Source organism: Phocoena sinus, chromosome 8 (assembly GCF_008692025.1).
Source record: "Phocoena sinus isolate mPhoSin1 chromosome 8, mPhoSin1.pri, whole genome shotgun sequence".
Lineage (NCBI taxonomy): Eukaryota > Metazoa > Chordata > Mammalia > Artiodactyla > Phocoenidae > Phocoena > Phocoena sinus.
In genome coordinates, this window is record NC_045770.1 from 64,937,817 (window position 1) to 65,081,995 (window position 144,179).

General features: G+C 45.9%; 2 protein-coding genes across 11 annotated transcripts; one reads left to right on the forward strand and one right to left on the reverse strand.

Moving 5' to 3' along the window:
* Positions 1-823: 823 nt before the first annotated feature.
* MRVI1 (murine retrovirus integration site 1 homolog) lies at positions 824-119,162 on the reverse strand. Of its 10 annotated transcripts, none has more exons than XM_032639994.1 (21): positions 118,970-119,144; positions 77,416-77,573; positions 62,086-62,186; positions 60,507-60,577; positions 58,639-58,812; positions 57,512-57,589; positions 56,716-56,768; positions 56,464-56,511; positions 54,555-55,172; positions 52,298-52,376; positions 37,197-37,320; positions 33,518-33,548; positions 30,983-31,123; positions 30,365-30,496; positions 28,209-28,350; positions 20,667-20,713; positions 20,023-20,130; positions 18,286-18,350; positions 8,959-9,078; positions 7,507-7,638; positions 824-2,735 (listed from the first exon to the last, which is right to left on the reverse strand). In XM_032639994.1, exons 1-21 carry the CDS (start codon positions 119,034-119,036, stop codon positions 2,492-2,494), a joined length of 2,733 nt encoding a protein of 910 aa, XP_032495885.1. In that variant the 5' UTR covers positions 119,037-119,144; the 3' UTR covers positions 824-2,491. The 10 variants fall into 10 exon arrangements, 8 of the variants coding, with proteins under 8 accessions (XP_032495885.1, XP_032495884.1, XP_032495883.1 ...); XM_032639993.1 differs by having other exon boundaries at positions 20,667-20,716; positions 56,464-56,508; positions 118,970-119,140; XM_032639992.1 differs by having other exon boundaries at positions 20,667-20,716; positions 118,970-119,140.
* LOC116757757 (ras-related protein Rap-1b-like) lies at positions 49,699-50,606 on the forward strand. The gene is given in 2 exon segments (XM_032640001.1): positions 49,699-49,864; positions 49,867-50,606. Coding segments are annotated over 2 exon segments (588 nt in total). The 5' UTR covers positions 49,699-49,728; the 3' UTR covers positions 50,319-50,606.
* Positions 119,163-144,179: the final 25,017 nt, after the last annotated feature.

Here is a 144,179-nt window from a genome sequence, read left to right on the forward strand (position 1 = left end):
AACCCTGGCTTGGGCTTCTCTCACAGTGGTTTTCTAGCCACTGGAAAGGATGCCTCCCTTAGAACAACAGGTTGCTTTTACAGTGGGGCCTAACCTAGGTGGGTCTTTCTGAAAGGAGTGGTTGCATCAAGCCTAGCCCTTGAGCTTGGAAATGTTGTTGCTAATCAGGTCACAGAGTAGACTGAAAAATACTGGAATAAGTCGAGGCTAATAAAGATGTTATTTTTTTTCGTTGAGTTGCTGGTGGTGATGATGCTGGCGTTGGGAAGTATGCAAAACGTCAGCTGTTCCCAGACTGCTCTCCACCCCCTTGAATGCTCACTTGTTCTTTTGACCAACATTTAATGATACCCTCCCAAGCATCGGCCATCATGCTAGGCACTTACCCAGAGAATGGGTAAGACATGCTTCTTGTCTTTGAGGAAAAATGCTAGGAAAGCCAGACACATAAATAAGTTATTCTGATACACTATAGTAATGGTCATTAGTAGTAGTAATGAAAATGTTTAGGGCTTCCCTGGTGGCACAGTGGTTGAGAGTCCGCCTGCCGATGCAGCGGACACGGGTTCGTGCCCCGGTCCGGGAAGATCCCACATGCCGCGGAGCGGCTGGGCCCGTGAGCCATGGCCGCTGAGCCTGTGCGTCCGGAGCCTGTGCTCCGCAATGGGAGAGGCCACAACAGTGGGAGGCCCGCGTAACGCTAAAAGAAAAAAAAAAAAAAAAAAAAAAAAAAAAAAAATGTTTAAAAAGTGCCAGGAAGCACAGAGAAGGGTGTGACCTATTATGTGGGGCATGGTGGGGAGTTGGAGGGAGGCCATTAAAGGTGTAATGGAGGGGATGATTTTTGCACTTGGTCCTGAGGAGTGACCAGAAGAAAAGAGGAGAGCGGCAGAAGAAAAACTAGTGAGAGAAAACAATTTAGTCTGGGAACCAGAAATGGCTTGGAGTGGCTGACGGGCCACTCAGGGGAGTGGGACTGGAATGTAAGATGTCCAGTTAGGAGGCCTTTGGAAGAATCAATTTAGTGCAGGGGTTGAGAGCACAGCCCCTGGGGCCAGCCTGGCTGGGTTTGACTTCCAGCCCCATGATTTACTAACTGGGTATCCTTGGCAAGTTACTTTGCATGTTTTGTGCTTCAGTTTCCTTATCTGAAAATGGGAAGAGTCACATCACACACACAGTTTTTTTCTTTTTCTTGAGGACTCATTGAATGAATCCCTATATAATACCTAATACAGTGTTTGGCTCATAGTAAGTTCTATATGAGTGTCAGAAACAAAAACAAATGTCAACAGCAAAACAAAAACAACAGCAAAGCCACCACCATAAAACCCACACAGAAACCAGCGCCCCCCAGAAATGATGAGGCAAGAAGGCAGGTGGCAGCTGTCAAGGTGGAGTGAGAAGTCCAGCTGGAGGTGGGACGCACTCTGTTTTCTGCTAAACAATGGGAATGCTCTGAGACCTACACTTTGGTTGGAAATGCCATTGAAACTGGAACACTGCAGTGGAGATGCACACTCGCATGTGGGCACAGCGAAGCTGAAAGTGCATCGTGTCTCCTCTTTCCCCCTGAGAGGCAGGTTAACTGCTCTCAACCAGAGAGAACAAAGAGGGGATAGACTGTGCTCTACAGTAGCTCAGAATTAGCCCTGGAAATGGAGACCAGCAAGTTCGCCGTGGAAGCCATGAGTTTTCAGTGTTTCTCAAACATCTTAAGCCCACGTAGAAAGCTCACTGAACAGGTGCCTGGTGGCTGCCCCACACCTAGTGAAAATCTGTGGGTTGGCTTTAACCCTAACACATACCCAGAGCACACGTTTGGAGGGTAGGTGGCTTCATGCATGCGTGTGCTGTGTGTGTGTGTGCTCTGTGTATGTGTACAGAGGAATATATGTTCATTTACATCTTCCCACTTCATTTCAAGCACAGAGCTAAAAAGCAGCCTAAACGTTTTTCTGATAAACCTTTCTGACTTCTGTAAAGAGAAACTCTGATTGCAAAGGGGAGAAGGGAAGGCTGAAGGAGAGTCAGTAAGAATGAGATGGGAAATGGAAAGATATTCATGTGAGACTCCAAATTCCAGGTCTGATCCTTGGGGGCAGAGTTAGCCTTTAGACACAATCCTTCCTGATTTCTGATCAATGGCAGAGAGGAAAATGGGGAGGGGGAGGGGGCTGCGCACTGTAGCCTATAAAGAAGGTGTTTTGTTTCTCCCCAGCCATCTGAGCTGGCGCAGGCAACTGTCCCTTCTGTTGGAGTTCCCTGGTGAAGGCCACTTCTTTGTCCACTGATGCTTTTTGTTGATCCTCCAAGAACATCAGTTACTGTGTGTGAATAGCTCCCATAGGGGTGCCAAGTGTGAAAGAACCCCTGCTTGTTCCCCTGACGGCAGCAGCGGTGTGCCCATGCCCAGGCCTGACACATCATGCTTGGGGAAAGGGCAGCAGGCTGTGTGCTGGAGCAGGGCACTGGCTGGGTGTCGGCTTTCCTACTGCTCTGTAGGCTGCTCATGCTGGAGTCCTGAGCTCCACCATGAGTCCCTTTGGGCTGCCGAGCAAGTGGATTTCCCAAGGGGCCCATCGGCCTGCTCCACACAAGAGTTATAGGAACCGTAGAGCCCCAGCACAACAGTCAAGACCAGCATTGCTGCGGCCATCATCCAGACGACTTGCCAGTGCCGACAGAGTTTGGGATACATGACTTGTAGGAAATGAACCAATTCTTCAAGTTTGCTGTCAAATGAAAAACACAGGTGGAGGGTTTAGTATGTTGGGCGCATATACGATGCCCAGAACTTCCATCTGGAATACTCTCCATGTTGTCTTGAGCCGTGGTTCTCAAACTCAGCTGTGCATAGCGTCGTTTGGCAGCAATGATTCAAAATACCCCAGGTCTACTGAATAAGGATCTCCAAAGGTATGGCCTAAGAATCTATAGTTAAAATTTTTCCCCAGGAGATTGTGATGCCTCCAGCCTATAGCCTTTATATTGGGAGCGTCTAGGCTACAACACTCTGCTTATTTGTGTGATCGTTCATCCATTCACACAGGCCCTCATCTACTCATGAGATGGTCATTGATATCTGAACTCCCCCAAGCCCCAGGATACCAGGGTGGCTGACCCATTCTCCCATGCAACCAGACAGCACCAACAGCTTTTCTGCACTTAGTGGTACCAGTGATCAGTTCCGAGTTCTAACCTGTCCCCCGCCTCCATGTTCAGACGCCTAATTTGTTGTCCTCAGTTCCACATCTGACTGTATCTAGAGTGGAAGGACTGTGATAAACTCCTAGAAGACTCTCAACGTCGAGTAATAAATTACTGGACAAGTAATTCAAGGAACCAGATCAACCTCAAGAGCTCACTTCAAACTGTCCCGGGGCCTCCAGCAACCTCTGGGTGACTTATTCAAGATGTTTTCTCAGTCCTATTAATCTTCATTCCCAAATAACCCCTCCTCCACTTTCTCTGCTCTCTCCACACTTTTCTCTCCCCTCTCATCTCTCTCTTTTCTCTCTTCCCTCCTTCCCTTTCAACCCTCCCCCTCTGTTTTTTGCCTGCTTCACTCCACTTTTCCCTCTTCCTCTTTTCCCCACTGCCTTTCAATTTTTCCACTCTTTTTTGTGGCCCCTTGAAAAGACATTTGGTCAGATGGTCTGCTTTGAAGAGTCCATTCTTAGAGCTCTCTGGAGAAGCCTTGGACACGTTCATTAAGCTAGAATTTCTTCCCGTTTCTAATCCCGGATCTATTTTAAAAAATAACAGTGAGAATACTGAGGATCACCAAATGAAAGAGGTGAGAAAAGGGACATGAGGTCTTTCTGAAGATCCTGAGGTTCACACAGACACTGAAATGTGCAGACCATTTGCTGAGAAGCAGAGAGCTCTAATTCAGAGAGCTAATAGCAGATTAGCTATTCTCTCTCTCTGCTATTCTAATAGCAGAGAGCTAGGTGCCTGACAGTGGTACAGAGACTCAACACATACCCTTCCGTAGAAAGGGATCAGATGCTCAGTGCCTGCCTTGGATGCTAAAGCACTGGTTGGTTTCTCTTCCATGTGGGACCCACTGATGATTGTTTCAGGAACAATTAAGCAAAGCAAAACAGTGAGTACATGAGCTGAGGTGAAAATCATTGGCTACTTTCACAACTGTTGGGGAGAGAGAATTTGGAAGTGGAAGCTTAGTTTCTTTCAGCCCCATTTAGTTTCTTTAATTTCTATTCAGATACAACTGGATGCTAAGACACAGTCTCTCTTTTGGGCTGTATTTCTGTGTTCCAAAACAAGCTGCTGGAGCAGGGAGAATCCCACTCTCACCCCATCCTTAAGTGGGCTGGCAAAGGAGGAGGGCAAGATCTGGCTTCGTGACCCTTAGCTGGTTACCCATTTCCAGCCTACAAAAGCTGTTAGAAATGGAATTAGATTAGAAATAGAATTCCTTTGGAAATCAATTTTTGGTTGTTCTGAGGTCTACCTACTCCTCCACTGGGAAGGGTGATGTTGCCGCCCCCTCACCTGGGCCTGGAGAGAGGGGCTTCGGAGATGCTGCTTGGCGAGCTCGATATGTCGTAATTTGGGGGCACAGTGAGTGACTCCCACCTGAGAGATGTGAAGAGTGAGATCTTGCTGAACTGTTTGGTGGCATCAGAGCAGGGGGCCACGATACGGAAAACCATCCTCCCACCACTAGTGGGTCAAAGGTGCATATTCACAGTAACTGGATGTAGTCAGGAGAAGGAAGGCTGGCATGGGATGTCATAGACCCTGCCCGGAACTGCTACCTAGAAGCTGAGCGTGGAGGGTATACTTCCAGCTGCCCAAGGACTGAGAGAGGGATTTTAAGTAGCTGGCCAGAAGAGCTGCATTCGACCTCATAAGGGGACCTGCAGTTGAGAGATCCTCAGAAATGGTGTGAACATGTGTGAGCTGGCGGGTAGGAGGGGTGCTTTTCTCTGAAGGTCCCATAAAACACCACACTGAACAAAATCAGAAGGTCAACCTTAAATGCCTGCTAAGGCCTGGAACCCGCTCAAAAGAAGACCAGTCAGGTAATACCTTTCCTACCCTTGATCTCCACCCCCTTTCCCAACGTTAGCTCTGGAGAGGTCAGGCGCTGCATTAGCACAGCTGCGGTGGAAGGCGGGAGTGGCAGAGAGCAAGAAGTCAGCTCTGTCTCCACTATAGGCTTCCTTCCTGAAGCAGAGTGGAGCAGGAGGCCAGGGGGTATGGGGAGAAGTTCAGGCTTTTGACTATTTCAGGGAACTGGCCATTTTCATTACTGAAATGAGGTTATTCTTGGGACTTAAACTTGACCAGAGGACTTCTATTTTCTGAGAGTTATTGGAAGAGTAAAGGAGTCTGCCTAATATCATCTTAACCCCAAAAATCCAGTGTGAACAGACAGTGGGAGAAAAGACAACAGTTCCCTGTTGCATCTTATGAGTCTCACTTGTTCCATGCATTACCTAAATGTCAGAAGACTGTGTTCTGTGTTTTAATATGGTTAAGATATTGGGTTGATTCACCCAAAGTTCACTTAAGCTGATCCTCCAGAAAGTAATATTGACAACAGATTATATTATTACATATTATTATAATAGAGGAGAGATTCAGATAAAAAGACTGGTGTTTGATGCTGAATCTCTTAAATAAGGGGCCAGCTGCTGGGGTTAGCTCAGTGTTTTTAAAATGCACTAAGTAGGACATGGAACTTTTAATAACCTTAGACCTTGCTTGTTAATGAGATGCCAAAATTTCACGGGGGGAATCATGCTTGAGCACAGGTGCCTATAGGCAACTGTGTGTGTAAGGGATTTGCGAATGAATGGATTGCCTGGCACTGAACACAACAGCTCTCGGGGCTAGTCTGGCTTTGGTGACAGGTGAGGAAGGGACCCTGTAACTGTAGGTGGGCAGTTTCTATGATAGCAGTGTCTGTCACTATAGAGGAGATGATGCCACACTGCTGGGCCTGAACAGGTGAAGCTACACCATGCGCTGAAGGCCAAGGACCCATCTCGGGGCTGTGCTAATGCCTGGTATCCACCACCTGAGGTACAGGCATGTTCATAAGACCAAGAAGTGAATCTGAGAGGGAGCAGAAGTTGGGAAAGAGAACGAGGCCTTTCAGTATCCTCAGCAGGACCAAGAGGATACTCTTGGACGATGGATGCAAAGGGCGGCCATTGCCATGTGCTGTTGACCAGGAGCTGGACAGAGGGGAAGCCAGGCACAGGCTCACTTCCTCTGGGATTTCATGAAATGGGAGGGACAATCTCCCAAGATCAAATTAGCTAGATAAGGATTCCAGCCCTGTGCTTTGTAAACCAGACTGTTTATATTCCATGTACTCTCTCTGTTTAGTTCTCTTTTGTTCTTTCCTAGTGTTTGGAAGGGTTAGAAGTCCCAGCCTGTGTTTCTGTTTTGAAGGGAGCCAAAGAAAGGGCTGAAGCCCAGGCCTGGGCTTGACTGCATTAAAGGAGAGAAGACAGTCTGGTGGCCTGGAAAACAAGAGCAGAGGACACCCAGGAGGGACAGAAGACCAAGAAGGATAGGAACAAGCCACTTGGAGTAGGGACTGTGCTTTCATTGTGAAAACTGGGCTTCTCTCCTTAGGGGAGGTGGTATGCCCTTGCACAGGTTTGTTTCCAATAGTGAAGCCCTTTCTCCAGCTCTCCCCTTGAACACTGGGGTTGACTCATGCAGGCTGACACCTCTCACTCTGGTTGAATCTTCCACCAACTAGGCTCTACTGGTCATTCCTATGTGTTTTGAAGCATGTCCATCTCACTTCTAATCGGCATTTTATTACCTTATTCATTGGGTGCATGTGATTTCCAGAGTCTGCCAGCAATGAGGCACAGACACATACCCTGTCCCAAAGGTAGCCGCTGATTAGATTAATTGATTAAGATGCAGGATCTACATTACCTTTATCTACTGTTACACATATCTTTCATGATTTAGTGGAAAATGCACTTGAAATATAAAGTATATTAAAAGGAAAAATCCAAGTATTTCCAAACCAAAGTGAAAACAATGTCCAGACGACCAAACTTGTTTGATCACCATGGAAAGAACCTGTTGGACACTTCCTTTGCCCCAAAGTTGAGTTCATCCCCTACCTCCCTGTGTTCTCTCTGTCCCAGCTCCCCTCTAGGGCTTCAGGCCAACTTCCTTGAACTTGGCTCTTTCATGGGAATGGTTGGGCAATGAGCTAACTGTGGTCCCTCACATTTTCTCAGCTCCTGAGAACTGCTGGTTGCTGCCGGTCCAGCCCTTCACAACCCCTGACCCCTCAGCTCTTGCAAACATCCTCTTATTAACTATTTGGGCTCTTTGGGATTTCCTTTGCCTCCTCCTCCAACATGAGTGCCCTCTTGGTTTCTGTTGGCTGCTCACTCGGGCCCTAGACCCACAACTGCCCTGGACTGGCACCTCCAGGGATGTCGTGCAATGAAATGAATTGGGACCCATTTCAGCAATGGCGAGGGCTCCAACCTGCTTCTCTGCTCCTTTTCCTCTTCCTCAGTTTCTTCTGCCTCTTCAGCTTCCTCAGGGCTCTCGGTCTTCTGTTCTTCTTCCTCCTTCAGGTCTTGAAGCTCCTTGGTCTTCTTTAGACCTTCCTGGTATCTGGGAGGCAACAACGAACAATTGAGTCTGGAAAGGCCAGGGGCAGAACATCCTTTCCTGAGTTGCTAGAGGAGGCACTGAGCATCTCTGATGATTACACACTCACTTCCTGTGGTTCCACACAAGAGGAAAAAGCTGGGAAGTTCCACCGCATCCTATGGTGGCTCCTGTCAGGATGATTTCCCCTCACCCCTCAGCCATTCTTCCTGTTTATATGAAAGTGTGACAAAAGAGACAGGGAAAAAATATGGGTGCAGAGTCTCCTGGCTGGATTCTTCTACAAACCATTTGGGAGGGCTAAGGACTGTGTGGCCTTGGAGCCTCAGCTCCTCCCCTGTAAAAAGGAGAGGCTGGCACTCATTGCACGGATGTTGGAATATTTTGAGGAAGTGCCAGGTATATGGTTTGACCTGGGGAAGGTGACACCTGTCACACAGGCTTGTTGGGAAGCTTTGTGAAAGTGAAAGGCACACAGGTTCACAGTAAATGTTCACAAAGCTGATGGAAGCATTCACTCCCCTGCATTCTAAGTACGGAGGACAGGTGTGGGTGAAAAGACAGGCTTTCCAAGAGAAACTCTCTGACTTCCTTCTCCCGGGTTTAATATTACCTTGAACATACTTTTTGCTTGTCCTACAGCTGAGTGTTTAAGGCTAGCACAGTTGGGTTGGGGCAACCCCACCACGGTGCAGGTGGCCACCACACCGAAGCCCACAGGTCCCACGTCAGAGGGAAGCTGTATCTCCCTCAGGAGCTACTGGGAAAGAAGCTCAGGATGTGGTACCTGGACAGAGGTACTTCTCTACCTGGCTTAGCTGGGGCCTTGCTCAGTAGTCTGCCTCATCAGTGACTAACAACGAGCCAAAAGTGCAATTGAAGCTCAATTAGAGAAGGGGCGCTGAAAGTTAGGGGGCTCCTTTGACAGGAAGAAGGGATGGCTGAGGCAGTTCCAGGAAGTGGGGCTGCAGCTGCTCCTGGGCACTGCCGGCAGTGGCGTGACCGCTCTGGGCATGTGTCAGGAAGCCTCAGGCACCACCAAGAGGAACCCACCCAGGGCCCCTGATTTCCAGATCATTCTGGTGGCTTTCTGCCTAAAAAAGAGGGCAGCCTAGTTATTATCTACCACACCCTCTTGCCTCGTTTCCTCCTGTCTTTCCTGTGGAACAGTACTGCTCTTTCCTGTGTAGTTCCTTACTCAGGCAAGGAGGTCCCAGGGCCACGGGTTGCTTCCCTAAATCCTCTAAGAGACAGGAAAGGCCCGTGGGAAGGTATCTTTTGAGCAATGCCAGGTGACCTCAGGGCTGCTGAAGGCTGACTCACCCCTTCTTGTATGCTTCTTCCTCCATCCTGGCCTTGGTCTCCTGGCTAAACCCCTCCAGGCAGCTTGGAATCGGGACGGAAGCAGAGGCCTCACAATCCAGGTCCCCGTTCGTCTTCCCACTAGCAAGAAAAAGGAAGTACAGGGCATCCTTTCAGGGACAGATGGGACTTCTGAAAACCAAACCATGTCTTTGTCCTGTTCCTGGCCGGAAGTGAGGAAACTCATTCTGGATTGAATTTATTTAAATCTTTCTACCTTAAGATTTTATAAAGGCCTTAGTCCATGAATACTCCTTGGGCCCCCAGACATCAAGTACTGTACCAGCTTGCCTTTTTCCTCCTGCTCTCAAATCCACTTTTATTCTTATTCCAGGAGATGCTCTGAGTGGACAGACAGACATTGGGAGCTCCAGGGCACTAAGAGGAGGAAGATGGAGGTGGACCAAACGTTCAGAGTCATCCCATCCCTGGAGTCCATCTTCTGCTTCATTCATGTAAATATCTACCCAGTGCTAAGTCACAGGCACCTTGTAATGTGCTGGGGATACATTAGAAAACAAAAGAAAAGGTCTTTGCCAACACGGAGCACAGCAGGAGAGAATGCCCAAAAAAGGAAAGAAAAAATATGAAATTAATTACAAATTGTGATAACTTTTATGAGAGAAACAAACTCTGTGCAATGACAGAAAATAATGAGGAGAGAATCTGCTTAGATTGAGTGGCCAGAAAAGGCCTCTCAGAGATGGAGTAACTGAAGCACAGACCTGAAAGATGAGAAGTCAGCCACATCTATAGCAGAGGGAAGATCCTCCCAGGTAGAGGATGCAGGATGTGTGAACACCTCGGGATACAAAGGATGTGGAGATGTTTGAGGAACTGAAGAGGAGCAATGAGGTAAGAATTAACTTCTGGACAAGATTTTTGATGCCTGTGAGGTATCCAGGTGGAGATGTCAAGTTGGTAGTTGGATATACCAAAGTGAGTGAGAGAAGAGCTCTAGGCTGGAGATATTCAGAATATAGAAGGTATTTAAAGCCAGGGGAATGGATAAGACTGTCTGGGGACATAGTATGAGGAAAATTGAGAAGAGGACCCAGGACCAAGCCACAGGCATCTCTGTCCTTAGTTCAGGTGGAGGAGGAGGCTGTGGAGGAGCTGAGAATTAGCAGCCACAGAGGTAAGAGGAGAACCCGGAGAGCATGGAGTCCTGGTAGCTGAGAGAGTGTAAGCAGCTCTTTGCAGGAAACTGCCCTCAGCAGGAAGCCCATTTTCTTGTCACTTTAGCAAAGCTATATTGTAATTAACTTTTTTTTTCCTGTGACGATTTTTTTTTGGGAATAACATTTTTTACAATGTTGTGTTCGTTTCTGCTGTAGAGCAAAGTGAATCAGCTATATGTATACAAATATCCCCTCCTTTTTGGATTTCCTTCCCATTTAGGTCACCACAGAGCACTGAGTAGAGTTCCTTGTGCTATACAGTAGGTTCTCATTAGTTATCTATTTTATACATAGTAGTGTATATATGTCAATCTCAATCTCCCAATTCATCCCACCACCACCCCTTCCCCCCTTGGTGTCCATACGTTTGTTCTCTCAAATAGGTTCATCTGTACCATTTTTCTAGATTCCACATATGTGCATTAATATATGATATTTGTTTTTCTCTTTCGGACTTACTTCACTCTGTATGACAGCCTCTAGGTCCATCCACGTCTCTGAAAATGGCACAGTTTTATTCCTTCTTATGGCTGAGTAATGTTCCATCGTATATATGTACCACATCTTCTGTATCCATTCCTCTGTTGATGGACACTTAGGTTGCTTCCATGTCCTGTCTATTGCAAATAGTGCTGCAATGAACACTGGGGTGCATGTACCTTTTGGAATTACGGTTTTCTCCGAGTATATGCCCAGGAGTGGGATTGCTGGGTCATATGGTAGTTCTAGATTTAGTTTTTTAAGGAACCTCCAGACTGTTCTCCATAGTGGCTGTATCAATTTACATTCTCACCTAGAATGTAGGAGGGTTCCCTTTTCTTCACATCCTCTCCAGCATTTATTGTTTGTAGACTTTTTGATGATGGCCATCCTGACTGGTCTGAGGTGACACCTCATTGTAGTTTTGATTTGCATTTCTCTAATAATTAATGATGTTGAGCATCTTTTCTTGTGCCTCTTGGCCATCTGTGTGTCTTCTTTGTAGAAATGTCTATTTAGGTCTTCTGCCCATTTTTTGGTTGGGTTGTTTTTTGATATTGAGCTGCATGAGCTGCTGGTATATTTTGGAGATTAATCCCTTGCCAGTTGCTTCCTTTGCAAATATTTTCTCCCATTCTGAGGATTGTCTTTTCGTCTTGTTTGTGGTTTCCTGTGCTGTGCAAAAGCTTTTAAGTTTCATTAGGTCCCATTTGTTTATTTTTATTTCCATTACTCTAGGAGGTGGGTCAAAAAAGATCTTGCTGCGATTAATGTCAAAGAGTGTTTTGCCTATGTTTTCCTCTAAGAGTTTTATAGTGTCCAGCCTTACATTTAGGTCTTTAATCCATTTTGAGTTTATTTTTGTGTATGCTGTTAGAGAGTGTTCTAATTTCATTCTTTTACATGTAGCTGTCCAGTTTTCCCAGTGCCACTTATTGAAGGGACTGTCTTTTCTCCATTGTTTATTCTTGCCTCCTTTGTCACTGATTAAGTGACCATAGGTGCATGGGTTTATCTCTGGACTTTCTATCCTGTTCCATTGATCTATATTTGTTTTTGTGCCAGTACCATACTGTCTTGATTACTGTAGCTTTGTAGTATAGTCTGAAGTCAGGGAACCTGATTCCTCCAGCTTCGTTTTTCTTTCTCAAGATTGTTTTCACTATTCGGGGTCTTTTGTGTTCCCATACAAAAGGTAAAATTTTTTGTTTTAATTCTGTGAAAAATATCCTTGGTAATTTGATAGGGATTGCATTGAATCTGTAGATTGCTTTGGGTAGTATAGTCATTTTCACAATATTGATTCTTCCGATCCAAGAACATGGTATATCTCTCCATCTGTTTGTGTCATCTTTGATTTCTTTCATCAGTAACTTATAGTTTTCTGAGTACAGGTCTCTTACCCCTTTTAAGCCAGGCACCCCCATGCTCTACTCATCTCCAGCTCACGCACACCTTTCAAATCTTTTAATTACACGATACCTTGCCTAACTTGTTGGTTCTTTCCGTAGATCAAAGAGGTAGAAATGAAGAATAAGTAATTAACAGATGACCAGATCTCTTCCCTAGCTTCCCCTTCAGTAATCTCCCAAACGAACTGTGTGACCAAACTGTGTGAACAAGATAACATCTAGAGTGAACGAGCCTGCATGCAACGGGGGGATGGTGACCACTCTGACCCCCATTCCAATGACTAACTGAGATTACTTCCCTCCTTCCCTTTAAAAGTTTCATGGCTGAGCAGAATCTTTGGAGGTGGTTTTTGGGGACACTGAGTCCACCATCTCCCCAGATTGCCAGCATTCTGATTAAAGGCACCATTCCTTTCTACTATTTGTGAGTAGTGATTTTGTAAGCAGCGCGCAGTGGGACCCCCCTTTGATAACAAAAGGAGAGCGTGTCAAGGAGGGAGCATTAAGTGTGTCACGCACACACTTTTGAGAGCCCGAGTCAGATGAGTACAGAAAAGGCAACTATTGGATTGGATAACATGGAGGTCAAGAGGAGCTTTGGTTACACGGTAGGAGCAAAGACAGATTGGAACGGACTGAGGGAAGAATGGGAGGTGAGAAAGGGGGAGACGTAGACAGGAATTTGACAAGGACAGGGAATAGAAGACTGTCAGGGAAACAAGTAGCTGAAAAAGTGGGTCAAGGGATGAAGGCACATTTGACTGTGGATAGAAATGATCCAGTAGAGGGGATGAGAGAAAGGGGAGGACCAAAGGAATAAATTCTTTGAAAAAAGAAAGTAGGGACAGACCTTAGAAAGGTGGAGAAACTTCTCCTTGGTCATAACAAAGGGAGGAAGGAAATGAAGATGGTGAGCTGGGAGTTTGGCAAAGGAAGATGAGAGGGATCCTCCTATCTGATAGCTTAAATTTTCTCTATAAAATGGAAGACAAGGTCATCTGCTAAAAGTGAGAGGTAGGGAGGTCTAGGCAGGCTTGAAGAGGGAAGAGAAGGTGTAAGAATCATGGGGTGGGGGTGGGGGGACACACGTGCTAGAAGATCACAGTAGGATGGCTGATGGTGCTGGGAGCCCATTTGAGCTATGAAATCATGAGTTTAAAGGAAGTATACTGGTGGCCATGCCTTCTCTATAAATCCTGCAGCTTACCTAGGTGTCTGGAATCCCAATGGGAGTCTTGTCATGGAGGAGCCCTCGAACGAGGCAGAACAGCGAGCAGAGCTTTTCAGCCAGGACTCTGAAAGATCACAGCTGCCACCCTCCCCGACCTCTTAGACAGGCTTTATGAGTGAGTCTCCTCATTCTTGGCATCAGTTTCCCATGTCTTAGTTTCCCTCAGACCTTGTAAAATTTACATTTCATCAGGCTGGAAACCAAAACCCATTGTGAACAAGAAAGATAATGCTCTAAAAATATCAGCTATTCATAACATTTCTCCTTTTTAAAATTACATTATCCACTCCCTTCCATGCGATCTTTGCCTAATGTGCCGTTCCCTATTTGTCCTAATGACTGGAACAAGAGCAGAAAAACACAGCTACAGCCAAGGGTAGGGAAAGCAATTATTTTATGAAATATGGTAGGGTGTAAAATGTTTACTGTTATTTCCTGACCCTTAGACTGAGCTTATACTTCCTTAAATATCTTCTCCAACTATCTGGAATTTTCTCCCTATGCATTTTAAAGACTGTTCAAATACCTTTTCCTTTGTGGAACTGTTGCTAATGTTTTCCTCTGTCTCACACCCTCTGGTTAAAGTTGATATCTCCCTCCCTTTATACCCTCATTGCACCTCTTTTATAGCATAACTTGGAGCTAGGGCACTTTTATGTTTTATACACATGTCCATCCCTCCATATGACTGTGATTTCAGGGAGACAGTCAGTTTGAATGGTGCTTGGTACATAGTAAGTGCCTTTAATTGTTTGCTGAGTTGTATTGACTTCACCATGGCTCATCTCATCCCTGCCCGTTAATCTTACATAATGGGCAGGTCCTCTATGTAAATGACTATTTCCTGAGAACTCAGTGCTTGGGTTGAGCTGAAGGAATCCCTATGCATGCCTATAAACGTGGAGCTGAGCACAGCTTGTGCCCACCTAAGGACTTCTGGGCTAGACACTCATGGATCTTGGCATCTATTCCTAGGCCATAATCTTGCATGCTTTCTTTTGGGGATGACTACTTAGAATAAGGCTCATTGTTCTCTCATGTCCACTGGGTCAAAAACATTTGTCATTGTGCTCAGCTCTCAGTAACATGAGGGGCTGTTTAATCAAAATGTGTTGTGTGACCTGCAGATATGGTAGAGTCTATTTTTTCCACATGGTTAACAATATTTGAAAGTGACTCCAATCCTTTCCAATGGACAGATCTTACCTTCTCGGGCTCATCTAGGTCTCTAAGCCACCCCCACTGCCGAGGCTCCCTCAGACAAGCCCAGCCCGGGGGAACTGGGCTACAGTAGCTTCCTTAATCTCTGTTACTCAATCCCAGGTTTCTGGGGTCCACTACTAGTTGATTGAGGGCTAATCCATTCCAGAATACTATCAGCAAAGGGGAGTTGTTTACTGTATATATTTAATGTCATAAAACCTTTAAGCAATTTATCTTGAGGGCTCCAAAAGTGTACCAAATGGTTATTTTACAAATTAGAGTGAAAATTTGCTCTGTGATACAGCAGTTTAATGGCCCCCCTTACGAAAGCAGCCCTGAGCACCATCCACATCTACGATGCTGCTGATCCCTCAGTGAATGGCTCTGTGTACACCCTCTGCTCCCACCCACTCTGCCCTCCACTCCACACCCAGGCAGTCACCAGCTTCTTTCACAATAGCTCACAGGAGCTTTTTCAAAAATTGCTCTTACATCCGCTCTCTTCTCACCAGTCACACTGAACTTCTTTCTGTTCTTCCAGTTGAGGGTCTATTAAGTGGTTAAGCACATGAATTCTGCTATCTACTAGCTGTGTAACTTCAGGCAAGTGATGATTTCACTGAGTTTCAGTTTCCTCATCTATAAAATAAAGATATTAATGGTATACCTGCCTCATGGTATTATTGTAAGGATTAAATGAGATCATTAATGTAAAGCAATTAGAACAGCATTTGGCAAAAAGTAAGCATGTAATAAATAAAAAGAAAGCATGTAATAAATAATAAATATTGTAAGCATGTGATAAATCATCAGTAGTGTTCCTTGACTACTCCACTTTCTTGCCTTAGAGCATGGAATGTTGTTAACCTCCTATTCACCTGGTTAACTATATGACCTTCATGTTTCACTTTTAAAGTAAATTCCTAGAGGAAACATTTTCTAAGCCTCCGTCCCCCGACCCCCCACACCAAAACTGGGTTGAGTGATCATTTTCTTGTGTCTTACTCCCTTGGTAACCTATACTTCCTTCTGATATCACCCATCATATTGTATACAATAGGCTCTTTCCCATCTGTCTTTCCCATTATACTGCGAGCTCCTTGGGTGCATTCTAGGTGCCTGGCTCTTGGTTATTAATTGTTGAAGGAATGAAAAATGAAAGACTATGAATAAATAGCTTTTTCTACTTATGAAACTGTTCTTGAGCCTTGTTCTATTTTGACCTTTAATACTAATTTTAAATATCACTCTCTATATTTTTCTCTAAATCTACAGGTTCCTAGACCCTTGTTGAGGTGAAGAACAGGTTACTATGAAGTGACCTGCAAGAACAAGGTTCAGAATTCTCTCAAGTCATATTGGGAGTGCAGTCTGCAGTTAGGTATTTGCTTGTGAAGTATCCACAGGCAGTATGATCTTCTCATCATCTTTCATGTGCTTAGCCAATTCCCTACCTGCTTAGTCACTGTATGCCTAGGGAAATGTGAGATGATTTAAATACAGCAATCTAGAAAGCAATGCATATTAACACATAATGCATTATTTCTCTTTAACAGTATGGAAAAGGTGGCTAGAATCAACTGTATTTCTGTTAGAATGGAAGATACTAATTCATTTTCACTCACAGATTGTCTCATTGTCAGCCTCTTGGCAATCGATATTTCCAGTTCCATAAATTTAGATGAACATTACTTAGCAGCTTTTAGAAATCCAGAGGGGGAAGCTGTTGTTAGTCTGAATCCCTCCTCCTTTGAACATCCCCTCCCCTTTCTGCAGCCATCTTTATAGGCTGGGTATATTTCCAACAGGCAAGTCAGCTACAGCATGGGTAATGTATCATGGTGGTCTCTCTGAATAGCCCATAAGAATGAGCAGCAGACAGCTTCTTGCTTGACTTGCCTGAATCCTCACTCTGTCCCTATCTCTCCTGGTTCTAAACCCCTGGAATGGTGCTGCCACCATTGATCCTCATTCGTTGCCACTCTTGATTCGGGGCTGCTGCCTGCTGTCCCCCGTTTTGCACCTTGCTTGCTCCTACCAAGGATAGTTCAGGTTCTTGATGACCTCCACTGCCTCAGATAGAAGCTCTCAGCAGGCCTGAGCATTCGTTCTACAGAGCCCAGGTCCTGCCCCATCATGAGAGTCTGCTGGGGAGAGAGGGGACATAGATTTTCTGCCTTAACCTGCTCTGCAGGTCAACAGTTAGAAATGGAGCCTTGTTGGAAAAAAAGGGGTTGGTGTGTCCAAAGGCAGGACTGGAAGGGAGAATTTCAGTGCGCTTCTCACTCAGGGCATCAGATGACCATTTCTGGAGAAATTCAGAGACCATGGACTAGATAGACACTATGACTTTAGGGACTCGGTAAAATTCTGTAGCCTCGGTTACTTCCACGTGGTTGTTAGTTTGTCACCCCTTTACGATGTCCCTGTAGTGATCAAGAAAACAAAGAAACAAAGAAACAGACAAAAGCACCCTACACAACATGAAGAACTTGTTAGCTTTCCCGGGGTGAGGTGGCAAAGTGAGGAATTGCCTCGCAAACGTCAAGATTAATGGGGGGAGAGTCACTGAACGACAGGTTGGTGGTTGCATATTCTGAGAGGTGAGGAAAACAGGCTGAGTCTGGGGGTGGGGAGCTGGGAGTTTGTCTGTACTAAAAAAGGGGCCCAACACAGACATTCCTTGCCAGGTCAAGCCAAACTATTCTAACATCAATGAAAAATGAAGGACTAAAGCTGTCTCAAGGCAAGGAAGAAGGAAGAATAGAGGTGTATGTTTTACCAAATGAGGAAAGACACGTGGGGAAAGTTCTGAGAGGTGGCAGCTGTGATCCAGATGTTTTCCAGCAAGCAAATGAAAGAACTGGAAAAGCAAGTTATAAACTCCTCTGAGTATGTAGAAATAGCCTGCCTTGCTTTGGCTGAGGATAAAAAGACCTGCAAATTGCATAGGTGCCTAGAAAAGGTAGGCGTAGCAGACAGTTTGTTGCGAATTCAATACTCACTCTCCCTCCTACTTCCTAAAAGCAATGTGATTTTGCTCATGAATTTACTCTTCTTCATGGAGCCATTTTGGTCAATGGGAAGCTGACACGCTTCCCATTGGAAGAAGAGCTGGAACGCTCTTCCCATCTCTAGGGCATAGTTTAAGCCCATGATGACAATCTCATTCCTAAAGTCTGTGATTGGTTTAGAAAAGGAGCGTGTTCCAAATTTGCTAACAAGATAAGAAGGAAGACTGAAAATAGATTTCTGAGTTCATTCCTAAGAAAGAAACATGGAAAGAGATGATCCCCTTCTTCCTCTAGATGTTGTCATAATTGGATGAAATACCTACCTGGAAGTAGTAGTCATTTGCCACAAACCTGCTGATGAAGTCAACATACAAAGTGGGCAGAAAAAAGGAAATTATAGAGGTTGAGCTGGGGCCTTGCTGCACCACATCTGGAAAAGCCTTATCTGTGGACCTGCTATTTAAACCCCTTTGAGTTGGGGCTTTCTTGTATCTGTAGCCCAAAGGATCCCATTGAATAAAGAAGGTTTCTGTCCTCTCTGGGCTCTTCTGGGACGGAGGCACACTTGGACTCAGCTGCAGCATCTTCCTGGCCCAGGAATTTTGCAAACTGGGTCTGAAATCTTTGTGGGTCTCAGAGTCCCATTCATTTCCCCTAGAACTTAATTTGCTTTCCATCGCATTTGGGGAGTGAGGTTGGGAGGAAAGGTGAGTTGGGGAAATTACCTCGGAGATCCCCAAAGTTAAGAGGAAAAGGGACATACTTACTTTTCCAAAAGTGCAGGCAGTGCTGAGGGGACAGGTGGGTTGCCTTTCCCATTGGGTGATTCTGACTGAATGGAAAACAGGAGACAGAGAATTGAGGATCAGCTAGGAAGGAAGAAGCCTGGGCCAACAGGCCTCCGATGATGCTGGGGAGGGGGTTGCTGCTGCTCTTCTTTCCCCTTCCCCCTCCCCAAGCTTTCTAATCTGCCTCTGAGCTCAGGCATTGGCCCTTCCTCAGGGCTTCTCTGCCCTCCTTTCCTGGGTGTTCTTTCCCTCTGGGGCACAGGCAATGTGCACATTTTCCTTCTCCTCTTCCAAGTTTCCTTGAATAAGGGAAAGAGTTTACATCTTGAGGCTCCATTCTGGAGGGGAGCCATCACTTTCTCTCTATTCCCTGTTTACTGACTTGGACTAAATACCAGGGAGGCTCCTACCAAATGCAGGCCCCAAGGCCCCTGGGATGGATTCACACAAGCCCATCACTGCCCTCGAGATACAGTTCCAAGCACAACTCTCAGGAGATACCTGCCATTCCTAAAAGCTCAAGGCATCAGAAATTTCTTTATAATAAATTCCCCAGGAATACCACGTTGTTTTGCTGCAATGGATTTGGTTTAAACAATGGCTTTCAACTCTGCCTGCATGTTAGAATCGCCTGGGGGATATTTTCTTAAAGTACTGACCCAATCTACAATCTTGGGTTGGGGCCTACGCATTGAATGTTTTAGAAGTACCCTATGTGATTTTAATGGATAGCCCTGATTGCTAACCCCTAGTCTAAAGGAATATATATATTTGGAAGCCACATTATACATTTAGTACAGAATGGGAAATAGTCCCTGTTAAAAGCACTAACTAGCTCTCCTAAGAGTTTTAGGTAGGTTTAACCAGATTCACAAAGTTCTGGAATCTAGAAAATATTTTGTTTATAGGAATAGTCTTTGTTTTAAAAAAAAAATTGAAGCAGATTTTTTTTCTGATTATAAGTAATACATTCTTACTCTAGAAATATAGAGGCATCAAGAAAATTAAAATCACCTGTGATTTTACCATTGCCCAGAGATAACCATTATTAGTAGTTTTACTTACATTCTTTCAGAATTTTCTGTTTACACACAGAAAAACACTCTTTCTTAAACTACAAAACAGAGTTACGCTGTATATACTGGGGTTTTGCTTTTTGTTAATAGTAAATTATGGACTTTTTTCATGTCGATAAATAAAATTTTATATTTTAATCATATATTTAGTAGCTGCATAGAAACCCCTTATTGAGCTTTTCATAATTTATTAAACCAATCTCTTATTAATGGGAATTCTGCTTATTTCCAATTTTTCAATGTTGTAAACCATGCTGTAATGAATCAAAGCAGGGTAACATTGGGTTTAAGAACTCAGGCTCTGGAATCAGAGGGCCTAGGGTTCAAAGCTCAGCTTACCAAGTACTCCATAATGCAATCTTCAGCTGCTTAAACCCACTGCAGAGTGGAGAGTTCTGGTTTAAGCATGAAAAGACATACGCTTTGCAAGGAACGCTCTCTGAGCTGCCAGCACCTTGCTCAAGGACACTGAGTCTTCTCAGGGCAGTACAAGACCTGAGGCCTGGTCTATACTGAGGCTTCTGAACCCATAGCTCAGAATCTGTGCTGGGAATTTCCTCTCCTTGTTGACCCTACCCCATCCAGGTCACCCCCATAGTTGTGAGCCTGAGGCCCAGGAGGCAAGCATTATCATACTCACCAGGGCTGGTAAGGAGGGGATGGGAGATGAGCTGGGCGACTGGCCAGGCAGGTTCAGGATATTAAACTTGGGCACCACGGCCACGCTGACCCTCCGGCGGGGCATGTTCTGTGGGAAGAGAAGGGATCAGGCCCACTGTCATGGAGGGAGCAGCACCCAAAGTTCAGAAAGGCCTGGGAAGTGCCTACTAATTCCAAATGCTGTGTTCAATGGATATCCTGGTTTTAGGGTAGTGATGGTGCTGGGGGTTGGTGTAGAGAGAGTGGCCAAAATTAACAAATTTTTTTTATTAGTGATGAGTGATTTCTCAACATGTTCTGATTTTAATTTCTCAGATCCTGAAGAGATGGAACAGAAATGACGCCCAGTCATTGGACAGTGTATGAAACCCTGGACAGTGTATGAAAATGACCTATGGTGATAACCAAAGTTTGTGCATCATTTCATGTTCATTAAAGAGATGGTGCGGTACTGGAAGCCACGAGCAAGGGAAAGTTGGAGGATGAGCTAGCAAGGTTCGGTAGCTGAATGAGAGACTCTGTCCAGAGGTTCTTTTGCACCTGTGGATCCAAGAATGACTGATTTCCTGGCTGACTGTGGAAACTTCTGTCTTTCTTTCCCCAGTATTCCTTGAACATGCATACCTTTCCCAGCGAGAGGGACATGGACCGTGCTGTGCGAGGGACCCCATCTTCTGCAGCAGGAGGGAACAGAGAAGAACCCAGGTTAGTTCTCAGAGTAGGCTCCAGCAGGAAGCAGATAGCAGAAACTAAGCCAAGGTATCTATGGGCCAGAACTGACCCTCAAGGGATGTCCCAAGGGCCTAGGTGCAGAGGTCACTGAATTTGACACTTGACCTTTTGAAACAATCATCTGCAGAGTGGGTTTTTTTGGGGACACAGCCTTCATCCTAACTCCTCTGGACACTATGAGAATCCCTAGTCTTGCACCTCTGGTCTCCACCTCACACCACCACACGGTCTCTGGGTTATGCCGTGGAGAATATGTGAAGATTCCTCGTAGCAATACCAGGGCTTATTGGGTCATTTCTTGCTCATTCAAGGAATGTACAGTCACGGAAATTATGAGCAAGGAAGGTGTGGTGTCAATAAAAAATGGAAACTTGTTGACAATAGTAATTTCAATATGTCATCTACAAAATAATTCAGAACAAAAGAAACTAGCACCCCTGGATTTTCTTCTCCTTAGTACATATATTAAGTGATATGTAAAATATGTAAAATTCATGTAAAATATTTAGCACCACACCTGGATAATACTACCACTAGAAAACACCAGTATGTGTAGAGAAAGGTTTTTGACAGCTCAGTTCAGTTTGATTCAGTTTGACCAATACCGTCTAGTCTGTATAGCTGCCTATTCCTCATATTCATGTATTGTAGGTGTTTCTCTTGAAAAGCACATAACTAACATTTTTCTTAATCTAATCTGAGGTTTTCTATTAACCAACAAGTCTAAGTTGTTTATATTTCTTGTGATTGATATATTTCTACCATCTCATTTTGTAGTTTATATTTCCTTCATTAATTGAATTTTTTCTAACCTTCCCTCCACCCAAATTGGTTTGGAATTTATATATTTTAGTTGTAATCTTTAGTGTGCCCCCTTAAACTTTTAACATGTTACATGACATTAGATTTTAAATGAATCAAGATCTCTATCCTTTTCCTGAATCAACCTTAAAAAAATGATCACTCCTTTGAACTTAAATTATATTGTTTTTCAGTATTTTTTAAATTAATTATTAATTAAATTTTGTTTTTGGCTGCCTTGGGTCTTCGCTGCTGCGCATGGGCTTTCTCTAGTAGCGGTGAGCGGGGGGCTATTCTTCACTGCGGTGAGCGGGCTTCTCATTGCGGTGGCTTCTCTTGTTGTGGAGCATGGGCTCTAGGTGCGCGGGCTTCAGTAGCTGTGGCATACGGACTCAGTAGTTGTGGCACATGGGCTCAGTAGTTGTGGCTCATGGGCTCTAGAGCACAGGCTCAGTAGTTGTGGCGCACAGGCTTAGTTACTTCACAGCATGTGGGATCTTCCCCGACCAGGGCTCATACCCATGTCCCCTGCATTGGCAGGCGGATTCTTAACCACTGTGCCACAAGGGAAGTCCCTGTTTTTCAGTATTTTTATTTTACTTTGTTTTAGAAATCCCAAATTATGATGATTGTTGTTTTACACAGTGAATGCTTATTTAGATTTACCCACATGTTTACAAATGTCTTTGATCACCATCCCTTCTTGCTTCTGACTTTCTTTTGATCTCAATTTTATTTTTCCCTAAGCACATCCTTTAGTTGTTCTTTTAGCAAGGATCTGTGAGAGGTAAACTTTCTCAGTTGTTGCCATAAAATGTTTTTACAAAGCCCTCAAGCTTGCATGATAGTTTAGTTGGTAGTATTATCTCCAGGTTGACAGTTATTTTCTCTCAGCTCTTTGGACACTACTTCATTGTCTCCTGGTCCTATTATTGGTCTTGGAAATTGCCATTCCTTTGTGAATAATCCGTCTTCTCTCTCTGGTTATTTTTAAGAACTGCACTTTGTCCTTGGGGTTCTAAAGTTTCTCTCTGATGTGTTTTTATTTCTTTTGCTTGGGAGTCTCTGTACTTCCTAAATGCAAGGATTCATGTCTTTCTTTAGTTCTGGAAAATTCTCAGATCCTGGGAAATTCCTTTGAATATTTTCTCTCCCTTATTCTCTCATTACGGATCTCCTAATAAAAGTATTTTGAAGTTTCTCATTCTATATCCCGTATCACATTTCTTTCATATTTAAATTAATTTATCCCTCTGAACTGAATTTTGGGTGACTTCTTCAAATCTGTCATCTAGTTGACAAATTTTTTCCTCAACTGTTCCTAATCTGATGTAAATGTTGTACCAATCAGGATAAGCTAGGCTATGCTACGATAATAAACAACCCCAAAGCCTTAGTGGGTTATAACAACTAAGATTTATTTCTTGCTTTTGCTACATGTCCATTTGCTTATGAGTTGGCAGCAGGCTCTGCTCTCCATCCCCTCACTCAAGACTCAGGCTGATGGAGCTTCTACTATTTTGGAGCAGTGATGGTTGCCATGTCTAGAGAAAGAAACATAAGGCAAATGGCACACTAGTTCTTATGGACCTCAGTTCAAATGCGACACATATCCCTCCACTGACATTTAATGCCAAATCACATGGCCTCACCTAACTTCAAGGGGATGGAGAAGAAGTGTGCCCATCTGAATGGGCACATTCAGGAGGAGGAGATCTGAATATTGAGGAACAGCTTCAATTCTAATAACTACCACTCCTAAACAAATGAGTTTTTAATTTCCACACCTCTATTCCTCATTTCTAGGATTCTATTTTATTCTTTTTTTGACAGTTGTACTCTTCTATTTCATATTTCTGATTTGTTCTTTTATGCCTTTAACAATTTTACCCATATCTTTAAAAAATGTATCAGATTGTTTTATTATCTGCTATCTTTAGCATATAGTCTTGTGGTTTGGGTGTCTGATGATTCTTGCTTGTGGTAGATTGTTTTCCTAGTTTATAATTCTATATTGTAAACTCATCTTCTGTGAAGCTTTACTTAGAGGATCCTGTGTCTCCTGGGCACAGGGTGTGTCTCTCCAGAGTGATTTATGTTTGTTTCTGCGGTGTTCCTAGCAGCACCATTGTGATGTTCTTTTCAGAATCTCTGCATATTGCATCACTTTTGTTATGGCATGTACTTTGTGGGCATGCACTTTTCCTATGAGGAAGGAGAAAGCTTCCGTTTTTTTCTTACTAGAGCCCAGGGTGAAACAGACAAACTTCCTTGATTTGTTCCATTGTAAGCTGGTGAGTATTCCACAGATGCAGTCCTTGGAAAGTCTTAACTTTCTATGGGAGGCTCAGAGTCAACTCTCTGCCTTGGATGTCCGAGGCCTCAACTCAGATTGCACATGAGTGCAAAAGCCCAGAGCCCAGATAGCTGAGGCTGACTCTTATCCTCAAGGAAAGCTGCAGGGTGAGCTTGGTTTCAGTTCTCTTTTCTTTTCTTGTATCTGAGTATTTCAATTTCTTTTCTTGTGGAGTCAGCTATTCTTTTAGACTAATGTTTGCTTCACTTTATCCAGCAGAAATTTCTAAGTATTTGTAGTCAAAGGATTTTCAAGTTTTCCAGTCAGCCCAAACAGCAGAACCAGAAAATATTCTTTGTGTATGAAGAGTTCATACAGTTAATAAAATACCAATCTCACAAGTGGCCAAAGAATTAGAGAATTTACACAAGTAGAAATACAAATGCCCAATAAACATTTGAAAAGGTCAAGAAATACAAATTAAAACTATGGGAAGAGATACGATATTGGCCCATCAAAGTCAAAAATATTTTCAAAAAGAAAAGCCAAGAATGTCCATGGCACAATGAATTGAGCATCACCATTACCCATTAAATGGAAATATCAATGGGTTATTTGGAAATAATTTGCTTTAAGAGCCTTATATGACATATATACACTAATATGTATAAAATAGATAACTAATAAGAACCTGCTGTATAAAGAAAAAAAAAGATTAGTGACATAAACTCTGAATCTGTCTGTCATCAGAATTCCCCGTTAAAATGCAAATCCACCTGATAGAGGGAATGATTGTTCTTTATTAATCACAGAAAACTGCATATATTAGTTTGTCACCATTAAATATAGAGAGCAAATACACAAGGAATTGAACACAAAACTGGGGCATTTTTTACAGTAGAACGGACAAAGGTAAGATTTCAGGGATCTATTTCAGTCAAGGGACAGCATGAAGGTCTCTAAGTGGGAAAAGATGCCTTGAGAACAAACCTCACTTGTTTCCCATTTTTTAAAGGGAAACCTGTAGTACTATGACTAGAGAGAATCTATGCGATATTTATATTGACTCTTGACTAATTTCTTCTAAAAGCCAGGCATTGCAATGACACTACTTTATTGACGATTCTGGTCACAACTCCTGTCAACTGAAGTTTGTGTTTTTTTCCCTCTCTGGATATTTGGTAAAAGTGACTTTTCCCCTAAAGCTCCCCAGTGACTATTCAATTCTCTGTTTCAGTTTGTTTAATAAAGATCTTATTTATACAGAAAAAAAAAGAGCCTTCTAAATATTCCTTTCCCCTGAGCTAGTATTTACACTTCTGGAAATCTACCTTAAGGAAATAATCCAAAATGCGGGCAATCAGCATGTTTCATATTCAGAAGGAAAAAAAAAGATGTTTTCTTTTTCTTCTGAATGTGTATCACCTTTCTTGAAATCAGAGATATTTTTTTTCACTGTAGTCTTCAGGCACAGACAAAGATTGCGTATATGACAAAGAAGTCATATAAAAGCTTAAAGAACAACCACCATCAGGGAATGGTCACAGAGTATCTGATGGGCACATCTGGCCCCTCTGCACCAGCCCAAACTGAGGTGTAGCTTGGAAAAACAGTGGAGTGGGAACAGATGTGTGAAAACTACCCATTCACCGTTCAACACTCAACTACCGGCTCCCATCTGATTGTAAGCACTTTCTCAGGCCCCCAGACTGAACGTGGGACTCTGCCATGTGCGCCCATAAAATCTGCTTACATCTATCACAGCACTGCTTACACTGCCTTGCCCTCACCACAGGTTGGGAACTCCTCTGGGTCAGGGGCTGGGTACACTTCACCTCTGTATTCCAGTATCACGTGGGCACACCGGAGATGCTCAATAAACGCCTGTAGAATGAATGGATGAGACTCACGGGCAACTGTGCTCATTCCATCAATCGTGGGTAAGGTGGTTCACAGGAGACCCTGCACCTTGCAGGACAATATTGTAAGAATGCACGTGTTAGGATTTCTTTGGTGGTAGCTTCTCCAACTTCCAACACTGAGAGGGAGAGGTTTCTTAGAGGCCCAGATGCATGTGGGTCAGGAGCCTTGCTGCCAAGACCAAAGCAGACGGTCTGGAGCATGTGTACGCTGCCTTTGGACCCTGGGAAGTGTCACTGATATTCCCCAGGAAACTTGTGAAACCTCCTGTTTATAAAGGTTTCTCCATCTGTTATACTTTGTGTACTTTCCCTCCTTCTGCTCTTGGTAACACGGATGTTTGCATTCCAACAGGGATTCCTGTTGCTAAAAGGTCTGTTTTCTCCTGCTAACACCACACCTCATCAGCCAGAGCCCAAACCCTGGCAAGCTCCCAAGGAGAGATACTGGTCCACAGCACCGTCCTCCTCCACCTGGACTGCGGCAGAGCCTCCTAACTCGTCTCTCCATCCCTCAGTGTCCACACTCTCCTAATGCATCGTCCACTCTGAAGTCAGCAATCTTCTAAAAATAAAATCTATGTCAGCTGGTGTAAACCCACCAGTGTCTCCTCACTGCCTGGAGGACAAAGATCCAGATTTTTCACAGGGCCTGGCATGTGGCCCTGGTCTAACAAGTCTTACCTTCAACATGTCATTGTCACGCTCCAACACCCCAAACCACAGCAGACTGTTTGTTTCATAGTCTTCTTAGCCCAACCTCCACGCCTTTGCACACGCTATTTCCTCCACTTGGGGTGTGTTTCCCCCTTTAGCCTGGAGAACTCCTACTTTTACTTTAAAACACTGCAACTCTCCTACTGTATAGCACAGGGAACTATATTCAATAGTCTGTGATACAATGTTCACTGCAGCACTATTTACAATAGCCAGGACATGGAAGCAACCTAAATGTCCGTCGACAGATGAATAGATGAAGAAGATGTGGCACATGTATACAATGGAATATTACTCGGCCATAAAAAGGAACGAAATTGAGTTATTTGTAGTGAGGTGGATGGACCTAGAGTCTGTCATACCGAGTGAGCTAAGTCAGAAAGAGAAAAACAAATACCGTATGCTAACACATATACATGGAATCTAAAAAAAAAAAAAAGGTCAGGAAGAACCTAGGGGCAGGACAGGAATAAAGACACAGATGTAGAGAATGGACTTGAGGACACAGGTAGGGGGAAGCGTAAGCTGGGAAGAAGTGAGAGAGTGGCATGGACATATATACACTACCAAATGTAAAACCGATAGCTAGTGGGAAGCAGCTGCATAGCACAGGGAGATCAGCTTGGTGCTTTGTGACCACCTAGAGGGGTGGGATAGGGAAGGTGAGAAGGAGACGCAAGAGGGAAGAGATATGGGGATATATGTATATGTATAGCTGATTCACTTTGTTATAAAGCAGAAACTAACACACCATTGTAAAGCAATTATACTCCAATAAAGATGTTAAAAAAATTATAAATAAATAAATAACAATGATATTCTCCTGAAAAAAAAAAGTCTGTGATAGACCATAACAGAAAAGAATATGAAAAGGAATGTATATATATGTATAACTGAGTCACTTTGCTGTACAGCAGTAATTAACACAACATTGTAAATCAACTATACTTCAATAAAAAACAAAACAAAACCACAGCAACTCAATATCAAGTGGAACCAGATGGTCCTTCCTCTGTGCTTCTATAGCAATCTGTATAGAACTTCTTTAAAAAAGAGTATTTCTTTAAAGCATTTGTCTTGCCCACGAGTCTAAAAGTTGTCTCAGCAGTGTCTCCTTTACCCAGGCTCTCACTCCACCCCTCTGCCCAGACTCCATCTCTCACCTGCATTACTATAATAGTTGCTTTGTGGGTTTCCTTGTCTCTGGCTTTACCCCAGTAATGTAATTGCCACATCACTGCCAGAGGGAATCTTCTAAACTATATATGATCATGTCATTTCCCTGATTAAAATCTTTGGTTGGATCCCTAATGCTTTCCAGGATAAAGTGCAATTTCCTTAGCATGTGCTGCCCAAAGTGGGGACCCCAAAGCACAAAGGTTGTAAGGTTTGGGGTGTGCCACTCTCACAAAGGAGGTTGAATTCTTGCAGCCTATGGGCTTTGCATCAGTGATCAGCTTCTCTGGTTACTTTTATCAGGAGTTGCTTGGGGGCCATTCATGCTTTCTGGTTCCAGGCCCCCAAGCTCACAGGAACAGTGACTGTGAGGCCCCTGTGGGCAGCATTGGGCCAGGCAGCAAGCTTTGCTCACCCTAACACAGGTCCTGGGGCTGTCCCATAGGTATGATCCTAGCCTGGATCCATCAGGGACCCAATATTACAGGGCCAAGGTCAGGGGTGGACAGGAACCCAGTTTCTTACCAGAGGGGCCACAGCTGCGGCTTGAATTCTGATTTGCAAGTTTTTTAAACTCCATGAGCTCTGCATGGTCCTTCTCATATGTCCTCTTCAGGTTCTCCACATACTGCATCATCACTTCTGTTGCTTTCGACATGCGCTTTTCCTGCAGGGAAGAAGAGTGTGAACACACAGGGCATTTGGATGAAAAGCTCATCAGCACTGTTTGCTCTGAGCCAAGCTCTGGGCTGGGGGACTTGAAAGGATACAAGGACCAATCAGACGTGACTCTGCCCTCTGAGAGTTTGCTGTTGGGGATGTGAGTTGAGACAGGGGCTCGGGCACCTGCACTCAGGGATAACAAGGACAAGCCCAGCCACAAAGCCTCAGGAGATGAGAGGGAGCAGAGTCATCTCTGCTTGCAGAGAATGGGTCAGGGGAGGCTTCTTGAGACGGAGTGAAGTGCTGTAGCGTCTGGGCACATAGCTATGGGCAGGAGAGACAAAGAGCATTAGCCAGGGAACTCCAAGAGCCAAGGTCCAGAGGCAGGCCATCACAAGGCTTCTATTGAGGTGAGGATTTCCCCTCCAGACAGGATCCTTTGCAGAGTGAAAGGGGGTGCCATCACGAATTATGCTGGGACAATAAACATATACCAGAATTGTCTGGAAAGCCAGGAAAGCACAGGTCATCCTACTCATGTAGGAATCAGCAAATGGCTGAGTTTGTTCGCAAGAAGAAAAGGTGAGTTAGGGCTGGGTTGTGAAGGACCTTGAATGCTAGACTAAGGAATTTGGACTTATTCTGAAGGAAGAGGGGAGCCATCGAATGTCTTAAAGTAAGGGAGTGTCATAATCAGGTCGCCAGTGGAGACTGGACTGAAGGGTGTGAGACTGGTGGCAGCAAGAGCAACAAGAGAAGAGAGGATGAGTGCCTGAACCAGTCCAGTGGAACCAGAGAAGACAGTGAGGACAGAGACACGGAAGCCACTTGGAGAAGGGTGAAGGCTGGAGTGAGCCGTGCGTGGGCTGAGAAACACTTTCACGAGGGCTGTGCAAAATGGGGAAGAGTCTTCTCTACTGACACCCCGTGGATCCCTCAGAGATCCTTGCCCGTGGCCTGCCTGTCCACAGAGGGACACGCTCAGTGACTGTCCCCTGGACAAAGTCCCCACAGCCCTGAGCTGAGACCAGCCACTTCCCTAAAGCACTCCCTTTGTTGCTGCTCCCAGCTGGAGTGGCTTCCTGGGTGCTGCTGCTGAGTTGGGTGCCCTTTCGCCGGAAGCACACGGGTGGGACAGCCCCGTGGCTTGTCCTTCCTTCATTCTATGAGAACTGCCCAGGGTTGGGCCCCAGGAACACCCCTGTCATGCAAACCACGCAGCAGGACATGGGTCCACAGTAACAGCAACAGTGATAACGACATCCAGGTGCTTTACAAGTGGCACAGTGCCCTGTATGGCAGATACTGTCAGCATCCACATTTTACGGTTGGAGAAGCTGGAGCACAGAGGCCCAAGGCCACACAGTGAATCCTTGTGGAGCCAGGATGAGAACTCAGGCAGTCTGACCCCACCCCACCAGGCTGGATCAGGGTGGCACCCTGAGTGCCTCACGACTTCAAAGTGGCTGTGAGGGAGCCAGACTTGGGCCTGCACCCCAGCTTTGCCCCACGCTAGTGCTATTACCTTTCTGAGACTTCACGTCTTCATCAGGGGATAAGATTATTTACTTTACAGAGTTGCTGGGAGGATTAATGAAACAAAGCAGTTTTTCCTAAAGCACATTTTGCCAAATACTAGTTCTCTGGGAGTTGAATAGGTATTTTGTGGGAACAAGAAGGGGGAAGTGATTCTTTACTCAAATACATTTGAGAAATATGTCGGTAGTGTTAAACAGACTTTTTCATTACAAGACTTCTCAAAGCCTTGCTTATGCCAACATACATTAGAAATCTCCAACAAAGGAAGGTAGTATGCAGCAGTTCTCAAATGTAGGTATCCATAGAAAGCTTTTTCTGGGGAGCTCCTCAAGAATATAGTGGTCCATCAAAAATACACTGAGACGACTACAATTATGAACGTAGGATGTCTGGCACAGAGGAAGCCATCAATAAGCAGTATCTGTAGTTGCCACTGCTTACATCACTGCTCCAGTTACTGCAGACAGAGCAGAGCTCACCTGGCGGACGGCCCCCACCATCTCGGCTCGGCTGGAGAGGCGGGCAGCCAGGCGGTGCAGGACAGCGATGTCCTCCAGCAGCTTCTGGTAGGTCTCCCGGTGCTCACAGTGGTGCCAGAGTGAAGCTGAGGACTGAGGAGGGAGAAGGAACATCACATGGGGTCCTCACAGACCAAGACTTGACCAGGGCTGTCACAAGATGAGCCCTGGCCCCATCCTGGCCGAGAGGAGGGGCCTCGGCAGGGCCCAGGCGATGGCTACTTCTGGGATTGGAGAAGCCCAATATGAACACTCTGTAGCTGGCTGGCCTGAAGGAAGGGAATCACTTCCGGGTCTCTGGTCCCCAGGGTGCTCCCTTTGCCATCCCAGGTCATCCAGCCCCCTCCTGAGAAGCTGCCAAGGGCTCAGAGGCCTTAACTACAGCCCTGAGGTAACCAAGCCTTTGGGATCTTGGCCTCAGCTCCTCCCAGCTCTGAGGAAGACTGCCTGGCTCAGGGCCTTGGCCCCATTTCTCACTTCAGGAGACTCTACTTGGTGACTGAGAAAAGCAGGAGACCCGGCACAGCCCTTGGGGAAAGTGTCTCCTGCAAGGATTCCCCAATCAGGCTCCACAATTACCGTAATGGAAGCTTTGAAGTGTTCCAGTTCCTTCTCTGTGTTCTCCTCTGTCAGGTTGCGTTCCCTTTCCGCCTGGTTAATTCTAGATTCTAAGGTGTAGCTGTCATTTCTAAAGGCCAAGGACAGTTGTACAAACACGTTCTGTTGGGAACAAGAGTGTTGGAGAGGTGCTAGGAGGAGTTAGTGCTGGGAGCAAGGCTGCCGGTGGATTTTTTGCTCAAGGATTTTAAATCAGCTCCTGGAACCAGCCCCCAAAGCAGCCAAGAACAAGTGAAACTCTCCCTTAATGAAGTAAGCTGCACAAAAGATGGCGAAATAGTAACCTGAGGTCCATGCTAGGTCCTTCCCAGGACCAGAAGACCAAACACATTTTACTGAAAAAGAATAAGAGAATAACACTTTGCTTTTTCCTGAATGTCAAGACATAACATCCTGTATACGGGTTTAGATAAACTCAGGCCAACACAGCTGATTGCATAAGCCGTTTGGATTCATGCTAGGATTTATGGCATGTGGGTTTTGGAGTATTTCACATGAAACCACTGTATTTAAAGAAACCCCACTTGAGATGTAAGCCTGTTGACTCAAAGCAAACTTCAACCAGCATCTTATCTGAATATTCCAAATCCTATGCTGAAAGCAGCTTTTACAAGCTGCCAGGAGATTAAACATAGCCAAGTATGATCCTGTTAGGAGAAGCTTTCTGGAACAAATATTCCATGCCAAAAATGCAGCCTGCATGAATGAACTTTGAAAGGTGGTGTTGATCAGACATGGAATTCCTGGTCTAATAGGAAACTACTGGGGAGGAGAAATAGACAGATGGACTCTACACAGGAAGGAAGCAATGGCCTTCATTTTTACAGCCCTCATTTACCTCGCCTGTGTCAAGTGGTAGAAGATTTACACCCTTAGGGTGAGTTGATTTTGCCTGAGCATCTGAAGTTCACGTAACATGGCCCACGGTGGGCAGACATCTCCAGACGGAGAACTGAAGACCCTGAACTGCTCGATGATGATGATGATGAGGGCCACGTTGAAAGCTACTCCCTGTTGAGTATCTGCTATACAGCACTGGCAGGAGTTTTACGCACCTTAGCTTGTTTAATCCCTCAACAGTCCTCTGCCATAGGAACTGTTATGTCCACTTTATGGGTAAAGAGACCGAGAGCAGAGAGGTCATTAACTTGTTCAAGGTGTCACAAGGGAGTGGCAGAGCCAGAATTCAGCCTCAGACGATCTTACTCCAAAGCCTGTGCTCCTCTCACCGTGCTGAGCACAGATTGTGTCAGCACACACCTGAGGACAGGAGCGCACCCTTAACCAAAGTGCCCGCGGCCATCACCACCAGCGTCAGTGGGTGGGGATTCTCTGTCTTGCCCAAGCCTCAGTCAAGTTTATCAGTAATGCTCAATATTTAGTTCTCTATAACTGGGTTATCCCCTTAATGGCAGTGTGCTATAAAGAGCCCTGAAGTCAGTCAGAACACTTGACTCCAAATGCTGATTCTGCTAAGCACTGGGTCTGGGATCTCAGATAACTTATTTAATCCCTCAGTTTCCTCCTTTGTTCTGCTACCTGCTCTACCAGTTTCTCAGAGCTGATGGGCGGGGGGGGGTCAGCTGAAAGGATGGATATGTGTGTGCCAAAGACTGTAAGTTCTATGTCTGTGTGCCAGGTAATTGTTACTATCTGTGCCAGATATTTTACACCGTCCATCTCCCTTTGCTTATGTGGTCCACTGGGTCTCAGTAAGTGTATGTTCATTTTCTTGTTATCAAGGGTAAATTGTAAAATCTTCCATCCTCCCAACCCGGAGTGAAGTATTCTGGAATCATCCATGTTCTTGCTCCCTTCCTTCTATCAATTCCAATGTAATTGTCACGGAAACAAACTACTGCTGGTGCCAGAGGTCCTCACTGTCTCACCTCCGATGCATTCTCTTTGACCATCTACCCCTTCGACAGAATGAAATGCAAATTCCTCTCAGCTCACTCACCAGCCCCATTGGGACAGCTTCTCTACAGAGACAAGGAGGCCCCGAGGAGAATCATGGGAGAATCAGGGAAGGTGGGAGAGCTGACAGCATAGCCACCACCTTGGCTGAGCTGGCTTCCTTACGTCTGAAACCCTCAGAAGGAAAGCACCTTCTTCCTCCAGACCAAAGTCTGAAATGTGAAATCTGACCATCTTTTAATAATTTTGAAATAAATTTGATTCAGTTCTGCAGCCTCCCAGCTGCTCTGTGTATCTAAGTCATACTTTTAAAGAAAACAAACAACCGTCGAAGAAATGTGGAACTTCCAGCTACCGTCTCATCCCTGAGGAAATTTGTCAAAATCTTCCATTAACTGGAGTGGTGGTCGGGGGCTTGGTGGCTCAATAGGGCTGATCACGATGCCCATATTCCCCCCATGGCCACTCATTCTCATGTTTGTATAAAAATGTCAGGAGCAGAGGCTGGAGAAGGAAATGTTTTGAATGAACCCACTCAAGCTCAAGTACTCAATTTCATAAAACACTGGAGTTACTTACCTCAACTTCCTTTTCAGTGAGTGGAGGGGCACTGTGAAAAAGAAAAGACATGCAAATGAACTTTATCCAACCTTTGAAATAAACCAAAAGGTGCCTTTGAACAGCACGCAGACCAGGTGTTTCCAGGAATTAGAGTAAGCAGGGCTGGCAAGATGGAAAAGATGCAGGGTACCCTTTGTGTGAGTTCTGTAACCCGTGAGATATTCGCCAAGATAGTGACTCCTGCAGAGGAAGTATGGCAGAAACTATTAGATCCTGGGGTCAGTGCTCCACCAGTGCCTCTACTAAGTGTGACTTTGGATGAGTTATTTAATCTAAGTTACTTAATCTCATCTGTCAATTGGGAATAATATCTATCTTGCAGGAGTCTTATAAGGAATATATATATGTATGTATAAATGTGTATATATATGTGTCTATATTCACCTATATATGACATCCACACGTGTATGTATGTGTATATATATGTACACATGTGTATATTCATATGACATCCACACTCAGCGGGCACTCAGGAGATGTTTATTATTATGACTAACTCACAGGCATGCTGTGAGGATTTAATAAAAGACTATACAAGCTATATACTTCATAAGTTGTATACATCTGAACAGCCATTATAATTTTTCTGGGGCTGCCCAGGTCTGCAAAGCCTGACCCTCCTCCTGCCTCTGAGGGGTGTGACAAGGGTGCATGTGAGCCAGAGAATAGATGGTAGGGAAGAGTGGCCAGAGCTCTTCTCCACAGCAAGAGCCTCTTCTGATGGCTGGAATCAGAGTTTGGCCAAGAGAGCCCCAGCTGGTGCAGAGGGTGCGGTTCCCACAGCAAGCATCCTCCACTCTGCACCCTTGCTCGGCTGCTGCTCTGGCTGGTGACTAAAGCAAGCCCTGCTCTGAAACCCGGACGACGTAAATAATGCACCAGGCCCTTTCCCATGCTGGTGTGGGAGAACGGGGAGGAGTCCTACTGGCGTCACAGGACTTGGCAACCAGCATGCCATCGATAAGGTTCTCAGGAAACACAGCTTCCTCCCTTTGACGGGTGTGGAGGGACCCCGAGAGCAAAGGTAGGGGTCAGCAATCTCTGCAAGGGGTTGGTTCTCACCCCTGACAAGGGACTATGTGAACCTTCCTGTCAGGATGAGGCAACAAGACCCCATGGCCATCAAGTCAGCAGAGTACAGAGCATGAGATAAACAAGTACAAAGCTGTTTGAGGCTTGCAGTTCTGGCCACAGGCCCACCCATCAGGCCCTTTCCTCTGGGGGCCAGCCAACACAATCTCAGCTGTTATATAGGACATGCACATCTTGCTTAAATGGGTTATCAAACTCACTGAGCTTGCGTTTGATTCCTGGCTTTGTTTGGATATTATGTGAAAATTACGTTTTCATCAATTATTAACCAAACTTACTTTTCTACCTTGATTACTCACGTTCTGCTTTTTTGCTATAGAACGCATTTTTGAAAAATGTACAAGGCCCTGAGGACCCAGGGAGGTGTGGTTTAGGTAAAGAAGCCACATGACAAGGTCAGCTCCTGAAGCAGAGAGCTATGCCTCATGAACTGGCACAGGCAGGGAGGGGCAGAGCCATTACCCTCCAAAAAGGTGGAGGCCTAGCAGGTGACGTACAAGGAGACCACTCTGGATGTGTCTCAGAATTCAAACTGCCTTAATAGGCCTTAGAATAAAATCAAAGGCCTCTGTGAACTGGCCCCTACCGGATTCTTCCCACTCTTCAGCCACATTCGCCATTCTGCTCTTCAAACACACTTACGTTGTTGTGGCCCCAGGGCCTTTGCATTTACTGTTCTTTCCTTTTTCTCATGCTCTTACATTTGCAATTCAGTAGTTTTTAGTATATTCATAAAATTGTACAACCATCATTACAGTCAATCTTAGAACTTTTTAATCCTCCCAAAAAGGAACCCTATACCAATTAGTGGTCACTCTCCCAATCCCCAGCCCTACACAATGACTAATCTACTTTGTCTCTGTGGATTTCCCTATTGTGGGTATTTCATATAAATGGAATCATACAACACATGACTGATTTCTTTCACTTAGCATAATGTTTTTGAGGTTCATCCATCTGGTAGCATATATAAGTATTTCATTTTTATGGCTGAATAGTATTCCATTCTATGGATATATCCGATTTTATTTATTTATTAGCTGATGGACATTTGGTTTGTCTCCATTTTTAGCTATTATGAAAAATGCTTGTTATTGAACATTCACATACAAGTTTTTGTGTGGACATATATTTTCATTTCTCTTTGTTATATACCTAGGAGTGGAATTGCTGGGCCATACAATAACTGTATGTTTAACTTTTTTTTTTTTTTTTTTGCGGTACGTGGGCCTCTCACTGCCGTGGCCTTTCCCGCCGCGGAGCACAGGCTCCGGACGCGCAGGCCCAGCAGCCACAGCTCACAGGCCTAGCCGCTCCACAGCATGTGGGATATTCCTGGACCGGGGCATGAACCCACGCCCCCTGCATCGGCAGGCGGACTCCCAACCACTGTGCCACCAGGGAAGCCCTGTTTAACTTTTTGATGAACTGTTATTCCAAAGTGGCTGTACCATTTTACTGAGAATTTCAATTCCTCCATATTCTCACCAACGTTTGTTATTGCCCATCTTTTTTATTAAAACCATTCTAGGGTTATAAAATTATATCTCATTTTAATCATTTATGATAAATGATAAATCATTCATTTAATGAATTTATCATTTATTATTCATGATAAACCATTTGAATTTGCATTTCCCTAATTACTACTGATGCTGAGCATCCTTTCATGTGCTCATTGACCCCCATATATATTCTTTGAAGAAATGTCTATTTAAATCTTCTGCCCACTTAAAAAAATTAGTTGTCAATACTACTCAGCCATAAAAAAGAATTGAAATTTTGCCATTTGCAGCAACATGGATGGACGTGGAGGGTATTATGCTAAGTGAAATAAGTCAGACAGAGAGAGAAAAATACTATATGATACCACTTATGTGGAATCTAAAAAGATACAACAAACTAGTGAATATAACAAAAGAAGAAGCTGACTCACAGATATAGAGAAGAAACTAGTGGTTACCAGTTGCGGGGGAGGTGGGGAGGGGCAAGATAGGAGTAGGGGATTAAGAGGTACAAACTATTATGTATAAAATAATCTATAAAGACATATCGTACAACACAGGGAATATAGCCAATATTTTATGATAACTATAAATGGAGTATAATCTTTAAAAATTGTGAATCACTCTGTTGTATACCTGTAACATATAATACTGTACATCAACTACACTTCAATTAAAAATTTTTTAAATTAGTTGTTTTTTTTATTGGGTTATAAGAGTTCTTCGAAGATATATTATAGAAAAAAGTCCCTTATCATATATGTGCTTTGCAAATATTTCCTCCCATTCTGGGGGTTGTCTTTTCACTTTCTTGATGGCATTGTTCACCTATGAACTCCACTTGCTCCTCTTTGAGTTCGAACCACCTCACCTGGCTCTTTATTATTCTTTTTGTTTTGGGTGGATTAGTCCTGTCTGAACTATTGGACTTTGACCCTTCTGGGGTCAAAAATCAAGTCTGGTGCTCCTGTGTCCTATCTACAATTGACTACAGGGGCCACCCAATGTGGGGTCTTGTGCAACCCATGCCCCAGTTTTACCTTCCAGGGAGAGACTTGTGGACCCGCAGTTTGCGAAGCAGCACATCAGAAATATTGGGCATGACATCCAGGCCACTCTTTGACTCTTCTTCCTCAATAGCTGGGGAGAGTTCAGAAGGGGGCCCTGAAAAAAAAAAGTGTTTAATTTATAAAATGTAATACTCTTGGCAATTTGCTTCAGGGGGTAAGGAATAGCTTTAACATTTATTGGAACCTGGTTATATGCCAGGGGTTTTATAATTGTTATTTTATCCTCACAATGACCCAATGAGCTAGACCTTAATCATCCCATTTTTCAGGTGGGTAAACTAAGACTCAGCAAGATTAATAACTTGCTTAAGGTCACAGAACTGGTAAATGGCATAGGCTTCAAATAATTCTATCTGCTCTAAGTTCTATGTTCTTCCCATTGCTCTCCATAGTACCAAGCAGGCTCTTGTGTCTGGGGTCTGAGGTTGGTTTCTGGCAACTGGAAAATTGTTGGCTCTTTGGCTATAAAGTTTGGAAAAGTCCCCTCTCTTTGGCAGGCTTCTCAAGAGGCCTGCTGCCCAACTATTCTTGCTCAGATGAATTCAGAAGTTCTATCATCTGTGTCCTACTTAGAAATCAGCATCTGGTTCCATATCCTCATAGATAGGAGTAGAAACAGGGTTTTTCCAGAGTAAAGCTAAGGTCATTAGATCTTTTACAGATCTCAGAAATAGATGCCTCCTCGTCAACAGAACCAATAAATAGCCTTTTTTTTTTTTTTTTAATCTCCTAAACCTGTCGTGGGTTTGTGCTCTAAAGGCAGAAAGAACAAACCAAGTACTCTCTTTCCCACTAATTTTTCTCCTGCTTGAAGACAGCTCTTGTACCTCTCCAAAGCTTCCCTTCTCCAGGTTGTAGCCCGATTTTCCCAACTGTTCACTGTGGCCTCTAGATACCACCCCCTGACGGCACACATTCTGGTTGTTGCTGTCCCAGAAGCCCAGATGTGCTCTAAGAAGCTCTTAGCTCAGGGGCACAGTGGCAAATGGTCTTGGCATTGACATTAGTTATTCATTTAGCACAGACTTGCTGTGCCCTACACTATGGGCTCACAGCACATTTAGGATTAAAAGCCTTGAATCTCTTTTACTTGAACCAAATCAGGTATCTTCGTCCCATACAATGGTTATTTTCCATTTGCACGCAGGACTTTTAGTTATCCATGTTTTGCCATCTTTCATGGGTTTGACCCAACAGATTTCCAGAACTGTAGTCCAGGCCAGAGATCAGGACTACGGGCAAGGTTGTGGTAGCCATCTAAATGGAGCTAAGATTGGGAGTCATGTGAATTAGAAGCCTCACCAAGGGAGACCATGCAGAGAGAAGAGGAGGTATAGTTTGGCTCCAGGTAAACAATGTTTAAATACTTTGAGCTTCCCGATAACCGAACAGTGTTCATGAGTTTTCTGGTACTCAAGGAATCCAGCAAAGTCTGGAGGACCATCTCTCAGAGTCAGGGCAGTCAGCGATCCTTCTTTGGATATGAGATTCGACTCATATCAGGTAGCTAGTTCTCTTAGTTACCTGTCACCTCTTGGGTTCTGTCCTGACACTTACTGCTATCTGACGTTTCCATGTGACAGATAGCAAACCTTGTGGTGTCTCTGGTCACACTCTACCTTTATGTATTCCCCACTGCACCCAGCAGAGAGATAATGAAGCAGTGGGCTCCTGAGAAATCTATGATTGACATAACCACATGAGGTCTAATAATCACAGGGAAGTCATACGAGGGGCTTTTGCCTAGAAAAGTCCCCTAGGTAGAACCCCACTCCCCAAAAAGGGATGGGTTTCTAGCCCTGCTAAAATGGCTGTCTTAAGAGTGATCCCAGGATTTCCCTGGTGGTGCAGTGGTTAAGAATCCACCTGCCAATGCAGGGGACATTGGTTCGATCCCTGGTCTGGGAAGATCCCACATGCCGCAGAGCAACTAAGCCCATGTGCCACAACTACTGAGCCTGCGCTCTAGAGCCGGTGAGTCACAACTACTGAGCCCTCATGCCACAACTACTGAAGCCCACGTGCCTACAGCCCATGCTCCGCAACAAGAGAAGCCACTGCAGTGAGAAGCCTGCGCACTGCAACGAAGAGTAGCCCCTGCTCGCCACAACTAGAGAGAGCCCGCGCGCAGCAACGAAGACCCAATGCAGCCAAAAATAAATAAGTAAATAAAAATTATAAATAAATAGAGTGATCCCAGAACCTGCCACCCTCCTGATCTCAACCAAATTAACAACAATAACAACAATAAAAAATTTAAAGTCAACTAAAAATAGACCAGCAACTCTCAAGTACAGGAAAAGGCAATAATCTTTAAAAATAATGGCCAGAGAAAAACAGAACTTACTAGAAATAAATGTAGAGCTCCCACCCTTGATAACCCTTTCTTCCTCCCTCAAAGAATCAGTACTGAGAGGAAGATGTGAGAGGAAACGTTGTGACAAACTTTTGTAGTCACTTTTGTGACTACAGAGCCGGGAGAGAAGTGGACCGAGGGGTGGGCAGGCAGCTGCAGAGGCGATTCAGAAAGTTTCTCTAGAGTAGAAGGATATCCATCCCACCATAAGAACACTCCAACAAGACAAAAAACTGCCTGTGCTGCTATGTGCTTTTCGTACTGAGGAGGAGGGGAGAGGAGAAGCAGAATGACAGCATAGTATTCTACCAGAGCTGATGGTCTCAAACAACACAGAGGGACTTACCAGAAAGGAAAGTAAGAGAACACAAATAAAACAATCCCTTCTGATAGAGTGAGTGACAGGAGACACATAGAAAGCCCCAACTGACGCGGTCACAACCCCTACCCCCAACCTGCACTTCTGAGAAATAGCAGAGTGGCCAAACTCTTTGGATTTTGTCTATCTTTTCCTTCCTTTATCTGGCAGAGGAGTGAGAGTGGCTGCTGGGAATAGTTGGGTTAAGTGTGGAAAATAAACACCTGGGCAGATTGTCCCTATAATTCTACCCTGAACTGGTGAAATAATCCATGCCCCACTACTGCCCACCCAAGGGAATAAGATATGCCCCCACTTCAGTGGAATAAATTCAAGTGTTAGACTATTAACAAAGTTATAGAAAAAGAGCAGAAACCAACCCACAACACCACTATCCACAGCACCAGCTGAACTTCCTCTTTTCCCCCACCACCCAAGCAGTGACAACGCAGACACAAAATACCCAGTCCTCAACTAAGAGCTGCCAGGAGGACAGAGATCTCAGAAAAGGTAGGAAAAAGTCGGTGAAAATTGACCTACACAATATATCTAGGTCAAGAGAAAATCCAGGTAGAAATGTCCATATCAAAAAAAAAAATTAAATGAAAACAAATGGCATGGCAACTACACAAAAATAGTATAGTCAAAAGAGGAAGGAAAGAGGAGAGGAAGGTATAAAGGAAAGAAGAAAAGAAACATGCTGGAGACAGATGTCAGAATAGAAACATAGATGCAAGAAACACATAAAATGCATTTTTGTGCAAAATGTATACCACAAATGTCTTGACTCAAGGAGAAATTAGAACCTGAAAAGATGAAAATAGGAATCAGAGGTGAGATGAGAGCATTGTACAAAATGGAAGATTATTACCATTTAAGGAAATAAACTGAAGACCAAAATAACAAAATGAAGCAAAAAATTCTAAAAATATAGAACTAACCAATATGTTGGAAATATGCAGGAATAAAACAGATAGAGCCTCAAGCTGAATTAGTGGTGGAGATTGAGATGAGCACAAGGAAGTAAACAAGGAAAGAAAGATTAAAGTATTGAGAGGTAGAGTAATGGACCTACAGTGGAGACACTGATGAGAAATTTACAGATTATGGTGGCTCTGAAGTAGTGAAAAAACAAAAGGAACAAAGAACACATTCAAAGACATAAGAGAAGAAAAAATTTCCTCCACTGAGAGAAAAGCTGAACTTGCAGACTGAAAAAGCACACCAAGAAAAAAAAAAAAAAAATATATATATATATACATATATATAAAACCTTACTCTTTTCTATGCATGTATATATATCTTATATAGATCCATAGCTATATATGAACATAAAAATGCTTCTCCAACTACCCTCATAGAAAGAGTAAGTAACCTACAGGGAAAGGTAAGGGTTGAGAGGTGCTGGAAATAAGCTGGTCTCAGACTTCTCTACAACACTGAATACAGCGTAACATCTACAAAGCTCTGGGGAAAAGAGTGATCCAGAATTTATAACCATCTAAACTGTCCTTCAAGAATAAGAACATTTTCAAACATGCTAGAATTCAAGGAAAATGCACCTCTAAGCCCTTCTAGGAAAACTATTGGATGATGAAATCCAGCTAAACAAGACATAAATCAAAATCATAAGCTTGGGAATTGTGAGCCACAGTAAAGGGACTGGTGGTGAACATTAAATTCGCTTACATATAAGCTTAAAGCTAAACAACTATGGAAATTATGGTTATAGAATGGAATATAAATGTTACAACCTTGAGAGTATAAAAAGAATAACTTATCATTTGTATAGGTGGAGATGGAAAGGTTAGGAAGAAATATGAAAGTGGGAAGAAATACTGCCGTTCTTATCTTTCCCTGCAATAATCCAAACTTGAAATATGTAATATAAAAATGAACCTCAATGACTCTAAACCCTTAATGCATTTCATAATATCTATTTTAAAACTTTTTAAAACTAACCTCTTTTTTTTTTTTTGGAGGAAGCAATTACCAAAATTCAGCAAGCCCTACAGTTTCACTTCACTTTAATTCAAGTTCAATTAAATTTTCATACTTTTTATTTAAAAAAAGTATATGGAGCAATCTATAATCTCCCTCATTCCTTCTGTATTTGTAGGAAAGGGGATGTTTGATGTAAGCGATTTTTACTTTCTTCTTTGTATTTTTCACTGTTAGTTGAATTTTTTGATAATCGACGAGCTATTTTTAATAAAAACAGTAAAATTATTTTTTAAAATATCTGCCTATACCACCTCATTCCAATGAAAGCTTTTGTTTCTGGCAATCTCCAGGACTTGGAAAAGTAACTTTGGTGGCTTCTGGTTAAAGATGTGCTGAGGTCCAGGATGATCCCCCAAAAGGTCAAAGATATTTGACCTGGGGATCAACTCTCTTCTGATCTATTTTATCAGGGAGGCCTTCTCCTTGCCTGAGACCTGAGGGCCCTGAGCCCCAGACTGGGGTGTCTGGAAGGACTGCCTCAGCCCACACCTCTCCCAACGTCCAGGTCCAGATATCCAGCCACGTCCTAGACATTACCCTCTGGATCAGGATAACAAAAACCACTTCAACAGCCACCATTGATCAAACATAAGCTTGCATTAGAGGCACTTTCTCATTTACTACTTAGAATAGCCTTGCAGAGCAAATATTGCTAAGCTCATTTTCTGGGGACGCTGCGAACTAGGAAACCGAAGCTCAGCAAAGTTAAGTAGATTCCCCAGGATCCCAGCTAGATACTGGTAGTGCCAGGATGCAAAGCCAGTTCTGTCAGACTGCGACATCCAGGCTTCTTCCCACAGGCATTCAGATGTCCAAACCCAAACGCGTTGTCTTTCTCCTTAAGGGAGCTCCTTCTTCTGTGCTCCCCACCCTGATTAATAGCACCATCACCCCCTTGTCCGTGCAGACGCACACCTGTTGGTCTTTCTGGTCTCCCTCTCCACCCCATCCCCTCATCAAGTCCTGCCAAGCTGACCTCCAAATGGCTCTCAAACCTATCCTCCCCACGTTCCCTCCTGTCCATCTCAGTCTACAGTCCCATCACCTCTCACCAGGCTGCTTCCATACCCTCTTACCTAGTCTCCCCACCTCTAGCCTCAGCTTTCATAAACTGTCCAGAAGAATTATTCTTAGACTCAGCTTTGATCCTCATGCTTCCTTACCTACAGGCTTCTCTGGCTTTGCAAGGGGTGCTAAAGGAAGTTCAAACTCATTAATAGACCTCAAAGACTTTACCTTCTCTGATTCCCACCTCCACTCCACCCTTGCTGCCCATCTCTTTGGGACACATGGCTCACACTTGGTTCACCTGGGATTCCTTATGTTCCTGGAACATGCCAAGTGCTAGAAGATGCCTGAGTGCCTTTGCTCCCACTATTCCCTCTGCCTGGGATGCCCTTCTCTTCCTCAGCTCAGAGCTGCTCCTCCAAGGATCCTGCCCTGACTCATTCACCTCCACTGAGCTGGCTGCTTATTCCTCTGTGTTCCTAGGTACTTTATGGTCTTAAAGTCTTAACACAATGTATTGTAATGACATTGTCTACCCTTGTATTTCCTCTCCTACAAGGTGAGGGTGAGCTCATTAATTTATTCAATATTTATTTAGTGCTTACTACACTCCAGGCAATGAGCATGGAGCTAGGCATATAATGCTGAGCTTGTTACCTGGCAGGACAGATTAATTAGAGAAATACCCAAATGTTACTTTTCATGCTGTGATAGATTTCATAAGGGAGAAGCATCTGGAGCATGCTGGAAAAGTCTTCCCTAGGAAGGTGACATTTGAGCAGATATCTAGAGACTGAATGGGAGCTCACTAGGCAAAGAGGAAGAGAGGAAGAACATTGCAGGTAGAGGGAACAGCAGGTGCCAAGCCTAAGAAGGAGGAGGAACGAGTTGCTGAAGGAAGACCAAGACGTTGAGAGGGAGGAGGAGAGTGGTCCTAGAAGATGCTGGGGAGGTGAGCAGGGTTAATCACACAGGGCCTCTTAAGCTCTACTAAGGATTCTAGTGCTCATTTTGAGAGCAGAATGGAGTCTCTGAAGAGGCTGAACCAGATTTGCATTTCAGAGATTCCTCTCGCTGCCTGTGGATGGTGGATTGAACTGGGTGAGGAGGTCAGGAGTGCAAGCAGAGGGATGGGATAGGAGGTTGTTGAGGGAGCCAAGCAACTGGTAATGACGGCAGGGTCTGAGCCTCCTTCACCTCTGCACCCCCAACATGCAACCCAGGAACTGGTCCACAGTCAGCCTCATGTCTTTGGCTTGAAATGACCTGCAGATGATCAAGACCCAAACATCCTTCAAAGGGTCCCTGTGAACCCTTGAAGGATGGCTTGTTGGAAAGACCAGATGCAACAGGGAAGAGAGTCTCCAAGTCCTCAGAAACCGAAGCAGAGCCAAAGTTCTTAAGACTCCAGAATGTTCTAGATTTTCCCCATCTCCCAAAGGAACAGCCAACAATCATCAGGAGATTTGAGTTCTTCCCAATGAGCTCATATGCACTGTTGTATTTAGAACCTGTTAAGGGGGCCAGACTCTCTAGCTCCCAGGGGGCGTTTACAATACCTTTGGTCCCAGGTACGGGCGGGGATGAGGCTCTTTGATGGAGCTTTCAGAATGTAGGAAAAGGAAGTCACAACTCTGCTGATCAAGCACATGTGGTTGCCCGCCACATCTCCAGACTGCCCTATATACTGTGGAGCACAGAGTACAATGTCCCACTTAGCTGGCAAGAAAGAATTCTACAACCTTGATGACAGGAATTAAAATGTATGACAGGTTCCTGCTGGAATAAAGACCAGTATCACATAAAAACATTACATCAGCTCAGTGAAGTAGGTACTATTCTTACCCCCATTTTATAGATGAGCAAACAAGGCATCTAGAGCATAAGAAACTTGCCTGAGGCTATGCAGCTGGTAAGTGGGGAAGCTTGAGATTTTAACCACTCAGATTCTAGAAGTGAGAGAAAAGTGGGAGGGAGGGTACCTTTACTGAACACCTTCCATGGTTAATTTTTTACAATTTAGTGTTTATAGGAATCAAACTCATTTACCTGGTAATTTTATTTCTAAGATCCATCTTGTTCCCTGTTGGTATTAGATAGTGAGGTGTTGCTGTAGTAGTGGATGTCTACATTGTTATAATTTTTTGTAAGTTAACTTGGCAGTATGCATATATATTTAAATATAAATACCTTTTGATCAAGCAATTCTACTTCTAAGATACTATCCCATGGAAAAACTCATGCATTTCTATAATGATATATCATGGAGAATGTTCATTATAACATCGTTTATAGCAGAGAAAGAATACAAACAACCTAAATAGTAATCAATAAGAGAAAGATCAAACAATTTATATAGTTCCTCATGCCACAGAATGCTACAAAGCAGTATTAAATTTTATTAAAAAACTAAAAGCTCCATATGCACTAAATGAGAAACTTTCTAATATTGTTATGTAAGAAAGACAATGTGGGGCTTCCCTGGTGGCGCAGTGGGTGAGAGTCCGCCTGCCGATGCAGGGGACATGGGTTCGTGCCCCGGTCCAGGAGGATCCCACATGCCGCGGAGCGGCTGGGCCTGTGAGCCATGGCCGCTGGGCCTGCGCGTCCGGGGCCTGTGCTCCGCAATGGGAGAGGCCACACAGTGAGAGGCCCGCATACCGCAAAAAAAAAAAAAAAAAAAGAAAGACAATGTGACAGAGACAACTGGTCATCCACCAAAATCTGCCCTCCTCAGCTTCCATGTGAAAGGAGTTTAATATGGACATATGGCCAGCAGCCCAGCTAGTGACAACATTCCCCAGTATCCCTTGCTGCTAGGTATTGCCACGCCACATCATCACCAATGAACTGGGTGGGAGCTAAAAAGAGATATGCAACTCCCAGTTTACTTAAAAAAAAAAAAAATCCTGCTCTGAACTTCCATTGTTTCACCTTCCTACAAACCAGAACACAGATTTACCCATGATCCAGCTTCAACCATGTAGACAAGTGTAATACCTCAGGGGATGGCAAAATGACAACAGAGAAGAGACCAGGGTCTCCAAATGATCACATGGAGCAGAGCCACCTGTAACCCGACAGCTCACCTTAGAATTGTTACTTGAGCATGAAACAATCTTCTCTCTCCTATAGGTTAGCATACTTTGGGGTCTCATGTCAAAGCAACTTAGATTTTATCTTAATTAAACAGGAAGGTTGCAGAATACTTTAAAAGAGTTACTTACATAGAAAATTTGATAGTAAATATAAAAGAAAGTACACCATGACCACATGCATTTTATTGCAGGACCATAAGGGTTTATTTCTATATATGGAAAATTATTAATTAATATATTAAATGATATAATTTATATGATTCTTTAAATAGATATGCAAAACAAATTGACAAAATTCAACATGAATCTTAAAACTCGGAAGAGAAGAATATATTTCCTTAAAATAATGAAAAATATAAAATAATACATGAAATAATATGTTTTTATATTTTATATATTTTATCTTTCTACATATTATATGTTCTTCTATTTAGTGATAATATAAATATGAAATAATAATAAAAAGTTAAAATAGTGCATCTATTTAATAATTAGGTACATGGTCCTTGAAAGAAAAACACACAAAAAATTCAATTAAAAACAGAAAAAAGGCAAGAGTTCTCCTTATCACCATTGTCATATTAGAGAATGTTGCCAAAATAATAAACCATATACAGATATACAAGAGAAAGACACATACACATGCAGAAGCACACAACTAAGACAAATAGTGGATTTGATAAAATAAAATAACAGATTGTGAATGTGAAAAAATGAGGTATTTTGCAAATGGTCAAGAGCCTTTGGATTTAGACACATCTGGGTTCCAATCCTGGCTTCAGCAGTTAATTACCATCTCCCTGAATCAATTTCCTCATCTGCAAAATGGGTATAATAAGACCCCCCCCCCAGGGTTGTTGTAAGCATTAAGCGAAATATTGTCAAATGCTTAGCATGGGTCCTGGTACATAGTAATCACCCTAGTTATAATAATCATGCTACTTAACCACTATTGTAATCACTACCATTTGTTAACAGTAATATTTATTATACAAGAAACATGTATAATACCAAGCAGCATTCATCTATGACACTGATTATCAGTTAGGAAAATCTAATGAAAAAAGTCTTCTTCATAAATAAGCAAAAACATAAATCATGTAGAATTTGTCTCAATAAGAGATATGGAAGACCTTTACAAAGATCCTTAAATCTAGTACAGGAAAAAGAAAGGAATACTTAAATTAATAGAGGGACAAACCACGTGCCTGAATGAGAACGAAATGTTTGCAAACTAAATAACTGAAAAATCTATGAAGTGTAAAACAAACAAAACTAGGACAGTTCTGAATCCAGTGTGTAGCCTTAAAGCAATCACAATTAAAATGTTGTATAAGATGACATAAATTTCACTTAAAGAATAGGTAGGTGAGAGGCAAAACTGGAAAAGACCTGGAATCCATAAATCTTAGGTTAGAGTTAAGAGCTTTCTGAAGTGTCCTAGTCCAATAGGGAACAGAGGCCCACAGAGGCTGAGGAACATATTTAAAGACACCGGACACCGTTAAGTGGTGTCTGGCCATGAACTCCAATCTCCTGAATTCTTGTCCAGTTGCTCTATTAATTTGCACTGAATCTTTGTATCTAGAATATAATGAATACTCTGAAAAAGAAGAGCAATGGGGGAGAAGTAACCCACTGTACACTAGAACATATTATAAGGCAGCAGCAATTAAAATGGTACAATACTGACCAGAATAAAACAGAATCAAGGGCCCAGAACCAGTCTTTGCTATACATGAAAAAAAGATGCAGCGTATGATTATCTAAGCCACAATGTAATAAGAAATATAAACACTATTAAAATATTATTGAGGTAACAGAATCTTAAGTCTTCAAATACCTATATCTTAAAACAAATTTCAGGGCTTCCCTGGTGGCGCAGTGGTTGAGAGTCCGCCTGCCAATGCGGGGGACACGGGTTCGTGTCCCGGTCTGGGAAGATCCCACATGCTGCAGAGCGGCTGGGCCCGTGAGCCATGGCCGCTGAGCCTGCGCATCCGGAGCCTGTGCTCCGCAACGGGAGAGGCCACAACAGTGAGAGGCCCGCGTACCACCAAAAAAAAAAAAAAAAAAAAAAAAAAAACAAATTTCAGAGGTATTAGCAAAATAAATAGAAATAAATCAAACTGTAGATAAACTATCAGAAAATAGATTTGTTATCCCAATTAAGGAGAAGTAATATTTTTATAATGATTTAAATAATAGAAGACTTTCAAAGGAAAAGATAGGCTAAAATTACTGTATAAAAACTTTATGATCTCTCTAAAATAATACAAAATTTGTTCAAAGGCAAAAAAAACCAAGAAAAATGAAAAAGTATTGACAAAAAATACAGCCAAAGAACGGTTACTATCTATAAGGTCTACATGTATGACCAACAAAAAACCCAAGACCCAAATGAACACATGAGTAAAGAAATAAATGGTTAATTCACCCATTAAGAAAAAAATGTTTTAAAATTTTAAGTTTAAGCAAATTAATTGAAGTAATAATGGAACGGTATTTTGCACTACTACTACTAATAGTAGTAATTGTTATTTTGGATCATCTTGTTCTCATTACATTCTGGCCAATAAGGAGCAAAAGCAAAGCAAAGCAAAGTCTAGTGCAGGTAGTGCTTAGTGAGAAGACCCCTCACTCAGTCTACAGGGAGCATCACCCATTGGAGGCAATATGGTAAATGCAAATATTCCTACAAATATTCCTACACTTTGACCCCGTGACTCTCAAGCCTGAGAATTTATCCCAAGAGAGTAACTTAAAGGAAGAAAGAAAAAAAACCTACAAGTACAAAGTTGTTTATAGTAGTGGTGTTAATCATAGTTAAAAGAACTGTAAACATCTGAAATACCCAACAATAGATACATCAATACAAAACGAAACTATGCACCCATTAAATGATAAATATGAGGACAAGTCAAACTATAACGGAATTAGTCACGAAATAAGTATTTTAAAAGTAGAAACAGGGGACTTCCCTGGTGTCACAGTGGATAAGAATCCGCCTGCCAATGGAAGGGACACAGGTTCGATCCTTGGACTGGGAAGACCCCACACGTCGCAGAGCAACTAAGCCTGTGCGCCACAACTACTGAGCCTGCGAGCCACAACTACTGAAGCCCGCGCACCCAGAGCCTGTGCTCTGCAGCCACCGCAGTGAGAAGCCTGTGCACCGCAACAGAGTAGCCCCTGCTCACCAAAACTAGAAAAAGCCCACGCACAGCAAACGAAAACCTAACGTAGCCAAAATAAATAAAATTAAATCTTAAAAAAAAAAAGGTAGAAACAGGGCGTTACATCTACACCACCAAATCAATTGTGAAAAAATTATAAATAAGGGTAAATACTGGAAAGAATAAAAACTGTTGCTTTTTCAGAATTTATGGGGTTGTGGGTGAAATTTTAAGATAAATCTTTCCCTAGGGTTTTAAATCTGCTTTAATAAACAAGTTCGAAATTAAAAGTAGAGAAGTATATCATATTTTTCCAAAGATTTCATCTAAAGATGATTAATTTTTTTAAATTAGTACTTTAAAAAATTGTTGGAGAGTCAGGCGTGTAAGCCAGCCGGAGCGGCAGCGCAGGTAGCAGAGACCCGGAAGGGAGCGCGAGGCGACGCTGGCTGCGGGGACCCGGTGACAGTGCAAGAAGTACTAAATTTTACAAGTTTGCACCATGCGTGAGTATAAGCTAGTCGTTTTTGTCTCAGGAGGAGCTGGAAAATCTGCTCTGACTGTACAATTTGTTCAAGGAATTTTTGTTGAAAAATATGATCCTACAATAGAAGATTCTTATAGAAAGCAAGTTGAAGTAATGCACAACAGTGTATGCTTGAAATCTTGGATACTGCAGGAACGGAACAATGTACAGCAATGAGGGATTTGTACGTGAAAAACGGACAAGGCTTTGCGTTGGCTTATTCCATCACAGCACAGTGCATATTTAATGATTTACAAGATCTGAGAGAACAGATTCTTCGAGTTAAAGACACTGATGATGCTCCAATGATTCTGGTTGGTAATAAGTGTGACTTGGAAGATGAAAGAGTTGTAGGAAAGGAACAAGGTCAAAATTTAGCAAGACAATGGAACAGCAGTGCATTCTTAGAATCCTCTGTAAAATCAAAAATAAATGTTAATGAGATCTTTTATGACCTAGTGTGGCAAATTAACAGAAAAACTCCAGTGCCTGGGAAGGCCCGCAAAAAGTCATCATGTTGGCTGCTTTATTACACTAAATGCACTGTAGCTCTGAGCCAGGTCTGAAGAACTGCTGCCCAATTCAACAGTGCCAGCATTCCAACTTTGTTAAACCTACCAACATCTTAAACGGACTTTCTGTGGTGGTACCCTTTAAGGGGCGGATGAAAGCTACTTTATCAGTTTGCACATTCTAATCACTTTCCAGTATCACAAGAGAGATTTTTACTTATATAATGGTCCTAGAGTATGCAGCTGGTAAAACCAGAGGCTACAATCCAGTATTACTGTTAAGAGACATTTTTCATCCACCAATGTTGTACATGTATGAAAACGGTGTACTGTATACTTTAACACGCCCCATACTTTATACTGGAGAGTACAATAATGTAAATCCTAAAAGCACCACTATTATTTTAGCATAATAGAAGAGAGTCCAAAGAGCTCCTATATAGACTACTCCAGATAACTTCACTTCTTTGATACTTGTAGCTTATTGTAATTTTTAAAACATAAATTCAAGGTCATTATCATTGTATTGTACAAATAAGCGCTTTAACACAGCGATATAGTTTTTTAATTTTTAAAAATCTGTGGAGACAGTGATCTTGTCTTTAAAATAAGATAGTCCTTTCAGTATAATGTCTTAAAGACGTTGCCTTTAATATCTGTTGGGAAGGAAATATCCAGACTTTTCAAATCTTTTATTATATGTTTCCTTTTTTGTTTACATAGGGAACAATGTTTATAGTTGTGTGTACAGTGGGGGGTCTACAACAAGAAGTGTATATTTTCAAACAATCTTTTAATGATTTAACAATTTTTGTAAATCACTTTCAGGCTTCTGCAGCTGTAGATTCTCACTGTGAATTCCCTGCTTGCTCACGCATAAGTGTATTTGCAATACCAAATATACAGGTTTAGTATTTTTGCCTGTTAGTGATTGTTTCACATGCGTAACATTTTGGTTGAGATGTTAAATGGTGGATGAGTACTGTGGATGTGAATGTGGGAAGTAATTTTAATCATGTGTAATTGGTCATAAGGCCTAAGTTGCAGTAACTATTGCTGTTTTATTTAACAATGCCTTGTTGCTTTGTATGCACTAACATTTGGGTGTAAACATTGTGTGTCTACCCAACAGGGAGCCACAGTATTTAAACTGACCAACCTAATGTTACAACTCCTTTTGAGGTGGCCAAACGTAAACGAAAAGCCTTAATTAAAGTGGTGCAATTTTGCATAACTTAGCATCAATAGTTCAATAAATTTGGATTGCCAAAAAAAAATAATTGTTGGATGTTTTACTTCTGGGAATCTTCTTGTCAATGTTGAATAGGTAGGTGTTAGTTACTATATTTCAGACTAGGGGCTTCCAACATGGTTGGTGGCACCCTGGACACAGCCACAGAACAATCCTTAAGCAGAAGGTTTCTATGCTGAGAATGACCACGAGTAAGTAGCGTGAGCCATCGGGAGAAGTGAGTCAGGAGATGGGAGCTGGGGTGGAGGTGAGGCAAGAGACCCCAAGTTTTACTTTCTGAAGGCAAGTCTGGCAAGTGGGTGGGTGGGGCCTTGCAGCCACCAGGAGGGAAGGGCTGGGGTCTGGACTTTGTAGTGACAGCAGATTAGAAAGCAAGAGATGACTCTGATGTCTCAGAAAGAGGAACTGTTCTATCTGGGTGGCTTCCTGGGTGTGAGAGGAAAAGGAAAAGGAAGCATCAGAAGTTCAGGCCTGGGTCACCCTTCCAGACCCACTAGGTGCTAACAAGGCTCAGGGAGGGCTGGAGGGGTCCAGAAGGGGGGCTGGTTGGAAGAAGACAAGTTTAGAGGTTTCCTGAGTGGGCAGGAAACGCCATCTGATTCACTTATTCATCCATTTGCAAATATTTACTGAGGGCCTGCTCTGCGTCTGGCCCACACTCGCCACTGGGATGGACAAAGGCCCTGACAGGATATGCAGTGTTTACACGTTCACCTTCTTTGATGTGGAGAAAATGAATCTAGCCCCAGCCTGAGGAGAGCATCTCCCCGATCCCACCTACCTTTTTCCTGCTCAGCCGCTTCACTAAGGTCTGGAAGCTTGAGCCCCACTAAGTTCTGATTTCTTAGCAGGATGTGCTCCTTTTTAGGAAAAGAAAGACAACGTTTCAGATGGTGACCTCAGGCTGGACTCTTCCCTCATTCTATGGCTCTGTGACCCCTCAGTCTCACGGGGCAGCACTCGGGGTGGGGACAGTCACGACATCTGAGGGGCACCAAGAAGACCGCTCCTCTCCCAGCCTGTAAAGGTGCTAGAAACCCCACCATCAGTGCCCCATTCCTTGGGTCAGGAATGGTCCTTCGCATGGCTGGCTTTTTAAATAAGCCTGTGAGCCTCAGGGTGAGGGAGCTGCCAGCCACATGGTGGCTGAAGGCTGGAGGACAAACAGAAGCAGAGCCCAGGGCTCTGGGGATAGGAGGTCCCCTGGGTGCGTATGGAGCCGCCAAAGATGGAAACAATGTTTGTGATCTCATGGCTGTGCTCTGAGCTGCCTGGAGCTTCCTGCCTTGTTATTCTGGGCAGTGAGTGCCCACTTTCAGGACTTGGGACCTCCCCTGCCCCCAGTTCCTCAGTGGCCTGTGATGGCACCTCTTGAGTTGTTAAACTCTCCAGACGAATGAGGCCTGCAGATTGCCGTCCCAAGGCTGCAGGCCAATAGCCACTGCTGCCTGGGGTTTCGGCCAGCAGAGTCGAGAAGAGATGGGGATGCTGACAGCAGGTATGTGGCACAGGTAGGCTCACACCTGTTCCAAGTCCAAGACCGGTGCTCCCAAGTGGAAATGCCACACAGAGCTCCTTGGGCCTGTGACCTGTGCTTCTAAGGGGATTTTCAGTGTCCCGGTAGCAAAGGCCACTTGGACGGTTTTCCTCCCGGGTGAAGGAGAGGAAAGGGCCAGCAGAGGGAGCTCTGGCCCAGGTGGAAGTCATGCGCCAGGGCCCTTGACCTGTTTCCTTAACCAGAGGCCCACAACCAAGCGGCTCTCAGCACCCTGGCTTGGGCTGGAGGTGTGGTCAGACACAGGGCAGTGGTTAGTGGGATGGGGCCTCCAGGTTCTCTGTGGTTTTCTTTGCTGCAGAGGGGAACTGGCAGGGGTCTGGGGGTGGCCTGTCGCCTGGGCCTGGCCTCTGCTGCCCAGAGGCACGTGAAGGCAAATGCCTGTCTGGCCTCCTTGGCGTCACCTTCCCCAGGGGTCTGGGGCTGTGGCCCACCAGGGGCGGCCCTTGCAGGCCTGTGCTGACCCGCTAGTTAGTGAGGTCTTCCTGGCTGGGTGGGCTTTTCCGTGTATAATGTTTTTAACCTCAGCAGCCAGGCCCCAGCCCCCCGGAGCCTCCAACGCAGAAGGCTTCTGTGCAGGACAGTGCCCACGGTTGGAACGCGTTCCTGCTAGTGCAGACCCCCAGCCCCGCACTTGCTCTTGACCGCTGTCAAGTGCCTCATTTCCTTCCCTGTCCCACGGCCCCTCTGTAGGGGAGCCAGGAGGGCCTCGTCCAACTCCAGCTGTGCGGGCGCCAGGCCCCACCCCGTGGAGTCCCGGCTGCCTTGGCCTGTGGCCTGGGTTGGCCCTCTGGGGAAGTGGGGCTTGGGTAAGGATTTCTTTGTCCTGTTAAACTCTTCTCTTCCTCACACCCTGGGCTCTCTCCCCCTGCATCTCTGGATGACCCCCAGTCATTCCATGAATAGGGCAGTAGCCCCATGAGAGACAGCTGTGCCTGGTTTGATGGCCAATGACAGTTAGGGACATCAGGGGTGTTAGAAGAAATTCACCACAGAGGGAGCAGCCCCTCACGGCCATGTTTGGATGGATTTGAGGCCCTTTGTTAACAGGTATCAGGAAGGAAAGCTTGGGGGGCAAGACAGAGGGAAAAGCCATTCCATCCTTGCCCCATCCTGGGCATGACAAGGTGCTCCATCAAAGGCTTCTTGTTCATGAGCCACCAGCTCCAGTTAGAGAGGAAAACAGCCCAGGACTCAGGGCCCATGTGTCCTTCCGTATACCCACCTTCCCCTTGAAATGTGGCAGCTCTACACCAGCTGACCTCACCTGAGCGAGCAGGGTAGAGGCACGAAAGGTGATATTTATGAAGGACATGCTGCCCAGTGGGCTGGTTTTTGGGGTGGGGAGGTTCAGGGTTCCACAAGGCCCACGTCTGGGCCACAGCTGCCCCACCCCAGGCCCAGGTCAGCCCGGCCCAGGGGCCCTCAGCCCAGGTTGGGTACCTGGACGCACACCCTGCCCAGCAGGACCCCAGGAACGCACCTCACGAAGTTTGGTCAGTTTCTGCATCCGCACCGGCTGCACCTGTATCTGAAAGTCTTTAAGTCCAGGAGCCTTGGCCAGCTGGCTGCCAGCTTTGCCTGAAAGACGCTTCTCTTCCTCTGCCAGCGGCACCTTGGCAAGCACTTTCTGAAGCCGGGGGCCGGGTTCTTCGGGACTGCTGTCCCAGGAGACATCCCGCAGCAGGGGCGGCCGGGACACAGGGGGCCACAGCTCAGCTTTGGAGCCAACCTTGGACCCTGTGGGCTCTCCGACTGTACTTTTCCCCTGGGGGGACTGGGGAGCTGCCCCTCCAGAGCCCTGGGTTGGGCTTCTGGGCAGAGGGTTGCCCTCCTTGGCTGTCTTCAGAAGCGGCTTCCCTAGCTCGCTCTCAACAGGGCCAGGCTGGGGGCTGTTCAGGGCCATTTTCCCACCACTGCCTGTGCCAGAAGCTGGGCCCTTGGGTATGGCCTCTGGGCGATGGAGGGGATCAAAGTTTTCCTTTTGTTCTATTGCAATTTCTTTGGACTTCTCAACTGTGGGAGAGCGAGGAGTCAGCCTGCCCTGAGACACTTTCCTCTGGTCATTCTGCTTGCGGTCAGCTAGCCCTTTGAGGACATTCTGAAAGAGACAAGGTAGAGCTGGGACCCCGGGGGCAGGTTGGAGGGGAGAAGGGTGGATTCACCTCTGCTGTGGGGTCTCTAACCCCATGGACCCTGCTAAGGGACCCGCACGTGTGTGTGCGCACGCACGTGCACACACGTGTATGTGTGTACGTGTGTGTGTGTGTGTGTGTGTGTGTGTGTGTGTGTGTGTGTGTGTGTGTGTGTAGGGGTGGGGAGGTGTTGGAGAGGTATGGGCTAGGTAGAAAGGGAGGACTTCTCAGTCACATCTGAGCCGGCAAACGGGACCTACAAACAAGCCTGAGGTTTGTAAAACAGACAGGATAAGGGGACCTGCCATTCAAAACCTGCCAAGAACTTCCCAAGGGCTAGGCGCTGCAGAGGACAGTGGAATGCAGTGCAGCCACAAGTTTTGGCTTTGACTCTGTTGCCCCAGATTCTAGTCCTAGCTCTGCCTGGCAAGGCCCTTAACTCTTAGGGATTCAGATTTCCCATCAGGTTTGTGAACTCCCTGAAATTATATACAAATGTATATGTGTATTTGTGTGTTGTATGTATTTTTCTGGGAAGAGAGTCCATAGCTTTCAACAATGTCTCAGAGCGTTCTATGATCCAAAAGAGGTTACAGATCACGGAATAAGGGGGTTCTTGCAAAGTTGATAGCTTGCTGTTCAGAAGTTCCAAGATTCTGTGCTCTTTTTCATTTCCCAAGGGAAAGCTGCTTTGTGAGGTGCAGGTTCGTGGGTCTATTTGTGTGGCTGTCTTGTGTGTGTGCTGAAACTCTACCAGAGGACTCTATCCCAGACCCAGTTCTAGATGAGATTAGATTCTATGCTTCCCTGACACCACCTTGAGCAGGTGGTTCTAAGCAGGTGTGGGGCTCTTCGTTTGCTTGTCAGCAGAGATGAGGTTTTCCAGGCTGCCCCCAGGTAGAGTCCCAGCTAGGGGCTGGAGCTTTCCTGCAATTTTCACTAGAGCTGACGGGAGCAGCAGTCTTCCCTGGCTGTTGCTGGGCCCAGTGGTCCCCCCGGCCTCTGGCAGCAGCCTGACTGGGAATGTAGGACTATGGGCAGGACCACCATGGAGGCCATCCCCACTGAATCCCACAGCCTCACCCCCTCCACCTCAGGCTTCCAGTCACCGTAGGGCAGAGGAACCTTCTAGCTTCCTCAGCCTTGACCTTCCACTCACGCACACCCACTGGCAGGCTGCCCAGGGCCAGCCTAGGCTTCTGGGACACCGTGTCTCCCACACTCAAATCATCCAAACTGGGCAGACCTCAAACTCACAGGCTCGCCAAGGGGAGGTGAAGAGACTTCGGCCTCATCCCCCTTCTGCTGGAGAAAGTAAACACGAGTCAGTCAGCAACGTGAAGAGGCCGAATCTCCTCTTGAAACACCCTCAAGGAGACCCCTACAGTGGTGTCGATGTCTCCCCCACCCAGCACCCTCGCCTCCAGCGGGTCATGGAGGGCCTCTCAGGTGTTAAGGGGTTAGAGGAGAGACTAGTTGACATAGAAACCCCAAACGGTGCCCCGTTACCTGTGGTGGTGCTCCGGGCAGAGGGGACCCTGGGCCACTGCACGCATCCAAACCTAAAATGGTCCAGACACTGGCAAGTGATGTCCAGCACCCCAGACCCTCAGCTGTACCTTTAGCAAAAACGCATCTACCTCCCCAGAGTGTCCTCCCTTGGGTCCCTCGGGCCCAGGAGCCAGTAATGCCCGTGCTTGTTGAGTACCTCTCACAATGCCAGGCTCTGTGGGGAGTCCCCATCTAATAATCACAGAAACCACATGAGGCCAGGGCAGGGGGAAATCAAGGCCACACAGCCAGAGTGTCAGCGCTGGGATCTGAACCCGGGCTGCCTGGCCCGAGCCTGAGCTTGCCCCGCAGCTCTAACAAGGGTAGACTGCTCTCCCTGGCACCCCAGCCCTACCCTGGCTGAGCTGAGGGTGTGGCCCTGAAAGCAGCCTAATGAAAGGGAAGCAGTCAAAACACAGAGAGTGGCCCAAATAGAGGCCTTTGCAAATAAGCTCTGAGGTGACCTCTCTCCAGGTCCTCTCTGGGCAGAGGGCCCCAGCCATAGCCCCCTTCCCTCCATCCTCATCCTGGGCTAGGCCTACCTCCCCACGCTAGCTTGAAACCCCAAAGAAAGCACATCTTCCTCCTCTGAGGCAGCCCAGCCAGGCCCCTGGGGAGGGGACCAAACGGGCGTCCTGACTGGGAAGGCTGCAGGACAGGAGTCCTGGGGCCCAGGGGAGGGACTGAGCCACCACCCAAGGTGGGGAGCCAGAGTGGGCAATGTCGTGGGGTTCGGGGGGGAGGTGGACCTCACCAGGCCGCTTGGGGACGGTGAGGGAGTTGCTCTGAGAGGACCCAGGAGAAGTTCCAGGGCTGAGGTTTGGGGAAACAGCTGTGGAGACAGACACAAATTGGCCAGCATTCGTGAAGGTTCAGGACTTCAGCCTAACAAAGACATCCTTTCAGGTATTTCTCGCCTCTGGGGACTGGGTCTGCCTCGTCAGGTTCAGGGGCTGATTCTGGACTCCATATAAGGCTCCTACCACAGCCCAATGCCTCCCTGCTGCCAGCCCAACAGAGGGGGTGCTGGGGTCATTTGGGGGAGAGGGAGGGTGATTGGGGTCACACTCCTCAAGTCTGCCTGGCCTCACCCCAAAGCACCTTCTAGAAACAGAGGACCTGGCATTGCTTGGCAGGTACAGCTCCAAAGGCTATACCTCCTAGACTTGCCAGGATGGCTCTGATTTCAAATGTGCCCCTTCCCTCCTAAGTACATTCAGACTTGTTTAGCTGCCCCAAATTTTTCCTCAAGAAAAAGAGTGACTTTAGCCAAAGGGATAGCAGGAGAATTTCAGAAAACCTTTCTTCTAATCCAGAAATTCCAGAGAGACACCAAAGACCACACTTCCCTTCCCTAGGATCCTTCCCGGGGCACAGCTGGACGTCAGGGAGAGGAAGCCCAGGGCCAGCCTCTCCTGCCCTTTGCAGAGGAGGTGCCCACAGAGCAGGGCCTCCTGGGGATGGTGGGAGACCACACAGACTCCAGCCCTGCAGGGTGGCCCGGGCACCACACAGTGGGTTTCTCTCCAGGCAGGGTTCAGGGACTGGGGAGCCCAGGTCAAGTTCACGGGTGTCATATGGGCTAGCACTTCTTGGCAAAGCAGGAGGACACAATGGTCACACATAGACCCCAAAAAATGGAAAGCAGAGTTTTCTGGGCTACAGTTGGGTCAGTATTTCAGAGCTTCTGATATGGGGTGCGATGCCCTCTCCTCACAGGATCCTCTCCACGAGGCTCAGTCCTCCTGGGCCCAAGAGGACTGGGGGCAGGCGCGTCGAGGGCCACCCCTGGGAAGTAGGGCTCCTGCTGCAGCTGGGGCTGGGCCCTCCCCAACGCCCGCCCCCGTCGGAGGGGCTCAGGGTGGCCTCCTGTCGTCCTACCTGACGGGCAGTCGCCGGGGCTGCTCCTGGACTTCCTCCCGCGGCGGGTCAGGAACCGCTCACTCACCGACTTGGCTTCCTCCAGCAGCGCCAGGTTTTTCTTCTTGTCCTCCTCTGAGATGCTGATGTCCGGCAGCTGGCCGTTTACCAGGTCAATGATGTGCCCCGCAGAGTCTGCAGAGGAGGGGTGAGCACGGTGTGAGAGCCATGGAATCCTTGGTCCCCAACCTCAGCCCTGCCCCCAGCCCCTACCCCTCAGCCCAGGGACACTGCCCAGAGGGGACTTGGCCAGCCAAATCTCAACCCGTTGCCGGGTCCTGGAGAGGGCTGCATGGGGACAGCCAGGGCTCCCCCAGCAGGCCTGACCCCTCCAGCTTGTAGCCGGTGGATGTGGCAGGTCCTCTGTCACAAATGGCCGTGAAGCCACCTAGGTTCCCAGTACTGTCCTCCACTCTGCCATGAGGGAAGGCCACCAGGGGACCCACCTGTTCTACCTGCTCCCCTAGTGTTCTTCCTTCGGGCTCTGTTTCTTTAACAAGATAGTGAGGTTAACATATGTGGATAAAGGAAGCACTCCAAAGATCATGGGCCAAAGACACAATCCCATGGCCACCTTCCCTCCTTTTTCCCTCTACTCACATTGTTTACCCCCATCCTTCTCCATAACTGCCCCTTCTCCAGGACGCATTCCCTGGGTGAGTGACACCACCTCTCACCCAGCTGCTCAGAAACGTAGGAGTCACTCCACACTCTTCCCTCTTCCTCAGCTGCCCCCAGGTCCAACCAACTCAGCATCAAGTAAGTACCTCTGGAACCTGTGCCTCATCGCCACTCTTGCTCATCAGCTGTAACTTACCTGCACCATTACATCAGCCACCTCATAGGTCCTCCACCTCCAGGCTATCTGCTCCGTCCCATCCTCCACTGCCTATCACAGTGACCTTCCTAAGGGCCATATCTGACCATGCGATTCTCCTGCCTCAGCTCATCAGGACTCCTCCTGGTCCCCCGTGTGACGTCCAGATGCCAAACTGCACCCAGCCACTTTCCCTGATCCCACATACTCCTCTCCTCCAGCCCCTTGGTAGTGAATGGCTCCCGTTGTGCCTCTCCAGCCTCCGTTCCTCCTCCTTCTGGTCATAGCTCCCCGGTTTGCACTGGGTGAAACTCGTCTGAGTCTCAGTCATGTTAGGAAGGAGCTAAACAATACTGCCCATCTCAGCCCAAGTGCCAGTAATGGGACCACGTACCATCCTCAGCCAGCCAATGAGTTCAATCCCCCTGGGTGACTGGTTCAGGGATGGCCATGGAGGCCAGTGAGAGGCAACTCTGAGAATGGTGGTGCGTATATGGGGAAGAGGAGCTCTCTTTTCACTGAAGGGATGTAAGTTGCTGGTAGCCATTTGCCCAGAAGGAAGCCAACACACAAGAGAGGAAACTTGGGAGATGGGATGGGATGATTGCTAATGACCCAACATGAGCATCTGGGCTCAGGGCTCCCTGAACACACGGACCCTGGCTTTTATTTATTTTTATGTGTTTTGGCATAAGCTAGTTTAATTGAGTTTCTGTTGTTTGAAAGAGTCCTGACACACAGCCAAGCACGCAATTGCTCTGTTATGGCTCCTGCCCAGCAACACAATTGCTTCCTCCACCCAAATGACGTTTCCTCCCTCTTGTCTATCTGTCCGACTCTCTAAGGCACAACTCAGATACTCTCCCCTCTGGACTACTAATCTGAGAAGCAGGAGAGGGGAAGGGGCCAAGCCCGGCCAAGCTACCAGACCTCAGTCTTCCTACTCAAACACACCTTCAGTTGGACCCCTATCTCCGGTGGCAGAAATAAGACAAATCGGCCTAGCCCTTACCCACAGAAGTCAGGGGAGCAGTGGAAACCTTCAGGTGACGGTGAGAAAGCCTCCTGTGGGGACTGTGAGCTCTGAAAGACCAAACAGAGTCATCTTGTTAGGAAAATTTGTCCATGGCTGGTAAATAGGTGACCAGATGCTTGCATATTCTTTCAAAGTCATCCTAGAGCATCATCTTACAAGCTTGTTATTTTTTCAAGGGCGAAAAAATATGGGAATTTGTTAGAAATGCAATTTCTCAGGCTTCACCCACTGACAGGATCAGAAACTCTGGGGATGGGGCCCAACCATCTGTGATGAACAAGCCCCGGCCCCAAACCCAGGTGAATCTGATGCTCTCCAAAGTTTTCGAACCACTGCCCTTTGTAACTTTGACGATTTAGTATTTATTAGGGCTCAGACTCTGAGTGAATATCTAACTTACAGAAAACTCATAAACTGTGAATAATTGCCTGGTAGAGATGCAGATGATTTCTGTTGGGGAGAAAAGATAAAAATAAGGTTTCATTGCCCTGTGAAACATTAACCTATCTTGTATCTAACTTAGCAATCTTTTTTTTCTCTTTTTAAAGATGTATTTATTTATTTATTTTGGGGGGCTCCGTTGGGTCTTCATTGCTGTGCGCAGGCTTTCTCTAGTTACGGCAAGCGGGGGCTACTCTCCATTGCCTTGCGCGGGCTTCTCATTGCGGTGGCTTCTCTTGTTGCAGAGCACGGGCTTTAGGTGCACAGGCTTCAGTAGTTGTGGCATGAGGGCTCAGTAGTTGTGGCTCATGGGCTCTAGAGCGCAGGCTTCAGTAGTTGTGGCGCACGGGCTTACTTGCTCCACGGCATGTGGGATCTTCCCGGACCAGGGATTGAACCCGTGTCCCCTAGCATTGGCAGGCGGATTCTTAACCACTGCGTCACCAGGGAAGTCTCTAACTTAGCACTCTTATTCCAGCTTTCTTTTCCTCCTCACTGATTATACTACGCATATCCATTTCTCGTATCCTCCTTTGAACTGGCTTTGTTATCCTGATGGTCCCCTCGTTAATGAGTTAAGTAAATCTTGGACACATGCTCACTATATATCTGTATTAGAATTATCTTTGTAACTTTTTGGAAATTAAACTTAGAAAATCTCATTCCAGCTAGACCAGTACATGGGCTAGTGCTGTGTAAAACCGAGGCAGGGACATCCCTGTGCATGTGAGCCAGTGTCCCTTCCAAGAGATCATCTTCCACACAGGACCCACTTTGGCCAGAAGCAGGATTCTAGTAAAAAATTCACATCTTTTAGGTCTGTTTGAAAATATCTGAGCAGTTACTGTAGAAAACTCCCCTGCTATGAGCTGTGCTTTTCTTAAAGGTTAACAAGGTGCAAAGAGCCAAATCTAGGAGAGAAGAAATAATTTGTGGGGAAAGATAATGGAAAAATCCCAAGCTCTCTCTCCCATTTTGAAAAACTGCTTGATTGTATTTCATCAATAAAATGATCAAGAACGAAGAAAAGATTTGTAAAAACTAGAGCTGTCTAATCCGCACATGCTAGGAAATACTGCCCTTTACAGCACAGACTAGGCAAATAGGAGGTTACCTGTTGACCAGGTTTTTGTCAGTCTCTTCTTCCGGTGAACTGGCATCCCCAGTGAGGATGATGGTGGGTGGCCTGCAAGATATTCCTGCGGTGGGAGGGCCCTGGTTGTTTAGAACAAAAAACACAGATGGAGTTAAGCTCCCAGGAGCTGGAGCCCTTAGTCAAGTATCATGACACTCAGAGACTTCTTGACAAGGGTCAAATGCTGTTTATTTGGATTATTCGGGGGGGGGGGGGGAAGGCAGTTTCTCCTTCATTTACCAAGCTTAACTTGGTCTATTTTCATGCACTAAGATTAGGGAACTTCTAAGCCATCCCTGGTTAATTCTCACTAACAATGTAGAAAAAGAATGGTGCAGGGTCCTCAGGCTGTAACCAGCCTGGTTGGGGAAGGATGGAGCCCAGCAGAAAAGGCAGTGACACCACACATTCCCAATACTCAGTGACGCCCTACATTTGGCTAGTTGTGACCTTTCAATAAAGGTGATTTGTTCCATGGATAATGGAACACGCTTTGACTTTTGTAACTTTGTAAAAATGTTTATCTACATAAATACACATTTCTGAAATAAGAACAAAAGTTAGGAGCCAATCCTTAGATTTTTGAGATAGTTTGCAACCACTAAACAAAATAGAACAAAACTACTAACCATCAAAATGAAAGAGTTATTACATCCCAGGTTGGAGAAGTTGTAGTGAAATTGGTATACCGTTATGCTGCTAATGGCTGTGTGAGTTGTAAAACCCTATCTGGAGTAGAAAAAATACTTGTTGAGTGAGTAAATGAGTGAATGAAATAAAAGCAATACTGTATAGGATATACAATAAGATCCATGAAGATGCATATCAACCTGTGTTTTCCTACACCTAAGTGTACTGGGGGTAAAAATAGGACCAGTTAACAGTAACACACAGTATCTCTCTGGTTCTTCTGCCACGTGCTATTGCGGTATTTCCATCTCAGAATTGTTCCCAGCTATGTCTGGGAGACTCTCCAGAGGTCCTGTCATATGACCCTTCATCATTTGCCTTCTCCTCTGCCCTGCCCCCTTACTGGTGGGTACAGCCCGGGCCCTCTGTGAATGCCCTACTCTCCCTGCCAAAGTCCTGTCTCCCTGGGCTCCCGAGCATGTCACACCACCTGCACTATTGGTGTGGCCTCCTGAATCTTCAGAGCAGCAGGTGCCCATGGCCACTGTCTCTGGAGGTCGTGTCCTTCTGGAGTCCCTGGGCATTAAGTGCTCTTACCTCTACTGGCTCCACTGAAGCCATGGCCTGGGGGCTGCCCTCGCAGAGCCAGGCTGAGCTGTGTTCTTGAGCCCTTGGTATGCAGGTGTTGGTTCCTTGCGAGGTGAGGAGGAGGCTCTCTCTCCTTTTCACATCATTCTTTGTTGTCAAGTGGGTGCTGTACAGTACCACCTGGACTTCTCAAATCCCACAACTTTTAGTGAAACCAGCTCTTCCCATTGTCATTTGCATCTCTTCCCTCCCTTGGCCTCAAACATGAGGCCGGGTGAGCTGGAGAAGAGTCTCTGAGTCTAGCCAGGGAACCCTATCTGGAGTAGAAAAAACCCCTGTGTTCCAGGACCTTTCAGCAGGAGGGAGCTGCAGTGATGGGAGGAGGGGGAAGCCCTCAGAATCCTCGAGCACATGGAAGGGAAGTTTGGGCAGGGACTTTGGCTGGGTAGGAGGAACAGGAAGCAGCGCTGCCTTTTGGAAGAATCACACTGCACTCAAATTTCTACTCATTATCTGCTAGCTGTGTGTCCTTGGGCAAGTTATCTAACCACTCTATGCCCCCTGATCATAAAATCTAACTCACAAGGTTGATGTGAGGATTAAAAATCATGTTGACACAGCACCCGGCACATGACTGATGTTTTCAATAAATGGTAATATTACTGTCAGATTACTTTTCTCTCTCTCATTCGACAAACACAGTTTAGTTATCCATCATGTGCCAGGGGCAGTTTGAGATACAAAGACCCTCAAGAGCTCACAGCCAAGCAAGGGACACAGAGAAGTAATTAATACTTATAATAAGTATAAGGTGATAAGGGATGAAGCACATTCTGTGAAAGCTCAAAGAAAAGGAAAGAAAACTCTCTCAGGAAGGGAGCTGGAGAAGACTCTCAAGAGGAGGGGACATTTGAGCTAGGTCTTGAGGGATGAATAGGAGCTTGCAAGACAAAGATATTAGGGGAGAGGTTTTTGGGCAAAGGGAATAGCATAAATAAAAGGCATAACTGGGCATTAGGGATTCACAATGTAGCTAGAGCATAGACTATAGAGTATGTGAAATAGGAGGGCCCAGGGATGGGGGCTGCCATATTGTGATTTATAAGAAATGTATATATTTGGTCATTCAGATGACAAAAATATATTCCTCATACATATTTGGTCTTCATCCACAGTTCCTGGCTTACAGCTCCCCAAACACTTGGAACTTCCTGAGTGATAAAAGCTTGGGGAAACATCTTTTGTTATAGTATTTGGTCTCTTGTCCTCAGTTCCTGAAAATGCTTCAGAGAATTGCTTGACATGTTATAATGAGGTCCAAGAAACTAATTTTGGGGCAAAATATGAAACCAGAATAGGAGGTTGAGCCAGCTTTTGAAAGACCTTGGTTGCTACTCCAGTGAGTTTGGTCTTTGTGGTTTTGGAGATGGGGAACACTGAGGATTAGGCCTGGGAATAACTTGACTGCCCAAAGAGAAAACAGAAATGTTGACAGCAGATCCATCCATGGATCCCCGTGATTCCCACTGGTTGAGTTGCTGGAAGAGGCCCTGTTACTGAAGCACACTTCTGCCCCATAGGAATTTTGAGGAGCTCCCTGGTACATTGGAGCCGTGTCACTCTCCAGTTGGATATGCACGGTTGGCCAAGGTAGAGTGACAGGGAGTCAGCATGATGCTTGTGGCTGAAGCCAGGACCGGCCAACCTGTCCTCATGACCCCAGAGCTCCAGTCCCTCCAAGAACGCAGATATACATCTTTCTGTCAGAGACTCCTCCTGGAAGAGACACTCAGGAAGGTTCCCCAAAAGCAACAACTCCTTCTGTGGATAGTTTCACCCTGATGGGCTGGTGATGAGCTAGTCACCTGCTTCGTCCTCTTGTTGCACTGTCCCTCAGTTCCCATCACTATAAAGTAGTCAATGGCCTGCGGTCTCAGAAGATGTTTGTGTGAATAAAATGAAGTGATGAATGTGTATGCTCTTTTATAACTGTCATCTGATCTACAAATACCCATTAATCATGGTCATCACTCAAATGAACAGCAGATCCACTCAGTTCTCCCCACCTTTTGTCCACCAGGCTTCACTGGTGGGAGACTAGCAAGCAGCAGAGGGGCTGGCGCCTTCCAAGGGGCCAGGAGGGAAGCAGAGGATCTTGGGTCATGGTGTGGGGCCTGAGGACACACAGTGGAACAGCACCCACGGGAGCTGCTGAGCTCAGGAAGGGGAAGCAGAGTGTCAAAATGGCAGGTGATGATGGAGCTGGGGCAGGCAGGGCCCAGGCAGTGCCCAGGCAGTGCCCAGCTAAATGGGAGAGCCAGTGAAGTGGAAGGAATGTGGGGCAGGGGGAAGGTGTTTCTCCTGGGTAGATTCTCTGGGGAGCAGAAAGGGCTGAAGTTTTCCCAGAGGCTTCTGTTCACCTCACTAAAAGGGTTTCTTGCTAACATGGCCTCTTGGATCTCAGTTAGAGAATTAGCATCCTCTGAATCCTATCCTCTGAGCTCAGAGGTGCAAATTGGAGACCTGGGAGCCTGTTTGCTGTGAGTAGCATTTACAAGTTTTTATATTAGTTACCAACATTTCATAATTAGAAGAATTCCCATAAAGGTCTGGATTTCCTGCTTTTCCTAAAAAACCAGGAGATCAAGCCATCTTGGTTCCACAGTTCTGCCAAGTAACCCTTGGTTGGAGTCAGCTCACGCTGGCTTGTTTCAGTCATTCACACTCCCTGCCTGGCCCCAAAGCATCTGAGTTACTGCTCCTGTGACCCATGATTCTTAGCCTGTCTTGGTTTTCTGGAGCGCAGGAGGTTTGTGCTTAAAGCCTCCTCCACCCACGTCATCTTTTTTATTCAAACCACTTTATTAAGGTGTGATTGACATATGAAAAGCTATACATATTTCATGTACACAACTTGATGAGTTTAGAGATAAGTGTATACTGTGAAAACCTCACCACAATCCCTATCCATCGCTTCCAAAATTTCCTCCTGCCTGAGGATAAGAACACTTATAAGATCTACCCCTGTAGCAAATATTTGGGTATACAATACAGTAGCGTTAATTCTGGGCACTCTACTGTACAATAGATCTCTAGAAGTTACTCGTGGCCGTGTAACTTCCACAACATCCTGATGGAACTTCTTTCCATATGGCCTCATGGGTGACTGTTACCATGGCAATGCCAATCAAAACACTGACTATGCCTATAGTATGTGTGAGGTTCCTTCCCTGGGTGGAATTTATTTCTACAGTGAAAATTTGGCCTCTGAAAATCACCTTTTCCATGTTCATCACATTTAGAGAATTTTTTTCTTGTATGAATCCTCTGGCAAACAAGAAGAAATGCACTTTGGCTAAAATATCATTTTCACATTTGTTCTATCATATGGTTTCTGACATCCCTTGGAGGGGCTTTTACAAATTCCCAGCATGCACTGGTGATGATGGGCTAGGTCTACATAAGGGGGCAGAAGGAGCCAAACATTAATTTCTGCATGTTGTATTCTAGAAATAAAATGGTGGTGGTGGTGCTCGGGTTATACCATATACCCATTTCCAAGAGTCTCATATATTCCAGCTGCTAAGTAAGTAGAATGCAGTTTATTTATTTAATTTTGTTGACACACTACCTATTTCCCAAAGCAATCTGAAGTCACCAACAATAAACTATAAGACATAAAAAGGAGGGAACAATTTGATAAATACAGACATCCCTAGCAGATAAAGAGAAATATATGCTTCTTCTAGCATCCATGGTTTGACCCGGAAGTTAAACTATTTGATCTGAAAGCCAATGAAGCTGTGATCCATGTGGGCGAGTCTCTGAGAGAGTCTGCCTTAGAGAATCGTTCAGCAGATAAAAAGCAAGTGTTTTCTGGGATAAATTGGGAGATTGGGATAAATTGGGAGATTGGGATTGATATATATACACTACTAAATATAAAAGTTAACGAATAAGGACCTACTGTATAGCACAGGGAACTCTACTCAGTACTCTGTAATGGCCTGTATGGGAAAAGAATCTAAGAAAGAGTGGATATATGTATATGTATATGTACAACTGACTCACTTTGCTGTACACCAGAAACTAACACAACATTGTAAGTCAACTATACTCCAATAAAAATTATTTTTAAAAAAAGAGAGAGAGAGAGAAGTCCATTCTTCATTCTCACCTCAAAGGAGAACAAACCTTAACTCCCACCCTCACCTCTCCTCTCCCCTTTGACTCTTCACTTGCTTACCCGCTGCCCCAGTCTCCTCTCTCTCTCTTTCTTCCTCCCTCTCTCCCTCTCTCCTTCCCTCCCCACCTTCTTCCCTCCCTCCCCCCTCGGCTTATTCCTCCAGCTTCATTCAATTCTTTCTTGTGCACATTGTCTTACCCTTGCTTTTTATGATTGACACAAAGGATTTCAAAAGTCTTAGAGTCTAAGAGAGGGTGCCAGCCTGTAAACATTTGCACATTACTATGCTTTGTTCTGTCCACTCATACAGCGAACGTTTCTTGAATGCCTAGCGCTTGCTGTGGTCTATGCTAGGGCCTGGAGGCAAAGGTGAACTAGGCAGCCACTGAAAGGCATCCCAGTTAGCACAGTGTGATGGGGAGTGGGGTGGAAGTATCCTCCTCCTCACCCCTACCCCATCCCAGGTGGCGCCCAGGCCTGATGCCCTTAATGCTGACACTGTGAGGTAATGGTCTGCAAGGCACTGGAGGAGCTGCTTTCTGGTAGGAGTTTTCTCTGCCTCCTGGTGAAAGGTCACTTGCAGCAAAGCTCTCCTGAGGTGACTGTCACGCATGGGGCTGCAGGCACCCTCAGTCAGAGGAAGGTCAGGAGCAGAGGTCCCCACACAGAAAGGCAGACACAAGCCATGGTGGCAAGCGCCAAGCATGTAACCATGGACGCACGCAGTCTGAAGCTGCTTAAAAATCAGGAGACACAAAGCAATCAGGGAGAAATCCTCTAATACACTGATGGAATGTCCTGGAATATCCTCACTCTCTCCTTCCAATGTGTGCAAACTACATGGTAATAAAATCAAATTGTTCTCTCCCTAATCAGCTCACAGAAAGCTCTGGGCAACTTCTAATGTTCTGCAAAACTGATTTTGTGGGGAACATTCAGTCTTGTGCTGGCTGGGTTTCACTTTCGCAGGTACTAGAGAGAGAGAGTAATCAGGAGAGTGTGGGAAGATTCCAGCGGCCCTCTGGGTGAACTCTGCCAGGTTTTAATGTAGTGTAAATACCCATCCCTGCTCCCACTCTGAACTGCTGAAACAGAAGGCAGGACCTCAAGAAAGCTTGTGGGTCAGCGGGTTCAAACAGAGTTCGCCAGGCAAGTTCCTGGCTTCCGGACTTCAAGGGCATCAGGCTCCGGAGCCACACTAATTCATCATACAGCTTTTCGCATTAGCTGTGTGACCTTGGACAAGTGACCTCACCTCTCTGTACCTCAGTTACCTCATCTGTAAAATGACTATCTCACAGGGTAGTTACAAGAATTCCACAGATTGGTATAGAAACAGGATTGCCAGACAAAATACAGGATATCCAGTTATATCTGAGCTTCAAATAAACAACAAATAATTTTTCTAGTATAAGTATATCCCAAATAGTGCATGGACATAACTGTATTTTCATTTGCTAAATCTGGCAGCTCCAGATGGAAAGCTCGCGGAAGGGTACCTGGCAACTAGTAAATGCTCAATGAGTGTCAGATGTTATATTCTGTTATTGGTAACTTTGGGGCTAAATTAATGACTTTGGAATTTGGTTTTGAGGAGATTGTTGTTCTGTGTTTTGTGTCTGAACAACCTTTTGGAGTTAAATTAGGAGGGCCTCACCCTTCTGGTCACAGAGCCACAGAGCATCTTCCCCTGGGGCATCTGGCCACACAAGCCCAAGTAATCAATGACCCAGGGAAGCCCACCTCAAAGGCCACCTTCACCTGGCTCCACTCCCTCTCTCACCATCTGCATCTCAGACAAAGTAGAGATGCCTTTTACATATAGCAGAGGCAAAGACACAAACATGGATAGAAGGAAGTGACATTTACTCAGACCTACTGCATGTGGGGCTCTGTCCCAGACACTTCCCGTGTGTTTTCTCATAATCCTCCTAGCAACTCTGTGAATGAACCTCAGGGCACCCATGAACAACTTGGGGTGATAATACCTCCTGACCTCACAGAATTGTGCAGAGGAAGTGAGAAGATGAAAGCAAAAGCCCTGAGCATGGAATTAGGGAATTAATACATTTCTTTTCTCTCCCCTCTTTTCCCACTTCAATCCCCACTTTACCGACAAGAAAACAGACATATTATGTCCAGGCCTGCACAGCTGGTAAATAGGGGAAGAGACCAACACCAGGCCTGTTGGCCTTCCTGTTACACACACTGCCCTTACAAGTCGTCTCCAGGCCTTGGGTCTCACTTCCCCTGGTTCCTGGTGTTCTGCAGGCCTCTGACACGCCTCTCTTATTCTTCCCAGCTGCACCCTCCCTCACGAGCCCCTTCCTCCAGGAAGCCCTCCAGGCTGAACACACAGCTAGAGGAAAGACAGCAGGGGTACCCCTCTCACCTTCCAGGGGCCCAGCCTTCCCAGGGATCCATTCCCCTTCCCTGGAGTCAGCCGAGCACTGCGGGAGCTGGGCCATCTCCCGGAAAGCTCACCCTTTAATAAGCCAGCAGGTCACATTTTGTTCTCCTTAAATAAACCTTATAGAAACATTTAGATGTTTATTTCGCTCATAAATTCCCAGGAATGCACAACAGTTTCCTAACTGCCTGGGTGCAGGGATAAATATAGGCCAGTGGTACAGACGGGAATATGAGCTTCCTTTCCCCAATGTCATGTGACTAGGCCTGGCTTGGAAGCTCTGGGCAACAGACCAGCCCCAGTCCAGGCAGGAGTGGGGAGTTTAGCTCCTGCGCTTGGACGCTGGCAGACAGCCTGGAAGAGGACTGTGCAGGAACGCAGTGTGGGGTGGTGAAGTCGGGAGGTCCACACTGGAGTCTCACCTGGGTGACCTCAGGCAAGTCACTTAACTTCTCTGAGTTTCAAGTTCTCAAACATTATGTGGAGCTAATAATCCCCCTTTCCCAGGCTAGTTTTAAGGGTGACAATGACAGTGAGGATGGTGACAGAGGGTGGGCACTGTTGCAGCTGTATCCCCAGGTCCCTCTCTTACAGCCTGGAGGGCAAACAGGGACTGCCTCTGGATAGGGGGCCCTGGCCGCAAAGAGGACTTAGTACTCTCGTGACAGGATAAAAGGACTCTCTGCGGACTTGTGAAACAAATGATTATTCCAGCAGCGAGTGCTAAGAGCATGGGAGAGAGCAGAAGTGCCTCTGCTGAGCTCAGCTGGACCTGGGGCTCCTCCCTGCCAAGCGCTAAGGACCAGATCCCGGTTTCCTGAAGGCTCCCAGCGCCCACTGTGTGGATCTCCCCATGCACCCATGGCCTGCCCTGCCTCCGTGGACCCTCTTTCCTGCCATTGTCCAGTCTATTCCTAGCAGTCAGGGGTCAACACCCCCCCCCCCGAGATTATCCTGCCTTCTTCATCACTGTTTTTACTCTCATGTCACAGACTTCAGGCGTGTAACAGTGCACACAGTGTCTATTATAGCCTTACTCTGTGGGGTAGAGGGGTACCACTCAGCCAGCCAGCCATTCATCCATCATCTTCTATCCTCTCCTCCTCCCTCCTGTCCATCTCCTCCTCCTTTAAGTCTAGGCATTTAATTATCCATACAGCCAGTTATCCACACAACCATCCATCCGTCCATCCATCCATCCCTCCCTCCCTCCCTCCCTCTCTCCCTCCATCCATCTCTCCCTCCCTCGCTAAGCTCCTACCACACACTATAGCTTATGCTGAGGGTTGGAGACACACACATAGCCCCTGACATGCAATGTAGCTGACATGCAATGTAGCTGGCATGCAATCTGACAGCAGACTCAGAGAGACAAAAAATGACAAGCTACTCCATTGCTCACAATTGCTCACAATAGGAACCAAGGACAAATAATTGTAATGTACATTCCTGACCATCTGTAATAACAACCAACATTTCTAAAGCACTTTCTGCTCTGTCCTAGGCACTTCTACAGCTACTCTCTCATAGCTCTTACTCTCTGACCAGAACCAATAGAAGCCATCCTGGTGGAACAGTCCTCTTGACCCTTTCCAAGCTTCCTTTCCATAGAGGATGGGACATCAAGCACCTGCCTCCCATACCTGGGGCTTCTGGTGTCCAGGACACTGGTTTTACTGCTGGGTGGAGCCAGGGAAGGAGACAAAGGTGGCGGGAACAGCTCAGCAGAAATGGGTTTGGATCTCCACTCAACCACGACACAGCCATATGACCTTCGACAATTATACAACCTCCCAAAGACTCAGTTTCTTCTTCTATAAAATAGAGATAATTATAGTATCTACCTTGGGAGATGAGACCACATAGCAGGTGCCCAATAGATGTCTCCAATATTTTGTACATCAGACTCTAATGCTTTACTGATAATTTACTTGAAGATATTTCGTTGAAGATCTGAATGGAGGCTGTTTTTGCAAAGGGTGGGATGAGATAAGTATGAATTCAAAATCCTCAAGTGGAGTATTCAAGGTACTGCCCAGTTTCTAGGGATTAGAGTGTACTTCCTTGCCTCAGTTTTCTACCTGGAAAATGGGATAATAATCATATCAACCTCTTAGTGTTGCTGTATGTAAAGTGCTGAGAGCAGTGCCTGTCACATAGGAAGCACGGTATGAGGGCTCTCACTGGGTTAGTCGGGAGGGTGCAGGCTTTTACTGTAACACAGGGGTGTGAAGCCCAGGCCATTTCCATTCTGCCACATAGCTTATATCTCATGTTCCTATGGAATGGAAGAATTTGTTGCACCTTCCGGAACTCCCTGATTGCTTGGGGAACACTGCTTGGAACCCTTCTTAAAGGACAGCCATGCGGGATGATGGTGGTAAGACTGAATGGGTCTCTTACTACGCTAAGCAGGAAGAGAGTTCCAGGTTTGTTATGGTGGCAGCTACCATGCTCTCCAGTTCTGGGCCAAAACAAAGGGAGACCCCACAGCTTCGTGGCCAGAGCTTCTAAGAGCTCCACAAACGGATCCCTTCCTTTTAGGGCCGCATGCAGAGGGCTGCTTCTCCAAAAAACACTCCAACCTCATTTTTAGTTAACTAACATTTAGGGATAGGGGTTGGGTTGAGAGTAGGGATGCCACTGGTTAGTTGAGCGCTGCAGTGATCTTGTCAACCAGACGCTGCTGTATATGAGGGTTAAGCATCAATTTCTGTCTAGAGGATCTGAAAGTGCAGAACCAAGTAGGTGCTCAGGGAGGCCTGGGGTGAGAGTAACAGGTGTCTGTGGCCTGAAGCAGGAACAGCACAGTGGCCTGGGTTTCTAGGGGTCAGTACCCATCCAACTGGGCTGTTTCATCATCCGACTGAAGGAGAATGAGGAAGGGGGTCGCACACGATGGGGCAGGGGCAGCTTGGGTTTTGGGCAAGATGTGTGACACGGAGCTTCGTCCCCTGGCTGCACGGGCTCACACACCTGGGAGGATGGTAGGCAGAAGGCATTTGGTGAGACCCAGGGCCACAAGCTGTGGTGCTTCGGGGTTTATGTGGTGGTGAGTTCTGCAGGGCTCAGGTTGGCCCTCTGTTTTGGGAGCAGAGGATAGTATTCCCTTGGTCCAGGCACCTCTCACAGAGGCCCCAGAGCAGGGCAGAGACTAAGAGTGTGGGCTCTGGGGCCAGGCTGCCCGGGTTCAAATCCCGGGCCTGTCACTTACGAGCTGTGTGACATTGGAGGAAGGTACTTAACTTCTCTGTGCATCAGTCTCCTCAGCTATGAAACGGGAATGATGATACCTACCTCATAAGGTGGCTTGGAAGCTAAATGAGTTAATAGTGTAGTACCTGTTGGCACGAGGTTAGCTATTATTAGTGGTTTTGCGGATAATGGAGAACAGGGTGAGGGGATGGTCAGGGAGTGGTGGTCAGAGGGATGCTGGAGCAGGTGATGTGAAGGATGTGAGGTCGGCTTATGAGCTAGCACTGACCTGTCCCTGGGGGCTTCCTGAAACCCTTGGAAGAGGATGGGGGGTTTTCCAGGTGGAAGTGAGAGCCAGTGAACATTGGGCTCTTATAGCTAATAAGAACTTCCCCACACCTTCAGGTTTGTAAGGCCCCTCTGAGGAGGCCATGTGGTCCCAGTGAGTGGAGTTTCTGATATGGCTGCTGGCCACAGGCCTGGAAACAGCTGGTGTCCTGGTCACACTGCCCCTGGGGCCTGGGGCCAAGCTTGGTGCCCCACGGTGAGGCAGAGGCAGGCTGGTATGTGTGCAGGGGAGGGGTGGGAGGGCGCTCTGAAGGCTGTCATGGCAGCAAAGTCTGGAGGAATCAGAGGCAGAGAGGCTCTGGGAAGATGCAAAAACTGCCGTCCTGCATCTGTGGGTCTTCACCCCACGACAGGCCATTGTGAGGGCAGAACTGAGGGAGAGTCAGGCTCCAGCACAGACCCACGGCACAGACCCACCCCAGGGGACTCTGGTTCAGCCGGTCTAGGTCGGTGGAGGAATCTGGGGTTAACAAGCTCCCCGGTGACTTACAGTATGCAGAATTTTGCCTGCCTTTGGAGGAAGGGACTTCCTGTGACCTGAGATCCCTTCTAGCTCTGATGGCCTGTCATTCTGGGGTCCCCTAATGTCCTAGGTTTCTGTCCTGACAGCTTCTATTCCTGCAAGAACCTCCTGGCTACAAGCTCTTCCCGTTAAGCTCCTCCCTGCTCAAGGGCCAACCCAGGAAACACTGCTCAGGACGCAGTCTCACACAGTGCGTTGTCAGGAGGCTTTATTTCTTTTTGGGTTTTGATTACAGCTTCTGATTAGGGTCCTAAAGGGTCTGCCTTTCTGTCTGCGTCTGTCTGTGTGAGTCTGTGTGTGTGTGAAAGTGTGTTTAGCATCCATGTGTGTGTGCGTGTGTGTGTATGCACGTGTACATGCAGAAAGAAAAACAGGATCTAGGCCTACAGCTTTTGTGTTTTTGTGTGAGAAGGCCTCAGCTAGTGCTCATGTCAGTGATGGGAAATGAGGGCTGGGGCCTGAGGAACCAGAAGTAGGGCTGGACCCCGGGGAGCCGTAAAGTCAGAAGGATGCTCTGTTCTTTGCCTGCTTCACAGAGTGGGAATTCACACAGTACTGGGAGTTCCAGCCAGCCCTCCTGGCCAACCCTGCTTCCATGGCCTCTGCTGCTCCCAGGGACTCAGGCTTCAGCCCCCGGAGGCTCTGGCCCAACTCACAAGGCCTGAACCTCCCCTGAGGCTGTGGCTGCCCGAGAAGCCCAATGTGGGTCATCTGATAGGTGCAGTAGAGGGAGATCCCCTTCACTGATGATGCCCGTGGGCTTCTGGAGAACTCAGGGGGGCCCAGTGCCTGTCAGTCGGGGCAGAGAATAAAATAATACTGAATCTGATGTGGCCTTCAGTCTGGGGTCTAACCTGCCCCAGCTCCATGGTCCCTCAGGCCAAAGAAGGTCCTCAAGGGTTGGGCTGAACAGACAAGAGTCCAGGAGGCAGCCACTAACACCTGCCCGGGGAAGAGACGAGGAACCAGAGGCACAGTAAAGTTAACAGACTCAGCATCACGTCTCTTGACCAGGATGTAGAGGAGCTGTGACTTGAGCCCAGCTTGGTCTCACTCCAGAGTCCACGTTCTTAAATCCTGTGCTAATGGCCCTCCCTCATAGGATCTGGGCATCCTGGCTCCAGCTCACCTGAGTTCCTCGTGGGTCCTTCTCCCACTGGATGCTGGCAATGCAGAGGCTATTGGGACCTGCGAACAGTCTCTTTATTATCTTGTCTTCCTTGAGCATTTGAAGGACCTTCAGAGACCATGAGGGCCCATGGTCTATAGTATAGAAGTCTGGTCCTGGTTCAAGGTCACAGGGAAAGTGAGCTTGTGGGGGCCCAGAATCTGGAGTTTCTGCTGCTCAGCTAGGGGTCTCTAACCCTCAGCTGTGTGGTGAGCTCATGGGGCCCTCCCCCTGCTTGGCCAGCCCTAGAAACTCACCCTCACCTCTGACCCAGTGAAGCTACACCTACGTGTGGTTTGAAGCCATGATGGTCAGAAAGGCCAGCGGGCTTTTGTGCTGTCTGGTTTTGTGTTTCTTGAGGAGAAGGTTTGAAGTGTCTTTTAATTAGAGAGGTTTGGAACCAAAAGGAACTGAACTCATTGTAAAAGGATCTCTTCACTGAGGGTGGAGTTACATCTTTGCCCATCTTTCATTTATTTATTTTTTAGGAACACTTATATTCTTGGGGAGCAGGCCATGGCAGCTGTTTGGGGGAGTTGCCCAGGATTCGGGAGCTAGATTTTGCATCAGAGTCCGGCTTAAGGGCACTATCATTGCGAGTAAAGTGGAAGCGGTCAGGGATGACCACAGCAAGAAGTGGTCCAGGGCTGGGAGGTGGGGATGCTAAGGGGACAGAACCTGGGAAAGTTGTGACCTGAGGATAGGGAGCCGTGACGTTTGAATCCAGATGTATTTTACTCTGTGTTGTCCTTCCCTTCTTTAAACTCCAAGCTTTCAGTAGACTAGGAAATTTTTTTTGTTGGTTAAACCTTACAGTACACTGTTGGCAACTCTTTGGGGGAACGGTCCACACGCAGTAAGGAACAGCAGCTGCAGGAAGGGGGCAATAGCAGAGCACACAGTTCGGGGAAGACTAGATGTCACCCGTGGAGAAGCAGAGGAACAGCTCAGAGCCACTGAAAGCAACTGGTAAGCAGCAACTACCGTAGCCCAGGACATTTCTGGGAGCGGGGCTCAATCAAGACCTGAGCTGGTGCCTGCAGCCAAAGGCATGGGGGCTTGGCTCGCTGTCATTTCGAAATTCAAGGGCTCTCCAAGGCTGCCAAGTTCTGCAACATCTCAATCCCATGAGCTCGGGATGTGGGGATACAAGAGGCCATTCTTTTCTAAGCGTTTATTATCTTAGTTCCCACAGTTATGATGTGTAAAGAAAACAAATGTCATCATAACATGAAACTATTCACTAAGAATCTGCCCACTTGTCAAATTAATGCTCACTCGTACAAGCTTCCCTCACTTAACAAGTGTCTATCCCACTGGCTCAGGGCAGATTGGAGAAGTGTCAGATACAACAGGATGATATAAGTTCAGTGCAAACCAACTGCAAAGTTCATGAAGTTCACAAAACCATGTCTGAGAACTTCACGTACAAGGTCTTAGACCAATGAGCAGCAGATGTAGCTGGACCAGTTAACGAATGGAGTCAGAATTGTGAGGATGATGGCAAGATGGGTTCTTCATGAGGGAATGATTTGAATATTGAGGGATTGAAAGAGGTCCTTAGGAAAATGAATGAACCCCTTAAATATTAAACAAACAGAATCTCTTAATGAAGGTGCTATAAAGTAAAATGTGAAGGTTGTGATAACACATGAAAAGCTCATTTTGTTGGCATAAAAAATATACCGATACCAAAGTCAACGCACTTGATTAAGATTCTTTGTTCATTCTAAAAATTAGCGTATAAGCTATATTTTGTAATATGTACAGCTAAAGATAACTTGTCTTCACCATTTCATTTGTACAATACAACCTCAATGAGCCCCTTTAATTCACTTTCATCATTTCCTTTTTTATAATAAAATCTCACTGAAACCCTTTTTCACTATTTACTGAGGAATTTTGACCTTCATTTCAAGTGGATTCACTTTAAGTGACCTGGTGCTTGTGCCCACGACCCTGATATATGAGGCCTTCCATGCTGACGGTCCTCCTCCGAGGCTCTCTCCATCCTAGGAGGGTGGTGTGACTTCCCAGGGGGCCTCAGTCAGACACAGCCTACAAGGTAGCACTCTCAGGATGTGTGGGGACCTTGGTCAATTCAAACGACCTTTGGGTATGTATTCCTCGGCGTGGAAGCCGCACACCTTCCCCAGGCCCACTGCAGCCTGCACAGGCTGTCAGCAAACCATGTGGCCTCAGCCCAGGGCGCTTGGCGTAGCCCGGGCCGGGGGAGCTGCAGGCAGGGGGGAGGCACTTACTTGGCCGGCCGGGCTCTGGGCTGCCTGCGGCTCTCCAGGGGGCTCCTCATCCTCAGGAATGTGGGGCATGGCAGCCTCCTGGTGGGAGTGGCTGCGCGTGCCCGGAACCTCCGCTGCGTCAGCCCCAAAGATGCTCCAGGAGGCCTGGGCTCCACAGGCTGAGGAGACGCCAAAAGGACAAGTCAAATCCACTCCCATCCCTGACCCATGCTGGGTCCCGTTTCCAGGTGCCACAAGCCGCGGAGAGAGCCTGCTTGAGTTTGCATCAACAAGGGCTAAAGAAGGCGAGCCAAGGGAGTTTGGAATTGCATTTCCTCCTGCTCCCTGGCTCCGTTTACAAAGTCAGAGGTGATCCAGAGATTTTGCATCTAATTTGGGCCATACAGTAAACACAGCGATCCCAGAAGGGAGAAGAGTGCTTCGAACTCCTCAAAGCCATAGCCGATGGAGGACACTCCATTGGGAGCCAGACTTGTATTTGTCAAACATGTGTTGAGCAGCTACTGGGTGCCAGGCACTATCCTAGGAGCATTACCGACATCACCTAAATTAATCCTCACAATGACCCCTGATGCAGGCATTACTATTCACATTTTATAGATGAGAGAACTGCTTCAGAGAGTAGAAGTCATTTGCCCAAATCATACAAAGAACGAAGCATTTGAATCCAGATCTCCCTGATTTGGAGGCCACTATACCACACAGCCTTGCTTGGCCAGGTGGGGGAGGAGGAAAGGATGGTGTCTCCCAACTTCCTGCCCCATGGCTCACCTCATGCCCTTCAGCAGCTCTTCTAACCCTCAGTACAGGGCTCTCTCACTTGAGGACAGCTCTCATTGGACCTGTCAGGCCTGCTAAAGTCATCAGTCTGGAGGCTCAGCCAGGGTGAGTCTCCTGTGCCTTGTGCAGTGCTTGCCCTCAGCAACCTTGGGTTGCTTCCCCAAAGCTACACTTAACCCTTCCCATGGGGTAAGGCCTGGCCGGGGTTGACTCCAGGCAGCATAATCTCATCCATCTTGCCTCAGTGACTGGCTCAGGGATGGACAATGGGTCCAGCCTAAGCCAATGAGCATGTGGCAATGCTCTGGGACCCAGGTGCTTTCTCTTGCTCCGGGTGGTGGAGTGTGCAGATGTGAGACCTGGTGCTGCAGACGCCAGTTTCCTTCCACGAGGAAGGTCAGACTGAGGAGAAATCTGACACACCCAGAGGAGAGCAGACCCAGGAGATCTGCAGAGAAACGGAGCTGGAGCCCTGATCAAAGCTCACCTGCAGCTGAAACTCTTTCTGAACTAGCCAGTTACAGAAACAATTAAGTCTCTTAGTGTTTAAGTCAGTTTGAACTGGGTTTACTTGTAACTACTAACTTGTAACTACTTGTACTAACTTGTAACTACGAACGACTGTTACTTCTAAGTACTAACTGTGCTTTCACACTTTCATGTTTCTTGCCAGTCAAGAGGTGTAGGACCAAAATCTCTCCAATAAACCTGAGCCAATGGGTCTGGCTCCTCTGCTTCCTCTTAGAAAAGGGGGCCAGTCATGTCAGGTCTCCATCTGGAGAGGCAGGAGAGCAGAAATAGTAGATAGAGCACAGGCTTTGGAACCAGATACCTAGATCTGAGTCTTCACTCTGCCACTCACTGGCTGTGTAGCCTTGAACGTTTGCTTCACCTCTGAGCCTTGGTTTCCTCGTCAGGGGAACAGAGATAAGAACGCCTCCCATGTGGGACTGTCCCTAGGATGAAAAGAGCACCCAGCATGGAGTAGGTGCTCCCAGAGGCTACCTGCAGCCCAGAAGGTCCAGAGGGCTCTGCCTGGGCTCTTCCCACCCCTAAACTCCTTTAGGTCCCCTGCCCTAGGGGGATGGATGACACCTCCAGGGACCCGAAAAATCAACAACCGGCCTGGTTCTGCAACTTCAGAGGTTCCTTGAAGGAGCTGCTCTGGGAGACAGCAGATGAAAGGCACCAGAGGCAGATGTCGTCCTCAGACCCTGCCCTCGGCTGCAGTCAGGGGGCTGCTGGGACACACACAGGGCAAATGGAGGACATTGCCATTTACTGAGTATCCACTATACCCTGGGTCCTATGCAGGATGCTGTCTGCTGGAGGCTGCAGGAGGAGAAGCCAGGAAGCCCTGCCATCGCCCAGGACACCAGGTGTTCTTCCTGTACCACAGAAATGGCTTGCAAAGGCCCTAGAGCCAGAGTGCTGTGGTGCAGCTCAGATGTGGCATCAGTCACAGCCCTGACAGACGCCCCCAGCTAACACACACCTCTTGACTGAGCTCCCTGAGGCAGGCAAGGGGTCTTATTGATCACAGATACCCAGAAGGTTCATCCAGAAATGCTTGTTGACTTGTATTTAAAGAACTGGAGAACTTTAGCCCCGGAGTTTTGGTCATTGTGACCACCATCTTGGCTTTTGTCATTCTCTGCGGTGGACAGGGAGCCCTATTCAGCTCTGAAACAGTTGGGGTGACCCCTGCTGGTCGGCTCAAGAAATCTCACTTCAAGAAGATGATCTGTGAGCAGAGTCATTCATTCCTTCACCACCAACACTCACACCTACTCTACCATAAAGATGATGAAAATGTGGTCTTGGCCCTCAAGGAACACGGAGTCCAATGGTGGGAGGAAGTTGGAAAACAAGATTAGGAGGTAAACACTTTGGAAGTGAGAAGCTGCAGGGTCCCAGAAAAGGGTCCCTAACTCCAGAAATTGGGACGAGTGGAATACAGTTTTAGGGAAGAGTCCACGCTAGAATGGTGTTTAGACTGAATCATGAACACTGAAATGCTGACTGAATTTCTCTGAACAGAATAGCTGGAGGCCTAGTGGAGGAGGTGAGACAGGAAGGTGGGTCATGGCCAAGAGGACAGATTTAACCTGGCTCTTGGGAATGAGAGCTCTGGGGCCAGGGCATGCTGTGCCTCCCAGCTCAGGTTGTTTCTGTATAAGTAAACTCAGCATCAGGTTTGCCCAAAGGTGAGCTCTGTGATTGATTACTATCACCTTGACTTGGATGTCAGCTGCAGTGACAACAGTGGTGCTGGGCAAAGCATATGGTAACAGAGTTTGAGGGTAGCAAAAGAATACCCACAAACCCCAATTCTACCAGAAAAGTGCACTACACATCCAAAGAAAACTCTTAAAATGATGTGTGATGTGTGTGCAGGTCTCCAGGCTGTCTTTTTTTTTTTTAATACTGTTTCATTTTATTTAAATTTATTTATTTTATTTATTTACTTTTGGCTGCATTGGGTTTTTGTTGCCGCACGTGGGCTTTCTCCAGTTGCGGCGAGCGGGGACTACTCTTCGTTGCGGTGTGTGTGCTTCTCATTGCAGTGGCTTCTCCTGTTGTGGAGCACGGGCTTTAGATGCGCGAGCTTCAGTAGTTGTGGCACGAGGGCTCAGTAGTTGTGGCACACGGGCTTAGTTGCTCCACGGCATGTGGGATCTTCCCGGACCAGGGCTCAAACCCATGTCCCCTGCATTGGCAGGTGGATTCTTAACCTCTGCACCACCAGGGAAGTCCATCCAGGCTGTCTTAATAGGAGTATGGTTTCCAAAACAGGGAAGCTGACAGTTCTACTTTTCTTTTATGTCTTAATCTACATGAAGTGTATTGTGCTCTGCATGCTAAGAGGGATTCAGATGATCTGGGGCATGTTCAAAAGAGGAGAAGCAGGGGCTTCCCTGGTGGCGCAGTGGTTGAGAGTCCGCCTGTCGATGCAGGGGACACGGGTTCGTGTCCCAGTCTGGGAAGATCCCACATGACGCGGAGCGGCTGGGCCCATGAGCCATACCCGCTGAGCCTGCGTGTCCAGAGCCTGTGCTCCTCGACGGGAGAGGCCACAACAGTGAGAGGCCAGCGTACTGCCAAAAAAAAAGGGGAAGCAGGACAAGAATTTGTGTTTAAAGAACTAAAGACCTTTAGCCTGGAAAAGAGAAGGTACAGGAAGAAATAAAACCTCTTTGCAGATATTTGAAAGCCATTCATGTAATTCTATTGTCCCCAAAGGGTAGATGCATGGCCAATGACTGAAAGGTGAGATCAAGGCAAGGGAAAACTTTCTAGTGGTTGGAACCATCTGAAAATGAAATGGGCTACTCTTTAAGGTAATGAGCTCCCCATTCCTGGGAGAGTTTCATCAAAGGCTGGGGCAAGGGTCATAGGATTCCTAACCCACTTCAGGGGCCTTTTCCAACCCTGGGAGTACCTGAAATCCTGATCTCCTCCTAATCACAACAAACCACAGATTTGAGGGCCCCATCCCATAGGATTCTAGGACCATGGAATTCCAAAGTCGCATCAGAAATACCTCCACTTCCTTTCCTTCACCTCCTGCTCTTCAAGAAAGACCTTGAGTCAGTCCCTGGGTCAGAAAGCAAAGTAAAACAGAAACGAATTAAGTCAGACAAGCACTAAGAGGTGTCAGCTACTGCAGGATAAAGCAGAGTGGAGGCTGGCTGAGGTCCCACCCTTGACAAGATGGAACCCCAAGCTCCTCAGGGGGAACCCCAGCAGCCCCACCCTCCCAGGCCATTCCCACGCTGTTCCGGCCCCATCGCTTTCTCTCCCATCCATTATTGTAAACTCGCTGCTTAAAATAGCAAGGTAAAAGCAGAGTCCCTCCCCCAGGGTGACATCTGGGCTCCTCTGGAGCTCGTGGGCACGTGGACCTCGCATCCATCACAGCAAAGTTTTGAATATAGTCTCCAGGAAGTGGTGATCTAGAGCAACGACCCAAAAAAGGAGAAAATATTTAGTGATGTTTGGTCTCTGAGCCGCTCCTTCTTTAACCCATTTTCAGGGCCCTTCTTGCTGCCTCTCCAGCTTGGTCAGCAAAGGGTTAGGTGGGTCATTGCCAAGAGCCATCAGCCCTTTGGACTCTACTCTTTCTGCCCCCAGCCAGTGCTTAACTATACAGCTCGGCCTATTTTACAGGAAGGAAAACTGAGGTGCAGAGAAGTGAAGCAACTTGACTGGTCCAGCTACCTTTGTTCCCGGCACAAATTATCAAAGCCTCTGCTGGAATAACTATCCAATGATTTGTGTCACCAAAAAGGCCAAAAGCCTCTAAACCACATTTAAATATTTTTATCTGTCCCTGGTTATTCATTAAAGAAAGCAAACTAATATACTTTTATTCCTTTTTATTCATCGGATATTTCTAGGTCGCCTACTGAATATCGGACACTATGTGAGGTGCATTTCAGATGCTATCTTGTTTATTATTCCCATTTTATATATTAAGGAACTAAGGATCAGAGAGCTGCAACAACTTGCTCAAGACCACACAGCTAATAAGTGGCAGGCCAAGGATTATAACCCAGGCTAGTTTGATTCAAGGCCCCTCATCTCTCCCCTCTTCTACTCTGTCCCCTCCACCAGGAGTTCTGCTAGTGTGTAGCAGCTGAACACCACATGGGTTCTCGCTGTCCTGCAGGGGAGAGTTGGAGTGTGCGTTCCCAGAGGGGATAAGATAGTGGTGGGGCAGGGGAGAGGAAGCAGCAGGTTGTGAGGCTAGGGGTTTTACAGGGACAAAAGAGCGGGCCCACTGTCAGGGGCTGCATGATCCCCACTATGTAGGGTGGCAAGCGCACACATTCATCCATCCATTGGTCTGTGGGTCCATGTGTTCAACCACTCAACTTCTTAATCTTCTATTTATACAACTGTCCATTAGTTTTTCCATCCAACCTTTCACCCCAGAAAGGCCCACACTTGTTAGGTGAGTAGCAGAGACTCTGCCCCTGGGAATAGCTGCTGTAGGACCCTGTGGGCTGTGGGGAGAGGGCAGGAGGGGGCTGTTCTGATAGAGCAGCCGTAAAGCACAGGCATGCCCATCCACAACGGCAGAACACCTCCACCCTGCCCATCTCAGTCATGGAGGAGGGTGGCTTCCTGTGGGGCTGCCTACGTGCCAGCAGGCACAGGGGCCAACACTAAGAGTCATGACCTCTCAAGTGCCTTTACACCCCCTTTGGTGCTCTCAGCAAGCCTTGAGGTGGATAGTGTAAGTACTATTATTCTTAGCATTATGATTAGTCTCATTTTACAGATGAGGAAACAGAGGCCCAAAGACTTGCCCTAAGTCGCATCACCCATGAGTGGCAGTGCTGGAAGTCAACCACAGGTCAGTCTGACTCCCCAGTTCCCTGCAGGGCCAAGTCCACTAGCTCATGGGTGGCATTCTTGGTAAGCAGTGGCCTCTTACAGTGGCCCCTGGGATGCCTCTCCCAGAGCCTTGTGACCAGTCCAGAAGAGACCAAACCCCGCTCTGAAACCACAGTGTCCCAGGAGCACAGCCTGCAAACTGAGTGGCTCTCATGTTCCCTCTGTTAAGCTTTGGGTGTCGGAAGAGCCAGAGGCCCTTCTGGGAAATAATGAGTTAACCTAGACTCCACTGACCTTTCTGGAGTGACTCAGAATTCTCAGAAGGGAGGGGTTTTTTTTGTTCTTCCAGCTTTGAATTTTTGCTTTCATTTTAGCAGCACAAAGAATTTGAAAGAGATTAAGTTGCTATTAATACCACTGGTCTCTCTCTAGATGAAGAATTCGATGGAGGGAATTGTTTGGGGTGGCTGCACACACATCCCTCTCAGTCCCTCTGCAAACTCAGAGGATGACAAGGAGGACACTGGAGAAGGGCCAGTCCTACCCCTGCTCCCATCTGACAAGCCCAGACAGGGGCAGGGACTTGACCAAAGCCACACCTGTGAGTGAGGAGCAGCCAGAGAAGGTCCCAGAACCCTGCCCCCCAGCCCCACTTCATATGTCAGCCTTCTGGCCTCTTATTTTGAAAGGTTTGCTTTTAGTAAATAATAAGCTGATGTGTCCATGCTGTGAAAGCAGGCATCCCTTGGCAGTGCCTCTGATCTTGGGTGTGTGAAGATGTTCCCAGCTCCCTGTGTCCACCCCAGGCAGCACTGGATACACCTGGAAAATCTCCCTGGGCATCAGAGATCAGCTCAAAGTGCTAAGAGGTGCCTCTGTGGGTTCCTAGACCTGGCCAACTGCGGAGCTGAGTCCTGTACCCCACAAGTGAGTCCAAGTTGGGGTCTCCCTCACAATAGCCCTATCTTGCTTCCTAACCTTGAGATGCTGTGAGAGGGCTCTGGACCTTGGCAGACTGGGTTCTAATTCTCCCTCTGCCTCTTTCTTGCTGGATTAGTCTCCTCTTGGCCTCAGTTTCCTCATCTGTAAAATGGAGGCAATAGTACATACATTTTAAAGTTGTTGTAAGGATTAAATTAGGAAATACACACAGGGTGCTACACAGACTCTCCCCTCAATGAGTTCCTTTCCTATTCTCTGAATCGGGCAGCTGAGTTCTCTGAGCCACAGCATCACCAAAACCCAACCAAGGCCCAGAGAGTTTGGTGTTCATCCTGGGTGGCAGGGTTCTTGGCTTTGTTTCTGGCAAGTTAAGGAGGCAGAGTCCTGGCCTGGCCAGGGCTTCTCCTCTGTACTGACAATCAGATAAAAGACCATCAGACATAATTGGAATCAAACCCACCAGGGGCCATTCACTCTGCTGTCGGGCAACCAGTGGCTGCAGTGGTGGGTTTACAGAAACAGCATGCAGTACTGTGGTCAGCCCCAGGTCTGCACTGTGGTCATCCAAGCTCTGTGCAGTGGTCAGTCCTGGGTCTACGCTCAGCTCTATGATGTGGCCTGTCCCAGATCTGTGCTGTGGTCAGTCCTGAGTCTATCTGGTTCCAAAGACCCTGACCTTTCTGCCACCCCTGTGCTGACTCCCAAAGCACAGAGGCTGTCGTTCTGCAAGGGAGCGATGAAACCTAACGAGACCTGGTGCAAGTGCTCAGGCTGCACTGGATAAACGGGAGAATGGATGGCTGAAGGGGGCACAGTCCTCGGCATGTCAGTGGGAGCCCCAAGTTTCCATCCTGAAAGCAGATTTGGATTGAAAGGAGGAGTGGAGAACAAGGGTGGGGTGTAGAAGGGTAGAAGGAAGGGGACTTGGGGGCAACAGAGAGGGGAGGATGAGGGACCGGAAGGGACCCCCTCAATGACCTCTCCCTGTCACCACAACCCTTCTGGTCCAGCGGCTGGGAGTACAGGGGCTGCGGCCCAGCGGTGCTTCGGCAAGGAGTCCCTGAGCACTCCCGACACTCTGGCCTGGAGTCTGCACTCTGGCCATGCTCTCCAGTCCCAAGGGTCTCTCATGGGCTCTTTTGGCTGGGGGTGCCTTCCTCCCCTGATTCAGCACCCATTCTAGCCCCGAGGGTGAGTCCGCATCTGCTGAGACCTGCGCCAGGGCCACATCCAAGAGGGGAGGCCGGGTCAGCCCCAGAGGAAGGGTACAGGGGTGTGCACGAGGCTCGGCTGGTGGGGGACGTGCAGGGTCTACTCAAGATAGGTGGCACGTCTGGAATCCTAACAGACTCCTTGCTTCCCCTCACATCTCCTTTCCCCCACTGCCCTTCCCCTCGGGCAAACAGGGAGGCCATTCTGTGCTCACTGCCCGGGAGGGGGGCTGGGGGCAGTTGTAGCAGCGGGAGATAGAGGAAAGGGAGTCTATCTCTGCCTTATATATCACAAAGAACTAGCTCTGAGGGAAACAGGAAGGGCTCAGTGCACAGAAAAAAGGATTTGGGCAAAAACATCCTAAGTAATGGTAAATCTCCCCCCAACCCAAGACTAGTAAAGATTATGGGGCAAAGGAAAGACAGGAAAAGTGGAGAGAAAGCAGTGAGAGGGTAGACTCTGGTGAGTCCCTGAGAATGGGGCCTGTGCCCTGCTTCCCTGGGGAAGTGGGAAAAGATCCCCAAATCTGAGAGCAGGGAGGTCTTGGGCCCCATTTCCCAGACAGAACCCAGAGGAGAAGACCCCAGAGAGAGGAAATGGCTATTTGATATGACTTGATAGATGAGGCCTTTAGCCATCCTCACAGCGGGTAGGGTGGGGTGCACAGGGCGGAGAACACAATCATTTCTGTGCACCTAGGAGCAGACAGTTGCTAGACCTGAAGTTGCCTTGAAAAGGCAGGTTCAGAAGTTACCTACTAAGCAAGGACTGACAGAAACAGGAGGATCACCTTGTCAAATGATGGGCGCCCTCCTCACCCCGACTCTCTGGCACTCAGGAAGCCCCTTGGATCTTAGATGCCACTCTGGAAGAAGGGGAGGGTTGGAGAAACCCTGAAATGCCTGGGATCCATGTTCCACACCCCCTGAAAAGTGGTCAAGTCACAGCGAGAGCTCTATCCACCCCCAGCCCCGGCCTCATCCAGGACAGGAAGTAAGCCAGAACATCTCCCCAGCTTTCCTCTCCAGCTTACTCACTTTAGCAATTCTTTTTTTAAAAACTAAGTCCACTTGAAAAAATTTTTTTTTCTTCTTGGAAATATGTGCAATTGCTTAATCGGAGGCAGTTCAAAGGCACAGGGAACAGCAGAAAAGTATCTGAGCCCCCCTTTGAGCTCCCAGGAGAAATAAATCTCTCCCAGTTCTCTTTGTTCCAGGCCACCCAGCAGCCTCTTCCCTGAGTCACTCACTCCAGGGTGACATGAGTCATTGTCCTGGGGTCAAGGACCACACTGTATTCCCGGGTCTGCAAAACTGACCAGGGCACCAAGGGGCCATCAGCAGGGCTTGATGCTGCCTCTAATCAATGGAGGGCCAGAAGCTGCCTCCTAGATTCTGGGCCTGGTCCTACCTTCCCCAGGTGTGTGGCCTCAGTGAGTCACTGAGCCTGTCTTGGGAAGGAGGTGGATTTTTAGGCCCTTCCTTCTTGTACTTTGTGGGAACTTCTCCAGTGGTATGCTGGTGCCTGACTGTGTACCTCTTCCTAACTCCACATTTAGTGATGTTGAGTTAGTAACTTAAAATTGGTCATGATGGGAGTATTTATATCGCAGGAGTCAGCAAATACTATATATCAAAGTCTTTTTTTTCCCAGAGAGCCGGCTGTTGAACATTTACCAGCACACTACGGAGCCCTTCAGGCAACTCTTCCCATGTGCACCATGGTCCCCTCACACTCACCACGTTCCAAACAGAACCCATTTCTTCCTGCCCCCAGCCCTGCTCCCCCACAAGCCCACTCCTGTGTACTAGTGAATGCACTCAAGCTAGAAACCCAGCAGTCATCACTCCCCACATTCAGTTCATTTCCGAGTCTTGTCAATCCTAGATCAGGTGTCTTTGATCACTTCCCTTTTTCTCGTAGCCACCATCCCAGCCATGGCTCTGTGTGACCTGGGTCACTACAACAGTCTCATTGGTCTCCTTACCTCTGGTCTGGTCCCTTCCAACCACCATCCACAAGATGCCAGAGCAGTCTCTCTAGAACATAAATTGGATCACCCTTCCCTTTTTTATAATCTTTGAGATTATAAGAAATCCTCACTTAGAACTGGTCTCTTTTCCCATGTAACCAGTTCTAAGTCAAGATTCCAGCCCCTCTCCCTGGCCTCATCTCTTATTTCAGCCATCATACACCTTATGGTCCAGCCACAATGAACCAATAGCCAACCTTCAAACATGCCCTGCCTTTTTATACCTTTTGCATAATCCTCTTCCTTATGCCTGGGATGCCTTCCATCCCCTTTCTATACCTGATGAACTCCTATTCATCTAATTCAAATATTCTTTCCTTCATTCACCCTAGAAAAAATTTCTCCCTTCCTGTATTAGTTTCCTATGGCTGCTGTGACAAATTACCACAAACTTGGTCTCTGAAAATAACACAGATTTATTATCTTACTGTTCTGGGGGTCAGAAGTCCAAAATCAGTCTCAGTGAGCTAAAATCAGTATCAGCAGGCTGTGTTCCTTCTGCAGGGTCTAGGGGAGAATCCATCTCCTTACTTTTCCAGTTTCTAGAGGCTGCCTACATTCCTTGGCTGGTGGCCCTTTCTCCATCTTCAAAGCCAGCAGTGTAGCATCTTTTCTCCTCTGACCTCTGCTTCCATCCTCACATTTCCTTTTTGTCTGACTTTGTCATGCCTCCTTCTTATAAGGACCCTTGGAATTACACTGGGCCCACACAGCTAATGCAGGATGATCTCCAAATCTAAGGAACCTTAATCTAATCATATCTGCAAAGGTCCTTTTTCCATTTAAGGTAACAGGTTCCAGGGATTAGGACACAGACTTCTTGGCGGGGAGCAGGGGAGGATTATTCAGTCTAACACACTTCTCTGTTCTCCCAGAGCAATTTGCACAGGTCTCATCTCAGCTAGAATTTGAGCACCTCAACAGCAGGGACTATACCTTATTCACATTTTTATGACTGTTTTAATAAATATTCATATTTTTATGACCCACATCCAGTACAGGGTGAAACACATAATGGCCACTCACTAGATGTTGGTTGAATTAATTAATGAATGAAACCATATCACTAATAAACAGATTAAGAAGGCTTTGCTTTAATTGGCAACTAGCTTCTGTAAAAATAGGATTCGTGTAAAGGCGACAAATTCAGATCCTTCAGGGGCCAGGCTGGTGAGATGAATGACAGTCATTATGGGGTGTGGCTGACCACAGAGCACAGGTGCCATCTAACCGGGGCAGTGACTATTCAACTGGGGAGGGGGGGTCATGAAAAAAATACCCATCTTTGTTGGCTAGATCTCCCAATTTTTCAAGAAAAGCCCAAATCCCAGATGTTTAAATATGGAATCTCCCAATTTATAAATGCTAAATGTAATTCAAAAAGTTAGAGAAACACCATGCGGGCCAGACACACACATCCCTGGTCAAGATTCGGTCTGCAGCCACCAATTGTCACCTCTGATTTATACGGTGAGAAAATGTTCTCCTGGGCTTTTCCTGCTAATTAATCTAATCCAAATCAAGGCCAATAAGCAGTGCCAGCTATGAGCACTATCTGAGAAGGCCAGTCAGCTAAGCAGAGATTGGCCCTCTCTACAGCCTGATGAGGCCCCCTCCCATGGGCTCTCTGGGTGATGTGTGATTCTACAGGCCTCTCCTTGCTGTCCAGGCCGTGGAGCTGCTGCCTGAGGAGACGGATCTTTGCCTGGTCTCAGACCTTCGTGGGAGCCAAGCCCTGCTCCATGCAGAAGCATCTCCCCAGTCCAGTGGCCCTGCCCCTGGCAATGATATCAAACCAAACCCAGCCCCAGAATTGGCAGCAAGCATGAGATGTGGTACAAGGAGAAAAGCAGGGATTTGGGAGGGAAACAGGCCAGGTCCCATCACAGCTCTGGCACTTACAGCTCAGTGGCCCTTGACAAAGCAATGAACTTCTATGGGACCAGTCTGCTGTTTGTAAGAGGGGGTTAAGCTACTTCTCTCAAAGTGTTGCTATGAGATTTAAATAAAATAGGCATGGAAAGTATCCAGAACATAGTAAATACTTAAGAAGTGTTCCTTTACTCACATCTGGGAAAGAAAATACTGATAACACAGATCACCTGTGCCTCTTGCAACACAGGACTTGACTTAAAACCTAGATAATGCTCCTCTCTGGGCTTGGTTTTCTGGTTTTCCAGCCCACAGCAGATTAAAAACAGAAGACACAACTGACCACAAGGAAGGAAGCAGCCACACTCTGAAGGGCAGACACAAGCACTATGTGTGGCCCAGACCCCGGGGCCATTGGACAGCCTCTTAGACAGCCTCCCAGGCCCTGCATTCATCCCTGCTGTACAGCCAGCATGTCCACGGTGAGCATGGATGAAGCAGAGTTCCCATGCTGGCTCCTTGGGAAAGACTGGAGAGCAAGTTCCATTTTAGAACGTCTCCATCCAAAATGCTTCAAAGGTGTAAAGGTTTGATGTTTTAGACATAGTCATTTTTGTTCACAATATATTGGTTGAGGGGGGGAAGAAACAGCTGGCATGATTCTACTTTCATTTAAAAATCATATATATTTATATATATATATTATATATATATATATATCTTATGTGAAATATATGTAGATTAATATATGGCTCTATCTGTTCATGAGGGTGGGGGACAGAGGTCAAGATGGTTAAAACCCAAATGTTAAAAATGGTTATCTTCAAATGGAATTATGAATAAATTCAATCTAATATCTTTTGAATATTTATGTCTATATTTTCCCATTTTTTTCTACAATGAGCTTGACTTACTTGCATAATAAATAATGGCATTGTTAAAAGAAAAAAAAAAAGATAGTCTCTTTGGTGTCCTGAGAAATTAAAGGGAGCCACGAGGAGCGGCCAATCTGAAAAGCCAGGAACAGCACCCTACCACCTTGGGAACTTTGTTCCAAACAAAAAGAAAATTTCTTGGGAATTCCCTGGCGGTCCAGTGGTTAGGACTCTGCGCTTTCACTACCGAGGGCTCAGGTTCGATACCTGGTGAGGGAACTAAGATCCCACAAGCCATGTAGCACAGCCAAAAAAATGGTAATGATAAAGTAAAATAAAATAAAATTTCTTCCTTGATTTGGCAACACCCCATCCCCAAACAAACAAACAAACAAAAATAACAAATGAATGTCCAATTCCCAGCGTGCCTTTCTTTGCCATTCTTCCCTCCATGACCCCTCCTTCTCCCTCTCCCTTCCCAGCTTTGCTCTGGGGAATAACCATCAGGGTTTACATGCAGGAAGTGGTTTGGGAAAGTCAGAAGGAAAACATGGTCTGCACAGTGCCTAAATCATTCATTCATTCAAGAAACACATATGGGTGGCTCTCAGTGTCAGTGTCGTGCTGGGCACTGGGGCTCCAAGTGTGTCCCTCAAGGCTGCCTCCCCAGGAAGCCTTCCCTGACCTCTCCGGGATGCTGTGTGCTCTCTGGTCCATGACAGCACCTTGCAGCTGCCTCCATCTGCCACGCAGCGGTTTCCTGTACAAAACCACATCTGCCAAGCCTGAAGGCAGAGAGCTTTCATCTGTGCCCCAGCTGTGGAAACGTAGTGTGGGTCCAGAGCTCAGTACCTGGTGGATCCTCCTTTTGAAAGAAAGGACTCTAGGAATCAAACGACACCTTTCATCTGGCCTACTCCACACACAGCACAGTATGTATGATATTATTTATTAGCTTTTGAACCCTCTCAGCTCTGTGAGGGAGGTATTATATTTCCATTCCACGGATGAGGAAATCGAGTCTCAGAGGGGTAAAGTGACTTGTGCCGGGTCACACAGTCAGGTAACAGAGTCAGGACTAAGATCTGGGTCTTCTGTGCCTAAAATGGGATCTTTGTTCTTTCTCAAGAGCAGAGTCACTCCTCTTCCTATCTAACCTCCGCAGAGACAGAACAAGAGTTATTGGCAGAGGTTTCCGGACAGGGGGTCTGGATTGTTCCACATCACAGCCCTACCTCAGGGCCAGCAAGGGCAACCCTAGCTGAGCTACAGAACTGAAAGTCCTTCTCCCAGCATCCCCCGGGGCAGATAGGAAGCAGCTGCTCCATCTAAGGCAAAGAGAGTAGATAGTTCTTCCCTGCTGGGATGGAGCATCCAGCTCAAGCCCCACCCCCTATTTATCTCCACGTTGGGAACCCTAGTTCTCAGAAGCTGTGGAAATAGGCCCGATAACCTGGGCTGGGCTGCAGGGCAGCCCAATATGTGCTTCAGGAGGCCAAAGGAAGGATTATAACGGGTTGGTGACAGGAGCTTTCTGGGGGAGTGAAGAGCAGACTGTGACGTCAGCGGCCTGTGTGGGGATGAGTTCCTTCACCACTCTGCCCTCAGTCTCCCCATCTCAGTACAGGGCTGGCTAAGTTGCCAGACTGTGCCCCACTTCCTGCCCCATGAGTTTGAGGTCCATGGAGCCTATTGAGAGCAGTCATATAATCAGTGGCGAGGGGTCTAACTGGCAACCCCAGGGCTGGAGGCAGTCTGAGGCCATCTTTGTATCACTTTCCCTGTTACAGTGATTGGTTCAAGGGTGAGCATGTGACCAGCCAGAGCCAATGAGATACAGCAAGACTTTGCTGGGCATCCTAGGAATGAGATTCTTCTTCTTCTTCTTCCTCTTCTTTTAATATTTATTTATTTATTTGACTGCACTGGGTCTTTAGTTGTGGCATGTGGGATCTAGTTTCCTGACCAGGGATCAAACCCAGGCCCCCTGCATTGGGACCACCAGGGAAATCCCTGGGAATGAGATTCTTATTCCTAACTGCAGACCTTGAATCTAAGAAGGTGAAAACAGAATCCTTGTTGTGATGATAAAGAATTTGTCTAAGAATGTAATCAGTGTGAAAGAGAACACAGCAAAGAACCAAAAGAAACTAGGTTCTGAGGCTACCATCTAAGGCCCTGATCAAGCCATGCCTGATATCCCTGGCCTTTTATGTTTCAAGAACCAATGAATACCCCTTTCTTCTTAAACTGGCTTATGTTGGCTTTTTTGGCTCTTGCAATAAAGATTTCCAACTGGGACAAACAGCTTATCCTTTGTAAAACTGGCTTTCAGGGTCTTTCTCAACACCAAAGCCTTCGCTTCCCTCATCGCTCCGCTGCCTACATGAGAGTTTGATCTGAAAAACTCAGATCTGGAGCAAATGCTCTTGCCCTAAGTTACTCCCTGACTAAACTTATCACCGTGCCCCTGTCCTCAGAACCTGCTCCTCATTCTGCATCCCCTGCACCTGTTGATGGGCTCAGCATCCTCCCAGAAGCCCCGCCCAAACCCACCCCCACAACGATGCCTGTCTCTCACCCTTCCCCCTACTACACACACACTCTTTTAATCTCAGTCTGCAGAGGCGGAACTAGGTTTGAGCGGCCTGCATGTTCCTGCCTAAAAGATAGCACGGTGAACACAAAAACGTGTTTGTTGAGTTAAATTTCAACCTTTAAATGATTTTCAAATGTCATTGCCTCCTGAAGATGACTACTAGGGACTCATGCCATCTACCCCTCTGCTCAGAGTCAGATGGCGCCTGTTAACCCTCCCCAGGAGAGCAGACCCTGAGACCCCGGCAAGGGGAGCCTGTGTGAACATGATCGCCGCCCTCTGCCCTGGACCCCAGCCCCACAGTTTGGGGTGAGGACCTCAGTTTGCAGGACAAGGAGGAAGCTCACACCTCACCCAGCGAGGCCTGTGGAGGGGACAGGAGGAGTTGTGGATCTCGGCCGGGGTCTTTTCTTCACCAAGAGAATCTGAATTGAACTGTATTTGCAGTTTGGTCAATTCAAAAGATGCTCCTTGGATGGAGGTTGTGGCCACAAGAAACCATGTGCTTAAGTAAAATAGAGCAATTCCCTTGGTGTCCAGATTTATGCAAATAGCTGCAGGATTTGAGTCTTTAAGCACAGCTTGAGAGCAGGCTATGGTAAACAGTGATGTGCAATGGCCTGGGAGGCTGGGGGCGGGGAGGGCAAAGGCAGGAGCCTGGGAATGACTGTCCCAACAGCAAATTTTGGTGGCCTGAGGCACATGAATTTCAGTATGCTGCTACTTGAACAGGCATGAGCAACTGCGGCTGCTTCATGATCTGAGACAAGAAGGAACCATAGAGGATTTCTCTCCAGGAGAGTTGTCATCTTCCCACAATGAAGACGGTGAGTGCATGGAAACAATTCCAAGGCATCAGCAGAAGAAAACCCATACTTATTGCACTAGATGCTCTACCTGGCTCTTTATATCCTTTTATCATATTCAGTCCTTACAACAGCCCTGCATGATATTATTATTCCCATTTTACAGATGAGAAGCTCAGAAAGGCTAAGTAATTTGCTCCAGGCATTACAGTTACCAAGCACTGTAAACAGGGTTTGAGCTCAGGGTAGTCTGTCTCCAAGCCCAGGGTTCGGCTCAGCACACCATGATGAGGGCAATACAGAACCCGGCAGCAGAGGTGGCACAAAAGAAACACCAGCACAGGACCAGAAGAGATTTTTCTGGCTAAGGATTCACCAAGTCATCATGGAGAAGTTATTATCCTTAACATCAGATTCCCGTATATTCTGTCTGTTAAATTGCGGTTTGTTATATGTATGGTACCTGTCCTTATGTTAACTGTTTGGTAAACAGCAGAGTTCAAGGTTTACCTTTTTACTCTTTGGGTAAACCCAGAGTTCAGGGTTTAAGCTGAGTAATTCTTAAGAAGCTTCTGGAAATTTCTCACTTGCACTTCCAGGTGAGACAAACTGATAACAAACCAGAAAATGGACCCTTAGGAGGGTTGGTTCCCATATTATGATGACATTCCTCAGACAAAGGGTTCAGCAAATTATTTGGCCTCTGAGCCAAATATGACCCACTGACTCTATTTGTAAATAAAATTTTATTGAAACACAGCCACAACCATTAATTTATGCATTGTTTATGGCTGTTTTTACACTCCGAGGGCAGAGTAGAGTAGGTGAGGCATATACTATCTGACTTACGAAGCCTAAAATATTTACTATTTGGCTTTTTACATAAAAAGTTGGCCAAACCTGCTCTAACACAATTCCAATTATTTGTTTTCAGGTTGGTCTTCCCCACTTGGCTGACAGCAACTCAGTGGGCTTCAAGGCAGACTCCTATTCATCCTTCAAAACCCAGTCTTTATTAGCTCGGTGCTTTGTGACAGCCTGGAAGGGTGGGATGGGGAGAGTGGGAGGGAGGGAGACGCAAGAGGGAAGACATATGGGAACATATGTATATGTATAGCTGATTCACTTTGTTATAGAGCAGAAACTAACACACCATTGTAAAGCAATTATACCCCAATAAAGATGTTTAAAAAAAAAAAAAAAACCCAGTCTTTTCATCTTTGTATCCCCAGCACCAGATACATAATTAGGGTTTGGCAAATGTTGAACTGAATCAAATAATTCTTTAACCCAGATTACATGCATATGTCTTCTGAAAACACCTAAGGGGAGAGGGGACAAGACTTCCTGGAGGGTCAGAGATGTTCAACTTGAGGAAACCAGGGTTACCTGGGGAGTAAAATCAGGCATTCTGAGTGTTACCTTGCAGTCCTGCTTGTGAGCTTGATTCTCCCTCCTGGGGCAGGGGAGGTCCTGCTCTCAGGGTACCACAGAGGATCTCACTGACTCCCACCAACTCAAGCACCTTGGGCCTTGCAGTTAGAATATTCTCCATGGGGTGGGATAGGAAGGGTGGGAGGAAGATGCAAGAAGGAGGGGATATGGGGATATATGTATATGTATAGCTGATTCACTTTGTTATACAGCAGAAACTAACACAACATTGTATGGCAACTATACTCCAGTAAAGATGTTTTAAAAAAAAAAAAAAAGAATATTCTCCTTGACGGAGAGGAGAGGAAAACCCCCTTCTAGGAAATTCTCTTTTCAAAGATTAGTATGCTCCCCTTACCCAAGAGGGCATAAATGGTTGGTCCAAACTGTTAGATGCAATTTACAATTTAATGTACTCCTCTTTAATAAATGAACTAGCTGATTGATGTTTTTTCTCTGGAGCCTTACTTTTTTTTTAGTTCTGACTACCCATGAATTTGCACTTCCTGAGCAAAGTTCCTTTGGGGAAGAAAACTAGGATTTCAAAGCAGTGAGGCCATTTCTTTGTGACCTCATTATGAAACCACTCTGTGACCTTGGGCCAGTCATGCCTTTCTCTGGGCCTAGCTTTCACCTTCTGTACAATAAAGTTCTGACATTTGACCCCTGGAGGGGACGGAAAGCAGTGGCCTGACAACAGACAGCTTGACAGAGCTTCTTTCCTCTTCCATGCCTCTGTGCTACAGTAACTTACTCTGCCATCTTCTCCCTCTCCAGCAAATCCAGCAGTTCATTCCTGCTGCCCCTTCTAGAGGCTTAAAGAAGATACTTTAGCTCTGAAGCAGATTCTTGGAAGATAAGAAAATGCCACTGATGTGGTTGGAAAAATCTGAGCTGGATGAAATGGAAACACAGAGCTTTCCCTGGAGGCCAGATGAGAAAAGCATGGACATAGGCCAAAGTCCATCCCTTCCTTGAGCTTCTGGGAGCTGGCTGCCCACCTCCTGTTTCAGAACGCAATGCCCCCCCTTACCCTTCACCCTCCTTGCAGATCCCCCCATGGGCATAATTTCTGAGGCTGCAGGATCCTGGTTATCTGGGAGCAAATCAGTATTACTATGAATTGAACTGGTTTTTATTGATTTCCCTATGGGTGATTTACAACGCCTGCTAAAAGGGTTTGTGGCCAGATGTCAATAAAAACACTCAGAAGGCAAGAGAGTTAAAAATAAAAGACTGCAAAAGGGAGCAGAGACTGTGCAGAGGAAAGAGGGAGATAATTTCACCAGCTGAAGTGAGATGTATCCTCAGCTCAGAATACCTGGAGAGAAAGCTTGATTTCTATAGACGTAACTAATTTTGCTTTTGGCTATTTTAAGAATTAAGGAGCAAAGAACAGTTAGCATCTTGAACTTCCACAGCTGACTCTTTGCTCAAAAAAGAACAAAATTAGAGTGAGCTTTTGCATTTCAGAACTTTAAAGTTCATTTCATGGGAATCTTTCCATTTAAGAACTTCACATTTCATTTCACAGAAGGACTCCTCATGCAAGTATGTCACCATACTGTTTACCCAGCAGAATTTGGAATTACTTTCTTTCAAGCAGGCAGTATAAATAGAGGTTCTAGATGTTATATGCATGTCTGAGTCTGATGGCTGGACCCTCTTTGATGTGGCTCTAGGGTAGGTTGACAAAAATGAGCTCAAGGAACATGCAAGATCACAAGTGAGGATCCTTTAGCTCAGGACTAGAGACAGTGCCTTTTAATTCTGGCTGCAGGTCACTGTCATTTGGTAGTCTTGTGAATGGGTTACTTAAATAAATTCTGGCTTCACTAGTTGCAACTAACCAGAAATCAGATCTCTCAGAGGAAAACCAATAAGGCTATTACTATGGGCTGAACTGTGTTCTCCAAGAATTCACATATTGAAGCCCTAGCCCCCAGCACCTCAAAATGCGACTGTATCTGGAGGTGGGGTCTTAAAAGAGGTGATTACACTGAAATAAAGCCACTAGGCCTTAATTCAGCATGACACATGTCCTTATAAGAAGAGGAAATTTGAACACACAGAAAGACACCAGGGATGTGTGTGCACAGGGAAAGACCATGTAAGGACACAGCAAGAAAGTGGCCATCTGCAAGCCAAGGAGAGAGACCACAGGAGAAAACAAACTTACTGACACTTTGATCTTGGACTTTCCCAGAAATGTGAGAAAATAAATTTCTGTTATTTAAGCCACCCAGTCTGTGGTATTTTGTTATGGGAACCCTAGCAAACGAATACAGCTACTGACAGAATTTCTTAGCCATATCGGGTTTAAATTCAATTCTTTTTCAAACAGCTAATCTTTGGAATTGGTATCAATGAATTTGGGGGAATAACTGCTTTAGTATTTCTCTAGGCCAGCCACAAAGCTCCTTTCAGGACCCTCTAATGAAATAAAAATGCTCTGGAGTAGGCCCCAAGAATTCTGGTTTTAAAGAAGTAAAACTATCACTATTTGCAGATGACATAATCGTATACAGAGAAAATCCTGAGGAATCCACTGAAAATCTATTAGAACTAATACACAAGTTCAGCAAGGTTGCAGGATACAAGATTGATATACAAAAATCAACTATATTTCTAAACACTGTCAGTGAAAACTCCAAAAATGAAATTAAGAAAACAGTTCCAGGGACTTCCCTTGTGGTCCAGTGGGTAAGACTCCGCACTCCCAATGCAGGGGGCCCGGATTCGATACCTGGTCGGGGAACTAGACCCCGCATGCATGCTGCAACTAAAAGTTCGCATGCCACAACTAAGAGTCTGCATGCCACAACTAAAGATCCCGCATGCTGCAACGAAGATCCCGTGTGACGCAACTAAGACCTGGTGCAGCCTAAATCAATAAATAAATATTAAAAAAAATAAAAGAAAACAGTTCCATTAATAATAGCATCAAAAAGCATAAAATAATTAGGAATACACTTAATAAAAGAAACGAAAAACTTACACTCTCAAAATAACAAAACATTGTTGAAGGAAATTAAAGAAGACCTAAATAGATAGAATGCCATCCCATGTTCATAGATCAGAAAACTTAATATTAAGATGATATATTCCCCAAATTGATCTATATATCCAACACAATCCCTACCAAAATTCTAGTAGCCTTTTTTCAAAAATTGACAAGCAGATCCTAAATTTTATATGGAAATCCAAGGGACCAAGAATAACCAAAACAAACCTTAAGAAAGAAGGGGAAAAAAGGGTAATTCACAACTCTCAATTTCAAAACTTAATAGATAGAACTACAGTAAGATAACATGATGCTGGGTAGTATGTGAGGATAGACATATAGATCAATGGAACAGAACTGAGAGTCCATAAATAAACCCTTACATTTATAGTCAGTTGATTTCAACAAGGGTGCCAAGATAATTCAATGGAGGAAAGAATAGTCTTTTCAACAAATAGTTCTGAAACAACTGGATATCCACATTCAAAAGAATAAAGTAGGACCCCTTCCTTATACCATATAAAAAAATTAACTCCAAATAGATCAAATACCTAAATGAAAGAGCTAAAACTATAAAACTCTTAGATGAAAACACTGGAGTAAACCTTTGTGTCCTTGGGTTAGGCAGTACCTTCTTAGATACAATACCAAAAGCACAGGCAACAAAAGAAAAAATAAATAAATTGGACATCATCAAAATTAAAAACTTTTGAACTGCAAATGGTACAACTGAGAAAGTGAAAATACAACCAATAAGAGAGGAAAAAATATTTGCAAATAATATATCTAATAAGGCACTTGTATCCAGAATGTATAAAAACTCTAACAAATCAGTAATAAAAAGACGAAAAACAATTTTTAAATGGACAAAAGATTTGAAAAGACCTTTCTCCAAAGAAGATATACAAATGGCCAATAAACATGTGAAAAGATGGTCAACGTCATTAGCCATCAGGGAGTACAAATCAAAATGAGATACCACTTCACACCCATTAGGATGGCTAAAAGAAAAATGACAGATAAGAACAAGAAGTGGCAAGGATATGGAGAAATTGGAACCCTTATACATTGCTGGTGGAAATGTAAAATGATACAGCCACTTTGGAAAACACATTAGTAGTTCCTCAGAAGGTTAAACACAGATTTGCCATAGGATCTGCCAATTCCACTCCTGGGTATACCCAAGAGAAATGAAAACATGTGTCTACACAAACACATGTACACAATGTTCATAGCAGCATTATTAATAATAGCCAAAAAGTGGACACAAGCCATATGTCCAACTAATTAATAGATTAATAAAATATGGTATATCCATACAATGGAATATTATTCAGCTATAAAGAGGAATGAAGTGCTGACACATGCTGAAATATGGTTGAACCCTGAAAACTCTATGCTCAGTGAAAGAAGCCAGTCACAAATGACCATGTATTGTATAACTGCACTCATACAAAATGTCAAGAATAGAGAGATCTATAGAGACAGAAAGTAGATGTGGGTTGTTTAGGGGTAGAGGAATGTGTGGGAAGTAACTATTAATAGATACAGGTTTCTTTTTGGGTGATGAAAATGTTCTGGAATTAAATAGTGGTGATGGCTGCACAGTTCTCTGTACTAAAAACCATTGAATTGTATATTTTTAAATTGTATATTTTAATTGGGTAAATTATATGGTATATGGATCATATCTTAACAAAGCTGTTAAAAAATGAAAGCTTTGCCCCCAAAAAAGAGAAAAGAAGAACAAGAAAACAACAAGAAATTTAGGGAGACGGGTTGAGGAAAAGAGATGGAGTATATGTGTGTGTATGGGGTTATGAGAGGAGAAATGAAGGAGAAAGAGACAACAGAAAGATGAAAAGTAATAGGAACAGATGAAGGGACCAGGGACGTGAGCTCAGAGAGACAGACACATAGAGACGTGGAGACAAGACTACGCCCAAAAGAAAGAGAAACTTGCCAAGGTGCACGTGCAGATCGCTCATCTGTTCTTCCATTTAGCAGATATCTACTGAGCATCTTCAAAGCCAAGCTCTGTGTACAGCAGTAAACCAGGTAGAGCAAGCCACTGAGCTCCACAGTAAGAGACAGAGCTCTCATCAGGCACTCAAGGCACAGATGGTGAGAGCTGGGTTGCAGTACGCGTGCCCACGTATGCACACTGCACATCCACATCCACACACTCACTCCAGACCACACTCAACACATGCAATATTCCCAAAAGTCAAATCATCTTTGCAGGGTACATCATTTCTCACCTGAGGCATTTAGAATTCTGCTAGCAAAGACCTTCAAATATATATTGTTTTTACAGGTATGGGCACAAATGGGAATGACGTCTTTTATTCTCACCCTGAAGTCTCTATGAAACGAGGCTCAAGGACAGGATTCATCGCAGCCTGGAGATCCCCTGTACTCTTCCCCTTCATCAGTAAGGACCAGCTTTGGAAACAGAAAGGAATGTGACCTGTGACAAGCACACCAGCACTGCTCCTCCGGGCTTTCAGCTGGCAAGTTCCCAGAACACATTCTTACATATTCCTTTCGTCCATCCAGAGCTAGCCCAATAAAGGCATCCTGTGTTACCTGCTCCCCTGTCTTGTGGCCCCTCTACTGCTGACAAGCACGTGCGAGGAAATCTCAGCTCAACAGGAAAAGTGACTCTGTTCCCTGCACAGGATCTGCTCCCTGCCTGATTCAGCCAACTCTGAGAAGGGAAAGCCAGGGAAGTTTCTGGATGTCTCTGGCTCTGATTCCTTTCCTCCTAAGTTAGCCAGAGTCCGAGCTGCACAGTATCCCTGACATAGTCTTGAGTCATATCCTAAGATGGTGGTTGATCCCTTTGTATTAGTGTGTGATGAATTCTCTTTGCAGGAGTTAGTATTGGGTGATTTGGGTGCTGTCTACCAGCATATAACTAGGAAATGCACAAAACCCAGAGCATGGCGGGAGTGGGACTGGCCTGCAGACTCTGGGCAGGCTGAATCAGAGCTGTGCTGGGAAACAGTGCTCAGGTTCCCTGAAGGCCTCCATGGCTGCCCACCATTTGGAGCAGTAGTGAATCCAAAAATAGTAATCGAGCAACTAAAATTGCCTTCCACCCTGGGCCAGGCCAGTCCCCTGGGGATGTCAGTATTTCTAGAACGTCCCCATTCACCCAGAGTGCCTTGTGTCAGACTCCAGTGGGGATCTGGGCAACCGTTAAGCTCTGCTGGTTGTGTTCACTCCTGCCCAGGCCCTCTTGACACTGCATCACTTGCCTTGCTTCCCAAACAGGAAATGCTCCAGATTTATGCTGCTTGCTGTTACCAAGTCAAAGGCCTTTAACCTGGCACATGGCTTGGAAGGGCAGAGAGTGACCTGGGTGACTCTCTGTCATTAGTTGTATATTAATTCCTAAAAATGAAGACTAGGGAAGCAGAATCACCTGGGGAAGCCTGAGCTTCTTTCTAGCCTGGTGCTGATGCCACAGGAAGCCATTTCCATGGCAGCCTGTCTCTCCCTGATAAAATTATTCTGGGTTCCCAGAGAATTTTATCATCATGAAGACTTGTCACGCCAAGCATGCCTCAGTTCCTTTGTACATCCTGTGCTCTGTGCGTGAATGCCCTTTACTCCCTCTTCCCTGACAAATGCCCCATCACCCTCTTCTGCGATGTCTTGCTAAGGGCAGGGAAGCTATGGTGTTCGTGAAGTTGTCTGCAGTGAAGGCTTTTGCATCACCACTGGGTTGTACTCCATGTCTAGAGATGCACACCCCCGCCACTCTCCCACCTCCCGATCAACAGTGATTCCCAGCTGCTTTGCTCACGGGACAGGAGTGATGCAGAGAAGGAGCATCTCCAACAACTGGACTGACCTCCAATCTTCCAACAGCTAAGTGGCCAGGATCTCCAACACCCGCATGAGCTGTCTGACTGAATGCAGTTTGAGTGTCTCTCAGCTTAAAGATCATGCGCTTTAGTTCTCATTTCCTTAGGGGTCACCCTCCTTAGTGGCTGTACTTGGCGTCCCTAAGAGATGCCATGCAGCACAGAAGAGAGAAAGTGCTGGGGCTGGGGTGGGGAGGGAGGACAAGTTAGCTTACGAGTCAGTTTCCTCCTCTGTAAAAGGGAGGTAACTGATTCCATCTCAGGATGGCTGAGAGGATGAAATGAGATATGTAAATGGCTTGGCACAGGGTTGATGCTTTGGGGAGACAGCTACAATTTATGCCCCTTTAGCAGAAAGTCCCCCCTCTTCTGGTAACAGCAGCATCTCCTCATCCCCGTGCTTGGGGTGGGTGGGGTCAGGCCTGGCCAATCAACACCCCTGGCCCTGGTGATTCACCAAGGGATGAACACGATACTAAGAATGGGCCAATAAATTCAATTTGGTGACTTTTGTTGGAATGACTGGGGGAGTTCTTGCTGCTGGGGGTTCTGAGAGGAGGCTGTAAGCCAGGACCTGTGTGTGCCACAGTGCTGCCGAGAGGCAAAGGCTGCCTAAGGAGAGATCTGAACCCAAGGACAGTTGAGAGATAGAGGGAACAAGCCCCATGGATGCAGCTATTTCTGGAACTGCCCTAGACCTCTCAGTTATGAGACCCAGAAAATTCTGGTTCTTGCCTAATCTAATTTGAATGAGTTTCTGTTCCATGCAAACAAGAATCTTGGCTAATGCAAAGCTCACCAGGTTTGGTTTACCCTTCCTGCTGTCATTTCTTGGGGCGGGGATGTTGGGGGGAGGAAGGGGGCCTCCTTGAGCCCTGCAGAGATGAGGCCACAGCCCACCTTCCCGTCCTCAGCCTCCTTGTCTTCAGGCCATCTTCCTCCACACTGATCATTCTCGAACACGGGCTTAGTCATGTTACTCCTCACTTAGAGGACTCCTTGGCTCCCCCCGGCCTGGAGAGCAAGTCCCCACTTTCCCAGCTCCATCTCCAAAGCCCTCCACAAGCTGACCTAATTGTCTTTGGAGCGTATCTCTCTCAGGACCCTCTCCCCCATCCCCCGACTCTGCAGATACCGCGCCTGATTCGCAGCAACGTGTTCCCCACTCAGAAACATCCCCCCACCGCGTACCCACCACATGCCTTTCCCTGGAAGCCCTTCCCCTCCTTACCAACCTGCCAAGACTCCACCTCCTCAACTATCTTCTCTTCCGAGAAGCCTGCACAGATGGCCAGGGCAGAATGAATGTCCCACTGCCCTGCACTTAATCCCTTGTCATCTATAGTACTTGTCAGTCTGTCCTTAAGTGAGAATAATGTATATACATTTTGAGAGCAGGAAGCATGTCGTCCTCAATTCTGGAGCCCCCTGGGGCCCTCACACAAGGATTGCCTGCCACAGGCCCCTGGCAAATTTGCTGACACGAGACCTCAGCTTCCAGTCAACAAGCTCTGAAGCCCCTACCCCTCCCCTCAACTGAACTCCAGGAGAGGGGAATCTAGCCTTGGGGTCACATTTCCTCTTCACCAGGAATTTTTTTTTAATTGTGGTAAAATACACACAGCATAAATTGTACAGTTTAAACCATTTTAACGTGTACAGTTCAGTGGCATTAATGTTGTGCGCCTATCATCACGACCTAGTTCCAGAACTTTTTCATCACCCCAAACAGAAATATACCCATCAGGCATTCACTTCCCATTCCTTCCCTCCTCCCAGGCCCGGTCAAGCACTAATCTGCTTTCTGTCTGTGCGGATTTGCCTATGCTGGGTATCTCACACAAATGGAGTTATACAGTATGTGGCCTTTGTGTCTGGCTTCTTTCACTTAGCCTCATGTCTCCAATATTCATCCAGGCTGTAGCATGTATTAGTACTTCATTCTTTCTAATGACTGAATAATACTCCATTGCATGGATATATCACATTTTGTTTATCTATTCATCAGCTGATGGATATTAGGCTGTTTCCACCCTTTGGCTATTGTGAACAGTACTGCTATAAACATTATTGCACACGTTTTTGTTTGAACACCTGTTTTCAAGTCTCTTAGGTATATACCTAGGAGTGAAACTGCTGGGTCAGATAGTAATTCTGCATCTACTGGGAAGCCTCTTACACTTGTCGTCTTTAATCTTCACTAACATCCTAGATCCGCTTGGCTGACTTCACCTTGGGAGAGTCCATCAGCTTTTTTTTTTTTTTTTTTTTTTTTTTCGGTACGCAGGCCTCTCACTGCTGTGGCCTCTCCCGCTTCGGAGCACAGGCTCTGGACGCCCGGGCTCAGCAGCCATGGCTCACAGGCCCAGCCGCTCCACGGCACGTGGAATCCTCCTGGACCGGTGCACGAACCCGCGCCCCCTGCATCGGCAGGTGGACTCCCAACCACTGCGCCACCAGGGAAGCCCCATCAGCTTTTTAGAAGGAAGCTACTTCATCTTGATGGTTGTCTCCTGATGGCAATCCTTAAAGGGTGTTCCTAGTTTTTAATATTAACCTCTTGCTATTTAGAGCTTTCTATCTTCTAAGCTACTTAAGATCCACTATTTAATTTGTCCCTCACAGAAATACTACAGGGTAGATACTATTATGCCTGTTTTTCAGATGAAGAGGCTGAGTTCCCATGGGGTGGCGTGACTTGACAAGGTCACAGCCATCAGGGGCCCAGCTGAGGTTGACTCCTAGCCCAGCACCCTTTCCACACAACCACAGTGGCCCTCTCTGTCCAAGGCCTTTTTAAAAATAATCGCCTTCTGAAATGTATTCTCAGGTCCCTCATTGTCTAGACATGCGCCTTGCTAGGTGACTTAGTGCTGGCGCAGACTTCACACGCTCTGCCAGTTGGCGCCTCATTTAGAATCAGAACGTTTTTCCTGAGGCGGATTCTGCCTGTAGCAGGGAGACCAACTTGTGCCTTTTCTGGATCTTCTGGGACCTGCTGGAGTCCTGGGATAATGCTCCCTTTTGATGTTGATCTGAAGTTAAATCTGAGTGTGTCCCACAGCTCAACCTCAGCTCTTAACATTTCCTGCCTATTCCTTCGTCCAACCCAAGAGCATCCCCTTCCCCTTCTCAGGAGGAAACTCTCTCTTGGACTGGGGAGTCCCCTGACCTCTTTGGAGCAGAAAAGAGGCACAACGACCTCCAGCCTGACGGGGTGGAATTGGCCCAGCCTACTCCTTGGAAGCTTCCAACCCTCATATCTTAGTTCCATGTGGAACCACCTAGAAGACTGTACAGAATACTAGACAACAGAATGACAACATTCACTATTCATCAGAGCATACCATTGTCCCTGACGCTGTAGGAACATCTGCTCACTCAATCCCCTGACTGCACTAGAAGGAAGATGTTATTTTGCAGATGAGGAGACTGAGACCCAGTGCCCTGTGGCGACTCCTCCAGAGCAACAGAGCTGAGGGTGACCAGGCAGGACTGGAAACCAGTAAGAGCCCGTGCTGTCCCCACTCTGGCCACCGTCTGCCTCCCAGCTTTTGGAGCTGACCTGGCCCCCTTAAAGCCTGCCTTGGCAGTCCTGCAAGGGGTGAGGGCTTTCTAGATGCCGCATCCACTCAAGCACAAATGTCCCTAACCAGCTTCTCCCAAAGTATGTCCTCTGCAACCCTCATTCTGGGTGATGCTATGAGCTCTGAAAATAAGGTTTCACATTTTGATACACTTGCAGATGACAGCATGAGGCAGGTTTCTGTCCTGTAGGCCTTCTCAGCCCTTAAGAAGCAAAGATGCAGGATAAATCTCTGAGAGGGAGAGAAAGTATAGATAGTTTCCTAGACTTATTTGACTACGGAATGTCAAATGGAATGACTATGGAATGACTCCTTTTTCAAGGAGTAGCTCAATGTGTCCTCCTCAAAGTACTGGTCAGAGATACCCCCAAGCCCTCTAATTAGTGGGTATCCAGAGCTCAGGGAGCATGGTGGTTGTGATGTGGGCTCTGGAGCCAAGCTGCCTGGGATCACATCTCAGCCCTGTGCATAGTAGCTGTGTGATCACAGGCAAGTTATTTTAATCTATCTGTGCCTCAGTTTCCTCATTTGTAAAACATGGATGATGATAACAATGTAAATTATATTCTACACATAAGCTTCTTAGAATAATGTTCAGCACATAGTCAGCGTTCACTAGATGTTAGCTGGCATTTTCAATCCTTCTCGAGCCTCGCCCCCAGGCCAACAGTGGCCTCTGATATTATAAAACCTCTTAATGAAGATGGTGCAAAGCCATTTAAAAGACAGCTGTGACTCCCTAGGAATAACCCTTCCTATCCTTGATGCCTGTGAAAGCCTCCTTTTATTTCTACTTCATTTTTTTCTCCCTCACAGACAGGCACGTAATAGTCAGAAGACCAAGATTCTGCACTCTCCTTACTTATTTTCCAGTGGGATCTCAAGTTTCCTTCCCTATAACATAGAACGTAGTAAGCCTCTAATCCAGGGGCAAGGCACAGAGCAGGTGGGGTTAGAGCACTAGGCAGGCACAGGCTGGATGGTCAAGCCACAAGGAGAGGACAGCATGAGTGACAGGTTGTCACTTTCCTTCTGGGGAAATGGGAGAGGGGTCTATGACAAGGGTGCTTGGGTAGTGAATTAGGGTAATTTACAGTAGCTGCTGCAACCGACCTAAAATCTTAGCTGCTTTAAGTGTGCATCTTGGCGACTAAGTCTCCATCTTGTAGCAACAAGTTCTAGGAGAGACCATCCTATATGGAATATATAGCCAGCAGTAAGTGGGTCCATGGATGCCTAGAACTCCTGGATGACCTTGGCTGCCAAAACCATTCTCTGTTGCCCAGTTGATTCTCCCCTCCCCCCTACTGGAAGAGTAAGACCTTGGGGGAGGGCAGGCATTTGTCTCTGAGTTAATTCTCTCAGCTTTTAAAAGACTTCTCTGCAAACTCTGAGTCTCTAGTTGTTCACATCCCGGTTTCTTAATGTCTTGCCTCTGGGAGGCCTCAGGCCCTGCAGTAGCTGTTACTTGTCTCACTGATTCTCCACTTGGGGCAGAGATGGTTAGTGCTCCCTGAATACTCCTGTGTTCCCCTGCATTTCCCAGCCTCCCTTGCAGTTGACTGGGGCCGTATAACTAGCTCTGCCCAAGAGACTGGGTGTCACCTCTGAGTAGAGGAACTTAGGGCTGTGCCTCCTACATCTGCCTCTACCTCTGTTGAGATGGCTCTGGAGGCCAGGTGCTTCCCAGAGAAACTGGAAGGACCAACTCAGAAGCAAAAGAGGTCAGACCCCTCCGCCTGGGACTGACTTCTCCACTGAGTGTATATGTGTATATGTGTGTGTGTGTGTGTGTGTGTGTGTGTGTGTGTGTGTATGGGGGCGGGGGAGGGGAAGAGGAGGGAGAACATCAGTTGGGTAACAGAGGAGGACACCTTTGGCACACAGGGCCGTCCAGGAATTCTTGGCATTTACACAGCCATTTAACGCTAGATGTTATCTTCCACATAGGATTTTCTGTTCCTGAACTTCTTGCTGTAATTTGGGGTAACAGTGTGGCCTATGATTCAGATATCCCCAGCGGTGCCACGGGACAGTGTGGTAGACAGCATGTCGCAGGCTAGAACACACACACGAATTACCTGCGGGTCTTATTAAGCTGCAGATTCTGCTTCAGTAGTTCTGAGGCGGCACTTGAGAGTCTGCATTTCTAACAAGCTCCCAGCTGATGCTGTTGCTGCTCGTCCCTAGACCATGCTCTGAACAGTAAGGTGAGGGGCCAAGGCTGACTCATCCATTATGTCGGGTAGGAACAGCGCCTAGTGCCCATTAAAATGTTTTAATTGCTTTTAAGAGTCAGAAGGGAAAAAAATGAACTTTTAGGTAAAAAAATGTTTTAATAGATAACATTAATATATTTATCTTTACACCAACAGAGTTATAAATTTCATAAGCAAGAAGGGGCTCATGAAGTCAAAAATGCCTAGGGGCCAGGGACTTCCCTGGCAGTCCAGTGGTTGAGACACCACGCTTCCACTGCAGGGGGTGTGGGTTCGATCCTTCGATCCCTAGTCAGGGAACTAAGATCCCGCATGCCGTGTGGCACAGCCAAAAATAAAAAAAAAAAAAAAAAAAAAAAAAGCCTAGAGCCCACCAAAATCCTACTGTGGCCCTGGGGGCAGGGGTGGGGGCAATGGAAGGAGCTATGATATCTGTAGTACATAAGACTGTGAAATCTGAAGAATTCATGAAAGGTGACACAGATCACATGGCTCCATGGTCCTCTGGGAGGATCACATGAGATACAGAACGAGAATGTGCTACTGGGCAACAGAGAACAGTTTTGTCAGCCAAGGCCATCCAGGAGCTCTTGGCATTCATATACTCACTTAGTGCTGGCTATATATTCCATATAGGATGGTCTCTTCTAGAATTTCTGGCTATAGGATGGAGATGCGCATTTCAACTTGCATTAGATTTAGTCCCCAAGATGTAGTTAGCTGCTTATACCATTTTTCTGAGTCTCCTCAGTTCTCCAGATCTCCATGTAGGGAGCTCTGAGGGGTACCCAATGCCTCTTAGAGGCCCCCAAATTCTGGTGCCCCAAATCCCTTCCAAGGGACTTCCGGTCTTTTTGTCCCCGATCCCCACCCCATAGGACACAGTCATGTGCTCCTAGAGATGGAGGGCTGGGAGCAGCTGGCCCCATAGTGTAAGGGAAGAGGGACCAGGTTCCAGAGGCTGCTTTTGTTAGCGACAGTGATCAGAGCAGCAACTGTCCAAAGCATGAGTCAAATGCCTTGTTAACAAAAAGAGAATGAATAAGCAGTCCCTTTAGCAGTAAATGTTTTCTTAAAAACACAGCCATCCATTTACTTTGGACCTGATGCCAGTTCTGACTGTCCCCAAAAGCACTGCATGGGCTTTTAGAGAATGGACAATAACAGCTGACCCTTCTAACACATCTGCGATCCTCCTTTGTCACAGATGCAGCATCTGACACAATTATTGCTCTGGGTTGGCCTCAATCATGCAATCACTGGGGTGAACCATTGGGCCTTGGAGAGTGAACTGTTCACAGATGAGGAAACCAAGGCCTCAGAAGGGACCTTTGTGCTCAAGGGCACAAAATGAGTTGGAAGCAGAGCCAAGCCTAGGACCTGGGACCACTGCTTATATGCTATCTTCATTTCAGCACCAGGGGTGGATATTGGAAAGCTTCTACTGTTTTCAGACCTGGGAGGGTTCATTCTGTTATTCACTCACTATCTACCAAGAACCACCTTAAACCTGCCATGGTTCTAGCCTCCCTTGATACTTCTCGATAAACCCAAAATGATCTAACCTTTTGAAAAATCTTCCTGGCCCAGCGTCTATCTCCTCCTGGCCTGATAGTTCCAAGTGTGAGATTCTATCTGTTGATGGGCTGTGTGTGTTTTGCATCAAGGGCAACCTAGCCTTGACCTTGCCACTTTCCACTGTGTAAACCCGAGTGAACTAGTGAACCTTAGAAAGCCTCGATTTCTCGTCAGTAAAATATAGATATTATTATTACCGATCTTACAAGGCGTTGCAGAAATATGCGATAATGTATGTAAAGCATTTAACACACTATGTAGCCGGTGCTCAATAAATGATAGCTGTGATAGAAATAAGTACATTATTATTACTCTTGTTATTGTCAAGTGAAACAAGCTCCTGGGGATTTCAGCAAGTTGAACCTCCCCGTCCAGGACTCTGAAAAGTCAGGCTTTCTTTGTTCCCGTGCCTATGCAACTTCTGTGGTTTACAGACTGTAGGAGTCATGAGAGAGGGACAACTTGCAAGTGTTTCTGGATCTAAATGTGCCACATCCTTGAGGTAATCAACACACCCATCTTTCTCTGCTGAACCCAGTTAACCAGAGAAATAGTCTGTCCCAACCAGTGTAAGGTCCTGTGAAGCCCAGAATTGTTGGGAATGTTGGCTGTACATGGGGACAACAGCAGGGAAACAAGGCTGCCGTCTGAAGTACAGCCATGTGAAAAACCACATGCAAGGGATATGATTAGTCATCTATGGAAGTAACCCAAGAAACTGTCTGTAAATGTGGCTGAAGAGATGGGAGGCTTGACCAGGATCTCCAGAAGGCAGGACATGAAGACAATTATAAGCATGTGACGAGATCTTTTGGAGAGACTTTTGCTTTCAGCAATTTCCCCTTCTCTAAAAGGAACCCCTATAAACAAGGGATGGCTCCCCATGGCCACATCGATACCCCATGTTCCTGTCACCTGACCATGGCTGATTGGTACTGACCCAACCAAGCTGGGCCCATCGGGGTCTCTCCCCCAAGACCTTGGACAGAGACTAGGAACCACTGGAACCTGGTCAAGATAGGAGCTGAGCCCTACTGCAGTGGTCTTCAGGGTGGGGTATGCATGCCCAGGGAATATGCAAGATGATCCAGTGGAATATGGGAAGACAGTTGGAAACTGTTATTTATTTTTACTTCCTTAGTATTAAATAAGTAGACTGGCAATGGTGCCTTCATTCAGTGTTGAAAGGTCATTGTCACAACCAGTTTGTGAGATGTCCTGAGGGAACAGGGGAAATTCTCCAATGCTAAGGGACTGACATCGCACTCATGTAGTCATTTGCTTTCAGTGAAGTATGATATATCTTGAATATGCCCAAGTGGATTCATGAAATATATTTATCTAGTTTTAACCAAGCCAACCACCATAAAATGCGTAAGTGCCTTAAAAGCCTCCTGCAAAAAATGTGGAGTGAAGATATTACTACCACTAACACCACAAGCAACTCTCAAAAAAGTTTTTACAAACTGGTGGATCAAATTGAAAATTTCACTTAGAATTCAGTAAGTAAGGATACCTTTCTTCCACATCAGCTATCTGAGCTGGCTATCCTCTGCCTGGCCTCCCTCTCCCTGCCCTGCCCCAGGATCCATTCTCTGCGCCCAGATGACAACTATGGGATGCATCACTTGGGCTTCCATGCTTGCTGGCTGAGTTTGGCCAATGGGCCAGCAGGAGGTGGGGGGAGAGACAGGTTGGGCATTTCCTTCCTTGCCCCCTCCTTTCTTCCATGCTACATCTGTGACAGTGGCTGTATCCCTCCCTAATTACAGCTCATCCTGGATGGTCCCTCTTCCCCGGCTCTTCACTGGCTTCCAATCACATTATTTTCTTCTCTCGCCCCTCCTGGGTAGGGCTGGTAACAGCTCCCTGCAGCTGCTAGTTTCGGGGTGTACTTGGGCCTCATCCCTTGTGGTTTCCAAGCCTCTATAAATAGTCCTTGTTAAAGTCTCTTGAGCCAGTTGAGTTGGATTTGGTTCCTTACTGGGAGACTGATTGGTACAGTGGCTGGTTTAACCATGACAGTCATTAAAGCCAGGGGTTCTCCAAAGTGCTGAGATCTTAAAATATAATGAGGCATAATTAATCACATTTCTCTTACTAAAGAATACTCTTTTAGGGCTTCCCTGGTGGCACAGTGGTTGAGAGTCCGCCTGCCGATGAAGGGGACATGGGTTCGTGCCCTGGTCTGGGAAGATCCCACATGCCGCGGAGCGGCTGGGCCCGTGAGCCATGGCTGCTGAGCCTTGCGTGTCCGGAGCCTGTGCTCCGCAACAGGAGAGGCCACAACAGTGAGAGGCCCGCGTACTGCAAAAAAAAAAAAAAAAAAAAAAAAAAAAAAAAGAACACTCTTTTAAGGAAAGCAAAAAAACAAAGAAAAGCTGCTCGCACTGTTAAAAACATAAAGCAAGGTTTTCAAACAGCATTTTCTCTTTCTCAGCCTTTAAAATTTCTAATTTTACATGTTTTGTAAAATAACTCACATTAATATAGTAGCTCATGAATATAATTTAAAATAAATACACATAAATTAGAGATGCATACTAAAAGTTTTTTTAAATTGATGAGATGAACCGTCAAAAACCCTTTGCTTTAGAGAACCCCTCTGCTCTAGAGAAAACACTGGCAAGTTCCTACTGCAAGGTCCCTAGCACTGCCCTGGGGGAGTGAAGCCTAACGGTCTACTCCTTCCTTTGATTCTCTGAACTACCTTCCAACAAATCCCATCTTTTTACAGAAGACAAAGCGAACTCTAAAGAGAAATGCTTACCTAAAGTTCCCAGGGGAGAGACCTCTCCTATGCTCTGAGGGAGTCTCTCTGTTGTAGGCAGAGATGGCTATCAGGCCACTTTATGGCCTACATGAAATAACCCTCGGAACTTTCCACCTTCTGAGCAAAATCTCCATCTCCCAGGCATTGTGGTCACTGGAAAGGGTAACCCCTCCCCATACATTAGCACACAGACATTCAGAATTACATACTTCAGTCTCTTGTGAGTTTGATTATCATGAGTCAGTCTCCATGTACAAAATCAACTCCAAACCAATGACCAGGCTTAGAGATAGGTCCAGGACCCTGAATATCCCAAAGATCATGCTCCTTAGGGAGTCCTCTTGGCATCCACCATCTAGATTCCTCCTAACAATACTCAGCCTCATCAGCATCACCTTCCATCAGGGACCAGTTTCCTGTTTCAGCTGGGAAACAGGAAACATGTCTTAGCTAAGAAGTCCAGAGGACATTACAGTCTTTTTACCAGGGAACTAATCCCCAAACAAATTGAAAATATCATGGCAAGACAGCCCTTAGGGAAACCTGACCATTTGGAGCCACGAAATAGTTACCTGTGCTTGATGTTAATCTGAGCTTAAATAACACTTATTATTTATTGAGTACTTATACACATACAAGTACTGTAGATACATCAATCCATTCATCTTCACAACAGCTCTTTGATCAAGTTATATCATTATCACCATCAGCCTCATTTTACGGTTAAGAAAAGTAAGACAGAAGTTAGATCATTTCCCCCAAAGTCACACGGTAAGTTGCAGAGCTGGGACTTGAATTCAGGTCATTTGATTTGAGAACCTGAGGTCCCAACCTACTCCATGCTGCCTCTGTGGCAGATTGGGTGACCATGGCCATATCTATGAACTTTTCCAACACAAGCCTTGGTGAGTCAGAGAGAGTGACTCAAGACTCACAATGTAGGACATGGCATTTCCTGCCAATAAAAAGTTCACGGTTCTAGACTTGTATTTTCCAACTAAACAGAAGAAGGGTCTTGTTCATGGACAAGGTTATGAGACCTGATAAAGACAGTCACAGGCTAAAAGGAGACAAAAGAGAGATGCAAAGTAGAGCTGGCCTAGTGGAACAGCTGCCCCAGACTCCTGCCCCCAAAGCTCAGGGCCTCTGCTCTGAGGAGCAGTGCGGGGGCCTCCTGGGCTCAAACTGTAGGAGCAGGGACAAGGGCTGGACATTCTCACTCTGCACTGTGGCCTGGTGTATAAGCCACAGAGTGATGGGGATTGCTACAGATTGGGGATCTGATAGTTTTGGATTTGACATCCCATTCTTCACTTACTGGTTACTAGTTAACGGTCTTAGATAAGTGGCCTAACCTCCTCAAATCAGTTGCTCATAAATACCTCCCTTATATGGCCACAGTACAGACTTAATGAGCTATTATACACAAGATGCCTGGCATGTACAGCATGTCCAAACAAAGGTAGTTTCCTTCCCTCTCTTCTCTTGTCTATATGAAGTATCCCAGAGGAGAGAACGGTCATTTGCTCCCTCACTGGAGCTGCCTAAATGGAACTTGCATTAAAAAAAAGAAAAAGATCACACCAGATACTCCTAGTTGGATGCTTATCTTGTCCAGGGAAGCACTTGTCCTCAAACAGGTGCCTCTCAGGCATCTCAGGAGGAGAAAGGGTGACGTTCCATCAGGCAGAAAGCAGAGGTGCTGGGGTGCCTGCCCTCCTGGGACCACATGGCAGCCCTGCAGCTTAGCAACATGACTTGGGCCAGACCATCACTGCAGTTCTGTTAGAAGCATAATGCTTCTTCTCCATACTTGACTGTTCCTTCCGTGTAAGACTCCTGGCTCTGCCCCAGGGGAATGGCTGTCTGATGGTGGGTTCAAGAAGTGTTCACATGAATAGTCAGCCCTTTCCTCTTCCCTTCCTCTTGGGACACACGTTCTGCTCTGCTCCTCCAGGCTCTAAGATTTAAAGGGGCCTGCCTCCCCTGGAGGGCACTACATAGGGCTGGGGGCTAAGTCTGCTCAATTCAATATTAGAAAGCCTGCTTGCCTTTGGAATGGAATGGAAACCACATTCTCCTATTAACTTTATCAGTCATAAGGGTGATATTATGCTGACTTCTCGACGAGCATTAGAACTTAAGTGGAGGAAGAAGGTGTTTTTACTGAGCCTCCTTAAAGACCCCACCAGGTACCAATGGCCAGTCATCTAGAGCATAAGTCTGCTACTGCCCTTGGCGCATTAATGGAGGTGAGACTGGGACCCAGAATTACGGTCAGTCAGAGCCTCACAACCAGTCCAGAAGTGTCCTTGATGGAATCTCTGAGGGGGGACGGACAGAGGCCAGAAATAATAATACCTAATGTTTACTGGGTGCTAAGAGCAGACACCAGGCTGAGGGATTTAACCCTACAAAGTGGACACCATCATTATCTCTGTTTCACAGGAGAGGAAACCGAGGCTTGGAGAGGTTAGATGTGGCTCAAGGTATATAGCTGGTCAGTGGTGGAGTCGCAGGGTCACTCCAGGGCCTGCGCTCTCCAGCAGGGCAAGATGCTGCCTCAAGCTCCAGGCGCCAGCTCCCACTGTGATCACAAGGGAAGAGTTGGTCAAGGCCAAGCCCTCCTCCCAACTTGGAGCCGGTGCTCTTTTGACCACACCTGTTCAAACCTGCACACTAGGTTCAAACCCGGGAGAACAACGTGCCCTGATTTGCCTGGTTTTGCCTGACGTCTGGTTTTAGTACTGAAAGTCCTGCAGCACCCGCACTGCTGGGCTAACTCAGATGGACAGAAAAGAACTTAAAAGGCAATTCCGATGTGAGTCCATGTGTTTCCAGTTGAGTCAGTATCCCACTTAATATCGTCTTGCAGAACAAGCCCACACTCTAGGGGTGTACTGCACAAGCCCACCTGGGAGCACAGAGTTTCCAAACTCCACAAAAGGGACAGAAAAGCCATCATGTGTGTGCCACTGAGACAGGCCCCAAAGAAAAACCACATTTGCAAATGCCCAACGAGAGGAACGATGATTAAATTTTGCACAGCTAAAATTATTTGGTAGGATACAACCCTTAAAAAACATGTTTTGAAGTATCTTTGATGACATGAGGAAATAATCATGATAGAATGTTCAGTTAAAAAAAAGCAGACTAGGGCTTCCCTGGTGGCGCAGTGGTTGAGAGTCTGCCTGCCGATGCAGGGGACACGGGTTTGTGCTCCGGTCCGGGAAGATTCCACATGCCGTGGAGCGGCTGAGCCCGTGAGCCATGGCTGCTGAGCCTGCGCGTCCGGAGCCTGTGCTCCGCAACGGGAGAGCCCACAACAGTGAGAGGCCCACGTACCACACACACAAAAAGCAGACTACTACTCAGCCATAAAAAAGAACAAAATTTTGCCATTTGCAGCAACATGGATGGACCTGGAGAGCATTATGCTAAGTGAAATAAGTCAGACAGAGAAAGACAAATACTGCATGATATCACATATATATGAAATCTAAAAAATAAAATGAACTAGTGAATATAACAAAAAAAAACCAGACTCACAGATATAGAAAACAAACTAGTGGTTACCAGCAGAGAGAGGGAAGGGGGAGGAGCAAGATAAGAGTAGGAGATTAAGAGGTACAAACTATTATGTATAAAATAAATACGCTATGAGGATATAACGTACAACATAGGGAATATAGCAATATTTTATAACTATACATGGAGTATTGAAAAATTGTGAATCACTATGTTGTATACCTGTAACTTACATAATACTACACATCAACTATACTTTGGTGTTTAAAAAATTGAAAAAAAAGACTAAGATGTCCTTTAGTGGGTGAATGGATAAATAAACTGTGGTGCATCTAGATAATGGAATATTATTCAGCACTAAAAAGAAATGAGCTATCAACCCATGAAAAGACATGGAAGAATCTTAAATGCATATTACTAAGTGAAAGAAGCCAGTCTGAAAAGGCTACATAGTGTTTGTCTGCAACTGTATGACATTCCGGAAAAGGCAAAACTACAGAGACAGTAAAAAGATCTGTGATTGTTAGGGGTTGGTGGGGAAGGATGAATAGATGGAGCACAGAAGATTTTTTAGGGAAGTGAAAATACTCTGTATGATACTATAATGGTGGATACATGTCATTATACAATTTGTCCAAACCCATGGAATGTACAGCACCAAGAGTGAACCCTAAGGTAAACCACGGACTTTGGGTGATTATGATGTGTCAGTGTAGGCACATCAGTTGTAACAAATGTGCCACCCTGGTCGGGCTGCTATGTTGGGGGAGGCTCTGCATGTGTGGGAGCCAGGGGGATCTGGGAGATCTCTATGCAGACCTTCCTCTCAACTTTGCTGTGACTTAAAACTGCTCTAAAAAAATAGTCTTTAAAAAAGAATTTTTTTTTTTGGCTGCACCTCGCGGCTTGCAGGATCTTAGTTCCCCTACCAGGGATTGAACCCAGGCCAGAGAGTGCCGAGTCCTAACTACTGGACTGCCAGGGAATTCCCTTAAAAAAATTTTTTTTTAATCACACTACAAAACCACACATGGTAAGGCCCTAGTTTTATAAAATATAGAGAAATATAAAGAAAGAAACACACGATAATATTAACAATATTTATCTCTGAGTGATAGGATTCCAGAGGGAACTTTTATTTCTTTATGTTTATTTCTGAATTTCGTACTTATACTTATTTCTATATTCTCCTAGAAAGTTTAGCAAAGAATACACATTACTTTTATTACCAGGGAAAAACTCTGAATAAGAATTATAAATTTAAAAGTACTGGGAAGAAAGTAATGAGAGGTGATTAAGCCCAGCTTTCTCTAACTCTTTTTTTACATCTGTAGACGATTAGCAGAGAGGTTTTCTGTCTGGCTGGCTGACCTGTTTTCCTTCTCCCATGGGGAAGGCCCCCCTCGCAGAGAAGGCAGGGTGTGTCCAAGGTCACGGAGTCAGTGTTGCCTCTGCATCTCAACCAGTGAGGCTGCCCTGGGCTGACACCTGAATTCAGAGTCTGGTCTCCAAGGTTCATGGGGGCAAATGCAATCCTCTTGATTTTCCCATCATTTGGACGGTGATGCTCAATAACTGCCCGAGACCCTGGTTACTAACTAGAGGCAGGGTGGCATCTAACACCGGAAGTGCCCACTTTGGACCAAGCTGGCCTGAGCTGGAATCCCTGCTCATCACCTACAGACTGTGTTCCCTTAAGCATATTGCTTTACCTCTTTCAACCACAATGTCCTCACCTCTACCACAGGGATTAAATTAAATAACAGTTCTAGCACAGACCCTGGCACAAAGTCAATTCATATCCATTTTCTCTCCTGCTTCCTTTTGCTTTTACTACAAGAGAACTGAGTTCTCTATCTCTGTCCCCCTGCCTCAAAGAGCTCAAAGAGCAGAGTCTGGGGGCTCCTAAATCTCTCCTCCCCACCCATCAGGGCCTCTGTTCCTCCCCATCAAACAGTCCCTCTGCTGACTGCCAAGCCACAGAGAGGACGGCTGAGGGGCAGTCCAGAGTCCACCTGTCTCACCAGCATGTCACTGCCCCCTGGTGGGGACAACAGAACCCTTGGCAGGTCTGGCTCCCTAGTGCTCCCAGCCTAACAGCCCTGGGAAGCTGCTTCCTTTTTCCTGTAGGAGACCCATGGGCTGCTTTACTTCTCCCGAGACCCTCAAAGAGCAGTCTGAAGAGTGAGTGTTAAAAAAGCAGCAGCTGCCAAGCTCTGGGAGGTGGGAGCGCCAGCCAGGGGTCCCAGATCCTGCACTGTATTTCCTCAATCTGCAGAGCATCTCCAGCCGTTTACTGGGCAGGAGGGAGCAGACAACTGCGCCCCTCTCTGGCTTCTGGCTTCCACCGACCTTTGCTTTGGAGAAAGGCAGCCTGAGTGCCGCTCACTCTAGGAATAGCTCTGACTCCGAGCTCCTGGAGGTGTGCAGGCTAGGGGCACAAGCAAGGCACAGGCGACCCCTTGAGGGTGCAGGGAAGGAGCACGGGGGCAAAGCTGGAGACAGGAGAGATGGGGACAGGGACAAAAAACAGGGGCTGTGACCAGAAAACAGGATGGGAAGTGCAGGGACAGAAGCAGGGGCAGGTCAGGCGGGGAGACAGGGCTGGGCCAGCACAAGGTCCAAGGTGGACAGGGGGCGGGTGGCACAGGGTGGGAGTGGGGGACAGAGAGAGGCATAAGTAAGCACAGAGCAGGGGTGGGGAAGGGGTAGCAGGCGGTGTGGGGAAAGCCCTGACCAGCTGGCTTATGTAATCTGGGGACCCTCTATTGCTCCACAGGGGCCCACAGGAAATCTGGGGTTGCGGACGCCCAGCCAGAACCCACATTTTCACCCTAACCTGCGCATGCTTTCTAACAGCAAGCAAAAGGAGCACAATTTAGTTAAGTTAGGACGGGCAAGATTCACTTCTTATTTGAAAATTATGACAGCAACAATAAAAATACTCGGCTAAAATGCCATCCAACCAAGCCAACTCCCCTGGAAAGTTAAAGTCAGGCGCCCCCATCCCAGCACCCTGTACCTTTAAGGAGGAGAAGTGTTCCCTTGCTCCCAGCTGAAGAGGCAGGTTATTCTTGGAGATAGCAACGACTTACCTAAAACTGAGTTATTCCCCTTTCCTCCTCCGGCCAGCCTCTCTTCACTCTGGGGAGCTTTTACCATTTAAGGTCAATGTTACATCTGGCTCCAGAGCTCAGAGCTGAGAAGCCTCTGGCTGCCGAGCCCCGCTGCCCGCCTCCTCGGAGAGGGGCTGGGACTTAGAGCCCAGAGCTCCTCAGGGACCCCTCTGGCCTGGCTCAGGGGGCTAACGGCAGGGAAGCTGGCCAGGCCACCCCGGGGCTCAGCGCAGGCTGGGCCTGAGAGGCAGCAGCTGGTCCTGGGCCCCTCCCACGGGCACCGGCACAGCGGAGGGCAGTGCCCACGGGCAGCTCATGCCGCTGGGCATGTCCCGGCCAGACGGGGACCAGGGGAACTCGGCAGATCTGTCTCCCAGCCTGGAGTCTCCAGCAAGCATGTGAGCCCGGACAAGACCCTGGCCCAGTGCCAGGGAAACTGGGAACATTTCCTGTCCCAGGGATTCGGAGGTGGAGGCTGCTCCCCACCTTAAGCCCTTGGGATTAACAGAGAGAAGGGCCTGGAAGATGACCGAATCCCAGACCTGGCACCAGCCCCGGGGCTTCAATTCCTCCTCTTCCACTTGACAGTCCTGTGCTCTTAACCTCATGGAGACCCAGCAGTCTCCTCCTCTCTAAAGCGGGAATCATAGTGATCACACGTGCCTAACTCCTAGGGTTGCAGGAGGATTCAATGAGATAATATTGAAGGGCTTAGCAGAGTGCCAGCACCTCAAACTTGCTGATCAACAGAAATTAGTTTCCTGCCTGGACACAGGTGAGGAAGGGCTGCCTGTCTCCTGGAAGTCCACACCCTGCCCTGACTCACTCCTCACCACCTTGGGTGCAGCACACCCTCGAGAAAGATCATGGCACTGCGGGCCCTGAACCAGTCACATGTGGGCTCCAGCCCTCTTCTGCAGTTAGAGGCAGCTCAGAGAAGCCCTGAGTAGGGTTGTCAGATAAAATACAGGACACTCACTTAAATCTGAATTTCAGATAAACAACACTTATCTTTTAGTATAAGTATGTCCCAAATATTGCACAAGACATACTTATTTTTATTTATTTATTTATTTTTGGCTGCGTTGGGTCTTCATTGCTGCGCGTGGGCTTTCTCTAGTCGTGGCAAGCAGGGGCTACTCTTCACTTCAGGGCGTGGGCTTCTCATTCCGGTGGCTTCTCTTGTTGCAGAGCACGGGCTCTAGGCATGCAGGCTTCAGTAGTCGTGGCTCGCGGGCTCTAGAGCGCAGGCTCAGTAGTTGTGGCACACGGGCTCAATTGCTCTGTGGCATGTGGGATCTTCCTGGACCAGGGCTTGAACCCGTGTCCCCTGCATTGGCAGGTGGATTCCCAACCACTGCACCACCAGGGAAGTCCACGAGACGTACTTATATTAAAAAATATGTTTTTTATTTTTATTATTTTTTTAACATCTTTATTGGAGTATAATTGCTTTACAATGGTGTGTTAGTTTCTGCTTTATAACAAAGTGAATCAGCTATACGTATACATATATCCCCATATCTCCTCCCTCTTGCGTCTCCCTCCCACCCTCCCAATCCCACCCCTCTAGGTGGTCACAAAGCACCAAATTGATCTCCCTGTGCTGTGCGGCTGCTTCCCACTAGCTATCTATTTTACATTTGGTAGTGTATATATGTCCATGTCACTCTCTAATTTTGTCCCAGCTTACCCATCCCTCTCCCCGTGTCCTCAAGTCCATTCTCTACGTCTGCGTCTTTATTTCTGTCCTGACCTAGTTTCTTCAGAACCTTTTTTTTTTTTTTTTAGATTCCATATATATGTGTTAGCATACAGTATTTGTTTTTCTCTTTCTGACTTACTTCACTCTGTATGACAGTCTCTAGGTCCATCCACCTCACTACAAATAACTCAATTTCATTTCTTTTTATGGCTGAGTAATATGCCATTGTATATATGTGCCACATCTTCTTCATCCATTCATCTGTTGATGGACACTTAGGTTGCTTCCATGTCCTGACTATTGTAAATAGAGCTGCAATGAACATTGTGGTACATGACTCTTTTTGAACTATGGTTTTCTCAGGGTATATGCCCAGTAGTGGGATTGCTGGGTCATATGGTAGTTCTATTTGTAGTTTTTTAAGGAACCTCCATAGTGTTCTCCACAGTGGCTGTACCAACTTACATCCCCACCAACAGCGCAAGAGGGTTCCCTTTTCTCCACACCCTCTCCAGCATTTATTGTTTGTAGATTTTTTGATGATGGCCATTCTGACTGGTGTGAGGTGATACCTCATTGTAGTTTTGATTTGCATTTCTCTAAGATTAGTGATGTGGAACATCCTTTCATGTGTTTGTTGGCAATCTGTATATCTAAAAGAAAATAAGTTTTTTCATCTGAAATTCTAATTTAACTGCTCATCCTGTATTTTTATTTGCTAAATCTGGCAATTCTAGCCGTGGGCCATCACTTGCCACTTCAGAAAGCATTCACCTGTCATGCTGAGAGCTCTAGGGGTTGGTGCTTCAAGGCTTGTAGCCTCAAGGCCTCCTGGTGACAGCTGCCTGGCTGTACACAGTCCTTATCCCCAGCTCCTGGCCATGGGTCAGTCACCCCAGCCATGGAAGGCTTTCTCTGCCAAACCTGGCCCACTGGGCTTCCATCCCAGCCCCTGGGATCCAGTCCTGGACTGTATCTCCTCCCTGCTTGTTATGAGAGAGATTCCTGATGAGACTGCAGTGCATGGCGTCTGTCACACCCATAAATAACTGTATTTTTGCAGATGGAACCAGAGGCGACTCTCCTGGTTACTAGTCACGCTTTCTCTCAGGCGTGCACACCTATACATCTGCTGGGAACAGGCCCCCCTGGTAAAGCCACATGGTGGTAACTACTAGAATTGCAGGTATAGGGAATAGAAGGAATTTACCAAAGTCTTTAGTGCTGTGTCTCCAACTTCATTGTGCAATAGAACCCCCAAGTTCTCTGGACCCCTCTTCCAGAAGTTCTAATCCTGTGAATCTAAAGTGGGACCCAGGAATCTATATTTTAATTAAGGCCCTCAGGTGATTCTTAGGTAGTTAGTCCAAAGACCTCACTTTAGGGAATGATGCTCCAAAAGTTGATTTTGTGAATCTAGCAGCAAATACTACAAAGACAACTAGAAACAGGTTGAAATGGAACTGAAGGGACTTCGCTGGTGGCACAGTGGTTAAGAATCTGCCTGACAATGCAGGGGACACAGGTTCGATCCCTGGCCTGGGAAGACCCCACATGCCGCGAAGCAACTAAGCCCATGCACCACAACTACTGAAGCCTGCGTGCCTAGACCCTGTGCTCCACAACTAGAGAAGGCACTGCAATGAGAAGCCCGCACACCGCAAGGAAGAGTAGCCCCTGCTCACCGCAACTGGAGAAAGCCCGTGCGCAGCAACGAAGACCCAACACAGCCAAAAAAAACCCCAAAACACAAAGAAATGGAACTGAAGGCTTCGTGTGCATGTGAGGGAGGGTGGGGTGTGTGTGTGTGTCTGTGTCTGTGTGTGTGTTTCTATGTGTCTGTATGTGTGTATACAGACTGTATGTTGAGCACCTACTATATTCCAACCACTATATTAGATGCTCTACATAAAAGCATGTACCCTCATAAATGCCCTATGAAATAGAATTATTATACCATTCTTTTGGAAAGGAAACTGAGACTTGAAGAGGTGAAAAGACTTCTCTGTTGTTCCACAGCCAGTAAGTGGTAGAGCTAAGAGGTGAACTTACGTGGTTTGGCCCTAAAGCTCTCCCCTCTGTACCACACTTCCTCCTCTTCAGCCAGGGCTCCTTAAATTGGGGTTTATGGATAGCCTTCAGGGGTTTCTGAGCCAACTGAAATTGTATGCAAAACACTGTGTGGGGACTTCCCTGGTGGCACAGTGGTTAAGAATCCACCTGCCAATGCAGGGGACACGAGTTCAATCCCTGGTCCAGAAAGATCCCACATGCCGCGGAGCAACTAAGTTCGTGCGCTACAACTACTGAGCCTGTGCTCTACAACCCGCGAGCCACAACTACAGGAGCCTGCGTGCCTAGAGCCCGTGCTCCACAGCAAGAAAAGCCGCCACAATGAGAAGCCTGTGCACCGCAATGAAGAGTAGCCCCTGCTCGCCTCAACCAGAGAAAGCCTGCGCACAGCAACGAAGATCCAACGCAGCCAAAAAATTTAAGAAAAAACAACAAAAAAAACCCCACACTGTGTGATTTCTGTTTTTCTTGGGTACAGTTCCATAGTTTTCACAAAGGGGTCACCAAATAACTTTTAAAATCATTGCATTAACACAAGCATTTCATGAAACACATTACTGATAGGCATGTGAAATGGAGCATGCTCTATAGAAGACAATTTAGCATGATCAAAATTATAAGGCTCGTATCTTTTGACCCAATTCCACATCTAGGAATTTATTGTACAAACACACTCCCACACTTGGGAAATGACAAATGAACATGATTATTCATTGCAGCTTTGTCTATAAAAGCAAAAGGATTGGAAACAACATAAATGTCCACCAGTTGGGGGCCATGAAAGGTGATGGGTATAGCCACAACTAAGGATGAGAAAGCTCTTTGTGTAGTGACATGAAAAGTCCCCAAGATCACATGGTTAAGTGGAAAAAGTAAGATAACGGGACAGTATAGATATATATACATGCACACAAATGTGCTCATATTCACACATACTCACAAGTACATATGTGTGTGTGTGCACACAATCTTGCTAAAATTAGCACAAGAAACAAATAACATTAATATTAGTTGCCTGTGGGGAGGGAATCTAAGTGGCTGGGGCAAAGGGTATCCACTGTATATCTTCTTTATACATTTCAAGTTTTGAATCATATGAATAAGTCATGTGTTTGCATTCAAAAATAGTAATGAAAAACAAGCATTGCTGGAAAGGGATTTAATCAATTCATCTTCCAGCACTGCTTCCCCCAAATGTCAGAGCATTAGCATGAGCCTGATTAAAGGTTATTTTTGTTTTTTTACTTTTTATTTTGGAATACTTACAGACACACAGGAAGTTGCAAGAATAGTACAAAGAGTCTCACGCATCTTCACCCAGCTTCCCCCAGTGGTGAGATTGTATATGGCTGCTGTTTGATACGAAAACCAGGAAGTGGGCATTGGTACGTTATTGTTAACTGGACTACAGATCTTATTCTAAAGCTTATTTTAAAAATATAGCCTTCTCATAGCTCGTATATTCATTTAAAATGTTTATTGAGTGTGCCACACTAGGGTTGGCCGATGAGATGTGGTAGGGACACTTCAGAGCCATCCCTGCCATCATGGGGTGTAGACCAGTGGAGGCGACCCCTTACTTAAATGGAAACAGCGTTTGGAGGCCTGGGACCCAGCAGTGCACAAGGAGTGCTGACCACAGCTCTAAAAAAGGCACTGAGTCCCTTGCTGTCCTGGTCATGGAGCTTCACAGCTTGCCTGAAAGCTGACTTTTAATCCTTAAAAGAGCATGAGCAATTACTCGGGCTATATTTATCCTCGTTCCTGGAGCCACACAGGGATTTGGCCTCACTCTACCAAAATCTCCAGCTCATCACTCAGTCCCATCAGAGACAATCGTGTGTCCTCAGCATCAAAGAGGTGGGCCAGCTGAGGCGCACTGGCACACAGCTGGGGGAAGCTCTCCCCACAGGCCCTCTGACTCAAGGCCAGGGAAAAAGTTTAAAAATCCCAGGCCAAAAGCACGTCCTGGGGCTGAGGGAGACCAAGCCAGGAGAAGCAGCAGCTTGCCAAGAACACTGCCAGCTCAGGGACTGGCTGTTGGGATAACCGCACTGGCAGTGCTGGCCTCCTCACCCCTTTTATACTTAGGGACTCTGCACAATACCCAGCACTTAGGAGGTCCCACATGAGTAAGCGAACAGATGAGTGGCCAGATCGGCAGGAATGGCATCCAGGTGTCAATGAAGGTGACAATGACAGGGGTTATTTACTGAACATGGTGCCAGGCACTGTGTTGGCTACTTTACATATAAGGTCTAGTCAGTCCTCACCAAATCCACGTGATGTAGGGCTTCTCATCCCCAAGTCCTAGATGAGGAATCTGGGACATGGAGAGGTCAAGTAGCCTGCTAGTGCCTCACAATCTGTGAACCCAGATCTTTGTGACTCTAGAGTCCCTGGATGTCAAGTTCAAGAGTGCAGACTGGGAACATAAGGTATCTCCTCTCCCTCCCAGGATCCCATTAAAATAATAACAAAGGAAGCCTTAAAAAGGAACAAATCCTTCGCCATAACGGGGATGGGGCAGGGCATGAGTAAACACACTTCTGGAACTGCCAAGAGGATGGAGGAGGGCTGCCTAATGAAGCTGGGACCCTGGACAACCCCCAGAGAAGGGGGCTCAGCCGCTCTGGTGCCCCTGAGAGGCTCTGGACTTCAAAAGCCAGGTGTGACAAGGACAGGAATGAGATGTAGAGTCAAGGGGGTGATTAAAATCTGTGGGCAGAAAGGGCTGGCAAGGAACTACCTCAAGTAACTTTTGTACACAGCATTTGGACTAAATGCCTTCTTCCGGCTAAAGGGAAAGAAGAGCTGTAAACAAATACTGAGTAGACTTCTTTTTCATAGACATATGGATTAGCAATTCTCAAAATGCTTTCTGTGCCTTCTAGGATTAACTAAATTAGTAAATACATTGTAAATAATGCGAGTCAAGTTTCTCACTGTCAAAGGAGGGAATGACAAATAGGGAAAGGAGAGAAAATAGAATAAACCATGCAGTGCTGTGTTGGAATTATAGTATTGGAATAAACTGGACGGATGGATGGATGGATGAATGGATGGGTAGATATGTATATGGGCATGTACATGTAAACATATTTATTTACATTTATATACATATATACAGATGTGTGTGTTCATGACATATATCTATTTTCTAGCTCTGTCCACTGAGAGGCCTGGAAATAACAATGCTCCAGTAGCAATGAACACACTTTGCACACAAATTTTGGTTTATAAATACCATTCGCCAGTAAAAGGATCCAGGGCTCCTTGGAGAAGTGGGTAATTCTAGGGCTGGGATGGGAAAGTTCAAGATGAGCCTGGAACATCTTACTGTGCCCAAAAGTAAGGAACTGCTTCAAGAATGATGGTGACATGTCAAAAGTACAGAGGACCACTTGAAGGGGCTCTCACTGGCGAAATCTGAGGCAATATGAGCATCAAAGTAACTAATGATAATAAAGGATTATAACCCATGAATAAAGGAAGAGTTCACAAGTGGTCCCAGGGTGCGCTGGGGAGAGAAAAGATCTTGGCATCCTGACTGCATTAGGCCAGCCCTGGAGGGAACAACCACTGGAAAAATTGTCCTCCACTTTCTCCACTCTGCCTCCAGAGCATGACTTACCCATTTGCTTCAAGGACATGCACTGTGCACATACCCTGGGCCTGGGCCTCTTCTAGGCAGTGAGGTTGCAGAGGCGAGCAAAACGTGACTACTGAACTCCAGGAGCTTATGGTATAAGAGTCAAGAAAGTAAGTAACATCTATGACTATGGGGTGTGTAATAGTGGCTTGCAAACTGTCTGTCGGTATGCTTACAGAAGGCGTTAGAGTAAAACTCTTCTGTAAGGAAGAACGTGGTGAGTACCATGGATGGGCTGGGCTGGGCTCATTGAACTTGAACTAAGGGCTGCAGGCATTCCAAGGAAGAAGATGTGGGGGCATTAAGGAAGGTTCGATTCTAGAGGAGGGGGCATTTGAAGCAGTCATGCACCCACACAGGTCAAGGTTTCAAGATGTGGAGAGTGGGTCTGGGATCGTGTCCCTAAAGAAGTAAGTGGTGTGGGCCTAAGTGTGGCAGCGGGAAAGTGCTCAGGGCTGCCGTGGCAGGGTTTCTGTCATGGGGCTAGGCTGAGACGGTCAGACTACAAGAGAACCTTGAACCCTAGGCTTGAGTTTGGACTTAACTCCATGTGGGTTGGGAGCCCCAGGAGGTTTCTAAGCAGGACCAGTGCGTAATGAGAGCTAGGCTTTGGGAAGATTCTTCTAGGACAGGAGGACCAGTCCGGAGATTAGTGATAAATGTCCTTTGGAGCCAGATGGATCCCAAGGATCTGTGGGGAAATAAATTAATCTCTCCAGTGTCGTTTCCTCTTCTTCAAAATGGGTAACACTGGGGATAATCTTCAAAAGACCTGTTATGGCCCACAGGCTGGCCAATTAAAATAGGTACCAATGGCTGTCTTGCTGGAGTTGCTGGGTCCTAGAGGCCCCCTGCAGTTCCAGGCACGAACTCTTCTCTTGCCAGATCATGGGGAGATCCAGGGAATTCTGGGGGGGAGTCCAGGGCAACTGGGGTGGTGGGGAAGCAGTCAGGGGTCTTGGGGCAGGAGCTGTTTACCAACTGACAGGGAAGTACCTCAATATTTGAACAACACATGGCTATGGTGGGGTGGCTGGGGTAAACATTAATTAGCCTGGGTGTTCCTGAAACACCCCATAAAGATGTGGCTCTCAAGAGAGAAGAAGATGTCTAGGATGACCAGGTTGAGCAAATGGATATACAATAGAATCATTTATAGAGATGGGAAAGTGAACTGGGGGACAGGAGTAATAGACTCACAAGAGTCCCATTTTGGAAATGTTAAGTTTTAGATGACTATGAAACATCCCAGTGGAGATGACACATGGACAGCTGGACGTATGAAGCTCTTCACAGAAGTGGTAACAGCAGTGATGAGGGTGGGCAGAAAGACATAGACTCAATAAATTTGTGACCTAACTGCATGTGGGGGGGTTGAAAGAAGAGGTCGGGTGACTCCAGAGTTTTGCCCCTGGACAGGGAGAGAAATGCTAATGCCAAAGGGCAGCCAGGAGCAGGCACTCACTGGTTAAGAAAGATGAGTTCAGTGTGAGATGCTGGTGGGATACCTGGATGCAGACAATCAAGTGGAGATGCCCAGCAGATGGTTAGAAATACGGGGTTGCAAGGATTGTTGCTTGAGAGAGGTCCAGACGGGTGGCAGAGATTTTAGAAATATGGATCTCTAGGAGAACTTTAAGTCAAAGGTGAAGATCGTGAACAAGCTACTGGACATTTGGGAGGGTCATGTCAATAAGTGGAATCAGAAGTCAATTTGCGGGGGTTAATTATGGGGTTTGGTGAGGTCTTGGATGTGATGGCGATGAGGCTCATTTCATCATGCACTCAGGAACTATGTGCTGACATGTGTGGGTGGAAAAAGGAAGGAGGATGTGGGTAAGAATGGCCTATGATACCAGGGTGATCTTAGATATCCCCAAAGGGGGTAGAGGACTGGGGAGGATTTCAGAGAAGGCGGTACTGTTCTTTGGAGAAGTCTGGATGAGTCTGTCTCCTCCTCTGGGCTCCCCTGGACCCTGTGCTCATACACATCCATCAGAGCAGAGCTTTCATGGCTTACATACCTGTACATGGGTGTAAATGGACAAAGTTGTTCATGGCTGCCGGTGGTCATTTGGGGATTATGGTGGCCCCAGACCTCACCAACACACACAAAGAGCTGAGAGGAATCAGTATCTCAGCCTTACTCTTTCCCATTCATAGCCCATGGGGATGCTGGAGCACATCAAAGAGAAACTCGATATTAGACATCTGTCATTTGTTGTTGGAACTTTTCTGCCTCCCCTACCTAATTGTGAGGTCCTCAAAGACAGGGGCCCTAGTGTAGGACTCTCTAAGTGGCAAAGAACAGAAACCCACTCTGGCTGGCTCAAGTGTAAAGGGGGCTGTGCCAGTGATAACTGAATCTTCCCAAAACCTAAGAAAGCATACCCAGGCCTCAAGGGAGCAGAAAGCTGTCGGGACCTGAAGCCCCTACTCTGTCTGTCTGTCTTAATGTCTCTGTCCTTCTGTCTCCCTCAGGCCATGTAACCCTCTCTCTCTGCCTGTCTCTCTCTCCCTCTCACCCCCCTCTCTCCTCTCTCCTTCTCTCTGTGCATCTGCTCCCTCCTCCTTCTCCTCTCTCTACTCTTGCTTCTTCTGAACTTTTCCCTTGCTGTGGCTCGCATGGCCTCTCAGCTCCAGCTGTTTCCTTCCCCCAACCACCTGACAAGTGTCTTGTTTCAGATTTTCAAGAACATCTGACTGGCCTAGCTTGTCTGTTTAAGCCAAGTCTCTTAAGTCATTAGCTACCTTTGGAGGAGGTATCTCTCTCTGGTCTAAGAGTCAGAGCTGGGGCCATGCGTTAAATACAGTGGCCCTTTTTAGAGCCAGATACTGGCGTCAACCAACCAGCAGCCTCTTTATTCAGAGGATTCTCATTTCCTATGGCCAGGACCTCTTTGAATTCAACCTACTATTGTGTTGGCTCTTGGTTGTAACAACCAAGTCATTCTTGGCTCATCGAAAACCCATTGTCCACTGAGGCACCCAGATCTTTATCACAAAAATTGAGCTATCCCTACCTTGCCCTCCCCTAAACTATCCTGAGTAACTCTGCAGTCTCAGCGTGTTCTTCAAACACAGGATTTCTGTGCTGGTGCCATGATACAAAAGATTGTTTATCTCACCAAAGGAAGAGCCAAACTTTCTCAGATTGTCCTTTCTGACTTCACATAGGTATGGGTTTTGGTTTTTTTTTACGAAAAAGGGAAAGAGATGTGAAGCATAAAAGGATTTTTGAGGTTTGCAAGTTGACATTGCACCATTAAATTAATTCTAACAAAAGCTCGATTTCACTAATCCTGAGAGGAACTTGATCTCCAGATGCACTGACTTACTGGTTGGGTGCCTGCACCACGAGGCCTCTTCCACAGCCCAGAGTTGGGTGTTTTTCCTTTTTAAAAGACTTTGAAGTTGCGAAGAGCATATATCATTTTTTAAGAGCAAACCCAAAAGAACTCTTCCAAGTAGTTTTGTTCAAGTGAAGGCTAAGTGAATTAAATAGAACAGTCCCCTTTCATAACAACAAAAGAAGAAGAAAGAGGAAGAGGAGAAGGAGGGGGAGGTTCTTTTGTTCTTCCTCATCTCCCTGATAGGGAACTCTGGGCGGCTCCAGGGCTTGGTTCTCAGACCTAGATTCTTTTCTAACTGCACTCACTCCCAAGAGGATCTTATTCGAGCTCGTGATTTTAAATACCACCTATTTAAACTCTCTGAAGACTCTCAAATGCTCGTGTCCAGTCTGGACCTCGCCCCCAACTCCAAAGTCATATATCTAACTGCCCACTCAACACTCCTCTTGGGTGTCTCATAGTCAGCTCCAACTTAACCCATGCAACCTGCAGGACCTGCTTTGCCCTCAGCTTTCTCCATCTCAGTAAAATGCAAGTCCATCCTTCGAGCTGCTCAAACACGAAACATGACTCATTCATGATTCCCCTTCTTGCTCCCCACACACCCTACAGGAAATCGATCAGAAAATCCTGTTGGCTCTATCTTCAAAATATGTCCAGAATCTGACCATTTCTTGCTACTCCTACCGCTGCTACTCTGGTCTAGGCCTCCATGATTTCTTGCCATGTCATCTACGTAATTGCCTCCTAATTGTTCTTTTGCCCCCACAAAGCAGGCAGAGTGTTTCTTCTCCATCATGAGTTATATCATGACTTACAAGACTTACTTTGTACCAGGTACTATACACGGCAATTTATATCCATCGCTTATTCTCAAAATGTATTCCCCAAAAATGGTCAGTCTGCATTTTCCAGTTAAGGGAGTGAAATGAAATACCTTATCCAGAATCACACAGCCATTCTTTGAAAGAGCTGGACCCAAACACCTCAAGGCCCTGGCTCTTTCCTTCAATCCAGTTGCTGACAATGAATTTGATTTTCATCCCCAGGAAATCCCTTTCTCAAAGCTGCCTGATGAAGTCAGTGCAGTCTAAAGTCAAGTTCATAAAAAGAGATTTTAACAAAATCAGGTAGGTAAAAATTGAAGAAAAGCAGGAAGAACATTTCTGTAGGTCAGTCCTCTTGATGGCAGTTTACCTGCCCAATTTATTCCGTTCAATCAGTAAATCTACCCAACTTATGGTGTGATATATCAGAAAGAGGTTTTTCCACCAGGTACCCTGGGGCCATATGAGGATAATACCAACCAGGGCCATATTTACTCTCCTTCCCCTCCTTGGGATTCTGGGCCCTGTAGCATCATTTATTTATTTTTCACATCATTCTGGGTGCAGTGTTCCTCAGGCTCAGTACCTCTTTTATTTCAACAATGACAAAAATTGCACAAACCAATATCTGAGCACATCCTCCAAACATGGAGAAATGTCTATGCTTCAGAATTCACAAATGCCCAATCCAATCCATTTGTTTTTGTAAGCTTGAACTTTCACATTTAAAATAAACCATGTACTAGACAAAAGAATTCACTTTGGATCTGAGCCTTCCTTTGTGATCATCCTTCCTTCTTCTGGATTAAAAGCAAAAGACAGCTGCGTGTTTTGGATTCTCCAAAAGCTAGTTTTGAAGGGTGTTGGGACCGCCCTCATTTTTGTTGGGTGGGGATGCTGCTCAGTTTTTGTTTTTGTTTTTTTTCCTGAATGTTGAAAGCATTCTGGGAATGGAAAACTGTATGGCAGGACCCTGAGGGCAGGGCACCTGGGTGATGGGTTCCCTAAGAGCAGTAAGGGACTGAGTGGAGAAGTTACCCCCTGGAAGATGCATAGCTTTGGGCAGCAACCTTGGCTCTGCATGGAGGCTGTCACCCATGACCCACAGGGATCTGCTTGTGCTTCAAATGTGGATATAGGGGGTGGGGTGGAGAGTCTGATGGGCTAAAAATATCATGTGAACCAGAAAGGCTCTGAGAAAAGGTATTGTCTGCTATTAAGCAAGACACATCTCAGAACTACGAGAGGTGAAGAAGGGGAGTGTGCCAAAGCACAGAACCAGACTTGATACCAGCTGGTGATCAAGCTCCAGAAACACCAATAGGAGAGCAATAGGGAAGGGTTTTACTCTTCTAGAAGTCTGAAGACCCATCACAGTCCTTAGGGAACATGACACACACTGCAGAGAATGTCCTTTGGCTAGAGTAGGGACTCAAGCCATAGCTTAAAATCCACAGCTCAATATTCATTTATTCATTCATTCATTCAATAAACTTGTTTCTTTTCTACTTCCTGCTAATGAGTCTCCTTGTCTTTACTCTTGCCTTTGTCTAATCCAATCCAGTCCCCCCCAGAGCAGCCAGAGACACACTTCTAAAATGCTATTTGGTTGCTTATACCCTCTGGCAGAGGGAGAACAGACACCAGTGACTGAAAGAACTCCACTCCCTGTATCAAGAGCTCCTCTCCCTGAGTCCGGCTAAGTCTGCCCTCCTCCTTCCTGCTTAAAAGATCCACTGCTGACCTTGGACCCTTCACATACCTTCACTAGTTGTGTTAATATGAAGACCTGAGTGATCTCTCCTTTCATGTTGCATTAGAGTAATTCTTTGAACTCTCAGAGTTTAATCTTATTTTTTGGAGTTTTTAGAAGGAGAAAAAGGAGAATGGGGTAGGACAAATGATGCTGCCTCATTGTGACTCATTTACGTCTTCCCTCTGCCCCCAGATCCTCTCAATAAGACCTCCATATAACATCTACATATAACAGAGGGACTGTTAATGTAAATTTCAAAAAAAAAAACCCTATAGTTTTTGCTATGGTTAGAAGTGGGAATAGCAAACTACACTGGGGTAGATTGTACCTACTGTGGGGAAAAAATCAGCTGAGTGACCTCCCCTAACAAATATAAGGCAAATAAGTACTTGTGCACAGAAAAGAGATGTAACAAACTCTTGTAGCCTGACAAAGACTACCTCTCCCAAACATCTGTGATACATCTACTGTGGTAAATCTGCATAGGAGACAAGGGCATTGAGCCCCTGACCCTTTCCTTTTGCAGGAACATTACTACAATCTCACTGACGTATTGGGAGGGCACCAATTGGAACCTGTGAGCAGAAAGGGATACCAAGGGCCCCAGAGGGGAACACATCATGAGGGTGATCTAGCTCGTGATAAGAGCCTAAGTGGTCACGGACGAGGGAAGTGGGGTTTGGTGGAGCATGTAGCTGAGGCTGCAGGTCCCTCTCAACCAAGCCATCCTGACGTGGTGGTGTGCTTTGGGTGTAATGCCTGAGTCAAATGTATGAACTAAAAGAGCTGTAACTTTAGAACCTAAATAAGAGACACTCCTGTGACCCAAGAGGTTATATCAGTCAGCTAGAGAAGGTTACACTACAGTAACAAAAATCTCCAAAGTCTCAGTGGCTTACAACAGTAAAGGTTTATGTCTTAGTCATATTACATGCTGGTTATGGTTTGGCTGTAGCTCTGCTCCATAAACTCTTCACTCCAGGACTCAAAGTGAAGGAGCAACCCCATATTGCCATTTTTGTGGCAGAAGAAAAAGAGAGAGAGTGATGGCTCTTGAAGTTTCTGATTAGAAGCAGTACATGTTACTTCCATCTCACTGGCCAATGCAAGTCATAGGGCCAAGCTGGACAGCAGTGGAGTGAGAAATACAATCCTTTCACAAGGAGGGTAGAGACAATCTACCACAGAGAATTCTAGACTAGTGAGGGCATTATTATGGCAACAATCCACAACTACTTGAGACATGTTTTCAACTATGACACCATATGATGGCAACAAAAACAGGGGCAGCAAAATCATCATTGGACCAATGAGACTCTAGGGTCTTCTCTCTGCCTAGCATTTGGAGGCAGGACTGTCCCTTTGGACTGAGTAAGGCTCTGAGGTTATTAGAAAATTCAAGGGGAAAAAAAATACCTCCAGTGGAAGATACTGGACTTCCTGCTAAAAGACAGGCATGCAGGTGCTTAAAATTTTTAAGGAAGATGATTTTAGTTGTACTCCAAGCTGGGAAGGCAGTTCATAACAATTATATGCAAAATCAAGAAGGTGGCTTATGGTTGTAACAGTTAGCAGTCAATCAATAGTAACCATAGGCCAGATAAGCTCTGTTAAGCACTTCATATGAATTACTTTAATCCACACAGGAATTTATAAGTAGGTAGTATTATTACCCCTATTTTACAGAAATTAAGATTTATAAAGGTGAAGTATCCTTTCCAAGTGTACAGAGTTAGCAGGTGTAGAGCTCTGATTCAAACCCAAACCTCTCTAACTCCAGAATTTTCTCCCTAAACCACATTTGATTACCTCCCTCTAATACTCATCACTTCAGTCCCTTTTCCTCCTCTAATTTGACCCCATTTTTCTGTCTTTGCCTGTTTTTCTCTTGGACACTCCCTCTGCTACTGTAGTGCCAGGAGCCTCTCCAAAGAAAGATTCCCATCCTCTGTCTCCACATTCTGAAAGTCAAAATTTGACCTGCTCAGGTCCAGCCCTAAAGGTCAAGATTGCTCTGCAGTGTCCTGGATTCCATACCCCTCCCTCATCTGCCAAGAATGGTCACCTCCCCTCCTCGAGTCCGTCTCTGGCTGCAACTCTCTGCCACCACTCCCACACTGGGAGCGTCCAGCTCTGCTAGAAAAGAGGCAAGAGGGGCAGAGCCCAAAGCACATCCTGCAGCAAACGTACAGCAAGCAGAAGGCTAACTTGTCCTAATTCACAAGAAGAGGTTCCCATTTCTAGAAACAAACCTATCCAGCAAAGAACAACTCAGGAATTTTAAAACACTGAAAATACTCCAAGTGCCAGAGTCTTTCTGTGGCAGGCCCAGACCGTTCAAGGCCTTAAGCAGCCCCACACTTGGCATTTGGAGAGTCAGCAATTACCATTTCATCTGAACAAATGGCGTGCTAAAGTTTACCCTTAGAAGGGTGACCATATGCTTTGAACCAAAACTAGGAAAACACTCAGTCAGAGATTTCTTTTCTGATTTGTGAATGTATTTAAAAGAAAAGTCTCCTGATAACCTAAAAATCCTATTGCATTTGGTTTTGCATTCAACGAAATCCCTTGTATAAATAAAAATACAATTCTATGAAATTGGAATTGTATATCCTCTCCTAATTACTCTGTCAAGGCAGGCTTACATCTGGAAGTCTTCTCCTAAAGTAGTGTTTCTCAACATGTGATCACCTTCTGTGCATGCTTTAAATTGATGTTCCTGGATTCTACCCCAGATTGGAGGTGGTAGCGCAGGGAAATCTGTCATTTCTAACAAGGTTTCTAAGAAATTCCCACTGAAATTTGAGAACCACTGCCTTAAATAATGAAAGCCCCCCCCCAAAAAAAGACTAATGAGTTCATGTGAAACATGAAGTTTTGGAATCCCCCAAATGCCTATAACTGCTCTCAAAAACCAGTCCCTGCCATTACTTGTAAAAGATTGCTGGTATGTGGCCAAGATGGTGGAGTAGGAAGAGCCTGACCCCACCTCCTCCCAAAGGCACACCACAATCACAACTACTTACAGAAGGGAACTCACACAACTCAACATCAAATGAACAAAAAACCCAATTAAAAAATGGGCAGAAGAGAGAGATTGGTTCAAGATGGTGGAGTAGAAGGACGTGCTCTCACTCCCTCTTGCGAGAGCACCAGAATCACAACAAACTGCTGAACAATCAGCGACAGGAAGACACTGGAACTCACCAAAGAAAGATACCCCACATCCAAAGACAAAGGAGAGGCTGCAGTGAGCTGGTAAGAGGAGCGCCATCAAAATAAAATCAAATCCCGTAACCACTGGGTGGGTGACTCACAAACTGGAGAACAATTATACCTCAGAAGTCCACCCACTGGAGTGAAGGCTCTGAGCTCCATGTCAGGCTTCCCAACCTGGGGGTCCGGCAATGGGAGGAGGAATTCCCAAAGAATCAGACTTCAAAGGCTAGTGGGATTTGATTGCAGGACTTCAACAGGACTGGGGGAAACAGAGTCTCCACGCTTGGAGGGCACACACAAAGTAGTGTGCACATGAGCACCTGGAGGGAAGGAGCAGTGACCCATAAGAGACCGAACCAGACCGACCTGCTAGTGTTGGAAGGTCTTTTGCAGAGGCAGGAGGTGGCTGTGGCTCACTGCAGGGACAAGGAACCTGGCAGCAGAAGTTCTGGGAAGTACTCCTTGGCATGAGCCCTCCTGGAGTCTGCTATTAGCCCCACCAAAGAGCCTGTAGCCTCCAGTGCTGGGTCGCCTCAGGCCAAACAACCAACAGGGAGGAAACTAAGCCCCACCATCAGCAGACAGGTGAATTAAAGTTTTACTGAGCTCTGCCCACCAGAGAAACAGCCAGCTCTACCCACCAACAGGCCCTCCCATCAGGAAGCTTGCACAAGCCTTTGGATAGACTCATCCACCAGAGGGCAGACAGCAGAAGCAAGAAGAACTATAATCCTGCAGCCTGTGGAACGAAAACCACATTCACAGAAAGATAGACAAAATGAAAAGGCAGAGGACTATGTACCAGATGAAGGAACAAGATAAAACCCCAGAAAAACAACTAAAAGAAGTGGAGGTAGGCAAAAGAATTCAGAATAATGATAATGAAGATGATCCAGGACCTTGTAAAAAGAATGGAGGCAAAGATTGAGAAGATGCAAGAAATGTTTAACAAAGACCTGGAAGAATTAAAGAACAAACACCTAGAAGAATTAAAGAACAGAGATGAACAATACAATAACTGAAATGAAAAATACACTAGAAGGAATCAATAGCAGAATAACTGAGGTGGAAAAACGGATAAGTGACCTGGAACACAGAATGGTGGAATTCACTACCACAGAACAGAATAAAGAAAAAAGAATGAAAAGAAATGAAGACAGCTTAAGAGACCTCTGGGACAATATTAAATGCACCAACATTTGCATTATAGGGGTACCAGAAGGACAAGAGAGAGAGAAAGGACTTGATAAAATATTTGAAGAGATTATAGTCAAAAACTTCCCTAACATGGGAAAGGAAATAGCCACCCAAGTCCAGGAAGCGCAGAGAGTCCCAGGCAGGATAAACCCAAGGAGAAACACGCTGAGACACATAGTAATCAAACTAACAAAAGTTAAAGACAAAGAAAAATTATTAAAAGCAACAAGGGAAAAACGACAAACAACATACAGGGGAACTCCCATAAGGTTAACAGCTGATTTCTCAGCAGAAACTCTACAAGCCAGAAGGGAGTGGCATGATATATTTAAAGTGATGAAAGGGAAGAAACTACAACCAAGATTACTCTACCTAGCAAAGATCTCATTCAGATTTAACAGAGAAATCCAAAGCTTTACAGAGAAGCAAAAGCTAAGAGAATTCAGCACCAACAAACCAGCTCTACAACAAATGCTAAAGGAACTTCTCTAGGTGGGAAACACAAGAGGAGAAAAGGACCTACAAAAACAAACCCATAACAATTAAGAAAATGGTAATAGGAACACACATATTGATAATTACCTTAAATGTGAATGGATTAAATGCTCTAACCAAAAGACACAGGCTCGCTGAATGGATAAAAAAACAAGACCCATATATATGCTGTCTACAAGAGACCCACTTCAGACCTAGGGACACATACAGACTGAAAGTGAGGGGATGGAAAAAGATATTCCATGCAAATGGAAATCAAAAGAAAGCTGGAGTAGCAATACTCATATCAGATAAAATCGACTTTAAAATAAAGAATGTTACAAGAGACAAGGAAGGACACTGCATAATGATCAAGGGATCAATCCAAGAAGATGATATAGCTATGGTAAATATTTATGCACCCAACATAGGAGCACCTCAATACATAAGGCTAAATGCTAACAGCTCTAAAAGAGGAAATCAACAGTAACACAATAATAGTGGGGGACTTTAACACCTCAGTTATACCAATGGACAGATCATCCAGAGAGAAAATTAATAAGGAAACACAAGCTTTAAATGACACAATAGACCAGATAGATTTAATTGATATTTATAGAACAGTCCATCCAAAAACAGAAGATTACACTTTCTTCTCAAGTGCACATGGAATATTCTCCAGGATAGATCACATCTTGGGTCACAAATCAAGCCTCAGTAAATTTAGGAAAATTGAAATCATATCCAGTATCTTTTCTGACCACAACACTATGAGATTAGAAATCAATACAGGGAAAAAACCATAAAAAACACAAAAACAAGGAGGCTAAACAATATACTACTAAATAACCAAGAGATCACTGAAGAAATCAAAGAGGAAATCAAAAATTACCTAGAGACAAATGACAATGAAACCACGATGATCCAAAACCTATGGGATGCAGCAAAAGCAGTTCTAACAGGGAAGTTGATAGCAATAAAATCCTAGCTCAAGAAACAAGAAAAATCTCAAATAAATAGTCTAACTTTACTCCCAAAGGAACTAGAAAAAGAAGAACAAACAAAACCCCAAAGTTAGAAGGAAAGAAATCATAAAGATCAGGGCAGAAATAAATGAAAAAGAAACAAAGAAAACAATAGCAAAGATCAATGAAACTAAAAGCTGGTTCTTTGAGAAGATAAACAAAACTGATAAACCTTAGCCAGACTCATCAAGAAAAAGAGGGAGAGGACTCAAATCAATAAAATTATAAATGAAAAAGGAGAAGTTACAACAGACACTGCTGAAATACAAAGCATCCTAAGAGACTACTACAAGTAACTCTATGCCAATAAAATGGACAACCTGGAAGAAATGGACAAATTCTTAGAAAGGTATAACCTTCCAAGACTGAACCAGAAAGAAACAGAAAATGTGGACAGACCAATCACAAGTAAGGAAATTGAAACTGTGATTTAAAATCTTCCAACAAACAAAAGCCCAGGACCAGATGGCTTCACAGGTGAATTCTATCAAACTTTTAGAGAAGAGCTAACACCCATTCTTCTCAAACTCTTCCAAAATATAGCAGAGGGAGGAACACTCCCAAACTCATTCTATGAGGCCACCATCACCCTGATACCAAAACCAGACAAAGATACAACAAAAAAAGAAAATTACAGACCAATATCACTGATGAATATAGATGCAAAAATCCTCAATAAAATACTAGCAAGCAGAATCCAACAACACATTAAAAGGATCATACCCATGATCAAGTGAGATTTATCCCAGGGATACAAGTATTCTTCAATATACGCAAATAAATCAGTGTGATACACCATATTAACAAACTGAAGAATAAAAACCATATGATCATCTCAATGGATACAGAAAAAGCTTTTGACAAAATTCAACACCCATTTATGATAAAAACCCTCCAGAAAGTGGGCATAGAGGGAACTTACCTCAACATAATAAAGGCCATATATGACAAATCCACAGCCAACAACATTCTTAATGGTGAAAAACTGAAACCATTTCCTCTAAGATCAGGAACAAGACAAGGTTGTCCACCCTCACCACTATTATTCAACATAGTTTTGGAAGTCCTAGCCACTGTAATCAGAGAAGGAAAAGAAATAGAAGGAATACAAATTGGAGAACAAGAAGTAAAACTGTCACTGTTTGCAGATGACATGATACTATAGATAGAGAATCCTAAAGATGCCACCAGAAAACCACTAGAGCTAATCATTGAATTGGGTAAAGTTTCAGGACACAAAATTAATGCACAGAAATCTCTTGCATTCTCATACACTAACAATGAACGATAAGAAAGATAAATTAAGGAAATAATCCCATTCACCTTTGCCACAAAAAAAATAAAATACCTAGGAATAAACTTACTTAAGGAGGTAAACGGCCTGTACTCAGAAAACTATAAGACACTGATGAAAGAAATCAAAGATGACACAAACAGGGGCTTCCCTGGTGGCGCAGTGGTTGAGAGTCCGCCTGCTGATGCAGGGGACATGGGTTCGTGCCCCAGTCCGGGAAGATCCCACATGCCACGGAGCGGCTAGGCCCGTGAGCCATGGCCGCTGAGCCTGTGCGTCCAGAGCCTGTGCTCCACAACAGGAGAGGCCACAACAGTGAGAGGCCCGCGTACCACAAAAAAAAAAAAAAAAAAAAAAAAAAAAATGACACAAACAGATGGAGAGATATACCATGGTCTTAGATTGGAAGAATTAGTATTGTGAAAATGACTATACTACCCAAAGCAATCCACAGATTCAATGCAATCCCTATCAAATTACCAAAGGCTTTTATTACAGAACTAAAACAAAAAATCTTAATATTTATATGGAGACACAAAAGGCCCTGAACAGCCAAAGCAATCTTGAGGGAAAAAATGGAGCTGGAGGAATCAGACTCCCTGATGTCAGACTATACTACAAAGCTACACTAATCAAGACAATATGGTACAGGCACAAAAACTGAAATAGAGATCAATGGAACTGGATAAAAAGCCCAGACATAAACCTATGCATCTATGGCCAACTAATCTATGACAAAGGATGCAAGAATATACAATGGAGAAAAGACAATCTATTCAATAAGTGGTGCTGGGAAAACTGGACAGCTACATGTAAAAGAATGAAATTAGAACACTCCCTAACACCATACACAAAAATAAACTCAAAATGGATTAAAGACCTAAATGTAAGACCAGACACTATAAAACTCGTAGAGGAAAACAGAGGAAGAACACACTTTGACATAAATCACAGCAAGATCTTTTTTGACCCACCTCCTAGAGTAATGGAAATAAAAAATAATAATAAACAAATGAGACCTAATGAATCTTCAAAGCCTTTGCATAGTGAAGGAAACTATAAACAAGACAAAAAGACAACGCTCAGAATGGGAGAAAATATTTGCAAACGAATCAACAGACAAAGGATTAATCTCCAAAATATATAAACAGTTCATGCAGCTCAATATTAAAAAACAAGGGCTTCCCTGGTGGCGCAGTGGTTGAGAGTCTGCCTGCCGATGCAGGGGACACGGATTCGTGCCCTGGTCCGGGAAGATCCCACATGCCGCGGAGCAGCTGGGCCCGTGAGCCATTGCCGCTGAGCCTGCACGTCCAGAGCCTGTGCTCCGCAACGGGAGAGGCCACAACAGTGAGAGGCCCGCACACTGCAAAAACAAACAAACTAACAAACAAGACATACAGATGGCCAAGAGGCACATGAAATGCTGCTCAACATCACTAATTATTAGAGAAATGCCAATCAAAACTACAATGAGGGGACTTCCCTGGTGGCACAGTGGTTAAGAGTCTGCCTGCCAATGCAGGGGACATGGGTTCGAGCCCTAGTCCAGGAAGATCCCACATGCAGCAGAGCAACTAAGCCCGTGAGCCACAACTACTGAAGCCGGTGCGCCTATAGCCCATGCTCTGCAACAAGAGAAGTCACCGCAATGAGAAGCCCATGCACCGCAATGAAGAGTAGCCCCTGCTCGCCGCAACTAGAAAAAGCCCTCACGCAGCAACGAAGACCCCATGCAGCCAAAAATTAATTAATTAATTTTTTTAAAAAACCTACAATGAGGTATCACCTCACACTGGTTAGAATTGGCATCATCAGAAAATCTACAAACAACAGATGCTGGAGAGGGTGTGGAGAAAAGGGAACCCTCTTGCACTGTTGATGGGAATGTAAATTGATACAGCCACTATGGAGAACAGTATGCAGGTTCCGTAAAAAACTAAAAATAGAACTACCATATGACCCAGCAATCCCACTACTAGGCATATATCCTGAGTAAACCATAATTCAAAAAGAGTCATGTACCACAATGTTCACTGCAGCACTATTTACAATAGCCAGGACATGGAAACAACCTAAGTGTACATCAACAGATGAATGGATAGAGAAGATGTGGTACTTATATACAATGGAATTACTCAGCCATAAAAAGGACTGAAATTGGGTCATTTGTAGAGACGTGGATGGACCTAGAGTCTGTCATACAGAGTGAAGTAAGTCAGAAAGAGAAAACAAATATCGTATATTAACGCATGTACATGGAATCTAGAAAAATGGTACAGATGAACTGGTTTGCGAGGCAGAAATTGAGACACAGATGTAGAGAACAAACGTATGGACACCCAGGGGGGAAAGCAGTGTGTGTGGGTGGGGGGGACGAACTGGGAGATTGGGATTGGCATATATGCACTAATATGCATAAAATAGATAACTAATAAGAATTTGCTCTATTAAAAAATTATATTAAATTTTAAAAAAAGAAAGGAAAAAACATACCAAGGAAAGGATACATGAAGAATCCAGTTTGAAGGAAAATATGCCCCAAGAAACAAAAAAGTTTCCCACAAGTGCTTCATGCTTTGGAATAAATGAATGAGAACCAAAGTCTATAAACTGAGCATTCAAATAGTACACATTGATGGGGTTCAGGACACACTACCCCAAAATATGGCATCTTGGTGTACTGTATATTTTAAGAAAAATTTGAGAAAATGACGGAAGCAAGAAGGTCACTCTGACCTTCCTCTGCCCTTCTCCCTTGAAAGAAGCATTAAAACCCTCAAGTGAGAGGAACATCCTTGTCTCCAAAGACAAAGTAACACCTGGAAGAATCTGAACGAGCAGGCCTTGTTAGATTTCCCCAAGTTTACTATAATTACCTCTTACTTCTTGACCTATCATATTCCTCCACGACTGTGTACTCTTGATCAAACCTAGCATAAAAATACTCAGGTCTAACTGTCAAAAAAAACCACCACATTTCAAAAAGACACATGCACCCCAACGTTTATTGCAGCACTATTTACAATAGCCAGGACATGGAAGCAACCTAAATGCCCATAGACAGACGAAAGGATAAAGAAGATGTGGTACATATACACAATGGAATATTACTCAGCCATAAAAAGAAATGAAATTGGGTCATTTGTAGAGATGTGAAGGGACTTAGAGGCTGTCATACAGAGTGAAGCCAGAAAGAGAAAAACAAATATCGTACATTAACGCATATATGTGGAATCTAGAAAAATGGTACAGATAAACTGGTTTGCAAGGCAGAAATAGAGATGCAGATGTAGAGAACAAATGTATGGACACCAAGGTGGGAAAGCAGGGAGGGGCGGGTGGTGGTGGGATGAACTGAGAGATTGGGATTGACATATATACACTAATATGTATAAAACAGATAACTAATAAGAACCTGCTGTATAAAATTAAAAATAAATAAATAAAAATTTTTTAAATGGGCAGAAGATTTGAATAGATATTTTTCCAAAGAAGACATACAAATGGCCAACAGACATATGAAAAGATGCCCAAAGGGCACAGGACCAGCTGCTATTTTTATATATTTTTTACAACTGAAGCTTGGGTTTTGGAAAACCTGGGAGGCTTTGGGGAAGAAGCTCAGGTTACGGGGATCAGGCCTGAGGATGGAATTCATGACTCTTGGACTCTGACACCTGAATAAGGACAAACCTGAAAGACAAGGTAGCCCAGACACTTGCTGATCTGACCAAGGGGCCTGAGTATGGAACAGAATGAAGAAAGTGCCCAGTCAAAATGCACAACTAGGCAGGATCCATAACAGAACTCCTGGCTCCAGGCTACATATATGGATTTCCAGCTGTTGCCAACTTGGGCTTTCCTGTCCTCAGGTTCACCGCTAGAGATGCATCACCAACTTACTTTAGATCCATGTTGTTGAGGGACAATGAAACAATTGCTGCTTACCCCTTGGTCACTACACATGACAATCAGAATCCAGTGTGCACGTGCCATTGGGTCACTTCCTCCAGCACCTGCCCAGCTGGGGGCTTTGGGGAAGAAAGCACATAATCCTGGCCTCCAGCCCTCCTGCTTATCCTGCTGTAAGTAATCATTCATCCACTCTGACTCCTGACCCACCCAGACGTCTGAGGCCCCACCTCATCTCTCTCCTGGACTATTGCAGCAGCCTCCAGTTTGCCCTCCCTACCCCCAACTCTTACCACACAAATCCACTGCACAGAAAGCTACCCCATCAGTTTTATTAAGGCGCAGTCAGGATCAGGTGCTCAAGCTGGTCTGAACCTCTTCAGTGTCATCCTCACTGCTTAGAGAATAAAGTCTAAATCCCTCAATGGGACATCAAGATCTTACACAATCCAGGCACAACTTTCCCTTCTCATTTCATTTCCCATTCTAGTCTCACATGGATCCCCACCCTGTGCTTGAGCCATATTTAAATTCTTGTTCTCCTATAATGTTCTGCATTTTCCAACCGTCCTATCTTTTCAGTCTATTCTTTCCCCTCTGAAGCCCTCCTTTGTCTCTGCACTCATTGAAATCCTAGCTATTCTTTACAACTCATTCTTTTTTTTTTAACATCTTTATTGGAGTATGATTGCTTTA

What these genes read in the sequence shown, in the direction of transcription:
- MRVI1 (XM_032639992.1), bottom strand. Translation starts at nt 119,036, where the DNA reads ATGGTAAAAGCTCCCCAGAGTGAAGAGAGGCTGGCCGGAGGAGGAAAG. An exon ending in ACTTCAAAGCTTCCATTACG is followed by an intron (nt 30,497 to 30,982) that starts GTAATTGTGGAG and finishes CTCCCTCCTCAG; the next exon opens with TCCTCAGCTTCACTCTGGCA. An exon ending in TGGTGGGGGCCGTCCGCCAG is followed by an intron (nt 28,351 to 30,364) that starts GTGAGCTCTGCT and finishes TCTTCCCTGCAG; the next exon opens with GAAAAGCGCATGTCGAAAGC.